A 144,179-nucleotide genomic window follows, 5' to 3' on the forward strand; every position below is an offset into this window, starting at 1 on the left:
TAACTCCATTTAACAAATTTAACTGAAAAATCATTGAAAAAACATTTAGAAATAGATATGAACTCTTCTTTGATGGATTCATCTAGACGTTTCAAGTAAAGAGTTCTTTCAAAAAAGTGAGAGATACTTACTTGTTCTTCACAGGTATCTTCCAACTAGTAAGCAAGTAGAGAAATGTCTTCCTTTAGGCCATTCCATATCATAAAAACTCCAAATTTTTGGCATTCATCCCATAATTCTTCAATTTCCATGTTGGAGATGTGGATGGGTAACTTAGCAATTTTGGGACTTTCTTGTGGATCTAGGGCACCACTAGGATTTTGTGTGACTTTGGCAACCTTGGCCATAGACCAATGGTTGGGGGGGGAGGGGGGTTGGGGAACATAAGAGCTCCTAATTGATTTAGTAGGAGATTCATATGGTTTATCCCTACTAGACTGTAGAGGCACAAGAGTTGCTACTAGTTTTGATCCTACTACCAGAGGTGGGGTTCAAAATTTGGATGGCTAAGTGTAGTTTGTTAGGTTAAAGACCTATATTGGTTGTCCAATTTCTTGATAGTGAAGATAGCTTGAGCTTACAAAATGCCTGAAGAATCTGGGTTTCTGAAGTAGGATTTGGTTTGATCATTACTCAAAGATATATGCCAAAGTTGTTCTTCAAGATCTTCTAGCCTCTCCAAAATTGAGAAGTTGTTCTTTATTTGGATTCTAAAGTCGTTATACCTCTATTTCTTAGTCAAGAGCCTTGATTTACTATGTTTATTTGATTTCATCCAAGGGTTTCTACCTACACCTTGCCATGATTTGAGATTATTATTTCATTTGCCAAAAGCCTTGAAATAAAATCTTTCAAACTTAAGCATACATTCTAATTAATTTTCAAATAATTAAATATCATTATATTTTAATAATTCCTTTTTTAGTCTAATAATATTTAATAATTTGAATATCATATGATCAATTCAAGAATCATAATTGAACCATTTATCTAGCAACTCACATAGTTAAGCACACATAAAAGCAACATAAGGAAATGAAAAAAGTCAAAATCAAACAAAAAACACAAAGAAAAACTCTCAATTTCAAAAGGACAAGCAATAAGATACATATCCTCCTTATCAAGACAAGTAATTAGGCTTTGGTTGGGATTGGACTTGAACATTATCTCCCCATTCTTACCATTGATTTATTGCAATAGGGCACACTCATCTTGGAAATTAAGGGAAGTCAATGCACAATACTTGAAACCTGCTCAAAAGATAAGCATATATATATATATATATATACGTATGTATGTATGTATGTATGTATGTATGTATGTATGTATGTATGTATGTAAATACATACGTATATACATATATGTATATATGTATGTATATTTGTATGTATGTATATATGTATACACACACACACAGATATATATATGAAATAAATATGTGATGGTGGAGAGTGGTGTACATCATATAGATCCTAGGTCATAGGTGATTATGACCCCCTCCTTCAATCACATCAAGCACACCAAACAAAAATATAAAATAGACACACACACCATACACATGCAAGTATGAGGTAAGTATAATAAATAAATCATTAGCATAAGTAGCATTATATTCTAATATAAATAGGTCATCATTTTCATTTGAAGGCATATCATATGCTATTATTATGGAAGAAATTACATTTACTAAGAGTAATTAAAGCACCATCATTATGAAGGTAATCATAATCATAGAATAGACACATGAAAGTATCATTATTGTAAGTATGTAGTAATTACTATTTGATATAACCAATTACCCTATTTATCAAATTATCATATTTCAAATATCAATTAAAGGCTAACATGCCCATAGAAGAATTAGATAAAACTTTAACAACTAGTTAGTCGATAATGATAGTAAAGCAAGGGTATTACATATTCAAAGAGTTGACATTTTTCAAGGAGATCACAAAATCTCAGTCAAAACTATCAAGTTAGTGACAATTATAGTCCATAAAGATGTTTTCTAGATTTAAGTGTTTTAATATCTTCTATTAATTTTAAATACTTGTGACCAGTCTCATCAATGTTTCTCCTACCTCTTAGATAAATATTATATATTATATTTAATGTTGATTGCTCAAACTTTTGTCAAAAATTATTCTAAAACTATGATGAACATAATGGAAATTTTTCATTAATTACTTGATGATTATCATCACATATATTCATTATGATAACTTATGATCAGTATATTGAACATTTTATGGCCCTATGGATGCATCTTTGCAAAGCAAAATTAATAATCAAGGTAGATAGTGAAGATATTCTTCAAACTTGTATGCATGTTTTCATTAGATAACTGGAGGGTGGGGGTGAATCAATTATATCCATTTAGCATACATGTCTTTAAAAAAAATTAGTTTTAAAACAAGGGTTTCTAGATTTAAGTTTTACTAGAATTTTCTACCCAAGAAAAATAAATTTCCTTTTTTTTTTATTTCTCAAAAAATAATATAATCCAGAAGAAATTTAATGTTCTTTTAAATTTCACAAATAAAATCTATGGATAAGTTTAACAATCACTACAACACAATCTAACAGACATGCAAAAGAGAATCTTTTTGAAGGAAAGATTTGCAAGGTTCTCAAACCCTACCTCAAATCCATTAGAAAAATTTCCAAGATTACACAAGTCTAGAAATATGGGATCCAACACTCCTAAGCTTTTTAAGAAATTCTTTTACTTTGATCCTCACAATTGCTTCTTGAAACCTATCTAACTATAAAATGACCATAAAAAACCTCTAATAAAGAGCATTAACCCTAACTAGGGTTTCCTAATTTTTAATATAATAAAAAGCCACTTGCTTTTAATTAATATTAAATAGCTTAATTTATTAAATTGTTTTATGCACACTCAAAGTACTTTTAATTTAAAATATTATTTTCTTTCTTTTCTTGACTTTTTTTTTTTTGCACAGCACTTTTAAAATTATAATTTATTATTTTAATTAAGAATAATGAAAACCTATTATTTAAATGTAACTATAATTCAATTATTATTAATTAAATAATTATAATAAATCGATGGTTACTCTTTAATATTTTAATTATCTTTTACTCAACTTTTTAATTTAGACTCTGAAATCAAATCTTTCAAACTTAAGCACACATTTTAATTAATTTTCAATTAATTAAATATCATTATATTTTAATAATTCCTTTTTTTAGTCTAATAATATTTAATAATTTGAATATCATACAATTAATTCAAGAATCATAATTAAACCATTTATCCAACAACTCACATAGTCAAATGCACATAAAAGTAACATAAGAAAATGACAAAAGTCAAAATCAAACAACACACACAAAGAAAAACTCTCGATTTCAAAAGGGTGGGCAATAAGATACATGTTCTTCTTCTCAAGACATGTAATTAGACTTTGGTGGGATTGGACCTGAACATTATCTCCCCATTCTTACCATTGATTTATTACAATAGGGCACACTCATCTTGGCAATTAAGCGAAGTCAATGCATGTGACAAGCATGTATGTATGTATGTATGTATACACACACACATATATATACATATACACACACACACACACACACACACACACACACACACACACACACACACACACACACACACACACACACACACACACACATATATGATCCCCTCCCTCAACCACATCAAGTGCGCTGGACAAAAATATAAAATAGACACACACCATACACATGCAAGTATGGGATAAGTATAATCAATAAATCATGAGTACAAGTAGTGTTATATTCTAATGTAAATGGGTCATCATTGTCATTTGAAGGCATTTCATATGATATTATTTTGGAAGCAATTACATTTACTAAGAGCAATTGAAGCACCATTATTATGAAGGTAATCATAATCGTAGAATAGACACATGAAAGTATCATTACTACAAGTATGTAATAATTACTATTTGATATAATCAATTACCCTATATATCAAATTATCATTTTTCAAATATTAGTTAACGGCTAACATGCCCATAGAAGAATTAGATAAAACTTTAACAACTAATTATTCAATAATGATAGTAAAGCAAGGGTATTACATATTCAAAGAGTTTACATTTTTCAAGGAGATCACAAAATCTTGGTCAAAACTATCAAGTTAGCAACAATTACAATCCATAAAGAATTTTTTCTAGATTTAAGTTTATTAATATCTTCTATTAATTTTAAATACTTGCGATCAGTTATTAATGTTTCTCCTACCTCTTGGATAAATATTCTATATTATATTTAATATTTTTGATTAAGTAAAATAGGTTTTACAGGGATCCTGAAACCCAAATTTTTTTACAACATATCAGAAATATAGATAATAAATAAAGTTCAACACCTTGCATCTACTTAAAAAAGCCAAAAACAAAAAATAGGCCCATAGTTAGGAGACAAAAAGCCTACAACCCTATAAGGAGATGAAACAAAAAGAGAACACTAAAAATTAGTTCTCTTTATCAAGAGCCTACAGGGTCTCTACAACTTCATTGGCCTTTCAGTTGTTTGCGCCCTTCTAGTCCTGGTTCTAGACATCCTCCTAATCCCTGGTCTCTTTCTACTCATCCCCAACCTACCCAATATCCAAGTTGGCCTTCTCCATCACATTCTCACCAAATATAGCACTCATTAGAGAATACCTCAAACTATCAATATTTTCATTTAGGGTATTCAAAGTGACAATCATCTAATTAGCTAGGTTCTGATGTATGGATTCCAACCTTTGAACTTTTTTCTCAACCTTGGAGATTTTGTCCTCCTAGTCAACATTGTGTCCCTAGATTCTATTGTGTCATTGGCTTCCATCATGGTCTCTCTTCTCTTCATTATGCCCTCGGTAGCAGCTATTTTTCTAGTTTCCTTTCTGGCTTCTTTTCCCTTTAAGGTCTTCAATTTCATGAAATAACCATTTGATAGATAAAAAATTATCTATCATGTTGTTCTTAGAATTGTTTAGAAGGTTAAACATAATTTCCCATGCACTCTCTGAGATAACAACCAGGGTCAGGTCAATTAGATCGTCATAGTGGGCATTGCCATCAAAGTCTTCCATCACTTGGATATTCAGTAGCTCCCTGACAATCCCCATATTCATGGTGTTCATTTTAAAATTCCACCACACCCTCCTCCTATTCTTCATTATCACTTCCCTTCTTTTTTTCACTAGCATATTTGTCATCTCCTCAAGTAGAGAAAGAGCAGGGCTAGGGGTCTCAAAAATCTGGACCTTGGTGTCTTCCTATAGCAGGGCATCATCATCTTTTCTATTCCTAGGGTTCTCTGGTATATCAGCTAAAACCTCCTCCCCCTTTTCACTTTCCCTCCCCTTCACCTCCTCCTTCACATTTTCCTCCCCCTTCTCCTCTTCCTTTGAATCTATCTCGTCATCTTCATCATCATCCTCCTCCTCCTCCTAAGGCTCAGATTTGGGAGGAATGGGGGTAAGGCTTCTAGGGATCTTTCTACAAGGGATTCAGGCACAAGGGGTGACATTCCTTTCTACCTTAGGGATTTTTCCTTTAGAGGAGGTATTATCCTCATCATCAGATTTTATGGTGTGCACTTCCTTAGAGTTTGAACTCCCAGTTTCCTTAGATGCACTCCTAGTATCACCGAGGGATTTTTCCTTTATCTGAGTCTTCAGACACTCATAGAGCAGGAGGAGTAATCCTTCATGAAGGGTAGGGTTAGCAGTGGGTTTCATCTTAAAACCCTTCATACCCTTGCTCATAGAGGTGAAAATATAAAAAGGAAGAGAGATTTTGATACCATGCATAAAATGATTAAGCAAAATGAAATGATGCATCCTAATCCTATCAAATCTAGGGTCTAGTGAAATATATTCAATGATGACCCTAAGAACATATCTCCATAGATTTTTAATGGACTCCATCTCATAATATGTTTCTACCTTGACAAGTTTATTCATCTCATCTTCATCCTTCACAAATTCTTTGACAACATTGGCTGATATTTTCTTATCCCTGAAGAAGTTAATCCCTTTGAGGGGGATCTCTGCAACCTAGGAAATCAACTCTGCATTGACATGGTGGGTGACCCCATCAATTTTAACTTACCCATTTTTACATGAATCCACCATTATTAGTGATTTCCACATCAAAACCATGGAGCTTCTCCAAAAATTTAGTAATATCACCCTTTTCCAACTTATGCCAAACCTTCATTTTATTTTTCTAGTTCACCACCTCTCTCGAGGGCTCCCTTCTGGTTCTCTCACCTACCATGGTTTCCTTTGGTTCAAAAAGCCTCCCACTACTCATAGAATTACAGACTTTCACTTTCTTTGAAATGCAAAACTCGAAAACACTTTTGCAAATTTTACTGGTTCTATTCATGACAGCCCATAAAGCATGCCAAAAGTGTGTTGAGATAATGGGTCTTGCACACATTGCATAATATTGTTATTTTGTTATGTAATGTTGTACCTAGATGGACGTGAAACATGTGAAGATTCCCATAGAATATTCTTGATGAGTTGTATTGTAACATTGTGGTAATATTTTATGTAATTATTTTATATCGGGGGAAAAAACTTAAATGCCCAATATTAAATGTGGGGTCAGTGGGTTAGGTAGCACATGGTATTAGCACATGGTTTATGTAATATCACTTGATGGTTTTGTGGGACTTGCTACTATATAAGTAGCCACAAGGGTAGTTTTTATAGAGAGTGACAAGGAGAAGACAAAAGGCAAGAGTCGAGCGGGACAAGGCTTGACAGGTTAGCCAAGGGAGCATTTGTGAAGGTTGAAAGCATGGCATGGGATGTGTGGATTCATGCTTGTTCACATAGTTTGCTCGGTTCTGTCTATGGCCATGAAGGCTTCCATGGTTGTATGGAAATGATATTTTTGCTGAATAATACATGGTGATGGATTCTTTTGGAGGCTGGGTTTTTTCCCTCAATGAGGGTTTCCCAGGGTATATCTTGTGTCACAATTTTGTGGGTATGTTTTCTATTCTCTTGCATGTGGATTTTAATTCTGTGATTATTTTAGATCTATTATGGGTTATGTGGAAACGGTTATATTCTTTGTTGCCAAGTTTTCTTACAAGTGGTATCAGAGCTATGGTTTTATTATTGTAACCCTAGATTGAATCCATGGGAATGCATGAGAGGATAAAAGAAAAGGGCAAGATATATGAATGATTTATTGCAGATCTGAGGGTTTTGGATTTGCTGTTATGATGGGATGTTAAAAGATTTGGGCATGTGAAATTGTTGGACAAAAAGATTTTTTTGGATGTTTCATTTAAATGAGGGTTTTTGGGGGGTAGCTTGCAGAAATGACCTCCTGGGTAAAAACAGACCTCACCACTGGATCCGGGTCGACATTTCCATAAATTTTGATATATAATATGCCCTAGTTTGGCCATGTTCAGAAGAAATGAAAGAGTTTTTTGGTTTCAACCCATGATGGCCATCAAATTTAATACCGTTAGAATTTTCATCACAGAAAAAATAAAAAATGAAAAATCATACTGAAAATGGTAAAAAGACTGTCTTAGTAAAATGACCATAACTTTCTCTCAAAATATTAGATTTCAGAGTTCTTATAGGCGTTGAAAAGATAATTCAGAGCACTACAAGATGGTGTAGGTTTGGTTATATGATTTTGAAATTTTATCAAGTTTTAAGAGCCCTAAAGTTAGATGTTGTTTATTTTGAGCACGGATTAGGGCATAACTTGGGCATATGGAGTCAGATTTCTGACTTCGAGTAGTCAACAGAAAGCTCTTGGAGAGTTCTACACATTGGTTTACATTTGGTGTAGGTTTGGCATGATTTATTTGTTGATATATTGATCTGAACAGTTTATGATATATATTTTGACTATGGTAACATTGTGAGTTTATGGCATTAGAGATTTAAGATTTGATATCATTGTATACTCAGATCATATTTCAGATTAGTCTCATGATGATATGGTTATCAATGTTTTGTTTAGATATGCATGATGACTTGTTGGGTCTACAAGTTGTGCAGTGTTGTAAGCGGTCTATACTTACAGGTTGCATTTATGGCTTGGTTATGGGTTGTCTTTGCCCATTGATCTTTCATTCTTGATGCATATTCAAATTGGTGGCTTGGATTTGGATTGTCTATGCCCTAAGTCACATGATTTACTATTTTCTTCATGTAGAAGGGATGAGATGTTGTTACCAGGTACAGTCATGGTGGAGGATTGCGGTTGACTATGCTGGCAGGTTGGACACTATTGAGAACCAGATGCTCGGTTCATGGATGTGATCATGGTGTCATGGATTTTGGCATTACATGATTGGATATATAGGTACATCCTTGATGTTCATTAGCTTGGATTTCTGAATTAGTTATGGTGGTATATCTTCTTGGTTGAAGATCATAGTTATTTAGTTTCTTTTGAGGAGCTCATGATGTGCACTTTGAGTTCTTTGATAGTTCAATGCCTTGGTTGATTCTCATGGTTAGAGGATGGTTTTTTATCATTATGTCATGGATAGCTTGGGTACATGGTTTAGTGGGAGCTTGTGACAGTGATGGGGTGACAGTGTAGGATTAGTTCCTAGTTTGGTTTATATCTTCTTGGTTTGGAGAGGATGGATTTTATGATGCCATAGGTGACTTGGTACCACGGTTGAGTGGGAGTTGTTGGAATTGATATATTTATTGAGTGTTTGCAGATGTTGGAGGTTTGTCTTAGATCCTATTGCTACAGAAGCATCTTTGACATTTGCATGGTGCTCTTGTTATCTTCATGGTGTTTGAAGATGGTTAGATCTTGAGGACTCATGGAGTTCTTGGTTATCTTCATGGTGTGTGGAGATGGTTCTTCATGGTATGTGGAGATAGTTTTCTTCATGGTGTGTGGAGATGGCTGCATCTTGAGGACTCACAGGGTTCTTGGAAAAGGTGTGGTTTATGCTTTTATTTGGCATGTTATCCTTGGTGTGACGATGGTTTCATTATTATGTCATGGTATACTCTTGATACACGTTTAGAGTTGTGACATGTTATGATACGTTCACATGGAGCATGTTATCTCTTTAGTTGAGATGGTAAGATCATGTTGTCATGTTTATGTTCCTGAGGCCATGGTTGGAACTTTGACATTGATCTTGGTTTAGTTTCTTGGTATTGAGTACACTGATCATAAGCTGGATACTTCATGATATTGTTATGTTGCATTTGGAGTTGGCATGGATTGATTGGTTACAGGTGCTCATGGATACTTAGAGACGGTGGTGACACTGATTTCTCTTAGATTAGAGAAGTATTTGTTGGGATAGTTGATAGTTTCAGCAGGAAGTCCGAGGGGCAGTCACCTGATATGGATTTGAGAGGAGATTGTTCTTAGATGAGTCTTGGTTGGAGACTTGGGTATCTTGATGAGCATTCTCATTCCCCACTCTTGGTCTACTCGACGGTTTGCTACTTGAGAGGTATAGCCCATTATTTTCTCTCAGTTGCATTATATTTATGCTTGTCTTTCATGGATATGGATCTTGAGCTATGGTACATGAGTTATTTCTGGAGGGTTCATTTGAGAGATGGTTTAGCATTGGTTATCTCCATTTGCATATGTTGTTATGCTGGCTGATTTTGGGAGATGGTTTTATATTGGGCATATTCCTTGGATTAGGAATGGTTATTCCTTGGTTTAGGAATGGTTTTATGAGTTTGATCTTCTTGTGAGAGGCTTACATCCATGATTAGTTATATGGTATGGTTTGGGTGTTGTTGAGTCTTCTTGTTGGGGTTTTATGGAGGAGATCATACTTGCACAGTTTACATCTAAAGGTGTGTGTAGAAGGACATGATACAGTTTATGATTTGCATAGTTTCTCCAATCTTGGTTATCGTCCTGGATGTTTAGTTGTTTTCTTACATTGGATTTGAGATTAGTTGGAGATTGTGATCACTAGTTTGTGCTCATGTATGTCATGTGAGAGATGACATGGTTATTCCTTTATCTCTTTCCTCTGTTGGTTGTGGTGAACTTGGGAGAGCATTGGAGACTTTTTATGAGAGTTGTTCTTGCAAGATATCAGTTTACGTGTTGTGGATGTCCTTGATACTACATGGATTCACTTCTTTGAGATGTTATGAGTGGATTGGTTATAAATTTGACATTATCTTTTGCAGTGGGAGCTTCTTGGTATATATGTGGCAGATATTGCTCTTGAGGCTTATGATTGCATGTTATAGATTGGATATGTCGGTGATATGAGATTCACTTGTTATACCTTCGAGGTATGGATAGTTGGATGGGTTTGGCACTTGTTGTGGGTACTATTTCAGCTATGGATATTTTGACAACTACTGATACATGTGATTACCTTTGGATCAGGTTATTTGTGCTTGGAATTTCAGTTGGTACAGGATTTTAGGATCCTCTAATGCGACAGGTTGGGTGGTTTTTCTCTTTGGATGGCTTCTATGTATGTCTAGTGGGAGTGGCATAATAGGAGGTGAGATCATTCATGTTCAAGATGCTGGATACTTTGATTTTGTTGCAAGTACCAAGATGGAGCACTTGGTGTATTTTGATCCATGATGGTGGATGTGCTGGGAGGGATTGTTCCCTTGTTCATTTATGTGGCTACGGATTGACCCTATGCAATGTATACAACAAGTGAGAGATTGTTGAGATAATGGGTGTTGCACACATTGCATAATATTGTTATTTTGTTATGTAATGTTGTGCCTAGATGGATGTGCAACATGTAAAGATTCTCATGGAATATTCTTGATGAGTTGTATTGTAACATTGTGATAATATTTTATGTAATTATTTAATATTGGGGGAAAAGAATTAAATGCCCAATATTAAATGTGGGCTCAGTGGGTTAGGTAGCACATGGTTTATGTAATACCACTAGGTGGTTTTTTGGGACTTGCTATTATATAAAAAGCCACAAGAGTAGTTTTTATAGAGAGTGACAAGGAGAAGACAAAAGGCAAGAGTCGAGCGGGACAAGGCTTGATAGGTTAGCCAAGGGAGCATTTTTTAAGGTTGAAAGCATGGTATGGGATGTGTGGATTCATGCTTGTTCACATAGTTTGCTCGGTTGTGGCTATGGCCATGAAGGCTTCCATGGTTGTATAACAATGATATTTTTGCTGAATAATATATGGTGATGGATGCTTTTGGAGGCTGGGTTTTTTCCCTCAATGAGGGTTTCCCAGGGTATATCTTGTGTCACAATTTTGTGGGTATGTTTTCTATTCTCTTGCATGTGGATTTTAATTCTATGTTTATTTTAGATCTATTATGGGTTATGTGGAAATGGTTATATTCTTTGTTGCCAAGTTTCCTTACAAGTGGTATTAGAGCTATGGTTTTATTATTGTAACCCTAGATTGAATCCATGGGAATGCATGAGAGGATAAAAGAAAAGGGCAAAATATATGAATGATTTATTGCAGATCTGAGGGTTTTGGATTTACTATTATGATGGGATGTTAAAAGATTTGGGCATGTGAAATTGTTGGACAAAAAGATTTTTTTGGATGTTTCATTTAAATGAGGGTTTTGGGGGGTAGCCCACAGAAATGACCTCTTGGGTAAAAACAGACCTCACCACTGGATCCGGGTCGACATTTCCATAAATTTTGATATATAATATGCCCTAGTTTGGCCATGTTCAGAAGAAATGAAAGAGTTTTTTGGTTTCAGCCCATGATGGTCATCAAATTTAATCTCGTTGGAATTTTTGTCACAGAAAAAATATAAAATGAAAAATCGTACTGAAAATGGTAAAAAGATTGTCTTAGTAAAATGACCATGACTTTCTCTCAAAATATCGAATTTCAAAGTTCTTATAGGTGTTGGAAAGTTAATTCAGAGCACTACAAGATGGTGTAGGTTTGGTTCTATGATTTTGAAATTTTGTCAGGTTTTAAGAGCCCTAAAGTCAGATGTTGTTTATTTTGAGCATGGATTAAGGCATAACTTGGGCATATGAGTCGAATTTTGGACATCGAGTAGTCAATGGAAAGCTCTTGGAGAGCTCTACACATTGGTTCAGATTTGGTGTAGGTTTGGCATGATTTATTTGTTGATATATTGATCTGAATAGTTTATGATATATATTTTGACTATGGTAACATTGTGAGTTTATGACATTGAAGATTTAAGATTTGATGTCATTGTATACTCAGATCATATTTTAGATTGGTCTCATGATGATATGGTTATCAATGTTTGGTTTGGATATGCATGATGACTTGTTGGGTCTACAAGTTGTGCAGTGTTGTAAGTGGTCTATACTTATAGGTTGCATTTATGGCTTGGTTATGGGTTATCTTTGCCTTTAATTATTGATGCATATTCAAATTGGTAGCTTGGATTTGGGTTGTCTATGCCCTAAGTCACATGATTTACTATTTTCTTCATGTAGAATGGATGAGATGTTGTTACCAGGTACAGTCATGGTGGAGGATTACGGTTGACTATGCTGGCAGGTTGGACACTATTGAGAACCAGATGCTCGGTTCATGGATGTGATCATGGTGTAATGGATTTTGGCATTACATGATTGGATATATAGGTACATCCTTGATGTTCATTAGCTTAGCTTTCTGATTTAGTTATGGTGGTATATCTTCTTGGTTGAGGATCATAGTTATTTAGTTTCTTTTGAGGAGCTCATGATGTGCACTTTGAGTTCTTTGATAGTTTGATGCCTTGGTTGATTCTCATGGTTAGAGGATGGTTTTTCATCATTATATCATGGATAGCTTGGATACATGGTTTAGTGGGAGCTTGTGACAGTGATGGGGTGACAGTGCAGGATTAGTTCCTAGTTTAGTTTATATCTTCTTGGTTTGGAGAGGATGGATTTTATGATGCCATAGGTGACTTGGTGCCATGGTTGAGTGGGAGTTGTTGGAATTGATATATTTATTAAGTGTTTACAGATGTTGGAGGTTTGTCTTAGATTCTGTTGTTGCAGAAGTGTCTTTGACATTTGCATGGTACACTTGTTATCTTCATGGTGTTTGAAGATGGATAGATCTTGAAGACTCATGGAGTTCTTTGTTATCTCCATGGTGTGTGGAGATGGTTCTTCATGGTATGTGGAGATAGTTTTCTTCATGGTGTGTGGAGATGGCTGCATCTTGAGGACTCACAGGGTTCTTGGAAAAGGTGTGGTTTATGCTTTTATTTGGCATGTTATCCTTGGTGTGAGGATGGTTTCATTATTATGTCATGGTATACTCTTGATATGCGTTTAGAGTTGTGACATGTTATGATACGTTCACGTGGAGCATGTTATCTCTTTAGTTGAGATGGTAAGATCATGTTGTCATGTTTATGTTCCTGAGGCCATGGTTGGAACTTTGACATTGATCTTGGTTTAGTTTCTTGGTATTGAGTACACTGATCATAAGCTGGATACTTCATGATATTGTTATGTTGCATTTGGAGTTGGCATGGATTGATTGGTTACAGGTGCTCATGGATACTTAGAGACGGTGGTGACACTGATTTCTCTTAGATTAGAGAAGTATTTGTTGGGATGGTTGATAGTTTCAGCAGGAAGTTCGAGGGGCAGTCACCTGATATGGATTTGAGAGGAGATTGTTCTTAGATGAGTCTTGGTTGGAGACTTGGGTATCTTGATGAGCATTCTCATTCCCCACTCTTGGTCTACTCGACGGTTTGCTACTTGAGAGGTATAGCCCATTATTTTCTCTCAGTTGCATTATATTTATGCTTGTCTTTCATGGATATGGATCTTGAGCTATGGTACATGAGTTATTTCTGGAGGGTTCATTTGAGAGATGGTTTAGCATTGGTTATCTCCATTTGCATATGTTGTTATGCTGGCTGATTTTGGGAGATGGTTTTATATTGGGCATATTCCTTGGATTAGGAATGGTTTTAGGAGTTTGATCTTCTTGTGAGAGGCTTACATCCATAATTAGTTATACGGTATGGTTTGGGTGTTGTTGAGCTTCTTGTTGGGGTTTTATGGAGGAGATCATACTTGCACAGTTTACATCTAAAGGTGTGTGTAGAAGGACATGATACAGGTTATGATTTGCATGGTTTCTCCGGTCTTGGTTATCTTCCTGGATGTTTAGTTTTTTTCTTACATTGGATTTGAGATTGGTTGGAGATTGTGATCACTGGTTTGTGCTCATGTATGTCATGTGAGAGATGACATGGTTATTCCTTTATCTCTTTCCTATGTTGGTTGTGGTGAACTTGGGAGAGCATTGGAGACTTGTTATGAGAGTTGTTCTTGTAGGATATCAGTTTACGTGTTGTGGATGTCCTTGATACTACATGGATTCACTTTTTTGAGATGTTGTGAGTGGATTGGTTATAGATTTGATGTTATCTTTTGTAGTGGGAGCTTCTTGGTATATATGTGGTAGATATTGCTCTTGAGGCTTGTGATTGCAGGTTATAGATTGGATATGTCAATGATATGAGATTCACTTGTTATACCTTCGAGGTATTTATAGTTGGATGGGTTTGGCACTTGCTGTGGGTGCTATTTCAGCTATGGATATTTTGACAACTACGAATACATGTGATTACCTTTGGATCAGGTTATTTGTGCTTGGAATTTCAGTTGGTACAAAATTTTTGGATCTTCTAATGCGACAGGTTGGGTGGTTTTTCTCTTTGGATGGCTTCTATGTATGTCTAGTGGGAGTGGCATAATAGGAGGTGAGATCATTCATGTTCGAGATGCTGGATACTTTGATTTTGTTACAGGTACTAGGATGGAGCACTTGGTGTATTTTGATCCATGATGGTGGATGTGCTGGGAGGGATTGTTCCCTTGTTCATTTATGTGGCTACAGATTGACCCTATGCAATGTATACAACAAGTGGGAGATTGTTGAGATAATGAGTGTTGCACACATTGCATAATATTGTTATTTTGTTATGTAATGTTGTGCCTAGATGGATGTGCAACATGTAAAGATTCCTATAGAATATTCTTGATGAGTTGTAGTGTAAGATTGTGATAATATTTTATGTAATTATTTAATATTGGGGGAAAAGAATTAAATGCCAAATATTAAATGTGGGGTCAGTGGGTTAGGTAGCACATTGTTTATGTAATACCACTTGGTGGTTTTGTGGGACTTACTACTATATAAGAAGCCACAAGGGTAGTTGTTATAGAGAGTGACAAGGAGAAGATAAAAGGCAAGAGTCGAGCGGGACAAGGCTTGACAGGTTAGCCAAGGGAGCATTTGTGAAGGTTGAAATCATGGCATGGGATGTGTGGATTCATGCTTGTTCACATAGTTTGCTCAGTTGTGGCTATGGCCATGAAGGCTTCCATGGTTGTATGGCAATGATATTTTTGCTAAATAATACATGGTGATCGATGCTTTTGGAGGCTGGGTTTTTTCCCTCAATGAGGGTTTTCCAGGGTATATCTTGTGTCACAATTTTGTGGGTATGTTTTCTATTCTCTTGCATGTGGATTTTAATTCCGTGTTTATTTTAGATCTATTATGGGTTATGTGGAAATGGTTATATTCTTTGTTGCCAAGTTTCCTTACAAAGTGCACGCTATAATTATTTGAAAAGAGTTTCACATGATTTTTAATAACTCTCAGTCTGAAGTGCAATCTAGCGTATCTAAACATTATTAAATTGCGATTATTTTGGTGCTTCCCTGGATTCGGTCCTACCAGATTAAATTAATCAGAACTGTCAAAAATTTATCATCGACATGCCACATCATCACCAAATTTTTGGCTACCGCTTCATTAGAAAAACAATCTGCCACTGAATTAGCCTCCTTGTACAGGTGGCTAATATAGATCTTTTTGAATTTACCAAAGTTTGACTTTACCTCCTCTATTACATTTTCTATAATCTAGGAAGTTTTTATCTAGCATTTAATGCAATTTATGATATTTAAAGAGTCCCCCTCTAGCCAAGGGTTCTTGATATTATATTTGATGTTGATTGCTCAAACTTTTTCAAAAAAAAAAATCCTTAAATTGTGATGGACATAATGGAAAATTTTCATTAATTACTTGAAGATTATCATTATATATTCATATTGATAACTTATGATTAGTGTATTGAATGTTTTATGGCCCTATGAATGCATTTTTAGAAAGAAAAATTAATAATCAAGGTAGAAAGTGAAGATATTCTTCAAACTTGTATACATGTTATTGTTAGATAATTTGGGGGTGGGGGTGAATCAGTTATATCCATTTAGCATACATGTCTTTCAAAAAAATTAGTAGAAATTCAAACTTCATCTACTTTCATATCAATAACTCGATTAAAACTTATAACAACATTATTTGAAACTATTATCTCATTTTTCTTACTTATGCCAAACATTAGAGTATTCACTTAATATATATACCAAGTTACAACATTAAGTAAATAACATGAAATTAAACTTTCAAACACATAAGAAATCATACATTTGACATATATGTTTAATGTGGAAACCTTATAAAAGGAAAAAAAATCACTTGGGAATCAGCAACCAACCTTGTTAAAGGTTACATGTACATTTTTAGTGTGACTTGGTTAAAGGATTTTAACTAAATATCATCTAGACCTTATCCCTCCTTATAATTATTAAAGAGTGGCCTTCTTTAAGGTGCTTGCAAACATCACTATTTGATGCTACCATATAGGATTTCATAGACTAGTTAGATCTAATTGGTTAAGATATTTTATCTTCTATAATGGTAAGAAACTAACAATAAAATGATCTTCTAGTTTTATCATGACCTTGCTTGTTCAGATCTCTACTTTACTTTTTATCTTTTTTTTATCAATGTCTGGTTGATTTGCACACTCACTCTTTCACTTAGCACTTCATCTTTCTTGATCTTCACAATGCAATCTAGTTAAGATATTTTATCTTCTATAATGGTAAGAAAGTAATAGTCAAATGATCTTCTAGTTTTATCACTACCTTACTTGTTCAGATCTCTACTTTGCTCTGTATATTTTTTTATCAATGTCTGGTTGATTCACATACTCATTCTTTCACTTAGCACTTCCTCTTGCTTGATCTTCACAATAGAACTCACCTGGTACACCTTTCACCTTCCTCTTCCTTCTTCACTTTGCATAATCAATACCAACTAGTCAGAAAACTAGCATCCAAAAATAGTCTCATTTATCTCCTTAAATAGGTAATGCATGCCTTCCAAATTCTTCTATATTTTATCGCTTAATCATAATCTTAGATCTTAGATTAATTGTATTTAAAAACTATGTATATACTTCTTTTCCTTGAACTTTTTGGTCATCCTTATCTTATCAAATCTCCTTCATTAGATCTTCATTACATTCTATGGTCATAGATCTTGTAACTAACTTTGACTTTATCCTTTGAACTTCTCAAATATTTCTTATTTTCATCAAATATTTGATGGAAATATAAGAGGAGTAACTAAGAGGGGAGGGGTGAATCAATTACAACTAAAATAAATCCCAGTTCCCTTAGATGTCAGTACAAAATGTAAACTAAAAATTGGATATTGTAGAAGCTCGGTAAACTCATACAGAATGTTGTAACTCAGTAAATGCTTGAGATATAAACTTTAGATGTTATCTATGATTATCATTACTTTAACTTATTTTTCAAACACATAAAAGAAAATAGCTTGAACACATTTGACACCAGGATTTGACATGGAAACTCAATTTTGGAAAAACCTTCAATTACAACTAGTTACTATTTCACTCTTCTAAAGTGAACTCTATTTGGAGCCAATTCAATTAAAGGTTACAAAACACACTATTAGGTGTGACCCTGTTAAAGGATTTAATCACCTTGTTAGGAGTGGCCTTGTTAGAGGTCTTTAGACAATTCAATAGAATTTCCATCTTGTTAGATTATTTGCAAATAGTTATTAAGCCAACTCTATTAGGAGATTTAGATCACTACTACAATGGTTAGAGAGTAACAATGAGATGACCTGATTTGAATAAAACTAAATTGCTGATTACAAATCTCTATTCTAGCTTGTACTCGATTCTTCTTGATCGAATATAGCTTTTTTTCTCCACAAGGATATTTTGCTTATCCTTCAAATTTTCTTCCTTTTCTCATCATTAAATCTCCAATAATATCTTCATACATTACATCCACGTCATATATTGAAATCATAAACTTGACCTTATATCTTCCACTTTGTCAAGTTGGCTCAAATACAACTTAGAATAATTAATATTCATCACCTTAGGTGAAATCAATAGATAAATCAATTAAGCTTAATATGCCAAAATAAGAAAATCCTTCATTAACTAACCCAGCTCGGTAGAAACTAACTCAAAAATAATTTCCTTTATTAACCAACATAAGCTCAGTTAACACTACAAATTCAAAAAAATCTTTTTGTAATCGAGTGAGCTTGGTTAGCACTAGTTCCATCCAACTTTCCTTTATTAACCAAATGAGCTCAGTTAATGCTCACTTTCTACATGCTTTCCTTTGATGTTTGAGTGAACTCGATAGACACTACTTTCTCAACTAGGCAATCATAAGAATGCTCAGTAGACACAAAAAATTGCCTTTACTGCTTGTGTGAGCTTGACATGTTTTGACTAGTAATGATATGACATTTGTGTAACATCAAAGACAACACACAATTAATCAATTATATCCAACAATCTCACTCTTTGGCATTAATGGCAACACAACATGTCATAGAATAATAAAATTTTGGATCGGTTCTTTGAGAACTCCCTTTGTCAGTATGAACTCTTTTCTTTCATTGGATTCTTTCTCTATTTGCAACAACTGCTACCAAGTTCATTTAGAAAATTTCATTTACAACTTTCTCCCTCTTTCAACAAACTTCTCCTTCTTTGGAAAACTTATCCCTCCTTGGTTCCTTACTTTATTTTGGTTCCAAAAATTTCTCAGAGATATGATAGTAAACTTCTCCTTCTTTGACAACACATAAAAAAGATAACAATTCTATTAATACCATGTACCTTAAGTACTAATTCATTTGAAATATGCCCTCACTAATTTTGCACTAATTGATTTATCTTTAATAGGTTTAGGTTGATGCATCACTAAGCTTTATTTAGTGAACTTCAAATAGGGGAATGACCCCTAGCTTACCTCTTAAATACAAAAATGCATCCTTAGGTAATTGCTTGTAAAATATGTTTGCAATCTATTCCTTTGTATTAACATATTCCAATCTAACTTTTTTTCTTTGCACCAATTCTCTTAAGAAGTAATATTTTATTGTAGTGTGCTTTGTTTTGGTATGCATCACCATATTCCTTGATATGTTGATTGCACTAGTTTATCACAGTATATGAATATTGGATCCTTGATCTCTATCTTCTTTCCTTCCAACAATTGTTTGATCCAAAAAATGTTAGAATAATTAACTACTACTACCACATATTTTTCCTCTATTGTGGATTGAGATGTACAATTTTGCTTCTTGCTTGTTCAAGATACTAGTATTTTACCAAGAAAGAATGCTCCACCACTAGTGTTTTTTCTATCATCAATACTTCCTACCCAATCAACATTAGTAAATTCTTTCAAGTCCAAATTGCCTCCAAGTTTATACCATAAACCATAGTCTTCAATATCTTTTAGATATCTCATGATTCTTTTGATTGACATCATATGATTTTTCTTAGTATTTGTTGAGAATCTTGCCACTATTCCAACTGCTAGAGCAATGTTAGGCCTTGTGTGTACTACATACTACAATTTTCCAATCATTGATCTATATTTGGTTTGATTTACTTCTTTGGAATCATTATTTTTGGAGATCTTATGTCTAGTAGACATAGGGGTTCCAAATAGTCTTGAATATTCTATTACAAACTTTTTTAGTATTTCCTTGATATACTTAGACTAAGTGATGTAAATAAAAAAATTAATATTACGTTGCATTTGCAATCTGACAAAGAATTTATCTCACCAAACATAGACATCTCAAATTATTTACTCATTTCTTCTAAAAATGCTTTGCACAAGTCGTCATTTCCTATAAATAAAGTATCATCGACAAATATTTCTACCAATACAATCTTCTTGCCTAGTCCTTCCTTGATATATAGACTATTGTTATCATTTGTCCTTTAAAAGCCAATCCATACCAATTAATTATGAAGTCTTTCATACCAAGCTCTAGGAGCTTTTTTGAGACCATATAATGCTTTGTGTAATTTGCAAACCATGTCTCTTTTGCTAGGATCTACAAAACCTTTTGGTTGTTCAATCTATACTTCTTCATCAAGAATTTCATTCAAGAGTGCAAATTTTACATCCATTTGATATACTCTAAATACTTTATGTGTTACATATGCTAGTAAATTTCTAACACCTTCTAGTCTTTCCCATCTTACCAATTTGACAATTCTTGCATAGACCCATGTTAGGTTTCTTCAAACTAGGAATACCTCTTACCCTTTTATGTTTTCTTATCTTAATCAGATTATCAAAGTTTACATGACATAACATTTTGTGCCATAACCAACTTTTCTCTACTTAAGCAATAAAACATGACCAATCACTAAGATCAAAAATAAAATAGATTACCTTTTGTCTACTTGCCAGATCCAACCAAATTTCTTTTTTCATCTAGTAGTTTGGCTTGTCCTTTCATGAATTCTACCTTGAATCCAATGTTATTCAATTGTTCCATACTTAGTAGATTATTCTTTAGTCCTTCAACCCAATAAGCATTGTCACAAACAAGTTCTTTAGATAATGAAATACATCCTTTTTCTTTTTATGTTACAAGGTTCATGTTTTCCAAATTTCACACTAGCTCCATCATAATATTCCATGTGCTCAAATTTTTTTTTGTTTCGAGTCATATGATGTGAACAACCATTATAAATAATCCATATATAATTTTTTCTAACATGAGAGATAAGTTCCATCTTATCTCCATCATCAGATTCATCTTTCACAACAATATATATCATTTCATCTTCACTGTTGTTAGAATCTTTAGCTATAAAACAAGTTTTCTTACCTTTCTCCTTGTAGTTCTCATAGTTTTTGGAATCCTTCTTGCCTTTATGATTATTTCTTTTATTTTCATCTTTAATTTTCTTATTTGGACACCTAGTAGCAATGTGACCAACTTCTTTATAGGAAAAGCATATCAGAGGAACTTTACCTTTGTATTTTCCTCTTCCTTTGGAATACTTCCTTGCAAGTAGGGCTTCAACAACTTCAAGATCATTGTTTGAACTTTCTTTTGATTTTCCTTCTTCTTCACTTCCTAATTGATTAGATTTTGATTTCTTACCTTTTTCTTTGAGTGAGAGTTTAGCTTTCAAAGAAAATTCAATAACCTTTGAACTAGGAAAATAGTTATCAAAATTATCTAACCCAAAAGCTATCAATCTTCCAACTAGAGCATCCAAAGATATTTTATTATTTGAATCACATCTCATTTCTTGGATAGAAGATACTCTAAATGCATAAATAGGAAGAAGAGTTCTAAATATCTTGCTTACAACTATTTTCTCTTCAATGTCTCCTCTAGATGCTTTGATTGGACTTACACTTGCTTTGATCCTTTCCACATATTTGTTAATATTCTCATCTTCTCTCATTCTCATCTGATCAAAATGACCTCTAAGAATTTAAGCCTCAGCTCTTCTTATGTTATCATCTCCTCCATATATGTCTTTTAGTTTGATCTACATCCCATAAGCTATCTTACAATCTTTGACTTCATCAAATTCAACATAACTAAGAGCAGATGGAATATCAACTATCATGATGTTATGATTCTTCTGTTCAATAATATCTTTAACACATAATGTTCCTGTGGGAGTCTTATATTCAGTATCAAGATACTTGCATCCTAAGTCACTAATGCTAGCCAAGTGTAACGTCATAAGTCCTTGCCATGTTGTAAAATTGTCTTTGTTTCTCTTATGTAAGACATTCTAATCTTTAGCTTAGGTCCTTGAAACCTTCTTTGCAAGCACCAAAAGCTCTTATACCAATTGCTGGAAATATAAGAGGAGTAACTAAGAGGGGAGGGGTGAATCAGTTACTACTAAAACAAATCCTAGATCCCTTAGATGTCAATACAAATGCAAACTAAAAATTGAATATTGCAAAAGCTCAATAAACTCATACATAACATTGTAACTCAATAAATGCTTGACATATAAAATTTAGATTTTATCTATTATTATCATTACTTAAACTTAGTTTGCAAACACATAAAAGGAAATAGCTTGAACACATTTGACACCAGGATTTAACATGGAAACCCAATGTGGGAAAAACCACCAATTGCAACTAATTACTATTTTCACTCTTCTAAAGTGAGCCTGTTAGGAACCAACCTTTTTAAAGGTTACAAAACACACTATTACGTGTCACCTTTTTAAAGGATTTAATCACCCTATTAGGAGTGGCCTTGTTAGAGGTCTTTAGACAATTCAATAGAAATGCCACCTTGTTAGAGGATTTACAAATAGTTGGTAAGCCAAATATGTTAAGAGATTTCTAGATCACTACTACAATGGTTAGAGAGTAACAATGAGATGACCTAATTTGAATGCAATTGAATTGTTGATTATAGATTTCTATTCTTGCTTGTAATTGATCCTTCCTGATCGAATATAGCTTTTCTACTCTACAAAGATATGTTTCGTATCCTTCAAATCCACTTCCTTTTCTCATCATTAAATCTTCAATAACATCATCATGCATTACATCCACCTCATACATTGAAATCACAAACTTGACCTTATATCTTCCACTTTGTCAAGTCAACTCAAATACAAATTAGAATGATTAATATTCATTACCTCAGTCAGCTAGAATCAATAGATAAATCAATTAAGATTAATATGCCAAAATAAGAAAATCCTTCGTTAGTCGACCTAGCTCAGTAGAAACTAACTTAGAAATAATTTCTTTTGTTAACCAACAGAAGCTTGGTTAACACTACAAACTCACCAAAATCCTTTAGCAACCAAGTGAGCTTAGTTAGCACTAGTTCCATCCAACCTTCCTTCATTAACTGAGTGAGCTTGATTAACACTCACTTTCTGCATACTTTCCTTTGATGCCCGAGTGAACTTGGTAGACACTACCTTTTGAACTAGGCAATCATAGGAATGCTCGATAGACACAAAAAAAATGTCATTATTTCCCAAATGATCTCAACATGTTCTGACTGGTAATGATATGAAATTTGTGTAACATCCAAGACAACACACAATTAATCAATTGTATTCAATAATGTTGACCTCAGATCAATATTTTCTTTTGTTCTTCACTCGGTGAACATTACAACTTGACTTGAGAAATACGTCCCTCAATTAACACTGAAACTACTTGATTAACATTGAATTTAAATTCTTTTTTTCCAGACACTAGGTGAGAATCATAATAGCTCAGTTAATACTAAATCTTTTCTTTTACTGACCAACTAGTTATGAGCTTAATAAAAAAATTACATGATTGTAAAATAATCAAATAAAAATTATACTATCATAGTCCAACTCATTCAATTACCCATTGAATATCATACTTATCAACTCTTTTATCATCACACTTTCTTCAAATCATCTTCATTAATCAAATGATCTGGTACTCTACTAAATTAGCATAACATCTTGCCAACTAAGACTTGACATCAATGAAAATATAACAACTAATATGACTCTTTTACATACAATAACAACATTATAAGTTAGGGATAGCAATATCCCCCTTTAGCATTGATCTCAACACATAATATAATATTTAACATTACACAACATTACACAAAAGATAATCAAATGTATGCATTTATAAAAAATGCAACTTTTGAGCTCTTTAACTTCATTAAAATATTCTACAATAGATTTTAACATTAGGTTCATTCTATTTATATCTTCAGCAACTTCATCTTCATCATCTTCATAAATTCTCCCCCTTTGGTTATACTTAACTTTTTAGAATCTACTTCATTCTTCTCATTTCTCATTCACCTTACTCTCATTTTGTACATGTCTCCAATTACTTCAGTCTCTTCTGCTTCTTATCTCTTTTACCCCCTAGGTAGCTTCTTCAACTTCTCCCTCTTTGGCAAGAATTTTGAAGGTTAACTTCCAATGTCAAACTTAAAAAACCTTTTAGTAATACCTTGTCCCTTGTATATACTATTATCATTAGTTTTTTACAATTATTTACACATCTTTAAGAAAAAAATCCTTATGAGAAAACTCTTGCATCAACTCCACAAAGATATATCTGATCACCCATGAATTGATGCAACATGCATCTTTTCTTAGTTAATCTTGGATAGGGGAAGGACCCCTTACTTACCTCTTAGATACTTTAAATCATTTTAAGGCAATGGCTTGGTAAATATGTCTACAATTTGTTCCTTAGATATCAAATATTTAAGATTTGTTTGCTTCTCTTGTACTTGCACTCTCAAGTAGTGATACTTGATAGATATATTCTTGGTTTTTGCATGCATCACTAGATTATTGGATATTTTTATTTTTATTGCACTAGTGTTATCATAATAAATAGTGATAAGATTGGTAACTTGTTCCATTTCTTTCAATACTTGCTTAATCCAAACAATATTTGAACAATTAATTACAGTAGCAACATACTTAGATTTAGTAGTAGATTGTGATATGTAGCTCTATTTTTTTCTTAACCATGTAATCATACTTTTTTCTAAGAAGAAAGCTCCACTACTTGTACTTTTTCTTTCATCAACATTTCTAGCCCAATCAACATCAATATAAACTTTGAGTTTAAAATTATTATGTTGTTTGTACCATAATCCAAATTCTTTAGTTTCTTTTAGATATCTAAATATCTTTTTAACATCAATCTATGTGTTTCCTTAGGATTAGAGGAAAACTTTGCAATAAATTTAACTACATATGCAACATCAAGTCTACTATGCACAACATAGTATAGTTTTCCAATCATTGATCTATATATCGTCTCAATTACCTAATTAGTAGTATCACCCTTAAATAATTTGAATCTAGAAACCATAAGTGTATTGATTGGCCTTGACTCATCCATCCTAAATGTTTTCAAAATCTTCTTAACATACTTATATTGAGTCACATATACACCATATTTTATGTGATGAACTTATAATCTAATGTAGAAATTGATCTCACCAAAATATAGACATCTCAAATTACTTTCTCATTTGATTATAAAATGATTTGCACAACAACTAATTACCACCAAATATGATATCATCCATAAATATTTCAGCAATCAGTACCATGATTTCAAATTCACTTTTAAAATATAGATTAGTGTTTTCATTTGTTCTCACAAATAAATTTTTAACCAAGTAAGAATGTCACCTTTCATACCATGCTTTTGGTGCTTTCTTCGGTCCATACAAAGATTTGTTCAACTTGAAAACTAGGCGTCTTTGATTAGGTTCAAAAAATACTTTAGGTTGTTCTATGTAAACTTATTTTTCAAGTATTCTATTCAGAAACGTAAATTTAATATCCATTTGATATACCTTGAATTTCTTGTAAATAGCATATGCTAACAAAGTTCTAACTCCTCCCAATCTAGTAATAGGGGCAAAAGTCTCACTATAGTCAATTCCTTCTTCTTGGGCATAACATTTACAGCTAATATGACATTATTCCTCAAAAATTCACCATTTTCATTTAGTTTGTTTTCAAAAATCCACTTTATTTTAATTATATTCTTATCAGAAGATCTTGGTACCAGTGTCCATGTGTTATTTTCTCAATATGATCAATGTCTTCATTCATAGCATTAATATAGTTTTCATTGTCAAGTGCATCTTTCATAGGTCTTGGTTCAAATTCAATAAATAAATAAGTATTATTCTTCAACTTACTTATTGTCATAACTACAATACTTTTATCTCCAATTATTTGTTCAAGTAAATGGTTCCTTCTCACATTTCTTTCTAGTATAGGTTCTAGGATTTGATTTCTAGCATTATTTTCATTTAGTTTGGGCTCAACATCCTACTCAAGTTGTTTTGTGCATGGATCAGGTGATGCAAACTAATTCTTAGTGTCTCTTTGTTATTTCTCAAACATTATGCTAGAAGCATCTTCATATACATATACATTATTGTTGCAATCATTAGGTTCTTTTTTCTTTCCTTGTCATGCTTATCTGTAAACTCATCAATTCTTACATTTTCATTTTCAATCATTGTGTTCGTAGTCTTGTTCAAACATTTATAGTCCTTTCTTTTAAAGGAATAACCAAAGAAAATACCTTCATCACCTTTAGAAACATATTTTCTATTCCTTACATCTTTATGAATGTAATATCTACTTCCAAATATCTTAAAATAATTCCCCTTAGTTGTATGACCATACCAAATTTCATAAGGTGTCTTTTTTGTTCCTTTCTTTAGTTGATCTCAATTAAGAGTGTAAATTGTAGTGCTAATGGATTCTCTCAAAGATTTTTGAGCAATTCCTTTTTCAATCAGAAGTATTCTTGCACAATCCACAATTAAAATATTTCTTCTCTTAGCAATCTAATTCTATTATGGTGTCATTGGTGTTGAAAAATGTCTCTTAATTCTATGATTATCATAAAATTTAGTGAATTCAATAGACATAAACTCACTACCTCTATCAGATCTCAAACACTTGAATTTTTTGCTAGTTTCTTTTTCAAACATTAACATTCGTTAACACATAATTATAGTAATTAACACATGTTTGTCCTTAGAAATCATTCATCATTTCATTTTTAGTATTTTTTTAGAAGCTAAGATAAGACTAAGTCGATAATCAATTTTTTCACCATTTGGCCCCTCTCCAGCTATATTTCCTTCGTTATTGTTCTTAGTGCATGCCTAGTAGTGTGACATGGAGGCCTTTGCAAAGGGGTTTTGTTACAATATTAATAAATTAATTAATCAAATTCATAAGATCTTTTATTATTACAAGTATTTCATTGATTAAAATAATATTACAAGGGTTCTCTTTATGTTATGGGCTACATCATCTTCCTCATCATGTCATCTAGTCTTATCCTCAACTTATCAAATAAAATTCAAACACCCTCGAACCTCATTCTCTACTTAATAGAGCCAACCACGTAAAGGTGGGAACTTATTTGGCCCCAATAACTCTCCCCTCAAAGATACTCTAAATGCATTACATTTTTATTCTAATGCATATAATAATATCTATTGAGCATGAAAAGGAAAGCTATGGCCTTCAAATGGTTATATCATAAGGATTTAAGTTTATTGGCCTCAATGGCCTCTTGAGAGCCTTGGTGGTCATGTATCCTTATTTAAGTAAATACAAGTCTTCTATACTAATTTTTTCAAATAATCCCCTTTGATGTTGTTATTTGCATTATAATGCAAATGTAAGGCCTTTTGAGCCATATTGTACTTTGGTGTAGGTGCATTAATACCATGATAACCATAAATGCTCAAATTTTTAGTAAGGCCAAGAAATGAGTCCATATGTAATACTTTCAATTTTGGACATGTTTTTTGAGTCCAACATCACCATCACTTTATACAAAGAGGGTCAAGGTATATATGGTGTTTTAATCAAGATGGAGGCTCTCACCATAGACACCTAGTTTGTATGAATATATAATATCATCATAAAAATCACCATAAGAGAAATATAAAGAAAACATAATATGCCATTATGAAAATTTTGGAGGTTGTTCTTGGTAAGTTATAAAAATTAATATTGACTATCTTAATCAAAGGATTAAAGTAATGTATTGAACCATTCATAGGATACAATGATATGTAGTATGTGAGTAGAAGGGATTTCAATATCCTTTATTTAGATTAGAGTTAGAAATTAATACTTGGAATTAGTATCCTCATCAGAGATAAGTTCTATCAATATAAACCTAACCCAGAGGGGGTTAATAGAAGTTAATATATTCTTCAAAATTATTACCAAGACATGATGAGGCATAAATTAACTCTTGTCAATTACATTTGGGTTGCCCCCATATCAATAGGAATAAATATGAGTAGTAAATGAATATATGTCTGTCAACATTAGAAATCAAAGGTATAGTTTATAACTAATCAAGAATATATCTTTAAGTCTATAATCTTTGTTTAGGGAGAAAATGACATCAATGGATTTAACAATGTAAATTGGATAAGATAAATTCATTAATTAAACACTTTCACACTAGTCCATTTAGTACAAGAGAAAGAGGTGATTCCAAACATAACTCCTAATATATTTCAATTTAGAGTAGAAAAACTCAAATTGGATGAAGGGGTGCCAATAATAAACCCATTTTATGCTAAGAAACTATGAAATCAAGTCCTCTTTCATGCAATGTTCATTAACATCAAATGTACAATGTGAATACAAATTGAACAAATTTATTAAATGACATAGATGAAATAAACCTAGAGGCTATATGTATGCAATTGATTCCATTAAAATAGGAAAAAAAGCTTTGACATGAGAGAGAGAGAGAGAGAGAGAGAGAGAGAGAGAGAGAGAGAGAGAGAGAGAGAGAGAGAGAGAGAGTAAAAATGTACAAGGAAAAGTGTCTTTCTACACTAAAAATTGTGGATTTGCAATTGCTACAAAAACATGACTACAAATCTATGATTAGAATACAAAAATCCTTAAAACCAATTCAACCTAGATTATTCCTTTTTTGGAATTGAATTCATAATTTTGATAAGTTATTCCTACATACAAGAAAAAATGATTTTTTTTGAAGGGAGGAAAGGCTTGCCTCGATCAAGTCTCCATTTAGGAATTAACCTTGAAATTAAATGAAATGATAAGAATTTAAGGAAGTGTGAAATTTTTTAATATTCGTGTTACTTGATGAAGCCCTTGTCAATTGTAATCACCTAAAAATGGTCACCTAGACTCCTAGCCCCCTTCTTAGCATTTTGGCTAATTTAATCAATCATTTACCTAGAACAAATTACTAATAATCAATTAATTTGATTATAACATATAGTTGACTATGCTATCCTAAGTTCCTTATTTGATTAAAAGAAAATGTCACCTTTTAATTAAATAAAAGACCCCATTCTTCTAACCCACTTAAAGTGCACACATAAAGTCCTTTTTCTATTTTTTAAATTAAAAGAAAAGGCTTTGTGACTTTTTTCTTATATGGGAAGTCAACTTTTATTTTATTGGTTGACTTGCATGTGCACATGGATCACTCCCATTTTTGAACTCCACTGTTGATCTTCCATCACCTTGACTTTGATCTCTACCATTTGTATGAATTTAAAAGAAATAACTCTCCCCTTTTCCAAAGATCCATATTTTGAGTATTGTTATGATGTAGGTTTTCTAACAGGTTTCTTTGGAGCTTTGTGGAGAACTTCCTTTTTCTTGTCTTCATTCTCTCATTCCATCAAATTCTAGCCTAGAATCATGTTGCATGTAGTTTAGCTTTCATTTTTGCAATAGCTTAAATCACTTAGCTTAATAGTTGGTTTTGTAACACTCTCATCCATGCTTAGTATAGTTGCATTTTGCATACTCATTCTAGTTTAGTTTCCACTTGCATTGCATTATTGAGGCATACTTTGTGGATATTTTCACTCTTTCATCTTGTCTCTAAGAGAATCTCCAATTGCATGGTTTACTAGTAAGAAGATCATTCCTAAGGCTCATCTAAGAGTGCTCACATTTGAATCATACTCTCTTGCACTCCATGGATAGGGAGCTCTGAGCTAACATCCAAGCATTCTAAACTCACAGAATCACTTGGATAAAATGGTTTAGAGTGTGAAACTTTCTTAGTGTAAATTTTTGATGCCCACCATGAAGCAGAACACTAGGTTTTTTCCTTTAATTTTCTATTTTTTGTTGCATTCTCTACATATTGTCTATACTTTTATTTTTTATGGTGGCAACTTTTGGGCAACATTTTTCTAGTTTTGCACAATAGTTCTTATAATTGTAGGGTTATACATTTTTGGAAATTGTGTTGCACAATAGTACTAAACCATGTAGCACTACTATAGCATTTTCTATTGCTTGACTTATATAGAAATATCACCTAGAAGTAAACTATCATATGTGTATATTGAGAAATATTGTGTGACATACTTTATCGCCTAGCTTGAATTTTCTTGTTGTTTGGGTGATTTTGTCAATTTCTTAGTTGTACTTGTTGTTTGATAGATTTTTATATGTCTATAGTTATTTTATAGAGGTCTATTTATAGAATACATGTCATTTTGAAGCTAACTTGTGGGGCTAAAAGTTGTGTTTTTAGGTTTCTACCTTGAGGTGTTTGCCTAATTGCCTTTAAAAAAGAATGCATGTGAAAGCTTCAAATGCACAAGGGATACTAATGATTGTTTGTAGGGCTACCCCATGCATAAAAACCCAAACTTTCTTTATTTTTCTTTTATTTCATGTGTGTCATTTACTAGTTGTTTCATCTTCATAGGAACTTTAAACTTGCACTCAGGATTCTTTGGTGATAGGAAGTATGCTCTTCAACCTTGTGGTGAATTAGAAATCTTGACTCACCTTTGGATTTTGAGAAAAAGAGGATTAATTATAGATTCTTGGTGTGTTTGGGGGAAGCAATTAAGGTAGGAGAGTATATTCTTCACCCTTGTGGTGAATTAGAAATCTTGACCCTTGAGAGTGATCCAATTTGTAGTAGTAAGAATCCTTTAGAGGGCATGCTCTTAGACAACCTAAGAGGAACAACCGAAGTAGGGACATGCTAATACCTAGATCTTCCAACCCAATATGAACTCAAGGCTATCAAGGACATAAAACCTTGGTATATTTAGTGTTTATCTTCACTTAGTGCGATCACTTATGGGATTTTGACCATAAGGAGAAAAACTAGGAAAGAATGCTTAAGGTGCTCTTGTGATAGTGAGGTCTATTACCCACCACAAGGTGGAGTGTCCCTTAAATTGGATCAAGAGGAACATTATGAATGGAAGCCATTTATAGACACTCTAAGTTAGTATCTACCTTATTTTTCCGCTCAACTTCTTGGTGCAAGGATTGATCCTAGTCGACTACCCAAATCACCCCAAGATTTTACACTCACCATATGTGTTCTCTTTGTTGTGCTTGTGGAAATTCCATGATAAAGACACTATCTCTTATGGGAAACCACTTCTAGTGTGAGGAAAAGGAACATAAAGTATGGGTCAAGTTGTTGAGTAATGAACCATGACTCTAAGGTAGATTGCTTTGCTAATGTTTTTGAATGTGTTAACTAGTTTTAACATTCTTACAAATCAAACATCTCAATAAAATTGGTAGGATGGTTGTTATGATATCACAAATACATATTGGAAAGGTTGTTTTTACCCTTATTCAATTTTTTGAGACATGTTAAAATCCCCTACTATTTGCAAACCTTTTTGTTACTTGACATAAACTAAAACTTGAAAATGTCTTGTCCTAAAACTAGCTAACTATCAAACTAAAACACAATGAAATTGGAGTGAAAAACTTGTCTTTTTGCACAAAACTGGCACTTTAGTGCCCATTCTCTGGAGAAATATCATGTGATAGTTTTCTCTACAAATTGTGTCACCCTTATGTTATCACATATATCACCTTTCTATAGGGAGATCTTTCATCCTAACTTGTGCAAACTGTCACCCAAGAGAAAAGTGTTTCCCAAGTATTGTAAACTATGTCACATGACATATTGTACTATCCTACTATCACCTGGGTCTTGAAAAAATATCACTTGTGATCTAATTTTAAGATCTAGACAATTATATGCTAAGTAAAATTGCATAAAGGTGTACAAATACTTAATGTCTAAACTATAACTAAAACAACATTAAATATTAAAATAATATGATCAATAGAAAGAGCAAGTTATATCAACAAAGAGAGAGAGAGAGAGAGAGAGAGAGAGAGAGAGAGAGAGAGAGAGAGAACTAATTTAATTATGGAGTTCATCTAATCTAAGCAAACTATGTCTCCGAGTCTAGCTCAACTAATTGATTGATGTATTAATGATGCTTACAAAGTTGATTTACAACATACTATAGTCCATCCACAAAGTCATTATACAATTCTTGATTCAAACCACCTTGCATACAAGCCTTCAAAGGTGCAAGACTAGTTTCTAAGGAGCAATAAAGACTTTTCTTTAAAAACTTTACTATAGACATAGGACACCTTTACATCATCTGCTCCTTCAAGAATTCTTCTTGATTAGAGAAACTCTCACATTCCTCTTGGCATCAACTAAATCAAATGCAAATGCCCCCTGAATGCTTTACATAAGCCTCTTTTTATACATAAAAGTTAGCTAAAATAGGCCAAAACCTCCAAAACCATAAAATCCCTATTTAAAACACCTAATCCCAACCATATCCCTTTTTAAAATTACAATTAATTTTGAACCATGCAATTTTTGGGGTTTGTTTTAACCCATGTCCTTATTAACTAAGGATGGGTAGGAAGATTAAGTGAAAATAGCATGTAGCTTGCATAATTACCAAATGCTATCAATAACACAATGGTCTACCTTAAATTTATGGGGCTAGTGGTCAGGGGTTCAACCCTTGGTGACCTCATTCATTATTTGGTAGATTTGGTATTGTTTAAAATTGATTTCCCTCCATTAAATAGAAAATGTTGTTTGTGGTGTGGCACCTAATGAGGGACAATTGGATTTGAAGTGGTTATGGGTTCAATTCCCATATGGTTATTTTGACCACTCAAAATCTAAGGTGCCACCTCACCATCTTAACATCATGATGGCATCATCCTTACTTATCTTTTTCTTATGAATTCAAATAGACATAACTTTCACAATTGAACTTCACTTGTGATTAAAAAAAAATTCATTAAAAAGATTTCAATGAGCTCTTTTATTTGAAATTCATTGTTGACCACTTTTGAGATGATTATTCTTTCACCTTTTTGATGGTCTCTATACCTAGTTTGACAAAAACTTTGACCAGCTATAACTTGAGAAAATGAACTCCTTTTGAGCACATTCAAGTTGTATCAGGTTCATGTTGACAATTTTTTTAATCCATCACTACTTCTAAGAGACTTTGGAACACTTTAATTTTTAGTGGTAGATCCACCTGGATCAGTCTGAGACTTTTTGTTCCTAAAATAGGGTCTCTGTCTCGCTTGATTTGATCTAGGGTCTTGTCAATTAAGTCCTCCCTAGTCCTAGTCACACATTTGTATGTTAGGTACTATCCACAGTTGAAAAGATGGGTTTAGTCTATCATATGTAAGGCTTGAAATGTCATTGAGGATCACTTGTCAAAAATTTGGTTACCATTTTATGCTAGCTATTTTATATTAAGCTTCTTTCTTACTTGCTCAGCTTGAATCACTAAGTGTTGTAAATTCATGAGCACCTTTGACCAGCCATCTATACTATCTTGACAAGTGATTATTATTGATTGTAACAGCTTCAAATTTGAGACACTTTTCTTATCCTATTAAGAAAAGACACATCCTTACATGTTGGTCACAATGAGGTTCCAAGTTGGTAACAAAAGTCATTCCCCTTTCATTTTTACATAGTTAGAGACTTCACCTAGATGTCCTAGTAGATAACCTTGCATAGAAGACCTAAATTCTAGTCAAGCTCAAATGACCAACATTTGGCACAATCTGCTTTGCAATTTTGAGAATCCATTTGGAACACCCTTTGACACACCCATGGGTGAAAACACTTTGACCAACATGCATCCCGATGAGATCAAACACTACTTAGAAGAGAAAGCATATGAAAATGAAAGACTTTTGGAAATTATCCATGCTAGGGAAAAAGTAGGTCAACAAGCTGAAGCTAACCACCATACACACAATGAGGAAATTAGAAGAGATCATTATTGTAATTCTTTTGAACACATTCTTATCAGTCGCAATCATGGAAATCACTCACCTCCAAGGACTTCTAGAGTCAGTGCAAGGGCATGACCTTCACCACATAGACAATCACATCACAAAAGTGATGAAGAAATCACTAGTGAGGATGTCATAAAATTTCAATAAGATAAGCTTGCTCAAAAATTGATGCTAAAAGCTTTAGAGAAAAATGGGGATCAATACTTCTAGTATATTGAAAAGAAAGGATGGAAGCTCCCCATGATTTTGATGCGCAACAAATAATCCAAGAATAAGAACCTACTGAGGCTGAAATCTTGAGAGAAGAAATAGAAGAATTAAGGAAAAAATTAGCACAATTTCAAACTTTGAAAGAGCCACCCAAAACTTCATTTATCAAAACAATATGTGCTCTTCCATTTGATAGGAGTTTATACATGCCCCCATTTCCTAAGGATATAGATGTTCCTAAGTAAGACAAATATGATGGAAATGGTGATCCTCACGATCATGTGAGACATTTCTATTCTATTAGTATGGATTTTATGTATGAAGAATCCTACTGTATACATTTGTTTCCTAGAAGATTAAGAGGACAAGCTATGGAATTGTTCACAAAACTGGCTCCCACTCTAAAAAAAATTGATGGGCATATACAATTCTCTATCTAAAAATACCCTTACAACATTCAACATCCTATAACTATGATGGACTTATGCCAAATTAACCAAAAATAGGGAGAACTCTTTGCAACATACCTTTGATGATGGTGATCACTATACTCTAGGTACCCTTGCCAAGTTCTTGGAGCTAAGAAAATCAACATCTTTGTCAACATGCTTGTATTAGAGCTATACTTTGACCTAAGAAAATAGTTTTTCCCATCCTTTAACTCAATGATTGAAAGCATATATCAAATTGAGGATGATTTTATCAAGAAGGTTGATATTGTTGTAAATAAAGACAAGAATAACTATGAAAATGGAAAAGACAAAGGCAAACCTTGGAATAAAGACTAATATGTTTTCAATGATGGGTAGTGGACACTCCTAAGACCAAGGAACCTACATTTAACCTTTCTAATGCTATCTATGCTACAAAACAAAAAGAAGGTTTGAAACCACAAACATCTGACAAGAGCTCTATGTTTACCAAAAAAATGACATGTTTATACACCAATGGTTGAGCCTTATGAAGTGATCTTAAAAAACTTAATTGAAAACAAGCTAGTTAATTTACTAGATAATTGTCATCCCTATGAACCACATGTTAGACCTCCTTGGTGGAGAGAGGATCATAGTTGTAGTTATCACTGAAGCAAGGGTCACAACATTGAAAACTATTTCAAGCTCAAAGAAGTAATTCAAGATCTCATTGAGGCTAGTAAAGTTGTCACAAATGGCCTCATTAAAAATTTTGATCATAAATATTTTAAACAACCCTTTCCAAAATACAAGAAAGTTGAAACCTCCAAAGCTACTAAGAAGAATCATGATGCCAAGATCAGCTATGCCTTGTTGATATAGATAACATTATTGACATGCTTGAACCCTAAGAATGCTTCATCTTCTAAAAAAAAAACCATTTCCAAGATCTCCAACTATGATCTTGTTAGCAAACTACAACATACACTAGCTCAAATTTCCCTTTTTGAGTTGTTAGAATTATCCTCTTTGCACAAAAATATCCTTGAAAAGGCTCTACATTCTGCCAATGTTCCCATGGATATTGATGTAGAATAATTCCAAGCTATGGTGAATAATATCTCTTTACATTACTATATCACTTTTTTTGAAGAAGATGACTATGCTCTCAGTCATCCCACAACTCCACTCTCCATGTTGAAGTCCAAATCTTCTATACTCACACTTGCCGAGTCTTGATAGATAATGGTGTAGGGTTGAACATCATTTCATTTAACGTGATCCAATAGTTTGGCATGTTAGAATTTTCTATCAAACCTAGGCACAAGATCAATATAAAAGCCTATGATGAGGTTGAAAGACCTTCCAAAGGTCTAATTGTACTTCCAATTAGAGTTGGTCCAATTGAGAAAGATGTCATTTTCAAAGTACTAGACATACCACTTACATACAATTTGTTGTTGGGATGACAATAGATTCATGACATGCAAGCAATACCTTCTACATGCCATCAGTGCATCAAGTTCCCTTTAGTTGGTACTGAGATAATTGTCCTTGGTGACAACTCTATATCTATCAAGATGTTATGTGTAGTAGAAACACTATTTCTAGATAATTTCTCTTCTCATGAGGTAACACCTTCCTTTATAGAGTGTGAATAGAAATTGAAAATTATGAGCCTTGGTATGAGTGAATATTCTCTAGACTCTATTGCTTCTCTACCTACTTCCCCTTGGTCTTATGGGAAACTTTCTACCAAAAAGAAGCCTTTTTCTTCTACAAATGACTCTTTTTGGCACCTTTGTGCAATCATCAATTCCCCTAGAAGAAAAAAAGGAGGAGCAAGAAATTAAAGATTGGATCTATAGGGAAGAGGAAGATGAGGGGGAAGGCACAGTTGCTACTCCCATTTCTCCTAAATTGTATGGCAAAGGATATAAATTTCTTGCAAACATAGACTATTAGGGCCATGGGTCCTTAACTAGTAACAAAAAAGCTCTAGCTGAACCTTTTAAGTCATACTCAAGGTCAAGATACTCAAAATACAACTTGCCTAGGTTTTGTGTTAGAGGACAACATACCAACATTTGATCAAAGTGCACCTATGTATAGAAAATCAAAGGATGATGATCCTTTCTTTGTTGTTACTACTTCAAAAGATGAGGACTTTATGCCTATCACTTCTCTCCTTTGGGGAGAAGAAACACTCACTACCAATAATGATGTTGAAGCTTCCACTTCTCAACAACCAGAGTAAGAGGAATCTAACCATGAAGACATGAACAAAGGATTCATTAAACAAAATATTACTCATTTAATTGCTAAAGATCATAGTAAAAACTCTCATGAGTATGAATGAGAAAGCCTATCAGATTCATCTTGTGATCTAGGAGTGGATGTCATTCATGCCTATGCAACCCAATTGATTGTAGTTGAAGAGTCTAGTATAGGGTCAGATGACTCTAGCTGACAAAATATTTCAGTCGATCACATGAGTTCCTATAGGTCTATTCCCAATTTGGACTATTTTTCTATGTTCACTATAGGCTCAACTTTGCATGTCAACAAAGAAGACTCTTTTCATATTAACAACCTTGAAGATTCCACATCACTCTCATTGATTCACCCTAATCTCATAGATTGGTCAATTCAAAATCAAAGACCTAAAATACCATCTTATTAAAATGACTATGAGATCACTTGTTACTTCTACCACTAGTGAACCTACAATTAACATGGAAAAATCAGATATCAAGTACCTTAGTCATAAAATTCAAAGAAAAAATAAGCAGTCAGATGGCAAAAACCACATTGCGATAGTATTTGAATCTTAAAATAGTTAAAAAAAGATGTATCTAATGGTGAAAACCTCTCAAGGCACCTACAAATGAGGTACTTGGTAGTCTACCAAGCTATTTTTAGAACAGATCTTTACTTCTCATCAAACCTACACAATCTATCAACTTGGGGACAAAAGAATCTCCTAAAATCATCCATGTGGCCCAATCATTGTTAACTAAGGAAAAGGAGAATTTTGCAAAATTCTTTCAAGATAAGAAGATCAATTTTGTATGGACATATTTAGATATTCTAGGGCTTGACATAGATCTTATCATGCATCATTTATCTATCTCTCCTAGTATAAAACTTGCTAAAAAAAAACTTAGAAAGATGCATATATATGTAGCCTTATTGGTCAAAGTAGAGTTGAAAAAGCTCTTGAGTATAAACTTTATCAGAGCTATTGATTATGTAGAACAGATTTACATCAATGTAATTGTATCTAAACATGATAAATCAGTTTGAGTTTACACTAATTTTAGATATCTAAATAATTAATGTCCCAAGTTTGATTTTTTGCTACCAAACATAGACTTGATAGCGGACATGATGGCAGGTTACAAAATGTACTCTCTCATTGATGGTTTTTTTGGTTATAACAAAATTAAGACTTTTCCAACTAATCAAGAGAAGATATTTTTTACATGTACTTAGGGTACTTTCTACTAGAACATCATCCCCTTTGGGCTCAAAAATGCTAGTGCTACCTATCAAAGAGTAATGACCACCATCTTCCATGATATGACACATAAAATTATGGAAGACTATGTTCACAACACACAAGCTAAATCTAGAAAACAAGATACACATCTTGAATACCTTAGTCTGATATTGGACCATATGGAACAATTTCAACTTAGGCTAAACCCAAAAATGTGTGCTTTTGGTGTAACTTCTGGAAAATTTCTAGGCTACATTATGTCAACAAAAGGCATTGAGGTTGATCCTAAAAAGGTCCAAGCTATCATGGAAATGCCTCCTCCAAGAATTATTAGCCAACTTAAAAGTCTATAAGGATGTCTCCAATCCATAAGAAGATTCATTTCTTAGTTGGCTGACAAAGCTCAATCTTTTGACAAGAATTTACATAAAGGCTCTACTCATATCTAGAATGATGAATGTCAACAAAGTCTACATCAAATAAAAGGGTATTTGGCTAAACCTCTAGTTTTGATGCCACCCATTCTGGGAAAAACTTTGATCATATATATCTTAGCTACAACCTCTTCTCTAGGAGCACTATTAGCCCAAAGTGATGAGACTAGTAAAGAATGGGCTATATATTACATTAGTTAAAATTTGGTAGCTTATGAAATGAACTACACTAGTATTGAGAAAGCCTACCTTGTAGTGGTATTTGCCTCTCAAAATCTTTGACATTACATATTGACACACACTTTCACCTGATAGCTAAAATTGATCCTTTGAAATATTTATTGAGAAAAGTTGCACTTACCAATCATCTAGCTAAATGGATGATGATTCTTTTAGAATTTGAAATTCAGTATATCAAATGTAAAGCCATCAAAAGATAGGCCATAGCTAACCAATTGGCTGATTTTCCACTATAGAATACAACACCCATGTAAATTGAGTTTCTAGATGCCTCAATTATGTACTTCACTTAAAGAACTTGGAAAATGTTCTTTGATGGTTCTCATACATAGAACAAGATTGTAGCAAGTATCTTGTTTATTTCCCCTCATGGGTATCTGATCCCAAAATCTTACAAACTCTTATTTTCTTACACAAACAACATTGTAGAATATGAGGCACTAACAAATGGGATCAAAATAGCTCTCTATGTTGCATAAAAATGTAACTAAGGAAATAACACTAAGAAACTAATGCACATTCCTACATTATCATGCAAAACCTCAAAATATGAAAGAAGACATGCAAATGAACAACATGAAACAAACAAGAGTATTAATGACATCAAAATACCACTATGAAAACCTCATGAAACCATCAAGTGTAGATGATTTCCTTGCTCATGGGATGTGGTTGCTCACAAGTCCAGCAGCATAACAATAAGGTAGATAGTGCCTCATGAAAAATGAGGAGAGGGTTCTCCTTTTATAGGAAAAGGAATGCAATGGATGGCTAAGATCGAATGGAAGATGGAGGGCTAAGATCTCTCAAGATCGATGAGGTGTCAATGAGGTGGAGGAAAAGTAGACTCCACATGGATTAGGGTTTTGACCATTCAAAGGGGGCAATATGCTCACACATGTGTGAGCAACCTTTGATGGTGACATGTCAACGACGGGTGCAAGAGGTGTGTAAGATCATGTTTCCTCACACATGTGTGAGACACCTTGGAAAGTGACATGATCAATGAGGTGTGAGAAGCATGGCTTCTCACACATGTGTGAGACAACTTGATTCTCATGCAAGAGGACAAGTGTGCAAGAGGCATGCAAGATATGAGGGATGAAAAAAGTGTGAACATCTCTCACACATGTGTGAGGATTCCTCACACATGTGTGAGAACACACTTAGGATTAAGAGGTGATTAGCTGGGATGATTAGGAAAATAAAGCATGATTAGGAAGTGGGTAGGTTTAGCAAGATGGGTTAGGTAGGCTAGTGAGGTTAGGTGAGGGTTAAAGGTAGGAGCCATGTGCTCAAATAGGATTAAATTTCATATTTAATTCCAAGAGGGATTAGGCAAGGATTAATTAAGTAAACAAAGTACTTAATTAAAGAGGATGGGTTAGGATTTAAATAAACCTTAGTTTATTTAAATCAAGTAAAGGCAAAGGATTTAAATAAACCTTAGTTTATTTAAATTAGGGTAAGGCAAACATAATTAAATAAATGTAAAATTTATTTAATTAAGGTAGGGGAATTAAATAAATAATGAATATTTATTTTATTGGCTAGGAACAGGTTTTGGACAAATTTAGGTGTCTACACTCTCAAACGGAGAATCACTAAATTACACTTGTATGGAGATTCTCAACTTGTTATAAATGAATATCAAATAAAGGTTGAAAAATTGATACCTTACAAGAAGTTGATAGATGATCTAAGGAACTATCTCACTTTTGTGACATTCCAACAAATTCCTAGAGAAGAAAATAAGGTTGTTGATGCTCTAGCACTCTGGCATCTATCCTCCAACTACAAGAACATGAATCACAATTTGAGTTCCTAGTGGAAGAACTACATCATCTTGCCTATGATTCCTTAGAAAACCAGGTGATTTGCACCATAGTAGGTCATGACTACTCTTGTTATGCAGCAATCTTCTCTTACCTGTGTGATCAAGTTATTTTTGAAACCCTCACATGCAACCAAAAATGCCAACTCCTTTGCAATCCTTCACATTACACTTTGGTCTCTAGTGACTTGTATAAGAAGAGTCTAGATAGAACATTGCTTAGGTGTTTAGAGCTAGAAGAGTCCAAAAAGGGACTTGCTAGCACTAGCTAAAGTCCACAATGATATTTTTGGGGCACATTCTAATGGCCTTGGACTTTCTCAAAAACTACTTAGGGCAAGTTATTACTAGTCAACCATGCAAGCTGATGCAATTTTTTATACCAAGTCCTATTAGAAATGTCAACTTCATGGAAATTTAATTCATGCTTCTAGACATGATTTGATTCCCTTTGTGACATTGACCATTTCAAAAATGGGCCTTTGACTTGGTAGGAAAAATTCATCCAAGTTCATCTAGTGGTCACAAGTTAATCATCACAACAACTGGGTATTTCACCAAATGAGTTGAAGTTGTACCTCTATCTATTGCTATAGGAAAACTTTCACGAGTTTCATTATGATATTGCTTCCTCCATTTGAAAAATTCAATAAAAAGGACCTCAAACAACTATATATGAAATTTTGAGTCAAACAACATTGGTCCTTTATCTACTACCCTTAAGGGAATGGCCAAGGTGAAGCCTCCAACAAAACATTGCTGAAGATCTTACACTAAATGGTTCACCATTTGTACTCCTATAGGGGCCAAACCCTTTTCTCTAGTCTATGGCTCTAAGGTCATTCTCCCACTAGAAGTTGAGATCCGATCCTTGCAAATTTCCTTACATGGACTAATAACTAAGGAAGACTAAAGAGCTATGTGAATACAAGAGCTAAAAACTCTTTATGAATTCTATAAGGCTACTTTTGATCACATGAGGGCTTATCAAAATATATGTCTACTTAGTATAAAAAGAAAGTTCACCTACATGAGTTTCATGTAGGTGAACTTGTGCTTAATGAGAATCCAAAAAATCAGTAGCATAGAGAATAGAAAGGAAAGTTTGAACCTAATTGGTTAGGCCCATATGTAATCACAATAGTATTTGGGTCTGGTTCTTGTAGAGCCTATCAATATACTACATTTAAAGAAGTTCTATGCTTAGAATCTTGTAGCTCAACTATCTTGTACATACTTATTGATCCGAAAATAATCCTAAAAGCCAGAAAATATCCTTAAAAAATGAACATCTTAGTGAAAAGATAGCAATGGGTGCTTTGATGTATCACCAAAAAAAAATTTAAAATTTTAAAAATACGAAAAAAATTGAGAAAAAGGCCTAAAAAAATTTTCCAAGTGGTGAAAACCTAGAAATAGGCACTACTTGAGACCCTTGCATCTGTCTATTAGTCTCAATCACCCACTTCACACCACATTCCCTAGCTTGGGATTGTTTCTTGTCCTCATCTTGAGGGCATAGTTGCTCAAGGTATTGAGATGTCCTTGTGCATTAGGGTTTCTTTGGCAACTCATAACATTGTTCCTCAACACTAACCCCTTGACTTGACATCAAGTGTTTCTCAACACTTCTCAAATAGTTTACCTATAGTCTTCAATGTCATGATATTTCTCACTATCAAAATCAAGTTTTGAAGAAATGGACAAGTAACTTACACACATGCACTTAAACACTTAAATGACTAACCTATGCTAATCTATATTTTCTTTGTGTGCTCTCTATGAGGATTTCTTTGCTATATGTTCCATCCCTAATAGTCTTTTGAAGATGTCATGGACTAGAAGTCTGGGGGCATGGGGCATGTTTTCTTGCTTTCTACTTGTGGGTATAATTTGTTCATCTCTAGTGTTTTAAGCATTCATGCTTGTCCTATTTGAAACTTTGACTTACAAAAGTATCAACCTTGACTATTTTTGGAAGATCGTACTTGAGGCTTATCTAGGTGCTTATGCCTTATTACAAGTTTAATCTTGCTAAATCAATCTTAGGGAATCTAATCATGTAGTTATCTTGACTTAGATTTCTTTGATGCTTAGATTGGATTTCCACATACCTATCTAATATTGATCATATTCATATCTTCATATTTATACTAGTGATGGTTATATGATCTCATGATGTCCCAATAAATGCTCAATGATGAAATAAGAGTCTAAATTTTATGTGTTTCTTGCTAGTAAAGAACTTTCCATATTAGCTTTCATTATAGGCTCATTCTCTAGCATAGTCTTGCAATCTTGCATATGGGGAGAGCTCTCTCTTCATCTTTTTTGGACATGTCAACTATCTACTTTCATATCATTCTTTGCTTTCTTCTTTATCATATATTTTCACCTTCTTGAAATTTTGCTTCATCTCTATTTGCTATCTTGTCATCACAAGGAGTTAATGTAAAAAATCACATTTGATCTATCCAAGTGTCACATATTTCAAAACATGTCTATATCTATACATGAGAGCTAAACATCACACACAAGAGAGATATATGAGCATATACACATAAGTATCAAAACAACACATAAATGAACAAGAAAATGAAATTGAAACATCACATGAAAACTTAAAATGCTGAAACATCCATCAAAATGAGACAAGCACACAAATCTATCAATCAAATCCATTATCTCATATATATATATATATATATATATCAATGTGTCATGATACATATACAAATATGGATCCAAAATCTAGATATACATCTCAAAAATGCATGGAATACACTCAAAACTATCAAAAATGCCAAAATTGGCCTATGAGTAACTCACACCCTCTGCAATTGGTGGTGGCCCTAGTGGTGAACCTGTCTCCTATCTTGTGCCTACACCACATTCTCTTATCTCCTAGCTCTTTCTGAGTACATAGACACCCATTGATCAATAAGGACTATAGTAACATATACCCCATGATAGTACACTCCTATGGCCATCTATCACTCCATCTCTCATTAGGCCTCTGCTAGATCATATCTTAAGGCTCATTCTCATCTATCTATCTCTGCTCATGCATCCACTAGCTACTGATCTTGTATAGAAATGGTCACTTACATTGCACATAACTCAACCTCTAGAGCCTAGATCCTATCATCTTAGTCATCACCTACCCTAGCTAGCTACTTTGCCTATGCTTCTACCTGCACTTCTCTCCATGACCTTAGTGGCACCTCCTCTTCCTCCTCCTCCTCTACCTCCCTAGCAGCCTATGTCTATGTCTATCTTCTCCCAAATTGGGAACTATTCTTGACCTCCATCCATCTCCCACCTCTACCTCCACCTAATCCATGCCTGCCTACTATGGGTAGAGCATCCATCTCTATAAATCATGGAAAAGGATGTCTCTAAATATCATATAAATAGGTTGGATCTACCCCAACATTAGCTACATCTAGGTGATAATCCTAGGGAGTCCATACTAAGGTTACTGTCTCTCAAATGGCTATCTAATAATATAGCATAGGTAGTCATCCTCATGCCTCAGCCAAGTGGAAATGATAATAGGTGGTAGTTTTTACTGAGACCATCTATCACTCTATAAATTGATGCCATACCTGGTATATCATAAATCTTTTCATGATCTTTGGGTGCCTACCTACTAATGGTTTACTATATCTCATATACTCTAACTCTTAGGCATCTAACCATCTATTGCACTCTCGATAAGGCCATCATGTAAAAGCTATTAACTCATCAAAAATGTGTTGGTATTAAGTGACATCTTGACTATGTGTCTATGGGAAAAATCTTGTGTATTCAAAAATATATGGCTGGCTTTTCTCCCATGGCTACACCTATGGTTAGATCACAACAATGTGCTCCCATGCCCAGATCTGTGCTAATACTCCTCCACATGCCTAGGAGTGAACGTCATGGTATATTATCTCATGTAGCTCATGATACATGTCTACAAGGATCACTGGCCCCCATGCCATCATACGAGGCTGTGTAATAAGATCTACCACCAATCTAACCTATCCCAATGGGAAGCCCTTTAGGCCCCTATTAGTCACTAAGGCTTGAGCAACTAGAGAGTATAAAAAATATGGTAGGGGCTAATCACTCACATACTCATCAATGGGTCACTCCCAACTCAAATAATGGTCCAAGATGCTAACATTGCAAAATAGCTACTACATCACTGCCAGTCCCTCTGTCATGATTTGATCATAGTAAACCTATGACATATAACCAAACCTAGCATCAGTATAGCTCACATCAAAACTTACAAAACATGATAGAACAAAAAAAACATACAACTCACTGGATCACCATAGCAAGGTACTCAAAGTATGCAGTACACATCCTCTAAAGTGATTGAGTCCTATCTTGTCAATAAATGAAATGTTTTATGCTCACTATGCCACCATTCAACAATTATAGTTAGCAACCCATGATTCACCTATATATTGGGCATATGTATAACCCATCTCAAGTCCATACTGGATATAGTGCCTGTACACTCAAAAGTGTCCCACTCTAAACCCTTCTATCCAAATGATTCCATGAGTTTGGAATGCTTGGATGCCAACTTAGAGCTCCCTATCCACAGAGTGCAAGACAGTGTATTTCAAGTTCAAGGGCTCTCAGTTGAGCCTTCAAAATACTCTTCTTGCTAGTAAACCATGCAATGGGAGGTTCCAAAGAAAAGATGCAAGAATGCAAATGTCCTAAGGAGTTCCTCAAGAATGCAATGCAAATGAAGATTAAGCTAGAATGAGATGCAAAGTGTAGCTATGCTAAAATATGTGTGAGAGTGTTACAATCCAAATATTAAGCTATGTGAGAGATTATTGCAAAATAGAAGCTAAACTAACATGCAACATGAATTTAAGCTAAAATGCCATGGTATGAGAGAATGTAGACAAGAAATAGAAGTTCTCCACAAAGCTCCAAAGAAACCTGTTAGAAAACCTATAGCATAACAATACTCAAAAGATGGATGCTTTGAGGGGGACAGCTCTCTCCCTTTTAAAGTCATACGGATGGTAGAGATCAAGATGAAGATGGTGGATGATCAATGGTGGAATTTGAAAAGAGGAGTGATCCATGTGCACACACAAGTCAACCAATAGAATATAAGTTCACTTGTCATATAAGACACAAGTCACAAAGCCTTTTCTTTTAATTGCAAAATAGAAAAAGGAATTTATGTGTGCACTTTATGTGGGTTAAAAGAATGGGGTCTTTTATTTAATTAAAAGGGGACATGTTCTTTTAATCAAATAATGAACTTAGGATAACATAGTCAAACTATAGGTTATAATCAAATAAATTGATTATTAGCAATTTGGTCTAGGTAAATGATTAAATTAATTTAGCCAAAATGTTGAAAAGGGGGTTAATAGTCTAGATAACCATTTTTAGGTGATTACATTTGTCCCTCTTTGACTAATGTGTGATTGATTTGGGAACACATTATCTAAAAGAAAATAGAAAGCCAAGTAGGCGGTGATAGATATAGATATCTGCTTTTTAAGAACAAAATGTAGAAAAAGATAGCAAGTCTTGAATGTACAACCTGATAGTGGTAGTACTGAACACTAGGAAGAGAACAATGTTAGAATTCAAGAAGAATGTTAACACCTAGAAAAGCTGATAGAGTGAGAGCAAGTGATAAGATCAAACAAATGCTCCTAAGTAGTGATAGAGTATTTTTGCCCCCTCAAAATCAAAATCAAAATGAGGTAAGGGGACGTAGAAACAAGCTAGATATGAGAAAAAAAGAATATAGAAATGTCCAAGATGATAGATATATGATTAGAACCAAAGAATGACTATTAAAGAGACTAGTAAAATGCCCCAATTTGAATAGAATTGACCATGAAGGATACAGTGTAAAAATTAGGTCAAATCTAGTAGAAAGATGATTTTAGACATGAAAAGGTTGAATTTGAGTAGATATAAAGCATATAAATGATGAAGACATGAAGAAATGAAGATGCCCCAGTGATGATTCAGAGATTAGACCAAAGAGGTAGAATTTTAAAATGTTATTTTGACTACCAAGATGAACTCAAATTTTGATTTGGATCCCAAAAATGAATACAAGACATCAAAATTATGTAAGAGGTCAAAAATTTATATAATATGATGACAAGATAGAAAAGAGATGAAGAAAAAGATTAAGAAGGTGAAAAGACATGAACAAGAAGAAAGTAAAGAAATATATGAAAGGATTTAGTCGATATGTCCACAAAAAGATGAAGAGAGAGCTCTCCCCATATGCAAGAATACAAGATTAAGCTAGAAAATGAACCTAAAATGCAAGCTAATATGCAAAGTGGTTTACCAGCAAGAAGCGCATAACGTTTAGACTCTTAATTTCATCATTGAACATTTATTAGGGACATCATGAGATCATACAACCATCACTAGTATAACTTATGAGGATATGAATATGGTCGATATCAAAGAGGTATGTGGAAATCCAATCTAAGCATCAAAGGCATGTAAGTCAAGATAACTATGCGATTAGATTCCCTATGTTTAATTTAGCAAGATTACACCTATATCAAGGCATAACTGCCAGGATAAACCCCAAGTGCAATCTCTAGCAATGTCTAGCAAGGTATAGGACATGATGGAGAAACAAGGCGATGGATAAGAAAAGATGTATAGGAAAGGAATGTGAAGCAAGTGAAAGTGATCCTCAAGAACTGACTCCTCAAGAGTACCCAAGCTAGGGAAAGAGGTGAAATAGTCATATGAAGCATATTTTGGATAAGCAATGGAAGTAATGAGAAAGATAGCATGTAGGATAAGCAATGAAGCCAACAAGTGAGATAGCATGAAGTGTGTAGTCCAAAAGAGTACCCATGTTAAGAGACCTATGAGAACCATGTTTTATTTATTATGATCAAGACCAAGGGGTCAACTACATAGGATAGTGATGGGATAGAGAAATAAAAATAAAGCTCAAGATGGAGGCTATGAGGGAATTAGAAAGCACAAATAAAGAATCACATGGATAAGATAGCCAATATGCAAAGATAGCTTAACATTGTGAAGATCAAAGAGAGCAGATGGGATAGATGGATGGTATAAGAATTATGCATAATGCTTATTTACCAGGTTTTCATCATGGTACTTATCCAAGGTACCACAAGATGTAGTTTTCACCATAGGATGCATTTATTTCTCTTTACTTTTGCTACCAAGGTGCCACAAGAAGTAGTTTTCACCAAGGCACATTTTCATTTTTATCTTTTTATCTTTTTTTCTTTTTCTATTTTTTTTTTGAATTTTTAGAAAGAGCTCAAGCTGTTTGAATGTAGATAGTGCTCCTATAGAAAAGATAAGTCATGATAAGCCAAGACCATAGAAAGGTATGCTCAAAGATGTTGATAGGGTGATGAAACAGAAGTGGTAGTAGGAAGAGTATATGGAGGATAATAGTTCATGTATACAAAGTAAGTGTAAGCTTTAGAGGATTCCATGAGAGTAGTTGAAATATTGGACAAGATCAACATTGACACACACCTTGAAGGGTATTGGAATGAAGGAGTAATCATGGATGAAGTAGCTTGAGGTTTAGATGTATGAGGTGGTAGAAGATATTTGGAAAAAAGTGGAGTGGAAGGCTTTGGAATATTTTTAGAAAGATTTTTGGAAGAAGATGGAATGGAAGCCTTTGGAAGCTTGAATGTCAACTTTGAAGTATTTTCAATATTCAAGTCTTTTAAAAGAGACTTGGGAATCCATATAAATTTAGATTTTCCTTTGGATACTTCAAAACACATTTCTTCAATAATGGGTTTAGGAACCCATATTTTCTTTGATTTATCTTTTTTAATAGTGGACCTTTACAATCTCTTGTGTGCATTCTCCTTCTTAGTATTCACATGTCAATTAGATGGGACATAGTGATCTTTCTTTTTCAATGGATTCTTATGTTTATTCTCACTTCCAAAGGACTTGGGATTTGTGGATGAATAAGGATGATATGAATAGTTTAGATGTATAGATGGGTGAAAAGTCATCGAGGATGAGTGTCTTTGTTGATCTTGAGGTGTTATAGGAGAGCTAGGGAATGAGCTAGGAGTGAATGTAGGAGATGGAGGAACATAAGGCCCCAATATGGATGGAAGGTTTGAATGTTGTAGCTTAGATGGATAAGGACCAAGGATAGATTTAGAAGATGCAAAGGGATAGTGGAAAGGGATATCAACATCTTTAGAGTGAGAAACATGGTCAAAGCCATCAATAGACTCATGAGTACCTTTGATAGGAACAAAAAAATTAATAGAAGCACTTGAAGCTTGAGCACAATTTTGAAGTGGATGTGGAGAAGTAGAACATGAGGGGATGCTTTGATCTTGACAAGTAGCTTTGGATAGCATATGAAGAGAATTTTTCTCATAATTTTTAGTAAGCTCAAGGGAGATAATGGAAGTGCTATCTTCATCATACTTAGGAGGTGGACAAGATATAGGATATGGAGGGGAAAAATCTTGAAAGAGATGAAAGGGTGCTTGATCTTGATCTTTCTTGAAATTTATAGCTTTTTCTTTTTGAGAGTCCTCTTGACATGGAGCCACTTCTAAGGACAAGGGAGAATGAAGAGTGAATGGAGTAGTGCTTGGATTAGGCATAGTAGTGCATGAAGGTTGAGGATGTTTACGATTAGTAGCATGCAAAAGGTTTGCAGCCAAGTGAAGGTTAGCTTGAGTTTCTTTTAGAGGTAGCCCTTGAGGATACATGTAGTCAATGTGGAAAGCATTAGATTCCTTTTTTGATAGAGGCATGTTGGAATGCTTTGAAGTGTTGGTAGATGCATGAGTGTTGGAAGAAGTGGAAGATGTAATGGAGCCACTACTAGACATAGGTTCATCAACGTAATCTTGCTCAAGAGAAGTATCCTCAGCACATGAGTCACTAGAGGTTCCAAGATTAACAATCTCATCATCAATGAGGTCTTGGATTTTATGTTTCAGCTCTATACAATCAGAAGTAGCATGGTCATTAGATCAATTATAGGCACAATAGGTATCCAAGAATGGATTTCCATAGGAGCTAGAATTAGGCAACATGATGGGCTTGGTGCCAAGATGTGTTCTCAAAATGTCATCATAAGAATTCCCCAAGGGAGTAAAATTTCTCTCAAAAGTATGCCTAGAGTCCTTTGGTTGCTTCCCAAGTGAATAGCATGCATACATGTCTTCATCATTGTCTTGGTCAAAGATAGGTTTATCATGAAATTTTGACATATGCTCTAAGTATGTATCATTTTCTAGCTCTCTAAAAAGGCATTTAGATCTAGTAGGTGAAGACAATTGATGTCTTGAAGTAGAGCATGAACTAGAAAGAGAATCATCTAATGATGTTGTTTGTTCCTTGACCATTTTCTCAAATCTAGCATATGTTTTTATCATGCCCTTAGTGAGACTAGTGTAAGTAGGGTTTGAGGTATCTTCAAGTTTATTGTATTGAGTGTGTAAGCTTTGAAATTCCCTAAAGAGCTCAAACAATTCAAGATCATCCAAACTTAGTTTAGATGTGATAGCACAAGATTTAGACCCCATAGTTATAGATGCAAAGCCAAGCATAAAAGAGCCTAGAAGATAACTTGATGTTCAAACTATAGTAGGTAGAGTGTCCACTTTTCAAATAGAGGGTAATAATATGAAAATAACTTTTCAAACATGTCTAAGAAACTTATGACATGAATGATTCAAGTCAATAGATATAGCAAGAGGGGTGACAAGTGAACAAACTTCTCAACCCAAGAGTGTAGTCAAGAAATCAAGGTAACCATTTCAACAAAAGGATAGGTAGCAAGTGGACATAAACCATGAAGACAAAATGACCAAGAGCACTAAGACCAAAGAGCCACTTTAATCATGTTCAAGAACTAGAGACATAGAAAATAAAAATCACATGATGAGACTCCCCTTAGCAAGCGACACAAGAAAAATGTTAAGACTTGATGCTTTGACTTAGTTGACAAAGTTTGACAATAGTTGATAGCATAGCAAGTTTGATGTTCAAAAACAATTTTTTTCCAAGCAAGATAGTGACACATGGAGTAGTCTTCAAACAATCAAGCAAGGGATAAAGAAACCTTGCATGATACAAGAATATTTGAAGTCTCAAAAGAAATCCCTAGAATTATAGACATGTGTATGTTCAAAAGATTTTCACAAGTATACCACATTCGAGAACACATCAAGCAATATCTACCTAAAGGACATGGTTCATTACTCAACAACTTCCCCCACACTTGATGCTCCTTCGCCTCACACCAAGTGGTTTCCCACAAGAGATATTGGCTTTGTCATGGAAATTCTATAAGCATAACCAAGGGAACACAAATGGTGAGTGTAAAATCTTCGGGTGATCTAGGTAGTCCACTAGGATCGATCCTTGCACCAAGAAGTTGAGCATCCAAAAAGGGTAGTTACTAACTTAGGGTATTTATATAGGGCTTCCATTCATAGTGTTCCTCTTGCTCCCAATTATGAGACACCTCACCTTGCAATGAGTAATCGATCTCGCGACCAAAAGAGTACCTTAAGCATTCTTGCCTAGTGATCTCCCTATGGTCAAAATCTCATAAGTGATCACACTAGGAAAAAACAAACACTATGTCTACCAAGGTTTTGTGTCCTTGATAGCCTTGAGTTTATAGTGGGTTGGAAGAGCCGAGTAATCTGCTTGTCCCCACTTGGGTTGTTGCTCTCAAGTTGTTCATGAGCAGACCCTCTAAAGGATTCTAAACTACACAAAGAGTGGATCAACTTTTGGAAGTCATGATTTCTAATTCACCACAAGAGTGAAGAGAATACTCTCCTATTCCAATAATTTTCTCTTAAACACACCAAGAAGATTCAGTTGCCTCTTACTCTTGAAACCAAATGGTAAGTCAAGATTTCTGATTCACCACAAGGGTGAAGAGCATACTCTCCTATCACCAAAAGATCTCAATTGTAAGTTTTAATGTGCCTAAAATCAAACAACTAGTATATTCCACACATGTAAAAGTAAAGAACAAGAAAAATTGAGTTTTTATGTGTTGGGAAGCCCTGCAAACAATCATTAGTAGCCCTTGTGCATTTGAAGCTTTGACATGCATTCTTTTTATGCAATGTTTCATTTTTTTTCACAAGAATGGCAACTTGCAATCACAACTTGTTAGCACCACAAGTTAGTGTGAAATAACATAAAAAAATAAAATAAAAAGTATTTAGTTGCCTCAAATATCCAAACTATTTTCCAATCAAGTGTATGCAAAGAAAGTGCAAACTAATCACAAATGCTCTCATTTTTACTCTTTGCTTTTGACCTAGTCAACAAGATTAGACTTTTTTGCTATGATTTCGGATCCAAAAATAGAAATGAAAAGAAGAGACCCGTAATAAAAATTAGAAATCTTTCCAAAAATATAAGAAAGTCAAAAAAATCTCTTCATTTGTGCCCTAGGGATCAATCTTGTCAAAACAGGCCAAATTTATCAAATCGGGTTTTTGATAACTAATACGACCCCAAAAATCAAAACACAAAGAAAGTATCCCCCTTTTTTGAAAATGTAAGTTTTTTTGAAAAATACTTAATTTGTGATCAAAAATGACTTTTTATGAAAAACAAAGAAAAAATCACAACTCTATCAAAATGCTCTAAAAATTGGATTGAGACATGCTGAAAACATACCCAACCTGCAAAAAAAAATATAGAACCAAAATTTAAGTGGTTTAAAAGATATGATCAAATCTTTAAACCAACTAGATTTTTGGCCTTCAAACCAATCTACTTATGGGTTGGCCTTAAAACCAAAGTGATAATTGTACAAAAGCACTTGATTAGATCCAATATGCTGCTGTAAAAAGCCAAAGATGACAAATAAAAGCAAATGGAGCTAGAAACTTGATTCAAGCCCCACGGTGGACACCAAAAATGTACACTCGAATTGTGTCACACTCTAAACCCTTCTATCCAAATGATTCCATGAGTTCAAAATGTTCGAATGCCAGCTTAGAGCTCCCTATCCATGGAGTGCAAGAAGGTATGTTTCAAGTTTGAAGTGATGGGGACACAACCCAACAACCAGAATGGACACAATAGAAAGGGGAAATTATATTAACTGAGAAAATAAGCTGGTACAAATAGTGCAGAGAAAATAAACTCAAAACATGCCCTGCGGGCTTACAATAGCATAAATCTGGAGAATATTTCTCCTTTTAGCACCTCCTCTCAAGCTCCAATCCGAACTGCCTTTTACAATGCCATAAATCTCCTTAAATAGACCCCGGAGGGTTAAGGACTAGGAGTACATTCTAGAAAGTGCTAGTAGGCATCCACCGACAAAATAGAAGGTTCCGGAAGCTGCATTAGAAGTCGGTGCAATTCTAGAAGAATCCAGAAACGGTAGCCGAACTTCCGGGAGGCATAACTTTTGAACCGTAACTCCGATTGACGAACCGTTTACATTTTCGGAAAGCTCTCGAAGCGCTCTATAGCCCTATGGACAGCTTCGCTCGTCCCCCATTTTTCGACCCTTTTTGAGGTCATTTAATGCCCCAAACCTGACTTTGAAGCATTCTTAGGGGGTCTCCAAAACTTGAAAAACTGCAATAACTTTCAAACCGTGGGGCCTTTTGACCTGATTCTTTTTCTAGAATGCTCTAAATCTCGATTACATTCATCTGGCCAAGTCACACCTTCTAGGTCACCAAAATGATGGTCAAATTGCATGCTCCTATTTTTTCGGGATTTTTAAATGAACTGATAGTTGAACTATGAGAGTTGGAACCTTTATTTGAGCCAAATGGGTATCCAAAAATGTAAAGACATGAAATAGAAACTAAGTCTAAGTACATTTTTTTGGGTGACACAGGATTGCCCTTATACCTCTGGATGCTCCTGCATCAGACACCCGGGGTAGATTGAAAAGTGACCCTGTCACTTTATGGATGGTAGAGGAAATCCCAAATGGGAAACCTCAGTTGCTGAAATCCAAGTTGAGTCTTCGATCGGTCGTCCTTTCCATTTGACCAAATACTCTTCATACTGCCTGTTTCTGGTACTCCTACCCACACGATGATCTAGAATGTCTTCTATCTCCTCCTTCTTAGAAGCAGGAATTGGACATGGCTCTAAAACCAACTCCTCATCAGTACCATCATCATGATACTCTGTCAAATCTGCAATGTTGAAAATGGGAGAAATGTGAATACCATCTGGCAGCTCAACCTCATATGCATTTCCTGAGTTATGTTTCTTCAAAATTTTGCAGGGACCAAATTTCTTCATTTTCAGCTTGTTGTAAGTACCAACTGGAAATCTTTCTTTTTGTAAGTGCACCATGACAAGATCCCCGACTTGGAATTCCTTATGTCTTCTCCTTTGATCAGCCCTAGCTTTATACTCTTGATTCATCTTGATAATGTGTGCTTGGACCTCCTCATGTAGACGCTTGATGTGTTTAGCAAAATCCTCAGCTTCAGCACTTGTTCTCTCCCCTTGTTCTATCTTCCTCAATTCTGGTGCAGTCCTTGGGCTATTTCCATATACAATTTGAAATGGTGATTTTCCAGTACTCCTATTTACAAAGTTATTATAAGCAAACTCCGCCTGTGGTAGAATCAAATCCCATCCCTTGGGCTTATCTCCAACTAAACATCTCAGCAAATTGCCCAGACTTCTATTTACCACTTCTGTTTGGCCATCAGTCTGTGGGTGATGCGTGGAACTGAATTTCAAGTCTGTTCTCAACTTCTTCCACAATGTCCTCCAGAAATACCCCACAAATTTAGTATCTCTGTCAGAAACTATACTTCTTGGAAGACCATGTAGTCTTACCACCTCTTTGAAAAACAAGTCTGCAATATGGACAGCATCATGAGTTTTGTGGCATGGAATGAAATGTGCCATTTTGGAGAACCTATCAACCACCACGAATACTGAGTCATTACCCCTTTGGGTCCTTGGCAATCCAAGAACAAAATCCATACTTATGTCCTCCCATGGCCTTGATGGAACAGGCAATGGCTGATATAGGCCAGTATTTTGACTAAACCCCTTGGAAACTTGACAAAGCTGGCAACTCTGTACAAACTTCTTCACATCCTGTGTAACTTGAGGCCAAAAATAATGTTCTCTAAGAATGGCAATGGTCTTATCCCGACCAAAATGTCCTGCCATCCCTCCACTGTGTTTCTCCTTAATCAGATTTTCCCTCATGGAACTCCTTGGAATGCACAATTGACTACCTTTGAACAACATGCCATCCTAAATCAAATAGTCTAACCACTTGGTTCTATCTACAGCAACAGGTTCTTTACAAGCTTTCCATGCTTCAGCAAAATCAGGATCCTCGGGGTACAAATTCTTGAGTTCATCAAACCCAACTACTTCAACCTGCATTGTTGTAAGCAACAATTGTCTCCTACTTAATGCATCTGCAACCCTGTTAGATTTTCCACTTCTATGCTTTAACACAAATGTATAACTCTGTAAGAATTCTACCCACTTCATATGCCTCTGATTTAATTTACCTTGGCTATTTAGGTACTGTAATGCCTGATGATCAGTATACAAAACAAATTCCTTTGGCAATAAATAATGCCTCCATTTCTTTAAGGCCTGAACTATTGCATAGAACTCTTGATCATAAACAGAATACTTCTTCTTTGCATCATTCAATTTTTCACTAAAATATACAATAGGCTTACCTTCTTGGCTTAATACAGCCCCAATAGCGCTACCACTAGCATCACAATCCACCTGGAATACTTTTCTGAAATCTGGAAGTGCCAACACAGGCTGTTCAGTCACCTTCTTCTTCAGCAATTCAAAACTTCTCGCAGCTGCTGCAGTCCATTTGAACTCTTTTCTATCCCCTCTTATTGTATCAGTTAGGGGTGCACATATGCCACTGAAATTCTTAATAAACTTCCTGTAAAAACTAACCAGACCATGAAATGATCTTACCTCAGTAGCAGACCTTGGAGTAGGCCATTCCAAGATGGCTTTTACCTTTTCTGGATCCATTTTGAGACCTTCAGGTGATATAACAAATCCCAAATAGACTAACTCCCTTTTTGCAAAGACACACTTCTTTAGATTAATTAACAATTTCTCTTCCCTTAGCCTTTCAAAGACACTACGAATATGCAGTAAATGTTCTTCCAAAGTCTTGCTGAAAATTAAAATATCATCCAAATAGACAATAACAAATTTTCCCAAGAACTTCTTAAGTACCTCATTCATGAGCCGCATGAAGGTGCTTGGGGCATTCGTCAATCCAAAGGGCATGACTAACCACTCATAAAGACCCTCCTTGGTCTTGAAGGCTGTTTTCCACTCATCTCCTTCTCGAATCCGTATCTGATGATAGCCACTCTTCAGATCTATCTTTGTGAAGTACTGAGCTCCACTCAAGCAGTCCATAAGATCATCCATCCTTGGTAAAGGAAATCGGTACTTGATGGTTATCCTATTTATAGCTCGAGAATCTGTACACATCCTCCACTCTCCATCCTTCTTTGGTGCAAGTACTGCAGGTACTGCACATGGAATCAGGCTCTCTCGAATCAAGCCCTTCCTCAACAGCTCCTGAACCTGTCTATTTAGCTCCTCTGTTTCAGTAGGAGTCATCCTGTGAGCAGCCTTGTTAGGCAAACTAGCTCCTGGAATCAGATCTATCTGATGACTGATTTGCCTTACTGGTGGCAATCCATCTGGAACATTATCAGAGATAATATCTCCAAATTCCCCTAGTAAATCTGAAACTTCAAATGGTATTTCACTACTACCCTCTTTATCTTTCCTAGGAATCAAAGCATAGCACATGCACTGATGTTTCATGCCATCTAAAAACTTCCTTCCATCAACAAGACAAATCCTAGCACTGCTACATACCTTTTCACCTTCCTTTTTCATGGGCTTCAATTTGTGGCGAACTCCATCCTTTGTCAGAGAGTATGTGTTTGCATGTCCATCATGTATTGCATGTCTATCAAACTGCCATGGTCTACCCAACAATAGATGGAAAACATCCATCGAAATAACATCACAAAGAACTTCATCATGGTAACTCCCAATTTTGAATTTTACTAAACATTGTTCACTTACCAGGACCTTATGATCATCTTTTACCCAAGAAATCTGATAGGGCTGGGGATGTTTCTCCCTCTTGAGCTTCAGCTTAGAGACCATCTCTTCGGATACCAAGTTATCAGTGCTACCACCATCAATGATCACATCACAACATTTATCCTCACACTTGCATCTGGTACGGAACAAGCTCCTCCGTTGTCCTGGTTCATTTTCACCACTTAGTAGGACTCTTTCATTTACCAAGGTCTCTCCTCTTTCTGCATCCTCTGAATGTGATGATTGTGCATCCTCATCCACATGAGCAACCCTAGCTTGGCCCTCAGTTCTCCTATCTGTCCTTCCTTGTCGCTGCGGGCATTCAAAGGCACGATGACCTTCTTCATTGCAATGGAAATAGGTACCACGGAAGCCTCCTCTTCCTTGCCCACGTCCTCTACCTCTTCCTCTTTGATTTCCAAAGTCTTGATCATGGGAGCGGTTGAAACCCTCATTCCTCTGGTTCCTGCTAGTACCCTCATCTTCATTTTTCTTTTGAGTTTCATTGCGGCCTCCAGATGATCTACCGCTTCCCCTTCCTCCTTGACCACGCCCTCTTTGTCTTCCTTCAAACCTTTTACTCAGCTTCTCTTCAACTCGTAGGGCAAACTGGTATGCTTCTTCAACGCTGGTCATTCTTACCAGACTTAATTCCTCCTGGATGCTAGGTCGTAACCCACTGATATAACGAGCAACCTTCTCCTTATTTGCTTCTGCATGCCCCGCTCTAATCAGGAGTCGGTAAAACTCCTCTGTATATTCTTGGACTGATCTTCCTGCTTGCTTTAATCCATGCATCTTCTTAAATAGATCCAGCTCGTAGTCCACAGGAATGAACTGCTTCTTCAATTTGTCCACCATGCGATCCCATCTTGTGATCTTCTCCTTTCCTCTTCTAAGTCTTTCCAGTTGAACCTCTTGCCACCAGATTTTGGCATGGCCTTTTAGTTTGGCCTTTGCAAACTTAACCCTATCTGGGTCCCTTATATCTTCATACTCAAAGTATTCATCCAGTTCATTGATCCAATCGATCAACTCATCTGGTTTCAAATTTCCCAAAAATATACCCACTTCAATTGTAGGTCTTTTCCCAAACCTAGAAATGGCCCTAAAAAGCCTTTCCTCTACAGGATTCAGAACTTCCCCGTCAACTTCCATTACTTCCTCTTCATTGTCATCCTCACTATTGTCGTCTGCGGCAATATTTGCTCCTCTACGAAGCTCCTCTTGCAATGCTTGTACTTGTCTCTGGAGGGCTCTAACCTCCTCAGGATCAATAGCTCTGGCCCTTCCACCACGCTCTCTTCATGGAGGCATCTTCTAACTCAAACCCACAACCACACAGTCCTGGTGCAAACTGCCTCACAGTCGGCGCTCTGTCTACACACTCAGGAAAACCCGCTCTGATACCACTTGATGGGGACACAACCCAACAACCAGAATGGACACAATAGAAAGGGGAAATTATATTAACTGAGAAAATAAGCTAGTACAAACAGTGCAGAGAAAATAAACTCAAAACATTCCCTGCGGGCTTACAATAGCATAAATCTGGAGAATATTTCTCCTTTTAGCACCTCCTCTCAAGCTCCAATCCGAACTGCCTTTTACAATGCCATAAATCTCCTTAAATAGACCCTGGAGGGTTAAGGACTAGGAGTACATTCTAGAAAGTGCTAGTAGGCATCCACCGACAAAATAGAAGGTTCCGAAAGCTGCGTTAGAAGTCGGTGCAATTCTAGAAGAATCCAGAAACGGTAGCCGAACTTCCGGGAGGCATAACTTTTGAACCGTAACTCCGATTGATGAACTGTTTACATTTTCGGAAAGCTCTCGAAGCGCTCTATAGCCCTATAACAAGCTTCGCTCGTCCCCCATTTTTCAACCCTTTTTGAGGTCATTTAATGCCCCAAACCTGACTTTGAAGCATTCTTAGGGGGTCTCCAAAACCTGAAAAACTGCAATAACTTTCAAACCGTGGGGCCTTTTGACCTGATTCTTTTTCTGGAATGCTCTAAATCTCGATTACATTCATCTGGCCAAGTCACACCTTCTAGGTCACCAAAATGATGGTCAAATTGCATGCTCCTATTTTTTCGGGATTTTTAAATGAACTGATAGTTGAACTATGAGAGTTGGAACCTTTATTTGAGCCAAATGGGTATCCAAAAATGTAAAGACATGAAATAGAAACTAAGTCTAAGTACATTTTTTTGGGTGACACAGGATTGCCCTTATATCTCTGGATGCTCCTGCATCATGAAGGCTCTCAGCCGAGCCTTAGATATACACTTCTTGCTAGTAAACCATGCAACGAGAGGTTCTTTGAGACAAGAGAAAGAATGAAAGTGTCTACAATGAGTTCCTTAAGAATGCAATGCAAATGAAGATTAAGCTAGAATGAGATGCAAAGTGTAGCTATGCTAAGCATGTATGAAAGTGTTACAATCCAAATTATTGCAAAATAGAAGCTAAACTAACATGCAACATGAATCTAAGCTAAAATGCCATGCTAAGAGAGAATGTAGACAAGAAATAGAAGTTCTCCACAAAGCTCCAAAGAAACCTGTTAGAAAACCTGCAACATAACAATACTCAAAAGATGGATGCTTTGAGGGGAAAGCTCTCTCCCTTTTAAAGTTGTACGAATGGTAGAGATCAAGATGAAGATGGTGGATGATCAATGGTGGAATTTTAAAAGAGGGGTGATCCATGTGCACACACAAGTCAACCAATAGAATATAAGTTGACTTGTCATATAAGACAAAAGTCACAAAGCCTTTTCTTTTAATTGCAAAATAGAAAAAGGACTTTATGTGTGCACTTTACGTGGGTTAGAAGAATGGGGCATTTTATTTAATTAAAAGGGGACATGTTATTTTAATCAAACAATGAACTTAGGATAGCATATTCAAACTATAGGTTATAATCAAATAAATTGATTATTAGCAATTTGGTCTAGGTAAATGATAAAATTAATTTAGCCAAAATGTTAATATGGGGGCTAATAGTTTAGATGACCATTTTTAGGTGATTACATTTGCCCCTCTTTGACTAATGTGTGATTGATCTAGGAACACATTATGTCAAAGAAAATAGAAAGCCAAGAAGGCGGTGATAGATATAGATATCTGATTTTGAAGAATGAAATGTAGAAAAAGATAGCAAGTCCTGAATGTACAGCCTGATAGTGGTAGGACTGAACACTAGGAAGAGAACAATGAACTTAGGATAGCATATTAAATTATCATCCTCTCATCATTCCACATGTTTCACATTGTTACATAATGAAGGATGATATACCTTTAGTGGAAACAAGATTACACTAGTTGATAGGTTATCACTTGCATCACTCCTACTTATCATGCATTGCCTATATATTAGGCACATCTACCTTGTACATATCTAAATATTTATTATGCAATAGGTTATTAATCATTTTACTCTTGATTATTATTCAATTAATCAATTGATAATATTTTTTTAATATTGCATGTGCTATTAATTAATTAATCTTCTAGATCTTAGCATTTCATACTTTGCCATAGAGAAATTATTACATCTTATCAAGGCCATAGGAGTTTCATTGAATAGACATTGGAGAGAAGTTTGCTTCATATTTTAGAAGGCAATGATTTAGATTCAAGATCATAAATTTTATGGAAGAATTTTGAGAAATATTGGAGCTCACCATTGCATCGAAGAGGGATTTTCTAAAAATTTTGACTATAAATTTTCCTATATTAGATAGAAATCAAATTTGAAGAAAAAATATTATAAATAGGGCTTGAGTAGTTTGATCTAAAAATTGACCAAATCGACCTCAATATATATTTTGTAAGTTGTCAATTTTTGTAGATTATATAGTGTAACAATGTCAGTCATATCCTAAACCCATAGTACACCTATCTATTAAAGCCCACTAACTAATATTGATTTGTTCACTCTTTGATGTCTTTTCTAATAAAGGGAGAAGGACCATGCATATAGTGGAAGTGAGATATACCCCATTACCACTATCCTTGAAAGAAAATATCGAGACTTCACAATGTGAGACATCCCTAATTTGATATGCAGTATATTAAATAATTGTATTGCCTCATCTCAAAAAATCCAATTAATCATCACAATAGTGAATCTAACTTCAACTCAAACTACATGGATGAAAAATATTTCCTATACAAAAAACAAGAAGATATGTTGATTGTGGGTCCAACATTAAAATTTGACTAGACACATGTCATCAACTAGCACAAAGTTCCATTCTTAGTGACCCAAAAATCTTAGTTAGAACACAAGATATACAATATTGTTTGGATTATTAGAGTAAAAACCCTCATTCATCAAACCAAAGAAATGATGGAGATAACAAAGGATCCTAACATAGTCAATTATATCTTCTCTATAAATATACATGTTGATAAATCCTAATCCAAGGAAAATACAATCTAAATTGCCTAACATGATCTACATGGTCAACCCAAGATTTCTCATGTCTAATCTGACTGCAAGTTCCATCATTTCCAAGTTGAGATCGAGCACAATTGAGAATTTTCTCCTTGTATAGTGGATAAAAAAACCCTATTACATCCTTGAACATTGATCATTATAGATATTAGACTTCTCACAATGATCTCTGATAGTCAAGCACAAGTGTGAGCCAATTTAAGCTCTACACAAAATCTAACATGTGAGATTTGACATGAAAACCCTATTCAATTCCAATCTAATCCAATGATTCTGAGCTAGGTGTAGCACAAGAAAATCAACAACAAATTTTTATGCCACTAATAGAGCATGAACTTCAAGCATATCGCAATTGAGCTTTCATTACCAAATTGGAGTTCAAGCTCATAGAAAAATTGGTATTTTTCTTTTTTATGAATAGTCCCTTCCTTATATTAAAAAAATACAATAAAGTTACATATTCACAAAAAAAGGGGTCAAGGGATACACGATCACCCTGCAAGTTCACACAGCCACTAGCAGGAAATTAGCTATTCATCAAAAAACTTTAGAAAACAATAGAAAAAAAAGAAATCCTCATGCTTCCAGTGCAGTGCCAATTGAGGAAGGAGGATCCTTATTTAAAAAACATTACATGTTTTTTAGGTTCCACAAAGATAACATTAATGATCTTCTAGCCATCACATAACCTTTTTTTTTAATTTTTTATGGGTGATAGACCATCAAATTTATTAACATGATCTTGCATCATCATTTCACCTAGTTAAATCTAATAATCATTTGACCATCAAAGATGCACAAATTTATTTTGCTACAATATTATTTTAACCATGAAACTATTCCTTTAGATATTTTTATGCCATTAAGTGTTGAAAATTGAGAGCCCTTACTAGTTGTAGTTTTTATTTTGTCATTTGACTTTGCATGACTATAACTTGATCATATAGATTCTAATTTCAATGCAATTTTTTTATTATGAACCAAATACCCTAATTTATCTAGTGATAAATCTATTTTATAATTCTAGTGGATGTATTTTCTAGTAAGTGTAGATTTTGGCAATTGTACTTCTATAACCCTTGATCTTTCTATTTGAAAGGCTTCATTTGGGCTCATACAAAAATGCTTTTAGGTGTCACTTTTTTCATAAGTGCATAACTTTTAGAGAGAAAACCAAATTTTCTATCATAGTATAGTCTTCTTTAGATGAAAATTTCACTATCAATATTTGTCCTATTGGATACTTGTACTTTGAAGATCATTTAGGGATTTTTTCCCTAATTGTATTGAGTCTATGATTGCTTCATAATTTTTTTTGTAATTGTCAAAATTATAAGTTCACTTTGGCCAAATTAAGAAAGTTTGAATTGTACTCTCAGTACATATAAACTATCAAAATCATCTATTTTCCAGGAGGGGGGAGGTTCTTTGATTTATTTCATTTTGGAGAGATTTAAATTGATCTTTAATTTCATGTGAGAAGCATATCATGAGAATATAAATGCATCATGTTCTCATACATAGTTGACTAGGGATAATTATGCATTATGAGAAAAAGGAATCATCACACATTTTAGATGACTTAATATCTTGCCTAATATTTATAGACTCATCGTTATGCCAATTACATTGGAATGAACAAGATTTTGTTACTAAAAATTCTCATATTAGAGGTGTGATTGGTAGGATTCTTTCTTCTATAAGATATCACTAGTTCTACTCTAAGACCAAGAATAGTCATTCACCTTTCCTAGTTTGGAATATTATTTGGGAACACTTCTTATATATAAATTTTCCTTTAATATTAGTTGATTTAGATGCAAACTATCCCATTCCACTTGATGATGTAGATAATATACCCTTTGATCATGAGACATTAGAATTTATCACAAAACTTTCATTTTGTGAGATTCTTGATGATCTAAAGCCTCTATTTGTTGCTCCTACTTCAATATTTGAGATCACTTCACCTTCTATTGCTCCTAACATTTCATTTATTTTTCCAACCATAGTTTTTTGTGACTCAGTCCAATAGGATATTCCTTGTGATTTAATGTAGGACATTTCTTGTCTTCTAGAAACATTTCCTTGGGATGACTTCTTAACAAACATTACAAGTTTATGTGTGGAATTATATGTTGAGGATTTGTCAGTCTTAACTAATAATATTCATATTGTCTTTTTTGAAGATGATCCTTCTTCAATTATCATGAAGGAAAAAATTGACCCACATCACTCTTCACTTTATCATTCCTTTGAGTTTTACATGATTGTGGATCCTTTGATACAACAATTATAGAAGGTCTCTTTCACTTTAGAGAAGACATTTGAATCTTTTTATATTGGTATTCATGAGTCTTGAGATATACTTGAGATGACACATGAAATCATTCATGTTTTTTATACTAGTGTGCTAGAGATTTCTATTCAATTTCCTAAGACATCAAACATCTTAAGGGTTCTTCTTGCTAATTGCAGAGGATTCTTTGGTAGACATATGATGCCATTTATTCCTAAAGGGAAGAGCATCATTCATTTACCTTGTTGAAACTTCTACATTGAGCTAAGAACATCTATCATTGTGTAGATTCTACATTGAGGGGGATCTTCTTTTCTTCTCTTTTTTTTTTTTTTAAATCTTGAGGAGATATCCTTGTCTTTGGAGTTTGATCCAAATTCTTACATGGATCAATTACCATTGGTTCCTTTTTTTATTACCTTATTCTATTGGGCTTGATCCTTATTGGTTTATGGAAACTTTATCAACCAAGGGCATGGAAACACATAAAAAGACTTCAAAGACATCACACATCATTTGTATTCCCCCTCCTTCTTCCTATCCAAAATAGGAAGCATTCTTTCATTTGTACTTAGTTTATCATCTTTCTAAGGGGAGAAATGTTGTTTGTAGGCATTGGAGAATCTCTCATCTCTGAACACTTACCATACTTGAAAGAGATCATTCACTATGGGGGGATGTCACGAATTCTTATATCCTTCTTATAGAGGGATTCTATTGTATATGTATTATGTATGTCATAATGGAAAGGGGTCTTGATTTCTTCATCCATCCATGCGTCTTGCCTTCTTTTTCCGTCTCTCTTTTTGGGGGAGATTTTTTCCCATGAGGTTTTCCCTATTTCTCCACTTTATGATAAATTTCATTTATTTTTTACTTTCATTTTGTAAGTGGGTATCTAAAATGTCCTAGTATTCTAGACCATCTTGCATTTTCATCGATCTCTTGTGAGCTTAAGTGTGTTCCCATAAGTTATACTTAAGTAGGGTTTTTGGTGTAGTTAACTATTATCAATTACATTTTACTTAAGTTTTCTCTAGATAATGCATTTATATATTAATGTTTATGTAGATACCTAGGAGTTTGCATCCTATTTAAGCACATAGTGTTAGAGAAATCTATTTGTACTTAATTGTTGTCTCGCACCTCATTATTTATGAACTTCACCTTTGTATTCTTATCACATCATCATCCTCTCATTTTTGCACACACTTTTTAATATAGTGGATGAAAATCCACCTTTGGTGGACATACAGTTACACCATGTCTAGTTGATAGGTTATCACTTTTATCATTCCTAGTTATCATATATTTCTTATATATTTGGATGCATCTAACTTTTACACATATGAATATTAATTAGGAAATAGTCTATTAAGAATTTTATTCTTGATCCTTATTGACTCAATCAATTGATCGTAATTTTTTTCTATCTCTCTTTTTCTTTAAATTGAGATTCTATATCTTAGAATTTTCATTCTTTTCCATAGGAAAATTCTTCTACTAAGGATTTTACAATGCTTGAATGTTTCTTATGTTGAGTCTTCAATATAAATATAAAAAATCTCCAAAAATATAATGGATCTAACCAATACCAAATCATAGAGTCATGGATTTGAATGTATACAAAGGAAGAAGATGATGAATTCCACAATATAGATCTCCATCATTAATAGCCAAATAATTCTATATCTTGAAGAGGAAATTTTCACAAAGGACCCTTGAAACTTTGAGAAAACCTTTAATGCTTCAACACCTTATAAAATCTTCTAGATTCAATGTACTTAATGTGTGTGTATATATCTTGTGATGTGGAAATGAGGTGACCAATCCTCCTTATACTAGTTTTTAGGATATAAAATAAACTAAGCTAACAAGGTCACCAAAGTTTACAAATTAACTCCTCAAGACAAACCTCACCCTAGGACCAAAACTTCTTAGGGTAATGGCTGACATGGCTAACCTATGCTAGTTAGGTTAACTAGGTCAACTTGTACTAGGGTGACCCTTAGGTCTCAAAAATTGCATAGATATAATTTGGAAAGAGGAATTAGATTAATAAAAGGAGATAATTAAGAAAAAAATTTGTTGGCCTAGAGCATTGAAGACTAATTGGTAAGCACACTAGTAAACTTAGTCATCAATGGTGTTGTCATTGCTAGAAACATAATCTAAGAAGATCTAACTAGTAGAGTGGTACAATTGGTAAGGAACACTAATGTGCAACCCTAATTTAGAAGGAAAGGAAGGACTGATGATAACCTAAGTGGAGAAAATGAAGAAAGTATTACATTTAGACACATCATGCCAAAGTACCAAGTGAAGACCATGTAAGAAGAAAGTAGATAAGCTACAAGAACAATAAACTGAGTAATGAGATGACTCAACATAAAGTGCATGAAGTAAGATACCCTTGACCGTCCTATCATAAAGAAGGGAAAAAAAGCATGATAGGAGAAAGCATCAATTAATAGTTAAAAGAATTGAAATATGAATTCTTTCTAGTAGATGTATTTCTCTAAAGGCATGTGGTACATGTGAATCTTGTATGAGCACATCACAACCTAACAAGAGAGGTGCAACACTACAATGAGTGGCTAAGTTGGTACTAGGGAGGGAATTAAAATTTTAAATTCTAAGGAAAAAATTCCAAGAAACAAAAAAATAAAATTGTAAAAGAAAAAAAAGTTGAACAAGAGAAGATTAGATTTCCAAGTGTTTATCTTGATATCCAAAAAAGCCAAGATAAAAGTGGAATATCATAGAGAAAGGAAGAGTGATCAATCCTTCAAGGTAATTATTTTATTTAGAAGAGGAAAGAAAGACTCAATAGCATGAAGGGTATCAAGTTCCTAAAGTAAAGAAAGAACACAAGTGATCAAAGGTTGAAGATGCAGGGGCTATGAAAGAAAAAGAATAGTTTTAGACTAGTCAAGATAGCTAACCAAATATCTATACCAAGCTAAGATTAGTAGCTAAAACCATTAGATCTTTTCACTATTGTTTACTTACCTTTTCAACAAAAAAACCCATCAAGGGTGAACCCTAATTAGGTTCCTTGTACAAATCCATTCATAGGATGATACATTAACTTATGTTTCAAAGTCCTCTAACCAAGTTTCTCCCGATAGAGTAAGATCTTGACAGATCTCATCAAAATCCCCTAATAGGGGAGAATGTTACAATGTCTTTGTAATCCTGTAATAGGGATAATCTCTTGAATAGGTGCACTTTAGAAGAGTGTATAAGTGTGGGGATCAAGTCACACAATATGGTTTTTTCTCTAGCTATGTTTCCATAGATAAATATTTTATTATGTGTTGTTACTTTCATTTGATATGTTTTTTTTGAACCTTTGCCAGCTAAGTTACTACCTACATTAACCCTTAAAAGAAAAGAAGTAATATCTAAGGTAAAAAGTAGAAACTAGTACCCCCCCTCTTAGCATATTGACCTTTAGTTGGGACCAAAAATGGTATCAGAGTCTAGGTCCTCAAGTGACAAGATCCTAACACTCATGGAAAAGATCAAGATGTTCAAAAAAGATGTGTCAAAATTCTTGAGGGAAAACTATAGCTCATGGTGCATAAAGATATTTTTGCTTTGAAGACATTAAGAGATGCATACTGGACTCATGTGGAAGTTAAGTATGTTGAACCAATTTTTCAACTTTGTGTAGGCTATTTGATGTAAAAGGAGATACACACTATTATAATGCATAGTCTAGAAAACACCCTATCATACTCTAAGTACAAAGATGTAGAGGAGTTGGAAACTACATATGAAATATGAGAAAGATAAAGGTCATACATGGTGGAGAAAAAAATGTCATGAGAGCCAAGGTAGAGATCTTGAGAGGAAAGTTAGATGACATGAGAATGTAAGAAAGAGAAGAAATTGAGGCATATGGAAGTCAAGTGAAGGAAATCATGCTAGCCATTAGAGCATGTAAATGAGTAATATCATTAAATGAGTGTGTTATAAATATGTTTAGAACCTTGCTACTCAAATATGTCATAAGGGTATCATCCATCTAAGAGCTAAGAACCATAGATAAGATGAAGGTGTCACTTGACACCTTGATAGGAAAGTTCATTGAATTTGAACTCAACAACTATGACAATAGTCAACTAGCCAAGGTTGAGATTGCATTCAAAGAATCAGTTGCACAAAGTACAATATAAAGGGAGAGAGGAGAATCAAGCTCATCTAGACATAGAAAGGAGATAGTGTCTATAAACAAAATAGGTCAAACAAGAAGAACTAAAGGCCCTATTCAGAAGGAGAGTGCTTAGAGGAAAAGGGAAGTACACAGTTAATCTTCCTTTCAAAATATTCAACTACAAAAAGGTAGGACATTATGCATCTAGATGTCAAGAACCAATAAAAAAGGAGACTAATGACTAGAGAGAAAGTAATAACTGGGAAGGTTCTAGCAAGAAGTAGTCTAAGGTAGAAGAAAAGAAGTGGTGCTAGATCTCTGAAGAAGGTGTGATTGATGAAGAGTTAACTAGTGATGGGAAGGGGATGAGGATGAAGTATCATTTATCTCCATCACAAATTAAAGGGTAGAGATCCTTAATAACAAGTACCAATATCCATAAAAACTAGATAATAGATAGAGATTTCTCATACCATATGTTTAGTGATAGGATAAAATTTCATGAGGTTAAAACTTATGATGAGGTATGGTGAAGTTTCGAAACAAATCACCATGCATGATGATAGGAAAAGGTATTGTATCCCTAAGTAAGACTACTACCTGTGAGTATATGTACTTAGTGGAAGGACTAAAATACAACCTATTGAGCACAACTCAACTAATAAACAAAGGCTACAAGTTTGAGTTCAAAAAAGGGTCTTACAAAATATTTGACAAGTCAAGAAAGCTACTAGCCACAAGAGAGAAAAGTAGAGGTAATATGTTTTACCTCAATTTTTTTGTAATGCATGTATGATAGCTAGTAGTGATAAAAAAATGATTATGACATAGGAGATCAAGTCATGTTGACTTTGCAAGCATTGTCAAAGTAGGAAGGAAGAATTGTGGATGGGGTTTACCCCCAATCACTAAACTTGACAATGTGATGTGTAAGGATTGTCTACTAGGAAAGTTGGTAAGTTCAAGATTCTTGAGAAAATCATTTACTTTAGAACATGTATTAGTTCTAGTGCATAATGAGGAAAAAAAAGTGTATCTAGAGACATATACTTTACATTTTTCAATGATGATTTTTCTAGAATGATGTGGACTAATTATCTAAAATAAATTCAAAAGCCTTTCACATATTTCAAGTGTATAAGAAAAATGTAGAAAGGAATATCAATAGAGAATTAAAATTCTTGAGATCAGACTAGGGAGGTGAGTTCACCTCACAAAAATTCAAAAGTTACTATGAGAAGCATGAAATCAGAAGGAAAATGTCATCTCCAAGAATACCATAGTAGAATGGTGTTGTTGAAAGAAGAAATATAACAATCATATATTTTTCTAGGAAAGTAATGATTCAAAATAATATGTCAAAGATCTACAAGAGAGAAGTTATAAGTACAACAATGTACACCTTAAGCAAGGTACAAGTAAAGAAAGGGATAAAGAAGACTCCCTACAAATTTTGGTTTGGAAACACACCATCTGTCAACTACTTTAATGTGTTTGGATCCCAAGAGTGATGAAGGTTTCTTCTTGGGATACTCTACCAAGAGTAGGGCTTAACAATGTCTAAATATTTAGACAAACAAAATTATGGAATCTACTAATGTTAAGGTTAATTCTCATAGTATAATGAGAAAAATATTAGAAGAGAACCAAAAGAATACAAAAAATTTGAGTACATTCTAATGAATGGCACAATGGAGAGAGTATTTACCACGAAAGAACTTGTATAAGAAGTTGTACCAGTTGATGTAGTGTAGGGTAGGAGAATCCCCAAAGGAGATGTCCTAAACCCCAAAAAATAACCACACAATGGAAACACAACAATAATGCAAGATTTGATACCAAATCACAATATTTTATTCATGGATATAAATTATTACATGCAATGTTTTGATTGTAAGGCCTTCCTAGTTATGGCCAAATACAAAGTAAGTAATAGTTTTGCAAGATCCCCTCAATATCCAACCCAAACCCTAGCTAGTCTAGATCTAGACCCTAGCAAAAACCTCCAAGGAAGATCTCAACTTTTGCTCTCAAGCCCACCAAGCAATCTCCTTGTTTCCCAAGCCTCAACTACTATCCCTTCTTAAAATTTTCTACTCTACCACCTCCTCCTCTTTTCCAAGATGGATGAATAATGACTAAAGACTTTACTACACCCCCTACTTATACCAACTAAGCCACAAGTTGGCCTAGCCCATTGCAAATTAAAATAAACTCTTACATACATAAGCCACAAGTTAGCCTAGCAAGTCACATTAAATAAACCCTTAAGCCACAGGTTACATTTAATAATGTCACCTATTAAATGCCTTTTTCCCTCTTTTCTCCAAATTTATTTATTATTTTTCTTCCACTTTTTGTCACTTTCTCTCTCCTCCATGATTTTTTTATTATAAAAAAAAATTATTTAAAAAAAAAAAAAAAAAACAAAATTATTTCCCACTATATTTTTTGATGCAAGATGCTCCTACATTAGGTAGATAGAAAGGTGTGTCCCACACTTTGACAAAAAAAGAAATATCAGCAACTATCTTCATCTTCACCAAAGGCATCCACTCCATTAGGGGCAATAAAACCAACATGTAAATCATCCACATCTGCATCCATTTATCAAACACTAGAATTTCAATCATCCAATCAGCATGCTCACTCCCAGGAACAAACTAAACATAATGGTTCATCAACAAAACTTCATTCACATTAGCCGCTAGTGAATCCACACTAGTAGAAACAAACTCCATATTGACATCAATATGTAGATCTCCATCAAAAAATTCCAAACTCACAACACCATCAATCTTATTGGTCACAATAAGATGCTCTGCAACATACACCTCACCACCAACAACAATTGGGTCATCAATGACCAAGTGCTCTACAATCTCCATGTTAGACCCAACCAACTGATCATGAAAACCAATCTCCATCCTAGCATCAACAAGGTTAGGAATATAATCAACAATAGCCTCTAGTTTCTCTTATAGGTTATGTATCATACTCCAAAAATTGATCAACAAAACTGTGATGTCCCTAGTTTTAGACTAGGTTTTGTAATAATATTGTATTAATTTAATATATTTATATAGATAAATATATGATATAAAATCATCTAATATATTATTTATATAATTAAATATAATGATAATATATCATTATTTACTAATATAATAATATTACAATATATATCTACTAATATAAGAATCTTATGTTATAAGGATGGTACTAAATGAATGGTGACAACATTATATTATTAATAAATGTAATACATATATAATATATATTAACGTATATTATTAAATATACATTAATAATCATTATTATTCCTTAACCATAACAACTAGGTTAATTATTATGTGAAGGGATGCAACCATCCATGACCATTCACTACTAATAACATATATAAATAGGAGAGAAAATAATAGACTAAGATATATCATATATGGATTACTATGAAGACATATAAAATAAGAAGGTGAATAAGAAAAATCTCCTAAAGGGTACATTACAAGTCATATTAGAGCCTCTTTCCTATTAGCTTGTCGAAAGAATTTAATGCAAAAACACCAGGGGTATTATCTAGCAGTGGGCAAAGAGGTATAGGAAGGATCAAAGGGAAAATAACCAAGGAAGAAGGTTGGTTGCCAAATTAGAGAAACTCAACATATACATACAAGATCCCACTTGAGAATCATCAAATAGGGTCATGTACAAACATCGATGAATGGAAATTGACTACTATAAGCCATTTCTAGCATCAGAGTCTTTGTACATTTCCAGTTAGCATGAGTCAATGATAGAGTTTTACGATAGTTCAGTCAGGAATTAAGATCTAAAGAGCTTGATGAATAACAAAGTCATCCCAAAGTTCTAGAAATCACAAGAAGATATATAGAAATTTGAAATAAAATCCAAAGAATATAGGGAAAGAAAAAATAGAAAATGATAGAAACTAAACAAAGAGATTTCATCATTGAGAGTTGGGATGATTATTAATTTGGAACTATCATCACATATTATAATCAGGATAGAGCACTGCGGCTTGGTAGTAGATAAGAGGAAGAATAATAATAAAAGCACCGAACAAGAATACCAAGTACAGATTAGCACTGAATATGCAATGTCGGTCAGCAACAATGGGATTCTATTATCAAAAAAATTGATTCATTATCTGCAAAAGTTGACAAAGATATACAAGGGCAGAGACCAAGCCAAGTTCTTGGAATTTTGTAAAAATGAAGACATGATAGTCACCATCAGCATCATGGTTAGAAATAAGACCTAGAAGTTATGGGCCTAGACAATAGATAAAGTAATGAGTAATCATAGATGCAAAATGTCAAATGCAATAATTTTCTAATAGACATGTCCAATACAAAGGAGCATAACTAGTTAGCATTAGCAACAAATTACGATGACCAAGGGAAGAAAATGGATAAAAGTTTATAAGTTTATCAATCACATTAGCAATTTGTATCTTGGGTGGTAAACACACTAGGGAAGAATAGCCAATCAATAATACACATTTTCCAAGTTAGAAAATTATTTTCCATGCCAATACACAACTTGCAGTGATGCAAGAATAGTTCTAGATGGCTATTAATAGAGAATTACATCTATCTAATTGTTAACAACAGGTGTACCCAAGGCCTTTTTGAGAAATTTTAATGAAATTATTGGTGTTCTGATAAATGTATCTGAGGTACAAATTAAACAATGTTACTAATTAATTGTTCCTTGTTTAAACATTTTTTTGGCATTGCATTCTATTAAAAGCAATATAAGAATGCATACAATAGTTACCTCCATCAAATCCATTAATGGTTTGGAATGCTCTTTGCATCAATTGAATAAAAATTAATGGTCTAAGGGAACAAGACTATATGCCTCAAAAACAATAGGAAAATAGTTTTGACATAATGCCAGTCTAATTAACTCAACAATTAGAAGAAACTAGAAAAAATGAATTGATTTATAGAGGAGTATTGATGAAATGTCCAAGATTAAAGGACTTCAAATTCTCTTGAAGTGACTACAATCAAATTACATTTAGATTGAGCTGGATACCGCACAAATCAATTTAGTTTGCTCAAGACTATCAAATTGAAAAGCATTGAAAGCAATTGGGGACTAAAGGAATCAAGGAATAAAGTGAGAAAAATGATATATAAATCATCAAATTCTTTTCCCACGAATGAATTATGGACCAAAGTCAGTTGTAAATGGATGAATTAAATAGCAAGTAAAAAAAAAAAAGACATTCCATTTGAATAAAGAATAATTACAACTCATGAGGAACTTGACTATAATGAAGCCCACCAAATATGAAGCAACTTTAAATCCCTAAATTATAGGGAGTCCATTATGTGAGTGAATTAGATTACCTCCTAAGTAGATCACCTTGATGGATGTCAAGTGCTGCCATCAAGGCAAAGAGGGCCAATGTTTTGCTCTTGGGCATAGGTAGGATATTTAAGGAGAATAAGATTACCTCCTAAATAGAACACCTTGATGGATGTCAAATACTACTATCAAGGTCGAGAGGGCCAAAGTTTCACTCTTGGGATTAGGTAGGATATTAAAGAAGAAAAATAATTTTCATCTAAGTAGATCACCTTGATGGATGCCAAAGTATTACTGTCAAGGCCAAGAGGGCCAAAGTTTCACTCTTGGGCTTAGGTTGGGAAAAGAATGTTAAGATGGACATCTAAGTAGGTCACCTTGATGGAATGGTAGACTATCTTCATCAAGGCTGAGAGGGCCAAAGTTTTTCTCCTAGGCTTAGATTAGCCAAGCTAAGAAATTTTTTGACATCATGTCAACTTGATTCAGTTAAGAATCTGCCAAGTAGACCACCTCATGGGATGACTAATGTCTTCCATTGAGGCCAAGGGGGCCAAAGTTTCACTCTTGGGCTTGGTAGGATATTGTTTTAGAACTAATTTATCATGACTCAACTTTTATTTGGAGCTATTATATACATGTACATGCTAACAATTGTTTGTGCTTGTAGGATTTATGATCAAAAAGCATACTAGGGAAGTATATTTTATAAGTCATTCCCTTTACTCTACTTCATTGTGAAAAATAAATTATAGAGAATCAATAAAGAATGTTTGATGTGTCTGCATCGTGTATGCTTCATGTCTTCATGCATTTATGTGTTTACTTCATGTCTACTTTGTGTATTTATGCATCAATATGTATACTCAATATATCCTTATGTTTTCTTATTTCATACTTTCATGGATACTAACTTTCCATAGAAATATTTGTGTAAGCTATCTTTTCTTGAGGACAAGCAAATTTTGAGAGGGGAGGACTGTGATGTCCCCAGGTTTAGACTAGGTTTTATAATAATATTCTATTAATTTAATATATTTATATAGATAAATATATGATATAAAATCATCTAATATATTATTTATATATTTAAATATAATGATAATATATTAGCATTTACTAATGATAATATATCATTATTTACTAATATAATAATATTACAATATATATCTACTAATATAAGAATCTTATGGTATAAGGATGGTACTAAATGAATTGTGACAACATTATATTATTAATAAATGTTATACATATATAATATATATTAATGTATATTATTAAATATATGTTAATAATCATTATTATACCTTAACCATAACAACTAGGTTAATTATTATTTGAAGGGATACAACCATACATGACCATTCGCTAGTAATAACATATATAAATAAGAGAGTAAATAATAGACTAAGATATATCATATATGGATTATTATGAAGATATATAAAATAAGAAGGAAAATAAGGAAAATATCCTAAAGAGGAAATTACAAAAACCAACCTCTTGCACCTCTACCTTGCTATAACCTCTTCTCTCTCAAACAAGTCTTATAATTGGCTAGATAACTCTCTTTCAGATTGGTAGACTCTAACTCCACAAATCTCTATGAAACTCAACCATCATGTTTTTAACTTGATCAAACAAACTAGCTTCAAATCGTGAAAACATCTCAAAAAATATCTTCTCCACCACATCATGAAGATTTGCAATCATCCCAAGGTCCAATCCTCTTGGAGCCATCTTCCAAGATCTTTGCAAACCCTCTGTAATAAATCACCAATAGATCAATCTTCCCAAACAAGATCAACCATCCATATTTACAACCATAGATCTATTTGCATGTCCTCCCAAGGTCTTGGTACAAACTGCCTCAACTTTGGTGATCTATCTATATGCTCAGGAACAACTCTACTCTGATACCACTTGATGCAGTGCAAGGTAGGAGAATCCCCAAAGCAGATGTCCTAACCCCTAGAAAATAACCACATAATGGAAACATAATAAAAATGCAAGATTTGATACCAAATCGTAATAATTTATTCATAGGTATAAATGATTACATACAATATGTCAAGCTATAAGGCCTTCTTGGTTATAGAAAAATACAAAGCAAGGAGTAGTTCTAAAATATCCCTCAAGATCTAACCCAAACCATAGCTAGTCTAGATCCACATTCTAGTAGAAACCTCCAAGGAAGATCTCAACTTGTGCTCGCAAGCCCACCTAGTAATCTCCTTGTTTCCAAAGCTTCAATTACTAGCATTTCTCAAAACTCACTCTTCAACCACCTCCTCTTCTCCAAGATGGATGAATAATGACTAAAGACTTCACCACACCCCCTACTTATACCCAACTATACCACAAGTCATCCTAGCTGATTACAAATTAAAATAAAATGGATAAGCCACAAGTTGGCCTAGAAAGTCACATTAAATAAACCCTCAAGCCACAAGTTACATTTAATAATGCCACCTATTAAATGCACTTTTCCCTCTTTTCTCTAATTTTATTTTTTTATTTTTTTTCTTCTAATTTTTTTCACTTTCTTTGTCCTCTACAATTTTATTTTTATTTTTAAAAAAAATCTCTTTTGTTTTGAAAAAATAAAAAAATCAAGAAGAAAATCATTTTCCACTTTATTTTTTGATGCAAGATGCTCCTACATCACTAGCTCAAACAAAAGAAGTTGAACCTAGAGAACAAAGTGTAGTTGCACCATAAGATGAACTAGTGCTAGCAAAATACATAAGGAAACACCACTCAATAGATTAGATCATTAGAGACAAGGATGCTAGATTGATCACTAGGGGAAAGGTGAGAGAGATAGTATGCATACTCTCACATATGGAACCAAAGGCCAGAATAGAGGCCTTGAAGGATGAATATTGGAGGAAGGCCATGGAAGAAGAGTTTGATAAAATAGTGAAACACAATACATGGACCTTAATATCCTAACCAGATGATAAGAATGTCATCAAAACAAAGTGGGTGTTTCAAAACAAAATAAATGAGGATGGAGATGTGGTCAAAAACAAGGCCATACTGGTCTAGAAGAGATATGCACAAGAAGAAGAGATAGATTATGGAGATACCTTTGTAGTAATGGCCAAAATAGAAGGAGTCATGGTACTCATAGTATTTATAGAACACAATAACTTCAAGGTATATCAAATGGATGTGAATTCTAGATTCTTGAATGGAGTTCTAGAAGAGGAGGTCTACATTGAGAATGTGAGGCCTCACCCAGACCATCATGGTATAGATGAAATATTTACATTATGATACTTATAATTCAATGTTTTGATATATTTTTGAGACCATAGGGTTATGTTATTTTAATATCTACATTTTGATGATCTACATGTATGTTTAAACATTAAGACCTAAAGGATTGATTTTACTATGTAGTAGAACTTAATATTGTGAATGGGATGATCGAACACATATGGATGTAACTTTATGACATGATAGAATTAGATTATGATATGATGTAAAATGTTAATTTGATTATGATAATTTATGATATGCAGATAAATGCTAATTGGATTATGATGATTTGTGATATGCAAATAAATGTTAATTTGATATGTAGATTATGATATTCTAACATTTTGAATGATTAGGAGAGGAAATTTAATTAAATTATGTTAATATAGGTTACATAATATTTGAAATTATATGCATTTATGATATTACCTCCTTGGACTACTAATGCTCAAGTTTAATGTGTAGGAAGTGGAACCATGGAAATTTTGCAAGGAACAAGTTCCAAACCTATGTGAACACAATTAACCAAGGTGAATCTTTGGAAGATTCAAAAGCCTCGTTGTGAAAGTATTTTGATACCTAAATGTAATTTTTTCTGTATATGGAAATGTTTCCTCATAAAGATGCATTAGGGGCATTTCATTATGATGTGGAATGTGCTTTTATATGTCACTTGAGACTTGTGGACTTTATGTGTAACTAACATGCCATTTAGAGTTTGGTTCATGGTGTCATTTTACCCTAAAACTAATTACCTTGTTAATGAGTAAGTAAAACCACTTGAAAAGGGGTAGGATGGGTCACAATCATAGGAAATTCGAATTTGGACTTGGCTAAAGTTTTGAGGGGTTATTAGGTGGTCCCAAAGTGTCTTTTATGTGAAAATGAGTTGCCCACATGATAGTATAACATGTTAGGGACCTAATTTTGACCATGATAATGACTAGACAGCTTAGGGGGGTGCTTGACCCATGCATACTTCGACCAATTCGAAATTTGAATTGTCACATGTGTTCTCTTCCATGTTTCCACTAAGTCAAATATAGAAAATTTAGAGGGAGACAAGTTTGTAAGAGGGAGTGGCTTAGTGTCTTTGCTAAATAGATACTAGGAAGGCCTTATTAGAGAGTCTTGGACAAACTAGTGGGGTGTTCACCCACACTCTAAATTTAGAGATAGTTAGATTTTGGAGGGAGATTAAGGGAGCTCTAGAACAACTATCATTGCCTTAGCTTGGACCAAAGTTGTTGTTTCAAAACCATGTTCTTTCTTTTAGCATTGCATAATGAATTCTACAAGCATTAAGTAATTGTTTTGAGATCACACATTGTATAGTGAATCTTGGTATTGTAGATTTTGATATTGTGTTGTAATGGTGAGAATGTGTATTGTGTTCATGTAATTTTCTTATTTTTCTTTTTCAATCTTTTTGTTTTGATTTGAATGTCAAGTGTTGTTATGTGTGTGAGGGCTTCACTCACTCTTTGGGAAAGGAAGAGAAGTCCAAGGTGAAGGGCTTAGTTGGACTTGAAATGTATTTGAGAAACTTGGAGTATGGGCTCCATTGTATGCCATATTCATTCATATCATGCTTTCAAGTTGATAAGGGAAAGATAGTGTAGAGAGGAAGTTAGTGAAGTATGGGCTTCAAGGAAGCTATATCTATTGATAGTATGTTTGGAGGATGTTTGTGGCCCAAAAGGGAATGGAATTTTGATTGAATTGTGAAAAGCCCTGAAAGGCCATGAATTTTTTTTAGTCTAGATATGGTATGGTATGGCAAGTCTCCTTTTTGCAAGCATACCTTTACCTTATGTTCAATGGCTCCAATGGTGAACCAAATTTACAAGCCATGGGAGGGATTTTTTTTTGTTATATGATATGTTTTCATGCATTGGCAAGTGGTGTGTGTCTATATCTTGTTTGGGTCTTATTTCCCCTACTAAGTGGGTGACTGCATAGAAGCCCAGGATGGGAGGTGAGCCTCCATGGTTCCTAGTTTCTATGTGTTTGCAAGTTTTGTGAAGATGGATTCCTTGAAGATATTAGGGTTTTACCCTTGATAATGTTGAAAAATCAAGTGTATAGAGAGACCAATCTTATCATATTATCACAAATTTTTTTGTGATGTTAAGTCTCCATTTTGTTTCAATGTGATGTAAAATGAAATTTTTACATTATTGCATATGGTTGAAATTGTGAAGTTGAGAAAACTGAACAAAGTAGCATTTACAAGGAATATTCATTATGAGTTTAACATGTGATTTCATGTATTATGAGGAAGTCATGTAATGAGATCCTTCTTCTTATGTTAATTATAAATCATTTAGTGGACTAGTTCATAATTGATACATATTCTCTTGATATAGTTGATTTAAATCAAAATATAGATGATTGCATTGTAAGTTTATATGTTATGCATTCAATAAAATTGAAGAAAATTTATTATGATTGATAGCCATTGTATATGTATGAACATTAATCCACTTTTATTTCAAGTTCTAATAGGTCCTTAGATGAGATAGATACTATAGTAATGTCCACTTGTAAATTAAGAATTAATAGGGAAGCTAAGAGCAAATGCTTGTCAACTCATCAACATGGACTCCTAAAATGAGAAGGAAGATAAAAGTATTAAACTTAGAATAAAACCCTTCTATAGCTATCATTTTTCTCTCTAGTATTTGTATGGGATGGGCAATTAAATTTTATCCAAATTGCAGACCAATAAAATAATGAGAGAATATGCTTGGTACCCCTTGCTAGGAACCCATAAGACTTAGGGGTTATAATATGAGTTGGTTAACACTTGGTCCCCTAAGTTTTTCCCAAAGTTACAATATTTTGAAAGAGACATATATATTTATAAAAATCAAAGTATGGTACACAAAACAATAAACTAAATGATAAAATAAATCTTAACACATAAATAAATAAAGAAACCCAAAAACATGGGCACTGACCTTAAAAAGGAATGAACCAAGTCAAAATAAAGTTATTAATACAAACCTTGGGATGGGGAAGTGGTCCCAAAAGGCACCATCTCTCCTTGGGAAACTTTTTGGTTGAATGGGATTATGTTTTTCTAACCAATGTTAGACCCTCCCCTCTTGGGTGCCACCTTTCTAACATGGAGGGAGTAAATATTTTCAAACATGGGATATGCTCCCCTTTCCACCAATTGGCCTTCACCTTGGAAAAAGGCTAAGTACTTCATTTATTTTTATTTTTTCTCAAGCCTTCTTATTTAGGTACCTACCTTCTTGTTTGAAAATGTAAATCACTAAAGTCATACACTACTCCCAACCACCCCATGCCTAGGATGGAGGAGATAAAAGTTTTAGGAAACAATGATGTCTAATTTAAGATGTTTGATTCCCTAACATTGGGATCCATGCTAGCCACCTTGTCATGATGATCTTCTAGGCTTCCAAGGGAGGGATGGGATCCTTGTCACCCATTTTGGAAAGAGAAAAAATGGGGCATGTGTAGTTTAGGTTAGAGGTAAATGTGGGATGTAGAAATTGTTGATATTAACATTTAATCATACATTCATAACTATAAATCTAATTTCATTTAAACTAACTTCCTTCTTAGCCCATAGTATTGCTCATTTATCTTTTCTTTTCTTAATGTAAGCTAGAAATACATGGAATCTATTCTTACCTCTCTTCTTGAATTCCTAATTAAGAGTATTATCCTAAAATCTTAATTGACTTAAAAGGGGTTAGTGATATTTAAGTGTTAGAAAATTAATATCATTAGATAATACAAGATTGTTTAAGAAATTAAAGATTTATTAATTAGGGATTTTTATAGATTTAATAGAGAGACAAATAAAGATTATAAATTAGGTTGCTTGGGATTGATCTAAAATTGTATTTAATTTGTAAGTAATTATGATTCTTTCTTTATCTTGTGGTTATATCTTCTTTTTCTAATGTTTTAGAAGCTAACCTAAAATTTTGTAATAGTGTTAAGTTTATCTGGGGAAAAAAATTGTGAAAATGATCTATACATACTCATGAATTTTTAAATATCCAATGTAATTACTATATATCCAAGATAGACATTAGTGTAAGTCTTATGTTCGAAGATTGTTAGCTCAAAAAGAATATGAGCTATAATTTCTTGTATTTATAATAGTATAGAGACTTCTAAGGGTTTTCTCAATTATGTTAAAACTATATTATAATAAATAAAGAAATGATTGGGAATTTTATTTTACATGAAATTAATTTGAAATTAAAGTTTACATATAGTGTTATTATTGACAATTGATATTCATAAGATTTGATTTCAATTAATATTTATATATTGATTAAAATATATTATTTAATGTTATGTATTAATTTTTAAATTTAAGGTTTAAATGTAGTGTTATTATTGATGATTGATATTCATCAAATATAGTTTCAATTAAGTTTATCCAATGATAGAAAAGTATAATGTAGAGTGATAAACATCATAGTATTTATATGTCTAAGATGTAGTGAGATGATATATTGATATCATGGAAGTGGTATATATTGAATGAATGATATAATAACTTCATGTATTCCTAGAGGATGACTCAGTGTTATCAATGTAGTGAATATGAGTAAAGGGATTTGTCAAAAATATTGTGGGTAACACCTTTAGTTGTTCTCATGAGTGCAATATTAACAAATTTGGTTTTATCTCACATCTTCTTAGTAGTTGTGGTATTGTTTTTCTTTTTCTTTTTGTATATGAGACAAAAATTATATGATTTTTCATTTAGCATGATTTTCAAAGAACCAATATAGAATAATTCAAAAATCAAGTTTTGAACCACAAAGTCTCTAAGAATGAACATAGGAAAGGCCATCAATGATGAACCCCCAAGGCTTAGGTGTAGACTCTTAGGGTTTACCTTTTAATTTTTTATTGTTCTACTTCTCAACTAATGATTTACATAGCTAAGATATTAATGAAATATATTTTTTATGATCATGTATCTAATGTGTTACACCTAGTTGGTTAGAATATGTGTAGGTACATGTCATATTGGACATAGTGATCACTATAAAATGGTGAGTTAGTGATAGTCATGTATTTAACAATAGATAATCATTATTAGATGAAAATGGAAAGTAGTATAATCTTTTAACACTATCAGGTTCTATAATATAATTCAAGTTTGATTAAAAAATAATAATAATAGTTGTGTTTTGCCTCTTTAGTTTGGGCATGACATTCTGGTATCAAAGCCAGGTTACAACACTAGGAGCCTAACCCATTACATTTCAACATATGCAATAATCTATAACCTTGTGTAAGATGTATTAGAGTATTCAACTTCACCAAAATCTATGGGGAAGCACTCAGAGACATAGGGGATACGAGACTCCCTTCTAAGCCATTAGCTCTATAAAATGATAGTTTCTTCTTTCCTTCATTAAGGAACCTTGGTATGATCATGCCATTCTTGTGAAATTGTTATTCAATGTGGATTCTTGTTGGTTCTTGTTGCAAATTTTGCATTTATATATTTTTCCAACAATGTGACAATTACCATTTTTCTGCTTTGATAGGTTTCTTGATTTTGATCCCATTATGCCTCAAAAACATGTGTTGTCTTAATTGGTATTCACCAATGTGGCCACATTTGTGCAGTTCGTCAATAAACTTTTTTCATTTATTTTTGGCTTTGTGTTACTTATGAGGCATTTTCTCGAGAATTATGTTGACAAGCATATTGTATTGAGATGCAAGAAAAGGCCATACCAAGGAGGATCCTTGACAAACCATCTAGAAAATTAGTGCACTATTAAACCTTCTTGTCATGCATTGTAAAGCTACTAGACAAGATCCCTAAGACACCACTCTTTTCTATGTCATAAATATGAAAATGGTCAAACTCCTTGCAAACTCATTGGTACAAATATAGATTATATCTTATACTTATTAAGACTATAGAAAAACATTATGTTACGAACCTTAAGTAAGGGCATAAGAAAATTATTGGTTAGAACTTGGTAAGGTAAAGATTGGTTTATTAGCACCAATAGTAGAAGACTTGAGTTGGGCCAACCTTGGTAGAAATAACTTAGGTAAGATCTTAATACTTGCACCTAGTTGATGAACTCCAAGAGGAGGTTCATGCCTAGGGGGAGAGGATGTGAGGCCTCACCCAGACTATCATGGTATAGATGACATATTTGCATTATGATACTTTTAATTTGATGTCTTGATATATTTTTGAAACTGTAGAGTTATGTTATTTTAATATCTTCATTTTGATGATTCACACATATGACTACACATTTAGACCCAAAGGATAGATTTTATTATGCAATAGAACTTAATATTGTGAATGGGATGATCAAACACATATAGATTCAACTTTGTGACATGACAGAATTAGATTATGACATGATACAAAATTTTAATTTGATTATGATAATTTATGATATGTAGATAAATGCTAATTAGATTAGGATGATTTGTGATATGCAAATAAATGTTAATTTGATATGCAAATTTTGACATTCTAACATTTTGAATGATTAGGAAAGCAAATTTAATTAAATTATGTTAATACAAGTTATGTAACATTTGAAATTATATGCATTTATGATATGAACTCCTTGGACTATTGATGCTTGAGTTTAATGTGTAGGAAGTGGAACCATGGAAATTTTTGGGGAAACAAGTTCAAAACCTATGTTAACATAGTTAACCAAGGTGAATCTTTAGAAGATTCAAAAGCCTCATTGTGAAAGTATTTTGATTTATAAATGTAAGTTTTCTTGTATATGGAAATTTTTAATCATAAAGATGCATTAGGGGCATGTCATGGTGATGTGGAATGTGATTTTATGTTTCATTTGATGCTTGTGGACTTTATGTGTAACTAACATGTCATTTAGGGTTTGGGTCATGGTGGCATTTTACCCTAAAACTAATTACCTTGTTAACAAGTAATTAAAACCACTTGACAAGGGGTAGGATGGGTCACAATCAAAGGAAATTCGAATTCGGACTTGGGTAGAGTCTTGAGGGGTCATTAAGTGGTCCCAAAGTGTCTTTTATGTGAAAATGAGTTGCCCATATGATAGTATAACATGTTAGGGACCTAATTTTTACCATGATAGTGACTAGACAGCCTAGGGGGGCCCTTTACCCATGCATACTTTCACTAGTTCGAAATTTGAGTTGTCACATGTGTTCTCTTTCATGTTCCCACTAAGTCGACTATAGAAAATTTAGAGGAAAACAAGTTTTTAAGAGGGAGTGGCTTAGTGTCTTTGCTAAAATAGATAGTGGGAAGGCCTTATTAGAGAGTCTTGGATAGACTAGTGGGGTGTTCACCCACACTCTAAGTTTAGAGATAGTTAGGTTTTGGAGGGAGATTAAGGGAGCTCTACAACAACTACATTGCCTTAGCTTGGACCAAGGTTGGTGTTTCAAAACCATGTTCTTTATTTTAGCATTGCATAATGAATTCTGTAAGCATGGAGTAATTGTTTTGGGATCATGCATTGTATAGTGAATCTTGGTATTGTAGATGTTGATATTGTATATGCATAAACATTAATCCATTTGTATTTCAAGCTCTAATAGGTCCTTCAATGAGCTAATACTATGGTAATGTCCACTTGCAAATTAAGAATTAATAGGGAAGCTAAGAGCAAATCTTTGTCAACTCATTAACATGGACTCCTAAAATGATAAGGAAGATAAAAGTATTAAACTTAGAATAAAACCCTCCTATAGCTATCATTTTGCTCTCTGGAATTTGTATGGGATGGGCAATTAAATTTCATCTAAATTGTAAACCAATAAATAATGAGAGAATATGCTTGATACCCCTTGTTAAGAACCTATAAGACTTAGGGGTTATAATATGAGTTTGGTAACACTAGGTCCGCTAAGTTTTTCCCAAAGTCACAAGATTTTGAAAGAGACATATATATTTATACAAATCAAATTATGGTACAAAAAGAAATAAAGTGTGTTGGTGATCAAAATTGTAGCCTGAATTTTGAGCAATTTTGAGAAATTGAGCCCTATAAATGCTTTCAAATGCCAATGTACCCAGCTATAAAGTTGAGGCCTAAGAGGTGTTCAATGCTTCTAGCAGCTTCCATTCAACCTGTCTAAGTGTTCCATGAAGTTAATTTATCATTCTGAGCCTTCCCATGAAGTCTTGTTTTAAGCAATTGTCAAATCTGTAATTTTACCCCAAGTGTCAAACAACAACAGGAGGCTGTATTTGTCATTGAATACCTCGCACCTAGAAATGTTTTGTGATTCACCACTTTGGGAGTGTCTAGTGTCCATACCTGAGAAATGTTTCATATTTTGAGTCATTTCGAGTCTGTTTGACTAGGTTTTGACTTCCTCAAAGTTTGTCATTTAATATTGTCATGCTGATGCAATTAGTTCAAAATTTTGGGAAGCCCTGTTTGACATAACTTTTGAACAATTGACTAAAATGATAAAATTCCTTTTGCATTGTATTGTAGATGTTAGAGAATTGTTATGTTTCAAGTTTCAGCTCATGATGAATCCATTTGATTAGTTTTCAAACATGATTCCAAACGTAATTTCTATCTTTTTACTGGTGTCAACATTTGTAGATTGATCAGTACCCCTGTTCAGGACGTCATAACTTGATATTCATGATTGGTAAGATCAAATGGATCATACCATTGTGTTGTACTCTGAAAATACTTTAAGTGTATCAATTTTCAAGTCTTGACGAATACATTTGCACACTTTTCGAGGTCAATTCCATTTGCAAAAAATGTTTTTTGTCATTTTTTCTAGTCAACAAAATCCAAGTAGCCTACTTTGACCGCTTGCCAAATGCACCCAGCTATTCATCATGAGCCCAAATCACAGATTCATGTTGTCCTCATGACAGAGAACATATGCCCCAGTTTTCATCTTCCTAAGTGTCAGTTTACCCAGTTTCTGAAGCTGGTTCTGAACCCAATTTAGTGTTTTCTAACATGTTTTCTTGCAAGAAGTTCTAAAAGATCAACTTTGACAGTGAATATCTTTTGACCCCAAATTCATCATGAGACGAGATTTGACATGGTACAAGAATTCAGAGCAAAGAATCAGTGTCCCAGATTTCGGAGCCTAATCAAGTGTTCTAGTTAGTTTTTAAGGCTAGTCAACAAGCCTCCTAGCGCAAATTTGACAAGTTGGCAAGAAGTGATAAAGCGAGTTTTATTTGATTAATCAGTGGTCGAACTTGATTCTAATCAGTTCGAGATGTTTAGCTAGTTAGTTTGGAGTATCAGTTGTCTAGAAACAAAAAAAAAAATTAGTCGAGCCCACTTTGGAGCCCGACTAATTGCATTAGACTGAATAGAAATATGAAGGGAGTATGTATATAGCTCTTGAGAAGCTAGAGGAAGCATTGCCTCTTTGTACAAGAAGTCTTGAAATCCAAAAATGCATCCTTGGAAAGAACAGTCTGCCATTGGTCAGCATACTCTCGTGTTTAGCTGATACACTCAATATTCTTGGTGAGGAAAGTACTAGCATTGAATTTTATGATCGGGCTATTTCTATATTGGAGGCAAATGAAAGGGGATTCATTACATACATAGATTGCAAGAAGCCGTGGCACCTTAAAAAGGAATACACCAGACATCAAGACAGTCCATGCTAGCTAAGAAACTCATGCCTTGAATCAAAAGGAAGTCATTTGAGAGTCAACGTAGGAAATAGAGGAGACGTCTTCTTAGAATGAAAGTAGAGTGTTTGATCAGAAATAAGCATCTGACAAAGTATCTAATATAACTAGCTATAAGCTATATCTGGTTGGTGATCCAGATACTTGTACAACATCTAATCAAGATAAAGACCAACATATCAAAGGAAAGCATCTTCAAAGGAATCTGCAGTCTAACTAAAGCAATCACGCATGTAATGGAAATGTACACCAAAAAATCTACATCATTAGTAGGAGTCAATGCCAAGGGAGCTTCCAACATTTTAAGATGAAGATCCATGCACTCAAGAGTAGAACCTCCACGCATTAAAGGAGGAGCGCGGCCGACAGGAAGATTCACGCAAGTAGCAAAAGTTTGAAAGATAGAGGCCAACATTTTGAAAGGAGGAGATGCCATTTGATGAATAGGGGGCAGATTTTTTATAACAGCCCCACATTTTTTAGAGCAGGAGCAGATAAAAGGGGTGTTGTCAGCCAAAAAAAGAAGACCCACGTCCAAGAATAGAGGCACCAAAGACTATGAAAGGAACAACATTAAGGCAGCAGGGGAGTCATCTTTTAAAGTGAGGAAGCCATCCATAGAAGAGTCAACATTTGAGGAAGCCATCACTCTACGAAAGGAAGAAATAAAGCCATAGTTTGATTTAAAAGGATATCAATGCCCATGTGCAAAGAGCCATTCTAGTAAGAGATCTGCCAATGCTAAAATGAAATTGGCTGCCCTTACTCAAAAGATCATGCATGTCCATACACAAGATAAAATAAGGGTCTGCGCTAGATGTAGAAAACCACGTCAGTGAAAGACTTGGAGGCATATAAAAATCCATATGACAGTAAAAAGAAAGGGAGTCAATACATAAGGGACTGGAGTTAAAGAAAAAGCCGGTGTCTAAAACAAGAAGCTCACGTAGCAAAAGATAAGGAGAAGATGCCATAACAAAGGAAACCCCGCACCAGACATTCAACATGCAGGGAAGACACAAAACCACCAAGCAACCTATGACAGATGTGTTAAAAGCTGCCCACACATGGAGATTGCCACGCCAAACAGGGGAGTGTGGAAGACGAGCAGTGTCCATGACTAAAGAAGAAGCCTATGAAATAACAAAAAATGAAAGCCCATGCATGGAGCATGCAGACGAGCTCTGCATTTAAAAGGAAGAATCCACCAGTTTTAAAGAGAGAGGGCCCGATGTAAAGCAAGGCATTTTGAATAAAGATAGTCAACAAATAAAAAAGGAGAGAAAGTTTCACATTCAGCGCAGGCTAGGAGAGATTAGAAAAGTGATGAAGCCAATTTTTTTAAAAAGAGATACAAGTTAAAAAGAAAGAAGCCACATGCAATCAAGGTGTAACCATTGCACATAAGGCTGGAAGTCATGTTTTATGAGATCCTTCAATGTGCAACAAAGCCCATGTGAAGAGATAAGGGTAAGTAAGTCGTAGAGTGATGGGGGTTGAAAAGAGTTTTAATGATAATAATCCCACATTGCTCGCTCGAAGTGTTTTCCCTTTCTTTAAATACAAGTGTTTTAAAGAAATGATGTGTTTTGTGGACGTGAAGAGTTGTGTGTGGGCCCTGTGCATTAGATGAAGATGACTGTGTGGGCCCTGTGCATTAGATGAAGATGACAATTAATTAGCTTAGTTGAAACAAAATTTTGAACAAAGGAGCTCATATGCTGATGTGGCGCCAAGGTTGAAGATTGCACCAAATGCCACCACGTGACAAGATGAATGGCGAGGGCATACCAACAAAATAAAGATGCAGGGAAGATAAATATTGCAAGAATGTGGGTGACTACCATGTTGTAGCGTGGGACCCAATCAATGATGAGGTGGCAATAACAACCAATTGCAGACGGAGGCACAGGATGTTGCCACATGGCAGATTGAAGATTGCACCAAATGCCACCACGTGGCGAGATGAATGGCGAGGGCATACCCACAAAATAAAGATACAGGGAAGATAAATATTGCAGGAATGTGAGTGACTACCATGTTGTAGCGTGGGACCCAATCAATGATGAGGTGGCAATAACAACCAATTGCAGATGGAGGCACAAGATGCTGCCACATGGCAGATCTAATGAACGCCGCATTTTTGTAAAACGAAGATGCTCAACGGTTAAAAAATGTAGGTAAGTGAAATTCTGCCATGTGGCAATGGGCCCCACTGAGGTGATGATGTGGCATTGAGTTCAAGAGTTCAACCAATCAACAAATGACACATGGCACTAGTCAAACTTAGGGTTGACCATAAATTTAAAAGCATAAGGGAAAAATAAAATATTTTAAATGGTCATTTTAAAATTGTTTTTTCAAAATGATGTGCATGTTGAGGTTCAGGTTTTAAAATTTTAAAAAGGCCTTTTTTATAAAGTTTATACTTTAGACTTTTTAAAAATTTTGAATTCAAATAAGTGCAACATACATTTTTAGGAAGGGGGGACTATTTTTCAAAACTATGATTCTGAGGGTTTCCGAGAGGTTAGGTATGTGATACTATATATCGCCAGAATCGGTTGAAGACAAAATTTTCAATTTCAGAGTCAATTTTTGCACAAGAAGCAGTTGGTTCATGCTACAGAAGGTTTTCTCTCAGATATTGAAAGGCATATTTTATCAGGTGTTTTGAATCACCAGTTGCAGGATTCAGTGAAAAAACACCTAAAACACATTCAGTGACCTTTGTATCTAATTATTTTGTGTCTTTATGGTGTTTTGGTTAAATTTTGATCAATTGGCGCACATCCAAGTTCAATTATCAAAGTTTTGTCTTTTGTTGAGATATTTTGCATTTGGAGAGGCAAAACAGAAAAGATATGATTAGCAGTTATAGAGAGAAGCTAGAGAGAGGCTTTTTCAGCTTCTTGGGATGGATTTCTGAGCGGATAGATGTCAATTGCAAATTGAATCCAAGAATTTCCATATTGCTATTTATACTTTCTTCTTCTCTTTTGTAAGGTTGGAATTTTGGAAAGTTTTCTCTGAAATGAAGATAGTTAGTAGAACTGGCCCTAGAATTGCTGAATTCTGAATGGAAGATCTAGGATGTGCTGGTTCCATACCATGAAGCTTTTCTTTGGCTATGATACCCCCTTTCCATCCCATCAGTTTCTCATTCCCGCCATTTTCTCTCTTGTATGATAGCATATGTTATTAAACAGTCTAGTTTATTAGGTAATTTGTGAGTTAATTTCATGCATTTTCATGTATTATTTCAAGGAAATCAATACAAAGAACACCAAGGGTTTAGTTTCAGTTTAGATCTTTTCTCCATTCTTAGTGAGTTGTAATGTTTTATGATCTTTGAACAAAGAGCCTAGGTCATAGTTGTAGTCCCTTAAGGCTGTATGTTGTTTCATTGTTGCTTGTAATTCAAGGAATTATGTAAATGCTTCAGAGATTCAATAGGGTTGCAGTTTTATTGAGGAGGATATCAAGTAAGAATGAGATTTAAGTTGAACATTGATGTCTATTTACAAGGTGAATGGATAGATCATATATTTGAATATATGAATAAGTATCAGATATCCAAAATGCATGAGGGAGATTCATGAGTTTGCCCAATGGATCGGGCACTGATCAGATATAGGGTCATTAAGTTGTTGTCCGTGCATGGTTTTCATCCACTTTCCCCCACCCACATAAAATCAAAAATCAAGTTCAAATCATCTTTACATTTTATGTTGAAGTACCTAAATGTTTAACCCTCACTCAGCTTATGAGATTCATAGCTTTGTATTTAGCTAATGTAGATCTATGTCATTTCATGAGTCATTAGGAAAAATAAGGGTAAAATCTACTTAATAGATTCAGGGATATGTTTTTGCACTAGTACGGTATCATTTGAATCTAAGGTTTGCCTACCTAGGTTTAGTAGAGCCTGAAGTAGAAGAAGGGTCATGCCTTATAGTTGGCCTGTTAATAGAAATGGCATGTTGAAAATGGAAGTTAGCTACCCCTAGATATGTTAGTTTCTCAATGGGATAATTGAAAACCCTCTAGCATTTTCAAACACCAACAAAGTGAATGATAAAGAATTATTAACACATAAATAAATAAAGGAACCAAAAAATATGGGCACTCACCTTAAAAAGGAATGAACCAAGTCAAAATAAGGTTATTAATACAAACCTTGGGATGGGGAAGTGGTCCACACAATATGCCATCTCTCCTTGGGAACCTTTTTGATTGCATGGGATTATGTTGTCCTGACCAAAGTCAAACCCTCCCCTCTCGGGTGCCACTTTTCTAATAAGGAGGGTGCAAATCTTTTCAAACATGGGATATGCTCCCCTTTCCACCAATCAGCCTTCACCTTGGAAAAAGGTTAAGTACAACTTCATTTTTTTTATTGCTGCTCAAGCCTTCTTTTTTAGGTGCCTACCTTCTTGTTTGAAAATGTGAATAGCTAAAGTCATACACTACTTCCAACCACCCCATGCCTAGGAAGGAGGAGACAAAAGTTTTTGGGAAAAAGTTATGTCTGATTTAGGATGTTTGAGCACCTAACATTGGCATTCATGGAGGCCACCTTGTCATGATGATCTTCTAGGTGTCCAAGGGAGGGATGGGACCCTTGTCACCCATCTTGGAAAGAGAAAAAATGGGACAATTGTAGTTTAGGTTAGAGGTAAATGTGAGATGTAGAAATTGTTGATATTAACATTTAATCATTCATTCATAACTATAAATCTAATTTCATTTAAAGTAAGTTCCTTCTTACCCCATAATATTTCTCATTTATCTTTGCTTTTCTATTCTTACCTCTCTTTTTGAATTCCTAATTAAGAGTATTGTCCTAAAATCTTAATTAACTTAAAAGGGGTTAGTAAGATTTAAGTGTTAGAAAATTAATATCATTAGATAATGCAAAATTGCTTAAGAAATTAAAGATTTATTAATTAGGGATTTTTATAAATTTAATAGAGATAAATAGAGATGATAAATTAGGTTCTTTGGAATTGAGCTGATATTGTAATTAATTTGTAAGTAATTATAATTCTTTCCTTATCTTGCAATTATATCTTCTTTCTCTAATGTTTTAGAAATTAACCTAAAATTTGATAATAGTATTAAGTTTTTCTTGGAAAAAATAATTGTCAAAATGATTTGTATATACTCATGAATTTTAAAATATCTATCGTAATTACTATATATCCAAGATAGACATTAATATAAGTCTTACATTAGAAGTTTGTTAGCTCAAAAACAATATGAGCTATAATTTCTTATAGTTATAATAGTATAAAGACTTCTAAGGGTTTTCTCAATTATGTTAAAACTATATTAGAATAAATAAAGAAATGATTGGGAATGTTGTTTTACATGAAATTAATTTTAAATTAAAGTTTACATATAGTGTTATTATTGACAATTGATATTCATCAGATTTAGTTTCAATTAATATTTATCTAATAATTAAAAATATATTATTTAATGTTAAATATTAATTTTTAAATTTAAGGTTTAAATGTAGTGTTGTTATTGATGATTGATATTCATCAAATTTAGTCTCAATTAAGTTTATCCAATGATAGAAAAGTAAAATGTATAGCGATAAACATCATAGTAAATCATGGAAGTAGTATATATTGAATGAATGATATAATAGCTTCATGTCTTCCTAGAGGATGACTCAGTGTTATTAATGTAGTGAATATGAGTAAAGGGATTTGTCAAAAATATTGTGGGTAACACCTTTAGTTATTCTCAAGAGTGCAACATTAACAAATTTGGTTATATCTCACATCTTCTTAGGAGTTGTGGTATTGTTTTTTTTTCATATATGAGAAAAAAATTATATGATTGTCCATTTCATATGATTTTAGAAGAACCGATATAGAATAATTCAAAATTCAAGTTTTGAACTACAAAGTCTCTAAGAATGAACATAGGAAAGGCCATCAATGATGAACCCCCGAGGCTTAAGTGTAGTCTCTTAAGGTTTTTCTTTAATCTTTTATTGTTCTACTTCTCAAATAATGATTTACATAGCTAATATATTAATGAATTTTATTTTTTATGATCATGTATCTAATGTATTACATCTAGTTGGTCAGAATATGTGTATGTACATGTCACATTGGATATAGTGATCACTATAGAGTGGTAAGTTAGTGATAGTCATGTATATAACAATAGATAATAATTATTAGCTGAAAATGGAAAGTAGTATAATCTCTTGACACTATCAAGTTCTATGATATAATTCAAGTTTTATTAAATAATAATAATAATAGTTGTATTTTGCCCCTTTAGTTTGGGAATCACAGAGAAACCTAATGGATTTGGGAATGAAAAAGGCAAGAACTAGGTGTATAGGCTAAGGAAAGCCCTATATGGACTGAAATAGGTACTGAGAGCATGGTATGAGAGATCACACTTCTACAATCTATACATGAAACAAGAAATTGATGCAATCTTGTTGATTGCAAATATCTTCATGGATGATATCATCTTTGGTGGGGATGACAAGTTGAATTTTGATTTTGCATAATCCATGAATAAGGAGATTGAAATATCAATGATCAAATAAATAAAATTCTTCATCAAACTTCAAGTATCCCAACTAAAAGAAGGTATTTTCACAAGACATACCAAGTATGGAAAATAAATACTTAAGACATTTGGCTTGAAGGATGCAAGATTGATATACACTCTAATGACAACCAGATGCAAATTATCAAAAGAGGATGAAATCTCTAAAGTAAACAAGACACTTTACTAATAAATTATTGGAAAACTACATTATATGGTGGATAGAAGACTTTACATAACACAAGTAGTTGGATTAGTGGCCAAATTCTTTCCCAAATCAAAGGAATCATACATGGTTGCTATAAAGGGAGTGTTTAGGTATCTAAAGGGTGCTAAAAAATATGGACTATGGTACCCCCACAAATTTAACTTCAAGCTTACTATATTTATAAATGTTGATTTGGCAAGAAACATAGATGACAAGAGAGCACAACTGGTGGTTCATTCTTTCTTGGAGGAAGACTAGTGGCTTGGACTAGAAAGGAACAAAACTACATATTATAGTCTACAAAAGCATAATATATTGTTGCATCTATGAATTGCACTCAAGTTGTTTGGATCAAACAACTACTTGAAGAAATTCAAAAGAAAATAGAGGAACTGGTAGTGATCAATTGTAATAATACAAGTGCTATCAATATATCCAAAAATCTTGTCATGCACTCAAAGACCAAGCACATATACATCAAGTGTCATTTTCTGAGGGAACAAGTACAAGTAAAAGAAGTTAGGTTTGAATATGTACCAACCAAGTAATAATTAGTAGATATTTTCACTAAAGTTCTTCAAAAAGAAAATATTGCATATGTTTAAGAAATAGTATGAGTCTTACCCCTATCTACCTTGAACTGTGCCAAGATAAAAAGGCATCAATCCATAATCATGAAATACAACAAGTGAAAGTGGATTGATGATCAAACTACTCTCTAGGGGAGTAGTAAGGAAAGAAAAAGGAAAGTCTCACCATTGGCATTTTTTTTAAAGGGGAAGAAGTTGGGAGATAGATGAGAGAAAGGAGATGGAGACATGCCAAAGAAGATCAAGTATGAAAAAGAACTATCTCAAGGGGAGACAATGAAGGAAGAAAATGGAAGAAGTACCTAAATGACTAGGTGTTTCCATTAATTCCAAAGGGAGACATTTTTGGCCTAAATTATTGAAGACTAACTAGTAGATTTAGTTTTCGATGGTGTTGTCATTGCTGGCAACACAAGAAAAGAAGATCTAACCCTTAAAGTGGTACAATTAATAAGGTAAACTAATGTGAAACCTTAATTTAGAAGGGAAGGAAGGAATGATGATAACTTGAGTAGAGACAATGAAGAAATTAATCCACTTAGATACAACATGCCAAACTGCCAAGAAAAGACCACATAAGTAGAAAAAAGACATGTAGGAACAACAAATTGAGCTATGAGTGTCTAATCATAAAGAAGGAAAAGAGTGCACTCAACATCACATTTAATGGTGATGGTAGAAAAGAACGAATTCAAGTTTGAATCATTTCTAGTAGATGCAAGTCACCAAAGATACATGGAACCCGTGACTCTTGTACGAAGACTCTACAACCTGACAAGAGTGGTGCACCAATACAATGGGAAGCTAAGATAGTAATAGGAAGGGAATTCAAATTTTAAATTCTAAGCTAAAATATTCCATGTGAAGCTAGAAGAAAACTATAAAAGAAAACAAAGTTTAAGGAGATAAGGTTAGATTTCCAAGTGATTATCTTGAGAGCTAGAAGAGCCAAGCTAAAAGTGGAATCTCACAAAGAAAGGAAGATTGATCAAGGAGAAATCAATCCTTCAAGGTGACTTTTGTTTCGAGAAGAGGTGATATATCCTCAACAACATGAAGAGTATAATATGTCTTAAGTGAAGAAAACACACAAGTGATCAAATAATGAAGATAAAAAGCCCAAATAAGGTAGAGTATAGTTATAGACTAGTCAAGAAAGCCAACCTAGGATCTATACTAGGCTAAGTTTAGTATTTTAAAAAATTATAGCTTTTTCACTATTGTTTACTTACCTGTTCAACAACAAATTGAAGGATTTGATCAATACAAATCCACAAAGCCCTTAAACACTTGCATGTAAAAAACTTGTCATAGAAGAAATAGATGAGAGGAGGTAAGGGTTTTGCTCTAAAAATTATGCAAATGTATTCTCAAAAAAAGAAAAACTGTAAGATAATTACAAAAGACCAATCCTTATATAAGGAGATCAAAACCTGAAAGGGTAAACTAAAAAGTTACAAAGGGTAACATAAAAGGTAAAAGCTATTTAATAATTACTAATTAATTATTAAATAGATATTCAAAAGTTGTATAAAGTAAAATCTTAAGGAAGGAATAAAGAGAATTCAATAAACAAAATTAAATTAACACTTTACTCTAACACCCCCCTTAAGATGAGCAATAATATAGCTACAAACAATATAGAAAGAGCAAGGAAACTATAATGCAATGCTAAAAGCAAACTTGGATCCCAAAAACAAGGCTTGATGAGGTAACCAATCACAACTAAATCTCTATAAAATGAAAAAATAGAGAAAACCCAGTGGAAAAAACTCTACTCCAAAAAGAGATAGCAAAAAAAGGAGGAAGGAAGGACTCATCACTAAGACCCCCCAAGGACAACTTCCTTCACACCAAGCATAGAATACAACTAAAGATACCATGGGGATGCAAAAGGTTTAGTGAAGATGTCTACAACCTTCTTAGTAGTAGGAATGTGCTCCAAGCTCAAGGCATTATCTAAAATGAGATACCTAATGAAGTGCATGTGAAGCTCGATGTGCTTGATCCACTGATACTCAATTGGGTTGTATAAAATGTGTATAGCACTCTAATTATTACACAAAATAAAGGTGGGACTATCAAGAGAAAATCCAAACTTTTTCATCAACTGTTGAAGCCACAAAACCTCCTAACTTGCTAATATAGATGCCTTGTATTCTACCTCTATAGATGATAATGCATTAGCATGTTGCTTCTTACATGACCATGTGATAGGACCAGAACCAAGATAGAATACAAAAAAGAAGAAGTATACTTGAAATCATCAATATCACCATCCTAATCTGAATCTATGAAACCAATAGTGTGAGGATCCCCTAATGTGTAGTGAATACCATAACATGTTGTGCCTCTAATATACCTCTAGATACATTCAAAAGCTTTCCAATGAATCATGAGGATCATGGGAGAATCAAGAGACAAGTCTAACCAAAAAGGAAATATTAGGATGTGTGTTGGAATTGTGAGTGAAGTAACTGAGAGGGGCATTGTGTTGAATCAGTTACCACAAAAATAATTCTTAATCCCTTAGATGTCTTAAATAACTAGTTACTGTTGTCACTTAGTAAACACATCACAAAAATGTTGTAACCTAGTAGATTAACTTGTTACTGAATTTTAGCATTCATAATTATTAGGATGCATGCAAAAGTAAATAATATGAGCACAAGAGACACCAGATTTAACATGGAAACCCAATATGGGAAAAACCACCAAGCAACTAGCTACCAATTTTCACTCTTTGAAAGTGAGCCCTATTAGGAGCTAACCCTGTTAAAGGTTACAATACACACTGTTAGGTGTGACCCTATTAGAGGATTTAATCACGCTATTAGGAGTGGCCTTGCTAGAGGTCTTTAGAACAATTCAACTGAACTGTCACCTTGTTAGAGGATTTACAAAATGGCTGTTAAACCAACTTTGTTAAGAGATTTGAAATCACTGCTACAATGATTAAAAAGTAACAATGAATTGACCTGAATAAGATGCAACTGAATTTTTTGATTATAGATCTCTATTTTGCACCATTAGATCCTCCTCGATTTCCTTAATGATCTCTTATCATTCTTCAAAATTTGCTTCCACAATAATCAGTCCTCCTTCACATTCATATCACATCAAATCCATCACACTTGAAATTTGCAACTTGACCTCTTATATATACCATTCAAACTATCAAGTCAGCTCATTTACATGTTACATTTACTAATAAACCATACATTAGTTAGCTACAAATATTACATTAAACAAATAAATTTTATTTCACAAAACAATGAAATCCAACATTGGCTGACCCTGCTCGGTAAGCACTACTTCTAGAAACAATTTCCTAAGTTAACCATCTTAATTCAGTTAACACTACAAAATCTACAAAATCCTTTGGCTACTGAGTTAACTCGATAAGAACTAAATTTCCTTCACTGTCCATGAAAGCTTGGTAAGAATTGTTTCTTGCACTATTTTATTTTGATGGCTAAGTGAGCTTGGTAATAACTAAATTTTCTTTGCTAACCTTGAAAGCTTAGTAATAACTATATGCATAAGGTAAAGCCTGAGAATGCTGGGTAGACACTGCAAACCTTCTTCACTAACCTTCTAAGCTTAGTAGACTCTATCTTTTGCCTTGCTAACCAACTAAGCTCGATAGACTTTGTTAGATGACTGATATGACATTTGTGTAATATCAAAGACAACACTCAATTGAATAATTGTATTCAACAATCTCCCTCTTTGGAATTGATGGAAACATAGCATGTCATAGCAAAATGAAATTTGAAAACAAGTCTTTTCTAATAGAATACTTCTCCCTCTTATACAAAACTCCTCAAATATAGTAATCTCCCTCTTTCATTAAAATCTCTCCCTCTTACACAAACTCTCATTTTCTTGTAAATTACAAAAAGATATGACAATAAACTCTCCCTCTTTGACAACACATGCCAAAGACAACATAAACCAAATGAATAGCAATGTACCTTATGTACTGATTCATATGCAATATCTTAATTACTTTACTACATCAACTGAAAGATATTCAATTTTGTTTCTATTGATGCATCACTAAAATTGTATTTTAGTGAGCTTCAAATAGGGGAATGACCCCTAGCTTACCTCTTAGATACAAGAATGCATCCTTAGGTAAAGGCTTTTTAAATATGTCAGCAATTTTTTCCTTTGTATGGATATATTTCATATGACTTCCTTGTTCTACACCAATTCTCTAACAAAGTGATACTTTATAAAAATATGCTTGGTTTTTGAATGCATCACTAGATTCTTGGATATGTTAATTTCACTTGTATTGTCACAAAACATAACAATAGTTTCTTTAATTTATTGCTTCATACCTTCCAATAATTGTTTGAACCAAACAATGTTTGAATAGTTTACTGTTGCTGCAACATATTCAGCCTCTATTGTGGACTGAGATGTATAATTCTACTTTTTACTTGTCCAAGAAACCAACCTCTTTCCAAGAAAGAAAGCTCCTCCACTTGTACTCTTTCTATCATCAATGTTCCTTGCCCAATCTGCATTAGTGAATAATTTTAAATCCAAATTTCCTCCAAGTTTATACCACAATCCATAATCTTCAGTTCCTTTCAAGTATCTCATGATTCTTTTGATTGCCATCATGTGATTTTCTTTTGGTTTTGCTGAGAATCTTGCTACAATTCCTACTGCAAGAGCAATTTTTGGTCTTTTATGTACTATATATTACAACTTTCTAATCATAGATCTATACAATGTCTAATCCACTTCTTTTGATTCATCATTCTTGGTAAGTTTCAATCTAGTACACATAGGAGTCCCAACTAGTTTTCAGTCTTCCATGCCAAACTTTTTCAGTATCTCCTTGATGTATTTAGATTGAGTGATGTAGATGCCATTCTTACTCTGATGAATTTGAAGTCCAAAAAACAATTTGATCTCTCCAAACATTGACATTTCAAATTCCTTGTTCATTTGTTCTAAAAATTCTTTACAAAGATCATCATTTCCTATGAACAAAGTATCATCTAAAAATATTTTTGCCAAAATAATCTTATTATTTGGTCCTTTCTTTATGTACAAGCTATTGTTATCATTAGTTCTTTGAAAACCAATCTGAATAAGATAGTTATGCAATCTTTCATACCATGCTCTAGGGGCTTGTTTCAGACCATACAATGCTTTATGAAATTTGCAGACCATGTCCTTCTTATCTGGATCAACAAAACCTTCAGGCTATTTAATGTAAACTTCTTCATCCAATATACCATTGAGAAATGCTGACTTGACATCCATCTGATAAACTTTGAATCCTTTGTATGAAACATATGCAAGTAAGGTTCTGACACCTTCCAATCTTACAATACGAGCAAAAGTCTCTCCATAGCCTACACCTTCTTCTTGAGAGTATCCTTTACATACCAGTCTAGATTTTTTCCTTAACACCTTACCATCTTCATTTAACTTGTTTCTAAATACCCACTTAGTTCCAATCACATTTTTGTCTTTAGGCCTAGGTACAAGAGTCCATGTTTTGTTTTTCTCTATCTATTCTATCTCTTCATTCATAGTTTCAATCCAACTTTCATTTTTTAATGCATCTTTGAAATTTCTAGGTTCAAAATCAGCAAGTAAACAAGTGCCTTTCAACTTACTTCTTGTCATTGTTCCTTCAGATTTTCCTTCAGATTTATCTCCAATGATCTGATCTGGTGTATGATGCTTCATGACATACTTGGCTAGGATAGGCTCCTTGCATTTTGAATGACTTTTATTTTTATCCTTTTGTGCTTCAACTTTTGGTTTTGGTTCTATTTTCTTGGGCTTGGTAGCTATTGATTTGGTAGCTTCTGTTTGCAACTTAGGTCCTTACAACTTGGTAGGCATTAGCTCAGTTTGAACTTCCTGCAACTTGGTTACACAAGATTCTAGAGTAGGATATTTTTTATTTACAGGTGTGCCTGGCACTATATTAGGTTCAATGAAAAAAAATCCCATGTAGTCCTCAAGTTCCCTTTTTCTTTCTTCTTCAGTTCTTTCTACAAACTCATCAACTTTTATATATGCACTTTCTATGACTTTGTGAGTAGACAAATTCAAACATCTATATGCTCTACTTTTGCAAGAATATTCCAAAAATATTCTTTCATCACCCTTCACATCAAATTTACCTTTTTTAAATTCTTTCAAAATGTAACATTTGCTTCTAAATACTTTTAGGTAACTTACATTGGGTTTCTAGCCATACCATAACTCATAGGGAGTTTTGAATGAGTCCTTTTTCAGCTCTACTCAGTTCAAGGTATGAACTACAATGCTGATAGCTTCCTTCCAATATTTGATAGCAATGCTCTTTTCAATCATTAAGGTTCTTGCATAATCCATGATAGATATGTTCCTTCTTTCAGCTATTCCATTTTGTTTAGGAGTTGGAGGTGTTGAAACCTATCTTTTGATTCCCCTTTCAATGCAAAAGTTATTGAACTCATGTGAAATGAATTCACCTCCTCTGTCTGACCTTAAGCATTTCAGTCTTTTACCTGTTTCTTTTTTGACCTTAAACATTTCAATCTTTTACCTGTTTCTTTTTTTACTCTAGCCAAATACCATTTGAACTTTTTAAATGCTTCTGATTTCTCTCTTAGGTACATGACATTCATCATTCTTGAGTAATCATCAAAAAAAAGAATGAATAATTTTTCACTAGTATAACTTTCAATGCTAATAGGTCCACACAAATTAGTATGCACAATTTCTAAAATTTCTTTAGACTGATAGTTCTTTCTTTTAAAGCTAGTCTTTCCCATCTTACCAATTTGACAATTCTTGCATAGACCAACCTCAAGTTTCTTTATGTTAGGGATGCCTCTTACTTTTCTAAATTTTCTTATTTTTACCAAGTTATCAAAGTTCACATGACATAAAATTCTATGCCATAACCAACTTTCTTCAACCTGAGCAATAAAACATGAACATTCACCAAGTTCAAGATAAAATAAGTTACCTTTTGTTTGAGTGCCTGATCTAATCAGCTTACCTTTGCCATCTAGTAGTCATGTTTTTCCATGCATGAATTCCACTTTGAATCCATTATTGAGTAGTTGTGCCACACTCAGCAGATTGTGCTTTAGTCCTTCTACCCAATATGCATTACCACATACAAGTTCCTTGGTTAGTGAGATTCTTCCTTTTCCTTTTATACAACAAGGTTCATTGTTACCAAATCTTACACTGCCACCATCATAGTCTTCAAAATGTTCAAACTTAGTTTTATCACTACTCATGTGATGAGAACAACCACTACCTATAATCCATGTATCATTTTTTCTCACATGAGAAATGAGTGCCATTTCTTCATCATTATCAGACTCATCTTTTACAACAATGTAAACAATTTCATCTTCTTCTTCATCATCAGAATCATTAGAATCTTTAGCCATGAAACATGTTTTCTTACCTTTATCCTTGAATGATTTGATTTATTTCTTTCTATTGGACTTGTGACCTTTCTTCTCATCCTTGTTCTACTTATTTGGGCACCTAGCAGCAATATGTCCAATTTCTTCACAAGAAAAATAGATTAGAGGAACCTTACCTTTGTATTTCCCTTTGCCTCTTGAATGTTTTCTTGCTAGAAAAGATTCAACTACCTCAAGATCACTATCTAAACTCTATTCTAATTATTCATCACTATCTAATTGAGGATCCTTTATCTTCTTGCCTTTTTCTTTGAGTGAAAGCTTGGCTTCAAATGTTGATTCAATGTTCTTGGCAGCTGGAACATAATTATCATAGTCATCTAGCTCGAATGTAGTCACTCTTTCAATGATGGCCTCTAAATTTATCTTATGATTTGCTTCACATATTCTTTCTTGAATTGTAGAGAATCTGATTGCATAAATAGGAAGTAGAGTTCTAAGAACTTTACTTATAATTGTCTCTTCCTTGATATATCCTTTAGATTCTTTCATTGTAGTAACACTTGCTTTAACTCTTTCAACATATTTTGCTATGTTTTCATCCTTTCTCATCCTCATCTAATCAAATTTTCCTCTCAAACTTTTTTCCTTGGATCTTCATATATTATCATCACCTCCATAGATTTCTTTCAATTTGTTCCACATTTCAAAAGTAGTTTTTCAATCTTTGATGTCATCAAATTCTTCATAACTTAGAGCAGATGCAATATCAATCATCATGTTGTTGTAAGTCTTCTTTTCAGCAATATCATTGATAGATAATGTACCAGTAGGTTCTGCATATTTTTCATCAAGGTACTTCAGCCCTAAATCACCAATAGAAGCTAGATGAAGTCTCATTAATCCCTACCATGTTGAGAAGTTGTCCCTATTAAGTCTTGGAATTTCCCTCTTGTAAGACATCCTGATATTTAGCTTAGATCCTTGAAATCTTTTCCTATAAGCACCAAAATCTCTGATACCAAAATTTGGAATTATGAGTGAATTAACTGAGAGAGGGGGGTGAATTAGTTACCACAAAAATAATTTGTAATCCCTTAGATGTCTTAAATAACTAGTTACTGCTATCACTCGGTAAACACATCACAAAAATTTTGTAACTTGGTAGATTAACTTGTTACTAAATTTTAGCATTCATAATTATTAGCATGCATGCAAAAATAAATAAAATGAGCACAAGAGACTCCAGATTTAATGTAGAAACCCAATATGGGAAAAGCCACCAAGTAACTCGCTACCAATTTTCACTCTTTTGAAGTGAGCCCTATTAGGATCCAACCCTGTTAAAGGTTACAATACACACTGTTAGGTGTGACCCTATTAGAGGATTTAATCATGCTATTAGGAGTGGCCTTGCTAGAGGTATTTAGAACAATTCAACTAAATTATCACCTTATTAGAGGATTTACAAAATGGATGCTAAACCAACTCTATTAAGAGATTTGAAATAACTACTACAATGATTAGAATGTAACATTGAATTGACCTGAATAAGATGCAACTAAATTTTTTGATTACAAATCTCCATTTTGAACCATTAGATCCTCCTCAATCTCCTTAATGATCTCTGATTATTATTCAAAGTTTTCTTCAACAATAATCAATCCTCCTTCACATTCATATCACATCAAATCCATCACATTGGAATTCACAACTTGACCTCTTATAAATACCATTCAGACAATAAAGTCAACTCATTTACATGTTACATTTACCGATAAACCATACATCAGTTGGCTACAAATATTACATTAAACAAATAAACTTTATTTCAAAAAATAATGAAATCCAAAATTGGCCGACCCTACTCAGTAAGCACTACTTCCAGAAACAATTTTTTGAGTTAACCATCTTAGCTCGGTTAACACTGCAAAATCTAAAAAATCCTTTGGTTTCTAAGTTAACTTGTTAAGAACTAAATTTCCTTCATTTTCCGTGAAAGCTCGATAAGAACTATTTCATACACTATTTTCTTTTGATGACCAAGTGAGCTTGGTAACAACTAAATTTTCTTTGCTAACCTTGAAATCTCAATAGCAACTGTCTACACAAGGTAAAGACTAAGAATTCTTGGGAGACACTATAAACCTTCTTCGCTAACCTTCTGAGCTTGGTAGACTCTATCTTTTGCCTTGTCGACCAACTAAGCTTGATAGACTATGTCAGATGACTGATATGAAATTTGTGTAACATCAAAGACAACACTCAATTGAGCAATTGTATCCAACAATGTGTGTGTGTTAGGTACAAGAAACTACACACAAGTTGTCTGTATAGAGTGGAATCCACTATAAGAGTAGAGAAAGTGGTAGATAAAATAACACCTGACTAAAAAGGTTTGGGGGTAGGCTTGCAATCAATCATGCTAAATCTCTAAAGCATATCAAGAGCATACTTATGGTGGAGTATGGCTATCCCATCTAAAGACTAAACAACTTATAGGCCCAAAAAATAGTGCAAAAGTCTAAGATCTACCATCTCAAACTACTTTCTCAATGCTTGATGAACACCCTGTATCATGGAGATTGAGCTTCTGGTGATGATTAGGTCATTAACATACAACACAAGTATCAAAAGTTAGCCCCATGACACTAAATGTAAACTGTAGGATTGGAATGACACTAAGTGAACTATGAAGTAAGAAAGAAGGAATCCATCTTCTCATACCAAGCCCTAAGGGCCTATTATAGACCATATAAAGACCTCTAAAGCTGAAATACCAATTTAGACTCCTACACAAAACCATGATTTTTTTCCATATAGATCTCCTAATGAAGATGTCCATGCAAAAAAGAACTCTTCACATCTATTTGAAAAATTGTCCATCCTATGTAGCTGCTAGAGAGCGTAGAAGGTGAATTGAATTCATGTTGGGAATAGGGGAAAATGTCTCAAATTAATCAATAGTCTCAACCTATGAAAAACCCTTTGTGCCTTATACCTATCGATAGAACCATATGCAACATACTTGGTATAGTACACCCAATGACACCAAACCAACTTTCTTCCTTTCACAAGAGGAAAAAGATCCCATGTGTGGTTCTTCATCAAAGAAGAGTACCCCTCATCCATAGCCCTATCCCACTCTAAGTGTTTAGTCACTTGTGTAAAACTCTAAGGATCATTAGAAATGGCATGACTCAAAAGGCCACTACTACCTATAGTCTAAGCACAAGTGTGACGAGCATCTATAGGATCACCTACCAAAAGTCTAGCTACAAAAATAGTATTACAAGCCCACTTGGGCACTCATAAATCATAAGGTGGAGGTGGTGAAGGGGGATCAATATCAAGATCTTCCTTATAGGATGCATAATCCTATAGGGGAGTAGAGGAAGCACTGGTTAGTGAGGAAGAAGCTGGAGATGGAGGATCCATCAAAAGATAATGCTCATCAAATAGAACATCTCACCAAAATAAGACATCTCTCAGATTAGGATCAAACAACCTATACACCTTCACATCCTCATAGTAACCAACAAAAATGAGTGGTTAGCTCTTCTTCTTCATGGATTTTTGTTGAGCATCTAGAATAAGTTCCCAAGCCTCACTACAAAAAATATAGAAAGTAGAAACATCGAGCTTGACATGAGTTCAAGCCTCCTTAGGAGTCAAGTGTCACAATGCTTTGTCAGGCATCTAATTCTGAATATAGTTGGAACAATTGATAGCCTTAGCCCAAAATGAAGAACTCATAGCACAAGACTATATCATATGATTGGCCATCTCTTGTTATGTCCCATTCTTTCTTTGTACAACCTCATTTTGCCAAGGTGTATAGGGAATAGAGAACTGATGGTGTAAACCATGCTCAATGAAAAAATCTCTAAAAGATTGATTCACATATTTCCCCTCATTGTCAGTACATAAATGCCTAATTGAAAGACCAAACTACTTCATAAATATCTTAGAGATTCAAAATTAATCAAAGACATCAAACTTGTACTTTAAAAAGTACACCCATGTGCATCTAGAGAAGTCATCAACGAAGGTGAGAAAATATCAAGTAGCTAAAAAAATGGAGTGGGAAATGACATAAGATCACTATGTATCAACTCTAAAGGTGCCTTAGCATGTGTGGATCTACCTATTGGAAAAGGATCTCTATGATGTTTTCCAAGTGCACAACCTTGACACACACGATCAGTACAAGAGATCTAAGGTAGCCCAATCAATAGCTCTTGTGTACTCATTTGTTGAAGATATTTGTAATTATTATGGCCAAAATTCTCATGCCAAAGCTTGCTTTCTTTTTCTACATGAGAAATGAGAGAAACACCTGTAGAATTGGAGTTCTCAAAGCCATCAAAATGATATAAGTGAGACTAAAGATCAAAATTCCCTATAAAAATAACCAAATTAGGATCATAGAGGTCTCAAATAACCACATCATGTGGTGAGAACTCAACTATATTTCTAGAGCATGAATGACAAATCTATAAGATAGATAGGAGATTTGTAGAAATGGCTAGAACCAAGAGAGCATCCTATAGTGAACCACATTCTAAAGAGATAGTTCCTAAAGTTGTGACTAAAAGTTGAGAAGAATCACCAACTACAATCTATGTAGTAACACTCTAAGCAAGTGAGGTAACCAAATTAGGTGAGTGTGCCATATGATGGAAATATTTGGAATCAAGAATCCAAGAAGCTATAAAAGACAATGCTCATCAAGAAAGAGCATGTCCTTTCCCTATAGGTGGAGGTGACCACTTTGGAGAAGCACTATTAGAATGCTACATGGCCTCCTCTGATGCCTCAAGACATTTCCAAGAACTGAAAATTGGACATCATTCCTTGCCACAAAAACTATAAGGTTCACTTGTGTACTTATTATTCTTGGAGGAAGACTCACTATACTTGGAAGTATTACCCTTCTAAGAGGGATTGTTATCATATAATTTGGGAGAAGGCTTGAAGGAACTCTCACTGCCTACTAAATCCAACTTATGCTTCAGTTTCTACCTTGACTTTCCTATAGATGTTTAAGCTATAAATGCCTTTGCCTTAGAACTAGTCATAGTATCCAAAAATGTAAAAAAGCATCTTTGGTGGAATAAATTTTGGAAGAAAATATCTAAAAATCCCTTGAAGCTTAGAGAAAATTAGATAGATGCACTCAACATTAGTCTTCATCTTTCCACAACCCTGTAACATGGATTTCTATTGATTAAACTTCATCAAGAAGTCATCAATAGTTGGAAAGGAGTCTAGCACAAGTGTGGTAAGCTCTACCTCTATCTAAAGTGCTTTAAGCTCATTCATAGTACCAAAAAAACCATGAATTTTGGTCTACATTGTTAGAGGAGTATTGCACTTGTCTAAATAAAACTATAGATTATCTGATACCTGTAATGCAATCAATCTAATTGCCTCATCCATTTTGTTTTGATGTTGAATGATCTCATAAGGCCTCTAAAAAATAGGTTGCACAGTATCTAAACATGACCACAACCCTTTTGATTGGAGAAGTTGAGTCATAAAGGTCTTCCAAGTGTGGTAATTGTGAGTGATCAGAAGTTCTAGAGAAGAAGTGGTCTCAGCCATTTTTTTAGAAAGGGTTTTCAAGTTTTCTAATATACTAAAATAATAATAGAAAATAATATAAAAATGCCCCTCATAATGCAATAAATTCAACCCCAGCTTACAAATCAATTGTTTAAATGAGAGAAGAGAAAAAAAGCTTTAGATATGAATCAAAAATACCTGGTACAAAATACTGGTGAAATGATAGAGAATGTGGAAAGTGCTCAAGAAGAGATTTTCAATGCTTTTTTAGGAATAGAAAATAGAGCTATAATGAAGAAGTTATGGTCCCTAGAAGATGGAATTCATCAATAGAATTCAAGTGCCAAAATAGGTATTAATCTATAAAAAATCCCAAAAATTCTACTCCATTGCCTCCATCTTGGAACTAGCTTTTTGACACATTTTTTGAATAAAAAAAGACCCTTGTATGCTCAAGATATCTCAAAAAAAATGGTAGGGACCCCTACTGAGCATAAAAAGGAATTATTACTATATTTTTGAGTAAATAATTTAAAAAACACACTCACTACCCTGAGTGGAGTGGTCTTGGTTGCTTATTGGTGGGAGAGTAGTGTTATAGAGGAGTTGACTGAGGAGGAGCTAGGTAGTAGCACTACTAGAAAAGTGAGGCCATGAGGCAATGGTGGTGTAGTAGTTATGGGGTAGCAACAACCTAGGAGAAAAGAAACCAATGTCAAAAAACACAAACTGATAGTTGATGAGGCGTCGGTGCCAATGTAGTGTTGAAAATGTCATTTTTGGTTGTGATAAGGGCCTGCAGGCTGGAAATCCTTTTTTTAAATTTCTTTTCTAAATCACCTCATTGTTTGTGTAGGAGGATGTATGACCTTCTAGGAAAAAAAAAATTCTTCTCAGATCAACGTTGTCCAAAATGACAAACTTTATATGGAAATAAGGGTTTTGACAGTTTCTAGATCCAACTATGATGTACATTTGGGCTCAACCTACTCCAAAAATTAGTAAACCCCCCCTTTTCACAAAAAAATACCCAAAGAATTCTAGATCTATTTTTTCAAACCCTCATTCTCCTTTTTCTCCAAATAATGAACAAGCTACAATAGATATGGCTCTGTTACCATGAAGAATTTGATCAATACAAATCCACAAAACCCTCAAACACTCATATGTAAAACACCTAGCATAGAAGAAAAAGATGAGAGGAGGCAAGGATTTTTCTCTAAAAACTATACAAATGTATTGTGAAAAAAAAGGAAAGGTGTAAGATAATTACAAAAGATCAATCCTTATAAAAGAAGATCAAAACTCGAAAGGGTAACCTAAAAGGTAAAAGCTATTTAATAATTACTAAGAAATTATTAAATAGAGATGCAAAAGGTGCATAAAGTGAAATCTTAAAAAGGGAATAAATGAAATTTAATAAATTAAATTAAATTAATTCTTTACTTTTAACACAAATCTTGTCGAATGTGGACCCTAACAAATTCCTTATACAAATCCCTTCACAAGGTGACACATTAACTTGTGATTTAAATTTCTCTAACCAAGTTTCTCCTCACAAACTAAGAACATGAAAAATCAAATCAAAATTCCCTAATAGGTTGGCACCCTATAGTTTCTTTGCAATCCTTTAATGTGGATAAGCTCTTAACTAGGTGCACTTCATAAGATTGCAAACTTTTGAGGATCACCTCACACATTGTGGTTTTTACCCTTTCTAGGTTTCCATGAGATAAATAATGTTTTATGTGTTTCTAATTTCATATTTTGTGTTTTTTCTTAACCCTAATTGATTAAGTTATTACCCACACTAACCCATCGAAGAAGAGAAGCAAGATTTGAGGTGAAAAGTATAAACTAGTAAGTATACTAATTCACCCCCTCCCCCCACCCCCTCTTAGTATACTGACCTATACTTGGGACCAAAAAATTTATCCATGGTCCACAAAATCAATAAAGGATAAGATCCAAAAGGTTTTGAATTATGGTTGTTTCTAATTTAAGATGGTAAATTTATCCCCCACTTTAGAAGGAGTACAAGCTACCTCATACTCATGGTAAAGTAGATCAAAAGAAATATTTTATCCTATCATGACTAACAAGATAAAGAAACTATAAGCCCCAAATAGACTTGGATCTTCATCATATCCAAAATCTTAACTAGAGATATTTCATTGACAAGAGAAAGAGAGAGGGAGAGGGAGTGTGATAAACTTGCCCAATAAGATTTTTGTACCTTATTATTGCATCATCTTAAATTTGAAGTACCATAATTTAATGATGATTTAGCACCCATTTAATGTGATTTCATCATCCATTTACATTCTTCCCTTTTATTCTCCTTTCTCCTAGGTGAAATTGGGGAAAGGCCTAATTGAACCTCTTTAAAGCTCTTATTTTTATTATGTAAAGCTTGAGGTAGGATCTAACCATCTAGGTCCCCCCTTTACTTCTTTCATTCACTTAGAACCTCTTATCCACAAAAAAATGGATATATCTTGACTAGTTCTACACCTAATTTCGAGGATATAAGGTCCATATCATGATCCTGAAAGAATTCAAAGCGTTTTAGGCCCTTATTAGCAGGGATGGAGTACACGCTTCTAGTAAGGGATATAGTGTACCCTTGTTGGTCCAATGAGGGATGTAGTGTGCCCTTGCTTAGCCAATCAAGAATGCAATGTGGCGTGGGCCCTATTTAGGTTCTATTTCTTGGGTCTTGTATCAAGATTATTATGAGGTTTTAACTTCTAAGTGGATCGACCTATTAGAGTAAGTCAATTACAAGCCATTTTTAAACCTATATTTTTTCCCCATTTGGCATCATAGTCTTATATCATATCTCATAATCAAGTGTTCTAGTATTTACATGCTCAATTTCTCAAGCATTCTTCAAGTATTCAAGGCATTCACGTAATCTCTCCATTAAAGATCAAGGATTCATACATTAAGGCTATTAAAGGAGTTTATGCAAGATCTAGCATTTCAACATTCAATATATCTCATCATACATTCAATATCCTTTGTTTCATCTTCTATATTTATCCTCTTCAATATGTACATTCATTCCTAAGGCTGATTTCAAGCATATTCATTCATGAAGGGTTTGGTTTCACTTCAATTTCCTTTCCTAGGTTGTTGAAGTTGAGTCAAGGGTATTGCATCTATATACTTGATTACATTCTAAATTCAAGAACATATTCATAGATTTGTATTTCTTCATGTTAGACCTATAACTACTATTTTCTAGGATTCTTTATATTCCATTAAAATTTAAGGTTAATTCCTAAACTAGGGTTTGACCAAGGTAATCCCCAACCCCAAAAGAAACAATAATAGAAAAACTCATTATTTTGCAGGTTTAGATCTTGGACTAGAAATCATGTTGTAGCTTTGGATACCTTTTTGGCCTTCTTTATAATTGCAAAATCAAAATAATGTTAGGTAAGATTTAGCAATGTCATAGAGGTCACCCTTGCAAGCAAGCCATAGAGGCCACCATCGTGAGAGGAAGTCACCCTTTCCAAATCACCAAACAAGTTATGGTTTTTTTAAATCTCAATATTCATCTGAGATTATAGGAATTGGTAGGTTTAGAACTCATTTTATAGCTCATTTTCAATTTTTTATTTCATAGGTATATCATCTTCCCCTTTTTTATTTTAATACATTTCACCATATTGCTATCTCTTTATATTTCAGCTTTATATTCCATACCCCTTTTCTTAAACCCTCTGAAGGTGGAGGTGAGAGGGAAATAAATCTAAGATATTATTTGCTCCTTTCACATTATGTTACACACTAATACTTCCCTTAGTGTCAATCAAATCTAATTAAAGAGGTGGATCTTGGTCTTCTCTCTTCATTTGTATATAGGGTGGGTCACTTCCATTCTCCTCTCATACATCAATTGGTGAACTTGACTTGTATCCCTTTCTTATTGGAGTTAGATTCTTTTCATTGGTCATTCACCTCTCTTGGTCAACTTGACTTCCTACATTTTCATTTTTGATATTGGAGTTAGAATATTGTATTCTCTTGGTCACCTTACATCTTTCATTATGAAGATCTTTTGGTGTATGACTATCTTTTTTAATATTCTCCTTCTTGCATCTCTTTAAAGAAATTATGATGGATATGAGAATTTTATGCATTTCACAATATTTATGATTCTTCATATTCTTCTAGCTTATGCTATTATTTTAAGACCCCTCCTCACATGTAATTATTTAAATATTAATTTCTCTATTAAACCCTTTAAAGGATATTTGAATGGATATTTGAGTATGACAAGGAAATGGTATGGGGTAATATTATTGTTCCTACCTATGAACCATGTAGAGGACATTATCATGATTACAACTATCTTATGTATAATGATTGATGATTATTACACTAATATAAAATAATGCATACCTTCTTATGAATCATTTGAAACTCAAAGACAAAGATTATTAGCTCTCTATCTTTGAATAAACCCAAAGACTGCAAGAAGTCTTAAGATTATCAGCTCTCTATAAGTTCCCTTAAGTAGCTTAAATTATGAATATTAAAATTATATTATGATGCGTTAAGGTTGTTAGGGTATCATGTACAAGAGGTTATACTTATTTATTGGCATGAGTTATTCAGTTACTCGAAATTATGTTTAAATCATAAACATTATGTGTATTTTCTAGGATACATCTAGATAACTAGGTGATAGAAAGTTATGGACTTATATGTTTATCATGATGGATATGAATTAAGGTTTTATGGTTTATGTGTCCTAATGGAAATTGAGATCATTTGATATGTTTATATTTTGATACCCTATGATCCAAGACTTAATACATTGTTCGACTGTTTAAACATTGATTTGTACTAACAATGTTAGAGGTATTTCACATTTTGATAATCATGTTATTTATTGTACCTTGATGATTAGGGTATATAGATTCATATTGTTCAGTATGCTCTATTGATGATGTTTATGATGTTTAGGTATGTGCACACCTAATGATGATTATTCTAGTATTTTAATTCAAATTCATGAATATGTTATGTTAGATTGATTATGTAATTGGTGATGATTAAATATGTTTGCAAAAATGAGAATGGTTATCTAAATGTAAGTTTTAATATTTTAATCCAATGTGATTATGCAAATTTGGTTCAAATATATGAATGTGATGTTATCAAACTATTGACATTTGAATTGAGTGTGTAGGATAATTAACAATGGAAATATTTAGAGAATCAACAATTAACCCTACATACAAACTATATGTAACACCCTGCCAAGGGTTCGAAAAGAATTAACCTGAAGTTTTACTAAGTTTTTGAAACATTTTTTTTTTAAACATGAAAGATAAACCATACACATCAAACACATAGTAGCGAAAGCAATAACAAATAATCAACTAAAAACATACATAATAGGTTAGATTTCTTAAGGATCCCATTTTTGGCATTAAGTTATTATTGCCATTAGTGAAAACACTTATCTACATCAGTATAGCCACCAAGCATTCTAGTGTTAACCTAGCTTCATAGTTTACATCGAGCGTCTACAGTGTATACTGAGCATTCAGTAGTTACCTTGTAGGTTCATCACTTACTGAGCATTCATGAAGCTACCAAGTGAATGAGCAATCCAGCAGTGTCTACTGAGTTTATAGTGATCACCGAGCTTCATAGTGTTTATCGAGTGATGACAGTATAGTGTTTACCGAGTAATAGAAGTATAGTGTTTACCGAGTGAAATCAACGTAAAAAAAGCATCCAATTTTTACTGAGTGACACTATATCTATCGAGTCTCCAATGGTTACTAAGTTCCAAGCTATGTTGTGTAGTTAGTATGGACTGAGCCTCTACTTCTACTGAGTGCATGATGATGCCGAGTAATGCAGTGGATGCTGAGTATCAGAAGGTCACCAAGTTAGCTTGAAGAACCCAAGTTTTCTACTGTTTGGATGACTTAGTAATGTTTTGTTCACTTGTGTTTTAGCCAACCTTGCAATTGTAATTATTGGAATGGTATATATGTAATGTATTATATTGTTTACAAAAACATATATAAGAATATCAAGAGAGACATGTAATTTTTTGAGAAGTGTAAATGCGAATCAGCAGAAGAGCAGAGTATTCAGCAAGGTCTACAAGGAGCAGTAAAGATTCATCAGTCACAAGAGGTGATATCTCTTTCAAGGATCTAATTAGCAATCAAGTTGTAAGTAGATCCATTGTTTCATCCTAATAGGTGAATCAGTTTTGTAAATCCTTTAACAGGGTAGACTTAACAGTCTTTTGTATAAATCTCCTACCAGAATGCATGCTTTAGTGTATGTTTGTAAATCCTCTAACAAGGTGGACCTAGCAGTCCTTTGTGTTCCTAATAGGGTAGATCACTAGAAGTAGTAAATGTAAGCCTTAATAGGCCAACTTCATACTGTAGTAATGAAGTTTTGTGGGTATCATCCCCACCCCAGTTTTACTTTCTATTTGGAAGGTTTCCGGGTCACCAAATCAATGTGTACATGTGTTATAAATGTTTGTTCTCTCATATATGCAATAGATTAGATGAATGAATGGTGAATAGTATATATGATTAAAGTGCTGAATTACTTTAAAGTTTTTGAGGTTATTGATTCACCCCTCCCCTCTCAGTAACTTATCATATCTTGAATATTTCCAACAATCGGTATCAAAGCAGTTTAGTTCTCAGGACAAAGCTTGACAACTTGAGCAAAGATCGAGGACAATGGAGATATTCAAACTTGACAAAGCTATTGAAAATGAAAAGCTAGATCTGGAAATGGCGATGGCTCAACTCAAAGTAGCTAAGACGCATCTTTCTCAATCCGTGAAGAGAAGGAAGGAACTTGCAAGACAAATGAATGACCATCAGTAATAGCTCAAATGAAGCAAATGAGGCTATCAATGAACTCCTAGCAAAGAATGGATATCTGTAGGAAGAGGTAAGAAAGCTTAAAAGAGAACAAGAAATGCAATCAATCAGGCTATGTGAAGTTTTGGAATAGAGAAACAAGGCAAATGAAGATTTAGAGGCAAGAAATAATCAATCCCTTCAGCATGAAGATCTTGCAGATCAACTATTTAAACAAATGAAGAAATTATGAATCTGTGATCAGAGAATGAAAGCCTAAGGAATGATTTAATCACTGAAAGACAAATCAATGAAAGCTTACAAAGTGACTTAAGATCTGAAAGACAAATCAATGAAAGTTTGGAAAATGACCTAAATCTTGAAAAAAAAAGTCAATGAGAGAATAATGAAATCTCAAGAAGACATGACTCAATTAAATCAAAAAAGTGAGTAGAATCTTCATAGACAAAAAGGAAAAGCTAGACTTTGTTATAAGGAAGGAGGTGAAACCTCCAAACAAGGTGCCCAAAGGAATCAAAGACCTACTTGCAATCACTATGGTAAGTTAGGTCATATATCAAACAAATTTTGGAGTAATGGAAAAGCTAAATTCAATGGTAAATGCTACAATTGCAGTCAGCATGGTCATAAAGCTAATGAATGCAAGGAGAAACCAAAATTTGAAGGAAATTGTCACAAATGCAAGAAGCATGGTCACAAGGCATTCCAATGCAGATCCAAATCATTTAATCTAGTTGAAAAACTATTTAAAGCAATATTTGGATGGGACTACAATACCTGGTGTAGATGTCATTATTGTGGAGAATATGGACATATTGGTATAAACTATGCAAGACATCACCTAAGGAAGAAGGACACTACTGTAAGATGTTATACATGCACTGAACTTGGTCATATAGCTAAAAACTACATGAACATAGGAAGAGTCGAAGATGAAAAGAAAACTAAAGCTGATAGCATTCAAAAGTAGATGAGGCAATAGTGGATTCCAAAATCTACCAAGCAAGATAGTTCAAATGATGGCAATGTCACTCAAGAAGTGGGTGACTCCACCATTTCCAATTAGATTCATAAAGGAGAATATGGAACTGCATCTTCTAGTGATATCTCAAGTAGTTCCAAAATAAAAGAAAGAAAAATGATCAAATCAGTATTCAAATACACAAGGATCAAAGAAAGCGTATCTTTTGCCAAGTTGCATCTACCGAGGAAAGTCAGTTGAAGACCTTGCCGAGCTAGGTTGGGAGCAACAAAAGTTTTATTCAATCACCAAGTTACAAGCTTTTACCAAGCAAGTGAATGACAACCTGTCAAGCACTATGTCATCTCAGCTACCTTTGTACCAAGCATTTATGGAAAAAATTTTGTCAAAAGGGCAGAATTTGATTTCATTTTTTACCATGATTACAGAGCTAAGAAATTTCTAGTGATTCCAAAGAAAATTCCAAAGCTATTTCAAGCAAATTTTAAGTGGGGAATTTGTTCAAAATTTTCTTACACCTACTGCGTAGCAATGTCATCTAGGAGTAGAAATAACACCAAGGCAAAATGAGGTTCAGAAATGATAGTTAAAGGTGTGGAGTGGAAGGTGTCAAATTTCAAACTAGTTCCAACAATTGCAGAATCACTCGACCCCAATGGAGCTCAATCACAAACTCCACCAAAGGTACTTCTCATAAATGACATTTGTACTTATTTCAAATGTTCCATTCAAGAGATTGGAAACCTAGAGATGGATAATGCCCTAGGAGAAATGAGTGTTGATGGTTCTTTGAAACCTAAGCATAAACATCTGGAGACCAAAGGGTTAACCCACATTTTGCATATGCCAATAAGTTTTCAATCTAAGTTGATCAGGTACATCTATGGTTAGAGCAGCCAGTGTTAATCACCAAGAAGATTATTCATAAGATTACTGGTCTCCCCATACTCAGCAAAGCAAAAACCATCAAAACCCTAGGTTAGGAGGAGTTGTAGAAGAAAACCCTAGCTAAGTGGGATGGGAGAGGTTTAAAGGTTAGCACTATTTTTGATGTTGAATTAAGGTTTGGCATTCACATCATTGCCCAAAAAATTTATAGCTCCAGTTGTCTGAACAGTGTGCCTTGTGAGGCTGTAGATTTGGCTTTCAAAATTGTGAAAAAGAACCTTGAATTTGACTTGTCAGAATTATTGTTGAAATAATTGAACAAGAACATGGACAGCATAAGGACTTCAAAGAATAATCCCTGCAAATTTGGTTCCTTATTAACTTGTTTATTTTTCTATGTTCAAAAATTCTTTCCATCAAAAGGAACTGTAGTGTGGAGAAAAGACATTCCTATTTTATATTAGATAAATGAGTTTGTACAAAAATGGGTGAAAACTTTGATAGCATCATGAACAATTATTTTGAAGATTTCAAGGAAAGAATGAATAATAGGTTTTGAATTCCACCAAAATTGGTTGAAGAATACAAAGATGATGTATGCTTTATGATTGATTGTGATAAAGTATACATTCAGGTAGTCGGGCCCCGAGTTGCATGGGTGAAACCTCTTCCTTATGAGGTTAGTATTAATGAAGCTAGGGATATCATTGAAGCACTAGTGAATGAGCTAGTAGACCCAAAGAAACCAATTTTTGGAATATATGATGAGGCAAAGGCCAGAATTGAGCTTGAAATCAAGCTACCCTAGGCCATAAGAAAAGGAAAGAGGAAGATAACCAAGTTGAAAATTGAAACCAGCCCTCTTATTCTTATTGAAGGAAAAGGTGAAGATGAAGAAGAGCAGCAGGAACTAGAAGATAGAGAGGAAGAAATAGAGAAGGAGGTAGAGCTAGTCAGAAAGAAAGGCAAGGTAATCATTACCAAGCCACAAAAAGCCTATATAGTTGTTTTCACTAGGCAAGAAAAAGGTAAGAACAAAGGTGAAGTAGTGTTCAACAAGCCCCAACTGACCTTCCAAGAAAGATTGAAAAAATTGGAAGAAGGAGTTGGCATCACAAATTTCAAGGCATTAAAATTTGAAACAAGGAAAAATGCAGAGAAAATGCAAATTGAGGAACTAGTACTCAATAGGATGGGAAAATGGAAATACTCCCCAAACCAGCTTGCCCCTCAAATCTCGAAAGAACTGTTGGAGAGATTGCAACCTAGGTGGGAGTCAGCCACCCAAATGGCCAAAGATATATATGAGAAATCCTTAAACAATCTTCTACCGAGTCTTACTAAAACAAACATTAAGGAAGAAATGAAGAACCATGAAGGTAAAATGATGATTAGATTTCACACATGTTTGATTTTAACTAAGGACATTGAGCATGTTGTAAGTAATGCAAAAAACATGTGGAAGAACATCTATCATCTACACAAGCCCAGTAATGACCCTATTGAAATCAAGGATGATGACAGTAGTGATAGTGATGATTTTGATAGCACTCCATCCATCACAGTTACTCTAGGAGAGCTGCATGCACTAATGGAAGAAAAAGAGGAAGAAGACAAGGAGGAAGAAGCACATGAGGAAGAAATAGATGAAGAAGATCTAGTAAAAATTGCAACAGCAGTTATTGCATCCCTTCCTCACTCTCCACCAAAGAAAGTTACATCTACTTTGGAGATGGCTTCTGCAAGTGAGATTGTGAGCACAATAGTCACATCAATTACTCAATCTTCCTCAACTTCCTCCTAGCTCCAAGTATCTAAAATAGATGTGCTAAGCACTTCATCAACTGATCTGTCTATCACTTCTTCAACCACCAAGTTAGCCTCCTTAACTCTTTCATCATCATTAAGTGTAATAGTAAGTTCTATAATTTTGTCTCCATCAATTCCAATAAGCTCTATAGTTCTGTTTCCATCAGCATCATCTGTATCCAGTTCAACTCCAATCAGTTCAGAAACTACTATGGGTACTCTACCAAGTGTGATTCCATTTTTGGGAAGTGTTTCAGTTCTTGATCTGGTTAATACTTCTATTGGCATTCAATCCTTGAGTTCTATCCCATTTCCTACTGCTAGCCCTTCTATCTCCACTATTGTGTCTATACCTAAGGTCAAACTAGTCATCATAGAAGTCAAACAAAAGCATCCATTAAAACTTTTGATCACTGGAAAGGAAATTGTAGAAGACATTGACTTAGACATAGAGATAGTGATTCCAAAGATTGACTATGACAATTCTACCATTGAAGAGATGAGGTTAGCTAGTCAACTCATAGAGATGAAAGCTACGCAGAAATAGTTAAGATCACAAAGGGATAAGGGATATAGAATAATTGAAAATGCCAAGAATATAATTATAGATGCTATAAATGTTGAATTAGATTCTACTCAATGCATTTTAATTCAGTTAGAAGAGGTTGTGTAGAAATTTAATGAAGATTCTTCTGGACAAGAGAAACTTATTGAGAAAGCTGAAAATAAATTTGATAATAAGGTGCTAGAGCATATTGCTCAAAAGATAGCAATCAAGCAAGTTGAATTGTCAACATTTTTGGGAAATTTTGAAAATTCTTTTAATAATGTAGCATCACTTTTTGCCAAACTTTGTGATGTTTCTGGTTTTACCAAAGAAATAAAGGATAAGTTAAATAAGATTGACATTTATATGCAATCAAGTGCTTTCAGGCTAAAGGTGGACTCCTCCTCCACAACCTCCCATTACCCCAAAATTAGATATTTGGTAGATGTACAGGCAGAACTATTGAGAGAGGAAGCAAGGATCTAGTCTACAATCATAGACATCTAAAACATGATCCTTCCTATCATGGACACAATGTAGAAACATATTACTCATTGCAAAACATTGGTCCAAGATCAAAACTTCTAAGTGGCTAATCACTTGATCCAGTTATCAGTAGAAGTTCAAATTACTCTCTCCACCTGTCAAATCTTGTAGTAGACTTGGGATAATATGTTTGCCACCATCCTCAAGGTACATCAAGAATTTCTATCTCACTTTGGTGTAGTCATATAAACTATATATATGTAGTCTTTTGGCATTATTGTCAAAAAGGGGGAGAGATTCAGCATAATAAGTGAGGAGAGATATCACTATGAGTGATAGGGGGAGTTAGCACTCAATAGAGTTAGCATGTGTACATAAGAATCTTTATATATACATTATAAGTCATCAAGAAGATATATAGAAATGTATATGCAGTAGTTCTACAAAGATCAATTTTGAAAAACCAAAATTCATTAAGTCAAGTTATGTACATATGTTTTGTCTTATAAGTGTTTTGGTCACTAATGCCAAAGGGGGAGATTTTTGGCATTAAGTTATTATTGCCATTAGTGACAACACTTATCTACATCAGTATAGCCACCAAGAATTCTAGTGTAAACTAAGCTTCGTAGTTTACACCCAGCATCTACAGTGTATACTGAGCATTCATTGGTTACCTTGTAGGTTCATCACTTACTGAGCATTCATGAAGCTACTAAGTGAATGAGCAATCCAGTAGTGTCTACTGAGTTTATAGTGATCATCGAGCATAGCATTTATCAAGTGGTGAGAGTATAGTGTTTACTAAGAAACAAAATTATAATGTTTACTGAGTGAAATCAAGGTAAAAGGATCTAGTTTTTACCAAGTGACACTATATCTACCGAGTCTCCAATGGTTACCGAGTTCCAAGCTATGTTGTGTGGTTAGTATGGACTGAGCCTCTACTTCTACCAAGTGCATGATGATGCCAATTAATGTAGTGGATGCCGAGTATTAGAAGGTCACCAAGTCAGCTTGAAGAACCTAAGTTTTCTATTATTTGGCTAACTCAGTAATTTTTTGTTCACTTGTGTTTTAGCCGACCTTGCAATTGTAATTATTAGAATGGTATATATGTAATATATTATATTTTTTACAAAAAGATATATAAGAATGTCAAGAGAGACATGTAATGTTTTGAGAAGTGTAAATGCAAATCAATAGAAGAGCAGAGTATTCAACAAGGTCTACAAGGAGCAGTAAAGATTCATCAGTCATAAGAGGTGATCTATCTTTCAAGGATCTCATCAAAAATCAAGTTGTAAGTAGATCCACTATTTCATCCTAATAGGTGAATTAGTTTTGTAAATCCTTTAACAGGGTAGACTTAACAATCTTTTGTATAAATCTCCTAATAGAATGCATACTTTAGTGTATGTTTGTAAATCTTCTAACAAGGTGGACCTAGCAGTCCTTTGTGCTCCTAATAGGGTAGATCACCAAAAGTGGTCAATGTAAGCCTTAACAGGCCAACTTCATACTGTAGTAAAAAAGTTTTGTGGGTATCATCCCCATCCCAATTTTACTTTCTATTTGGAAGGTTTCTGGGTCACCAAATCATTGTGTACATGTGTTATAAATGTTTATTCTCTCATATGCAGTAGATTAGATGAATGAATGGTGAATAGTATATATGATTAAAGTGTTGAATTACTTTAAAGTTTTTGAGGTTACTAATTCACCCCTCCCCTCTTAGTAACCTATCATGTCTTGAATATTTCCAACACCCATGACATTGAATTACATTTAAATTTAATCTAATGCTAAGTCTAACAACTACCACATCCACATGAAAGAATAATGAAAAGTCCAAAGTCCATATTATACATTTGTTCTGAATGCCTCTTGGCAAATTAATTTGAAATTCTCAATCATCTACTTTACATGTCACAAGGTATGAAAGGCTTAAAAGAATATACATATGTAGAAATAAAGATACATCATCCTCCTAGAATTCATGATACAAAGTATAGTAATATAAATGAAACCAATAACATTCATGATACATCCATCCATCATAAAAGACATAAACATCTAATATGAAATATAACTATCCATCATAAAATACAACTAAGTGTGCAATTCCTTCCAACCATCAATAGCATCATTAGACCATCATGGGCCCTAGCCATCCCCCACACGTAATATCCCAAGCAACTGATAAGACCATTGGTACTATAGTAATTAGGGATGTCACTCCTAAACATACTATAACATAAGCATAAGGAAATCTAACATGCTAATAATCATAAAAAGGAAATGCACTAACATGCTAATCATCATAAAAAGAAAATGCACATGTAAATAAAATCATCTGAACATGATAAACAAGCATCCCAAGAAGCTCCAGCCATGGTGACTATGGACAAATCTCAATGGTAAGAGTGAAAAAGCACTACCACCCGATCACGTGGAACCTAAATGGCCCACTCACACCGCGTTGAGGAGATAATCTCAAGTCTCAAACAGGGTATCAAACCAAATCAAATCACATAACATAAGTACTCTCTAAGTCCAAGAGATCCTAAAAGTAATCTAACTCAAAGGTTCTAAGATAGATTGACATCTAAATCCTAGAGGCACACAAGACACATAGGAAACCTACTCTCTAAGCAAGCAAGTGTCATCGCATGCATCACATAGAAGTTACCCTAGCAGATAGCTTAGGACTCTAGGGTCCCTACTGATTCCCATGCAGCAACTATTATCCTCTCATACTGACAAGGCATACTATGGAATGCAAGGTTGCAACCACACATTCTCTCTACTCCCATCCTAGTCTATATTAGCACTCAAAGCATGGGCGAGAACATACAATTATCTTATTAAGTTTATTTTAATCCCCATTTAGTGTAATGTTTTCACTTATTAAAATAACTTACAATGAGTTATCCTGGCAGCCACTTAGGGCCTCGACACCCATTGCAAGTCACTTCTTGACACTACAAGTACATGATAACCTACCCTAGGCTCATAATAGCACAAATCAATAATCATATAAAATCACCTCAGTCCTATACAAGCAACTGGAAAGCATCATAAAGATAATAATAATAATCACATCAGTTCTCCATGAGCAACTGAAAAGCATCAAATGATAAATCACAATATCCATTGGTTCTCAATGAGCAACTAGAAAGCATCTCAAAATAAATCACAATATCTAGTGGTTCTCAATAAGCAATTGAAAAGTATCCCAAAATAATACTGATAAAAAACTCCAAAATGGTCAAGTCAAACATGTCACAACATGGCATCATCAAGAACAAATCATCCAAAACATCTCAGTCCTCTCAAAGTGACTGGAAAGAAAATCAAATATAACTAATCGACAACTTAAAAATGGTTAAGTCAGGTATCTCATAAACATACACCTCAACTTTACACAAGAATAGTAAATACAACCTTAACATAGAGCATACCATCACATTACCATTGTTGGGTTTAGAAAGATCAAGAACAAATCACCATAACATCACATTCACAAAACCCCCAAGCCTTTGTTAATGTCCTAAAATTGGTCAAACTAAGACAACCCCAAAACCCCAGTACATACAAAACATCATAATAGAAGACAAGACAATCTCACTGTTGGCTTTGAAAACACACAGTTGAGTTTAAACATTAAGATTTCAATTTTCATTTTCAAGGTATATTTTAAGTAAAGAATTTCTAGATAACCCTATAGGTTGTCCCATTCACTAACTCAATTGAAAGTAGAATTACCCTCCCATTATGGTAAAGTCAATTTTTTTAAAAAAATAACCAAAGGATAATTATTTACTTAAGTTATTAAAATAATAACTATTGGTTTTTTTTTTTTAATAATAAGAATTTCCATCTTAATTTAAATCAATAATATAAATCTATGATATTATAAACAATATCCATAATCAATGAAATTTAATTAAACTAATTTTAATTAAATTAATTGATAATTATCAGTCTAAATACTTACATTAATATTTTTATTAATATTTAACCAAAACTATTAATAAATTAATAATTACAAAAAACTATATTTAAATGCTTTAATATATAAATATTAATAAAAATTATTAATAAAATTAATAAGACAAATTATTATAATCTTTTAATAACAAGGTTTTATTTTAAATAATTATTAAAATTTTAAACAATTAATAAAATTTATTATTAAATAATAATTAAAATTTAATATTAAATAATGTGTATATTAATAAAAAAACTTATTAAAAAAAATATGCATTATATAATATAAAAGTCGCAGGCTTTATATAGTCGTGCAACCAACCTAAAAAAGGTTGTCACAGGCTTTAAAAGCCACGTCGTGCGGCCCCCTACTGATGCACGTTTGTCGGTGGTGGAGAGGTGGGGGAAGGTGGTGGCCCCTGCCACCCACTTCAATTTATATATTTTTTAAAATTTAATTTCATTCAAATTTTATATGATTACTATTTAACATTATTATTCTTTAAATATATAAATATATCTAAATTTAAATTTTATTAAAATTTAATAAAATTAAACCGAAACATATATATATATATATATAATTAAATTTTGTATAACAATAACCTCACAATATAATATTATTTTTTCAAACATTTGCAACCATAGTCTAGTAGGAAAAATTTGATTAGCCATTTGAATTTCTCAATTAGAATTTTCTTTTTAGATCTCAAATGCTTCCCGAATGAATTATAATTTACTCAATTCCATTTAAATTCAAACCCAATTCCCAATTTGATCTAATTTCTTTCAATTGTTGAACAAGGTTTCCTAAATAGTGTTTTTCAATCTAGATTTATATATGAAATCAAATAGCAATAGACTCATAATGAAGGGTAGCGAGAATCATGTAACAAGATTTGAGAAAACAATTTTCTTACAAGCATGAAGTAGACCTAACATATTGAATTACATAAATCATTTAGTAGTCAAAACACAAGACCCTACCTAAGCTTGATGCTAATGCGTAACCACCCAAAAATTGTGAGAGAATTTGCTTCTACCCAAAAACTTCTCTCTGAAACTTTCCCAGAAATTCCCTTCCAAAATTTGCTTCCCAATTTGGTCCCAAAATTTGCGTCCAAAATTCTCCTCCAAAAATGTCCCCCAACAATGAACCCTTCAATTGTGATAAAGAGTTCTCTCCTTGAATCGAGGCACTGATTGTGTGTTCACCTCGGGAGAACTCTTTTCTCACAACCCTTAACTAAATATTAATTTTTATTAATCTTTCTTTTATCTTGCATTAATCTTTTTCATGCATATGAAATGAATTATTAAATTACTATATTTAATTTATTAACTTTTAAAATCTCATGCAAATTAAAATATCTTTATTAAGTTCACTGGTTTTATCTTTTTAATTAATCTCTTATATTTTAATCTCATGCATAAATCATGCAAACTTACAACTTTTATTAAATAATTATTTTTTCACTTTAATTTTATTTTTGAAACTTAATGATAAAATATTTATTAACTTAAATAATAACATTTAGCATTTATTTAAAAATGAACTCTAAATATATTATTATTAAATTAAATTAATATTATCACATTCTAAATTTTTCTTTATAACTTTTATCTTTAACTTTAATTATTTTTATTTAATTAATTTCTCAATTAATTAAATATAGTTAAATTTTAAAATATCACAATAATTTTTTATTAAATTAAATCATTAATTTAATCTTTTAATTAGACTTAATTAATAGAAAATCATCATGGACTCATAAACAACATACAAAAACCCATTAAAGAAAAACACATATAAAATCAAACTAAAGGGTTATAATCATGAATTAATGTCATCTGACACATTCAGAGTGTAATCAACTTAGATACTTGTCCTAATTTCCAATTAGGACAAATGGATTAAAGGTTTAGGATTTGGACTCAAGAATTTATCTCCCTCCTCTTACCATTGAGATAATGTGATAGGGTATGCTCATCCTAGCAAGGAAGTTGATACCTAGTATCCGCAACCTGTATAAAATCTATGCATGTACAAAAATAATATTCTAAGTTAAATAGGCAATGGTAGGAAGTGGTGCATTGTGTAGATCCTAACTAGCAGGTGACTACGACTCGCTTCCTTAACCACATCAAACATGCCATACATAAAGAAAACAAACACACACACACCATACAAATGCAAGTATGGGGTAAGTATCCATAAGAAAACACATATAATAAGCCATCTAACTAATCATCATCAATAACTGAAAACACTATAACAATCATCATGCATACATGAAATATATAGTATCAAGTAATCTCATCACATAATTAACTAAATCTCAAACAATAACTAATAATCTCTAAACAATACTACTAGACATCAAGCATACAATTGGCCTAAAAGAGTTCAACAATGATAACAAAAATGTGAACTAGGGGTAGGCACTACACTGTAATACTAAGGTTGAATATAATAAATTGATTCAAACTCCATTGCATAGTGTTTAATTTTTATCATAATATGAATGTGTGTGTTTCACTTTATATTTTGTGACATTTTAAATGTTATGTAAAAATAAATCTTATGGTATCACTTGACACTCATATATATGTATATGTGTATCGACATGTCAATAAGGGTTGTTAAAGTAACCCATTAACCTAAGACTAATTTAACCCATTAACCTAAGACTAATTTAGTTGGTAATGTAAATTAATCTTCCTTAATTAGTGTTTAGTGGAAAGGTTACATCCTTAGGGTTTTTGAAGATCAAATATTTCAAGCTACTTGTATAGGTCATAAATTTATATTGGAAGCCAAAATTAATGTAATTCAAGTGCCCAAGGGGTATGTGTATGGTTAGGAACCTTTTCCACCCTTCTAGAACTTCCTAGTAATATTTATGAACCCTAAAATATCTCAATCTCCCTTTTGCACAAAAATAAATCATCTACATGATTTTACCCAAATTTTCACTCTTTCAAAAGGTTGTCTTGATGATAGGCAAGTGGGGTGACCATATGAGACTTAAAGCCAGGTTTGGAGTTATTGTTGTTTTGGGTGGACAAGTTTAGAAGCTATTTAGGGTCCCTTGGAAGATTTGGATGTTGTTCACCCATTCTCTACATTTAGAGAAGTCAAGTTTGGAATTCAAAGGAAGGAGAGGATTTTATCTCATCTCAAAATTCATTTCCATAACCTTTGTGAAGGTACATTCTCCATTAACATGGTTATGTTCTTTGTTCATTGCTTGTATGTGTTAAACTCTTGCATATTGTAGTATGTGTATATTTTTATCATATGAAGGATGGGTATTGTGGGTTTTACTTACTTCCTTTGACATGTTTCTTTTCCTTTTCTTGTTGGGAAAACTGTGAAGGGAGCATTGGCATTACTTACCCTTGAATAGGGAAGAAGTGGCCATGTACGAGGGAAAGACTTTACTTGGACTCTAGGTCCATGGATAATCTCTTCTCATGTTGAGGAAAGGGAGGAAAAAATGTTTTATGGGCCCTTGATTTTAAATGCAAAACTAATTTTGTTTTGGGGAAATACGGAGAGAAAGAAATAGAAGTTTATGAGATTTGGTAGTCTTGGAAGAGGCATGTGATTTTTTGTTCTTATTGACATCTCCTACTTAGGAAAATCCACATTCTCCCTAGTCATAAGTTCATTATGAAACATGTTTTCCATACCTTGGATGGGGACTATATGTTGAGTTGTGTCATTGTGATTAGTTTCTAAATGTCACATGGTTGGTTACTAGTTCTCCTAGCTTAATGAGTGGCCTTTCGTGGCCTTGGTGAAAGTGAGCTCTCCATGGTTTTTCTTTATGTTTTGTAAATTTTCTAGATAAGTTCTCATGATGGATAAATCCTAGTTTTCTTGGGGCACTAATGGTATTCTTGATGTCATGTTATTGGAGTTTTATCCATTATAATACCAACTATTGTATTGTATCTTCACATTGAGGTTGATCATGAAAGAGATGGTCTAAATATTATAATTTCAATGTTGATAAATCAAACATTCAATTATTGCATGAAATAAGCAAGTTATGTGATCAAGTGTTTTTAAATTTCAAATCAAACCTTATTTTCAATTATATTGCTTTGCAAAAATTTTGAGTTGATAACTCTCTACCTTACTCCATGGAATCTTTTCTTTGATTCATTGTATTTGAAAGTTCTTATTATAGAATATGAGTATGTGATTTATTTAATTAATAGATGCAATAATTCATCCTTAAAATCAAGTGACAAAATCAATGTTTGATCTAGAAATGATCATCTTACTTACATCTTTGTATAAATATTATTAAATCAATGAATTTCATCCTATGCTACAATACATGTAAAAAAATTTAAAATCACTTTTATTTTGGATATAACATAAATTTTAATATTAGATCAATGCTTGTAATAGCATGATTGATAATTCTTGTAATAGCATGATTGATAATGCTAGGGAGCCAGGAATGAATCTTTTGAAAAATGCTCATAATAGCATTATTGATAATTTTAGATCAATCAAGTGACTATACCATGAGTTGGAAGAGGTCAGAGAGAAGGTTGGTTAGTTGGAGGGAAACATGAAGAATACAAATAATGAGAACCAGAAGGAATAGGAGGAAAGAGTCAGCCTAGTTGAGAGGAGAATAAAGAATCTGGAAAACTACAATCATAACTTGGCTAATCAGATGATTTCTCTCCTCAATTCGATCGATGACAACATTCTCTCCTTAACCAGTGTGCTTAAAGACAAAGGCATGCTAGCTGGTGAGGACGATAAGGACAGAGGTAGAGCTGGGTCTGATGAAGATATGGCCATTGATATAACCTTTAATAGTTTGGACCAAGATATGCAAAAAGCCCAAGAGAAGATGGTCAAGGAGAACCAAAAGATTTATGAGACAGCCCAGGCCATGCAGGATCTCAATAGGAAGAATGAAGAGTAGCCCTCTTGTTCTATCTTTTTGTTTTTGGCTATATCTTTTTTGGCTTTTGGTTCTGGCTTTTGCTAAGTTCTGTTAAATACAATTTTTTTTTCTGGCCTTTCTATTGGCCTATGTTGTTGGCTGGGCCTTGTACTTATTATTAGCCATTAGACTTGTTTTTATCTGGTTGGACTTCTATTGCTTATTTTCAGCCATATTTATGTAGCTACTTTTGGGTTTCAAGGTCCCTGTAAAACCTGTTTATCTTATCAAAAACATAAATGTTAATATTGTAATTACAAAATACTTAATGGACTACCTAAAGTCATAAACTCTTATAAAGTAAACATCTTGCTAAAAGATGGAATAAATAAAGAAAAAAATAATCCTAATTATTTGAGAGCCAAAATCCTCCTTGGTAAATGTATGAGGAGATTTAAGTCCTCTTTTAGTAATAGAGAATATTCTTTGTAAGGTTCCCTTTAAAACCATTTTTGACACCTTTTCAAGTATATATATATAATGAAAATCAATGAAAAGAAATACTTATTTCTATCCTATACTTTACTTTTCTCACAACCTCCCCTATAAAAATTTAATACATTACTCCATCTCACTCCAAAGGAAATTAAGTTACACTAGTCAACATGGACATTAATTTTTATTTTTTAAATTATGTTTTCCTAACTACCCATCCCCACTTTAAAATCCCTCTCCCTTAAAGCCATTTGGTTGCTAGAATAGGAATAGAAGTTTTGGAATATGTTTTTTATTCTCCATTTGGTTTGTCAAATGGAATAGGGAGTAGGAATATATATTCCCATTTTACCTCTAAAATAATCTTATACCCATTCCAAAAAATAATTAGAATATCTATTCATATTCCCAATATTGCATCCCTATTCTCCATTCCTATTCTTGCAACCAAATGAGCCATAAGAGAAATCCATCTTCCTTACCATGTTATGATTTTCCAACTTTTTCTTGGAGCCCCACCAGCCTATGTACCCCATCACTCCCATTCTCCAATAGGCTTCTTTATTCCCCACATTGGAAGCTACACACACCACTCCCTATGTGAGATTATGACTAGCATGTTGATCGAGGGATTTAGGGGTGTATGGTGATGATTGCAATTAAGTTTTTTCTAACTTACCTATTCATTTTCCACTCTACATGTGTACTCATCATGGAGGAGATCAAACCTACACCTTGGGCAATGCATGACAATCATGTCAGCATCCTCACACCTTGGAAGAAACACCTAGGGTCTTGGGAAAGGCTAGGGCATTTGTGTGAAGCCACTTGGTTAATTATTAAGTGTTTAGGGGTTAGTTAGGATGTTAGGATAAGTTACTTAGTAGTTAGTGTTAGGGAATGATAAGTGAGTGTTAAGGGATTGTTAAATTAGGATTAGGAAGCAATAGCTTAGTATTAGTAAATAGATGTAATTAAAGAGGTTTTTTTCTTTTTTAATATCAAATTATATTACAATGATAGTTTTAGGATAATGAATTAGTAGGATTTTATTATGTTAATGGTTTATAGTAGTAATAAAGGTAAATAGGTTTGGTTAGTAGTTAAGAGGGTTTAGATGTTAAATAATAAAGTTAGAAATCAATGAGATTGATAGGATTTAATTAATATTATTTAGAATTAAATTTAGTAGTTATTTTTAAAAGATTAATAAAGGTGAACTGGTAAGGGCTCATGTTGAGGGTTAGATTTTTATGTGATGCAAGAGCATCTTGGCTTTCCTTGTAATCCTACACTTTTATTCATTCTATCAATTTCTACCAAGTTCTTAAGTTTATGTCAAATCTTTGGTTGTCGAGTAATCCTTTGGGTCTTGAGTGATTCCTTTGGTTGCCAAGTGATCCTTTGGGTGCTAAGTGATTTCTTTAGATGCTGAGTTAGGAATTGTTGAGTGAATCCTTTGGATGCTAAGTTTGTGTGGATGCCAAGTGTTAGTTTTTAAAAGCTTTCATCTACCAAGTTATCTGTGTTTGGTTCCTATTTGGGTAGACTTTGCTTGCATTTTATTTTAGTATAGGTAGTTAATATCTATTGTAAGTTGAATTTTAGCTTTTCTATGTTCTAGAATGATCTATAAGCTATTTTGGTGAGTATAAATAGAGTATTTAGGCCTAGAGTTAGATAGGTTTTAATGGATTGGAGAAAAAAACTAGAAAGTGCAAATTTACTACTAGATCTTGGATTTAAATCTATTTATATCTTGTCATAACCCAGAAGGCCTTACGACTGGGTATGTATGTTGATCATTGATGAATCTCTGAGAAATATTTTGTTCTTCCCCTCCTTGGTGTTTTTCTTGTGCATTGCTTCCTTTGTGTTAACTCTTGTAGCAAGATGGATCAGATAGTTGGATGTGCCTTTGGCCCTAGTCTTATTCATCCCTCCTTGCATTAGGTGGTATTAGAGATTGAAGTTTATCCTTATGGTGATTGGATCATGTATAACCCTAAGTGAATTGGGTTGTAGGGTTACATATCTATGGATTTGACCCATAACTCATAGAGGGTTATGATCTTGTAGGAACTTGATTTATAGAGATGGTTCATGGTAGAGGCTATGTTGATAATGTTATATTGGACCAATTGAGAAAAATTGTAGCTAGATTAGATGCTATGGAGATAGCCTAGAGGAAAGGAGCACATCTTGATGATGTAAGTGATGATGAAGCAATAGCACCAAACCCTAATTTGGAACATGAAGAAGGTCGAGATGAAGAAAGGTTGTTGAGAGTGTTGTCTAGGGCTAATTCAAAGCATGCTATAGAAGTTGTTCCTTATGATGAGAAATTGGACACCAATACTGTATTGGATTGGATCTCTGATATGGAGAAGTTATTTGATTATGAAAATACTCCTGATAATAGGAAGGTGAAAATTACAGTTACTAGGTTGAAAGGTCATGCTTTATTATGGTAGGAGCATTTGCAGACTGATAGAAAAAGGAGAGGAAAGGAGAAGATTAGAACTTGGCCATAGATGGTAAACAAGGTAAAGAACAAATTCCTTCCTGTTGATTACCAAGTTAGCTTGTTGAGAAAGATGCAAAATTTGAGGCAAAAGGACATGACTATGAAAGAGTACACTGAGGATTTCTATAGATTGGACATCAGATCTGGACATGTGGATGATGATATTGAGAAAATTGCAAGGTACATAAATGGGTTGAGGTCTATAATTCAAGATAAAATAAGTTTTGTAAAGTTGGAAAGTGTGGAAGAAGCATACCAATATGCCTTGAAGGTTGAGGAGATCTTGACAAAGAAGCATGAGAAAAGATAAAGAGGTAGAGGTGATAGATTCCAGAGAGGAAGAGGTAGATCTTATGGTCAAGGTGGAAAATCTAACAATTTTGTATAGGATAAAGGAAAATTTGAGTTGAAGAATGATGAAAAAGGTAAGATTGAATGAAAAAGTGGTAATTCTTACTGAGGAGGTACTACTTCTTACCAAGGAATAGGTAATTCTTATTCTAGAGGTGGTTCTCATGGTGATTATTTTAGATGTGATAAAGAGGGACATACATCTTTTGAATGTAGATCCTTTGAAAGTGGACAAGGTAACAAAAATGCTATGATTCAAGGAGATGATAAGAGTTCACCAAATGGACTTGAGATTAGAGAAAATTTGACAGTGAGAAGAACCTTATGTAATAAGGGAATTGATGAGGAACCTATCCTTAGAAGAAGTCTTTTCAAGACCAGATGTAAGATGGCTAGGTAATCATTGATAATGGAAGTTCTACAAATTTGGCATCATAAGAGCTGATTACAAAGTTGCAGTTGCAAAGGCAGAAATATCCCAAACCCCATCAAGTTTCATGGATCAAAGATGAGCATAAAATATTGGCAAGTGAGTAATGCCTTGTGAAGTTCAAGGTTAGACATTACTTTGATGAAGTTTCGTGTGATATTATGTCCATGGATTGGTGTTATATTTTGTTGGGTAGAGCTTGGAAATATGATAGATATGCTATGCATGATGGAAGATTAAATCAATATACTCTTTGGGTGAATGGGAAGAAACAAATATTGTTTCCTTTAATTGAAAGTCCAGATGAGGTTAATTGTACTACTATAAAATTTGCATGGTTAATGAGAAATAGTTTGAAAAGAAAATAAAAAATAATCAAGTCTATTTTTCTATAATACCAAGGAGACCGAGTTGTGTCAATAGTAGCTGAGTGCGAGGTAGTGATGACCAAGTGATAGCTGGTAGTGTTAACTGAGTACCAAAAGGAATTATAGAATTGTTGAATGAGTACAAAGAGTGTTGAAGAAGATATACCTAATGGATTACCTCCAATGAGAAGTATAAGTCACTGTATGGATCCAATTCATGGAGCTAGTTTGCCAAACATTGTACCATATAGGTTGACACCTATAGAGAATGAAGAACTTAATAGACAAGTGCATGATTTGTTGTAGAAAGGTTTAATCAAAGAAATTTTAAGTCCATATGTTGTAACTGCTATATTAGCACCTAAAAGGAATGGAGACTAGAGAATGTGTACTGATTCCAGAGCTATTAATAAAATCATAGTGAAATATAGGTTTTCTATACCGACAATGGATGACATAATGGATTATTTGAGTGGAGAAAAGTATTTTACAAAGATTTATTTGAAGAGTGGCTATCATCAGATCAAAATCAGAGAAGGTGATAAATGGAAGACTACTTTCTAGACAAAATATGGTTTATATGAATGGTTGGATATGCCTTTTGGTTTAACAAATGCACCTAGTACTTTCATGAGGTTGATGAATGAAGTTTTGAAAATATTTTTGGGTAAATTTGTGATTTTTTATTTGGATGATATTCTAATATTTAGTAAGAATATAGAAGAACATCTTGAGCATATTAGACAAGTATTGCAAAGGTTGAAAGAGGGAAAGTTGTTGATTAATGCTAGAATTGGTAATCTTTCCTTGGTTGTATTTATTAAATGGGATAAACCAAGGTATCCCTTATGTTGTTTGTCCTCTAGTCCACATGTGAGGACAAGTCTATTTTGTAATTCCTTTATTAAAGAAAATAGTTATTCCTCCTTAAGAGGATTATGACACTTGTTATGCACACACTTATGAATGTAGCAATCATTCACATGGGAGTTACAAATAACTCCTCCTCTCATCTCTTTATAAGAGATGCTTCTCTCTCATTCTTAACACACAATCACTATGTAGTTCATGTAATGAGCCCTATGGCTCCACATTGTCTCCTTCTCTCTCTTTCTTCATTCTTAGGTATTTTCCTCATTCATATAATTCACAAGGGGTTTTCTTTGGTTTCCCCTTTCAAAATCCTTGTCTCCTCCTTTCTGTTGATCTTGAAGAGCTCTTATAAAGTATGGTAATTATGTTCATCACAAACTCTCTTGGATTAAATTATAAATATTTATTTTTAGTTCATTTCATTTCTATTATTTCTAACATGGTATTAGAGAAAACTAATTCTTGTTTTGAGTTTTGTGATGATGGATTGGAGCTCACCTTATTTCGACCTAGGTAACTCTATTTATTATTATTTTTGCTCTTAGTAGCATTTATTAATTTGAGTTTAATATTTTTTATTAATTATTAAATATTAAAAATAAAAAATTTCATTATTATTTCCCTAACATTTGATTGTAGGGAACACTTAAATAATAATAATTAATGTTGACATTATAGTCCATTAGATTTAACTCTATTCACATTATGTTTTTTTTATTTTATTATTTTCTCTCATCTATATATTTTTAAAAATATTTAATATCTATATTCTTTTATAAATTTTCAAAATTTTCTATTATTTTCAAATCTTATTTATGATTCTATTCTTAAAATTTTCAATTGAATAAAACATATTCATTTTTTATATAAAAAAATTTATTGTCTCCTTTTTCATTTACTTAAATCCTAATTTTTTATTTTTTTTTGAAATTCTCAACAATTTCTAAAATGATTTTATCTTATCTCTTTCCCTTCAATTAGAAATTTCCTTTTAATTCTTCATAATTGATCTTTTCTTAGTCTCTTTCCTATTATCTATCTATTTTTTTCTATATTTTTCTCTACTATTTGGCATCTATTATCCTTGTTATTACTCTTCTTTTCAATCATTTTGTCTCTTCCTGTAATTTTTTCTTCTCTTGTAAGGCATTCTCAGAAGCTTGCACTCTCCATTGCTTGTCTTGTGTGAATTGCTTGTCTCATTTAGTTTTTGTTTAGTTTTTTTTAGTAGCTTAATGCAAACACTACCATTCAAATTTTCTCTCTTTTCTCTAACATTTTTGTAGATTTACATTTAAAATAAATAAATCTATTAAAATCAAATCTTTTTTCTAGATCTATCTCATTTAATTACAGGATTTAATTACTAGATAGATTTAATGAAATTTAATCTTTCTTTAAACCTTTATCTATTTAATTACTCTACCGATTCATCAAATCTCATTTTTGTTTTTTTGAACTAAGATCTATTTATATTAATTATATTGGAGCAATGTTCATTTTTAATCCTTTTAGTGTGCAATCATTCCATCTATTGCAAAGATTTGCAAGACATTCTTCATTTGTATTCTTTCTCTTCTAGATGCAAGTATAAATTGTTGTAATCTATCTCAATTCATATATAAATGTTTTCATTACCTTGATTGCTACATTTTTTTTAGTATTAATTTACTTTTGTTTTTCCTCTTTTTTATTAGGGTTTCTGCATTTCAAATCCTTCACGTTGGTGAAGCCATGTTTTTTTTCTTGCCCTACTCCTTGTTTTGAATACTTGGGGCTTTTGTGGGTTTTTAAGTTTTTGATAAGCTCCAAATTAAACCTTGAACCTTCCATTTGCATGCCTTTTAAGCTTGTGATTACTTCATCTTTATTGGTTGTTCATTCTTTTCTTATATAGAAGTCTCTCAAATAATCTGCATACGAATTATTTGTCACTTTTCTTCACCGACCCTTTCATTTTTAGTGTAAGAATGACTCCTTATCTTTATATTGAATATTTTAGTTATGCTTCCCTCAACAACAACAATTTCAGCCGGATCTTTGTCTACAGCAGCAATGAAACCCTTCTTTTACAACAGCCGTATGCTTTTCTTTAATGCTTTAATTTGCAATTTTAGCCTTATGCTTCATTTCAAAGATGAACTTTGTCATGCATTCTGAAAACTTCAGCAAGTGGAGCTTTCACATTAAGTTTTTAATGTTTTGTTTTAATAGAGTTTTTTAAGTTATTGTTTTAAAGTTTTTTTTGTTATTGATTAACAATAGGTAGGTTTATTATAGAGTTTTAAGTTTTCTTGTTTTATGATGAAGAAGAGCAGTTAGAGTTTCTTTAATGAAGTTAGAGTTTTTATTTTTGAATTGTCATCTTAAAGTGAATAGAGCATGATTATAGAAACATGCAGGTGAAAATAAAGAAAGTTTTTTAATATTAACTAAATTCTATTATTAAGTTATAATATATATAGAACTTTGATTTTTTTAAATTATTGATTTATCGATAAAGCATTTTTTTTAACAAACTAGTTTAGAATGGTCATAACATAAATTATAAAATTTATTTATAAATTTGCGTTTGACATTCTTATATTTAGTATTGTTTTCAAAGTTATAAGTCAAAAAATTCCATTATAAGTTATAAAATTAATTAATAACTTATAAGTTTAAATTGAATTTTTTTTAAGTTATTACATTATAAGTTATAAAATTTATTTATAAATTTATGTTTGGCATTATTATTATTAGTCACCTAGTTTTGTTTAATTAGAGTTCATATTAGTTAGATACATCTGAAAAATCACCTTATTAAGTTTATATTTAAGCTTTTGCATATTCCTTAATAATTAAATAATGGTTCTACATCAATTTTGATTCCCTATTTGTAGAAGAATTATTCCTCTAACATTTTTTTGCAGGTCTGCATTATTATTTACCTATAACAACATCTATTTTAAGTTATTCTCTATCAAGTTATTTTAAATCAAGATTAATTTTTTTTAGAATACTATTCATAGTCTCATGAGGGAAGTATAATTATTTCATATTGGATTTGCATCATTATCAATGCTTTCATTTGTAGCATTGCCTTACATAAAGAGAAATCATTGCTAATAAGAGAAGTTGTTGCTAGTTAAAACATCTTTTTCTATCTTAAAATGAATTCATGTAGGCAATTAATATGGTACTATTCATCTTTTCATTAGTCTATTTCAAATAAAAATAATTACATAAATTTTTCTTTGCTTCTCTCTCCTTCTATCATATTTAAAACCTAAACCTATTGCATGCCTAACCTTTCTTTAACCCTTTCCTCTAGACCCCCCTACACCTAGTTTGTAGAACCTACTGACTCCACTATAACCCCTATATTTTCATCCCCTAAAGAGGCCCTCATCTGAGCATGAATCCTTCAAATTTCATAGTATCAGACCACCACTAAGATTGCATCAAATAATGCATATGCCCTAGCCACCATATCATGTTGGCAGTAGCCCTACAATATGAATCATTTCCCTTTCAAAATACATGTGATTCCTTACCCACAACCCTATCCTCATAGTATCTAAAAGGGTCATTTGTACCATATCCTCATCAAACTTCTTGATGGAAATAGTTCCTCCCACCCATGCCTTTGAACAATGCAACATATAACCACTGATTACTTCATCCAATACAGCTGCATTCACATAAGATGGATTAATACAGATCTCTTGAATCTTCATCAATGCCTTGTACTCAGGTAACATATCATATATGTTTGAGTACAATATGGACAATACTTGAGTTTGATGGATAGGTCGCGGTGCCCTTGGCCTCAACACCCTATGTCCTGTTATGCTCCTTATTTCATGCTCCACCTCTCTAGGCATTGCTTGAAATAGTTCATCAAAATCTCTCCTCAAGTATGTTGACTCCAGTAAAAATTCCCATGTTAAAATGGGAATCATCACTCAAAGATTCAACACTTTGTGATCCATTTCCTCTTTGTAACCTACATTCAAAATACACAAGAAATATAAGTGTTTTTTTCATGACAAAAAGATACTTTTGCATACTCTACTTTCATATGCTCTACCTTCACCTAGAATCAGCTTGACTAAAGTTTTTTGAGTAAGACTCTAAATGATTCTCTCAACTTCATTCTCTTTGTTTGCAACTTATAGAAGTTTTTTTTCCCTTTTCTATTCAATTTCACTATCAACTGCCCAATGCATGTTAGTGGATTCTTTTTTGGCTTACTTGCAACTATCTATTCTAGTTATATTCTTTTGTAACTACTAAACTTTTCTATCATTGCTTTAATGTCTCTGTTCATGTATGCACAAAATTAAGAGTTTTTTTTAGTTGTTCATGTAAGATTATTTTTTGGCTTTCATCATTCTAAAATTTGGTTATGTTATTTTTTAACAAAAAAGAGAGTACTCTATTTTGCTTTGGCAGTCATTCCTAATATTAATATATTCCCTTGATTGTGATTAGATTTTGTTATTTTAATTTATCAAAAATTACTATTTAAGAGATTTTATCTTTATTCAAAATGTTCATCCTACTTGATATATATCTTTTTAGAAGGATCCTCTCAATATTGTGACTTATCATTTACATATATTTATTTAAGTATATATGGGTGCACACATATATACCTAGATAAATATATAATTTGATGACTATAATGATTCAAAAATTGATATATACCTTCACAAAATGAATTAAGTACTCATGTTTACCCTTAATGGAGTTTTATACCTGATATACATATTTTGTTTATTTATTTTTCATTGATCTTCCTTGGATCTCTACATTTACCTTAATTCTAATTAGATTATGAGCTATCTTACACATTTTCCTTCAACTTTATTGTGATATTTTGATGTGCACATAGTTGCACTATTATGCTTTTATAGCATCGTTCTATGCCCATGTTGGCACTTTATGGTTTTATAACATTAATTTACATGATATTCTTTTTTGAGTTGCATAGGGAGCCAATTTTTTGAGGTTAACTATGTAGGTCCCCTCAATATAACTGATACATAGTTTCCTTATCTGGCCCATGGAGTATCCCTCCATCCTATATTGTTGTGCACTCATTTTATATGGAGTTTCCCTCCATTTGATCCTATTTTTTCTACTTTGAAAGATTGATATTTATATGGAGTTTCCCTCTATTTGATTCTATATGCTCTACTTTGTAAGATTGATATTTATATGGAGTTTCCCTCCATTTGATTCTATATTCTCTACTTTGAAAGGTTGATATTTATGGAGTTTCCCTCCATGTTGTTCCATTTTGTTCCTCAATGAAGAGAATATTATTATTGAGTTTTCCCTCCAAATTCAGATGATTTGATCCAATTTGAAGGCAATATGTTGTTAAATCCTCATAATCCATTTCTTTGAGTATCCTAAATCATGATAATACTAATTTGATCAGCATGTCTATCTTTTTACTTTATTTTCATATATTAATGTGATAATGATTTGCATACTTTATTGCTTAGATCATGAGTCATGCATGTTATGAAGGGACGCCCCCATTAACTTGCAATGAGATGATTCATTAAGTGGACTGTCTATATCCATGTGATTGATGCAATGTTGATGCAAGTATCATTAGTTGGCCTTGTCTGTGGTCATTTGTACATTAGTATAATATACTTTTCTTGAGAATACTAATCAAGCTTTTTTGTCCTTGTTGATAATATTTTGAGCAAATAATATTAGGTTAACTTCATTTCTTTGTGGTAATATGTTGTATTTCTCTATGAAAATTTTGTTATCCTTATTCAAAAGGATTTCTAATTTGAATATAAATGAAATGCTCTTTGTGGATAGTTGTCTTGTTTCTTGTATCTATGTTTTTTAGGTAATCCATACAAGATAGTATTATTTTGTGTACATTCAGATTACCTATCCACTTCTCTCTTGGATCTATGAAGATCTACCTATGCTCACAAGAGACCTTTTTAGTAATTCAAGACATTCTCAAAGATCAAGTTGCTACTATTTAGAATTTCATTGTAAAAATTTGGGTTTAATACCCTTTGATGTAATTTCCCCAAGGAAAGATTAAAGGGGCGTGTTAGAATTGGTAATCTTTCCTTGGTTGTATTTATTAAATGGGATAAACCAAGGTATCCCTTATGTTGTTTGTCCTCTAGTCCACATGTGAGGACAAGTCTATTTTGTAATTCTTTTATTAAGGAAAATAGTTATTCCTCCTTAAGAGGATTGTGGCACTTTTTATGCATACACTTATGAATGTGGCAATCATTCACATGAGAGTTACAAATAACTCCTCCTCTCATCTCTTTATAAGAGATGCTTCTCTCTCATTCTTAACACACAATCATGATGTGGTTCATGTAATGAGCCCTATGGCTCCACATTTTCTCCTTCTCTCTCTTTCTTCATTCTTAGATATTTTCCTCATTCATATAATTCACAAGGGGTTTTCTTTTCTTTCCCCTTTCAAAATCCTTGTCTCCTGCTTTGTGTTGATCTTCAAGAGCTCTTATAAAGTATGGTAATTATGTTCATCACAAACTCTCTTGGATTAAATTATAATTATTTATTTTTAGTTCATTTCATTTTTATTATTTCTAACAATTAATTTGAAAAAGTGTTCTTTTATTGAAGGGGAGATTGTATATTTGGGATTTGTGATTTTAGCTAATGGTTTGGTAATGGATCCAAGCAAGGTTAAAGAAATATTGAGATGGCCTACACTTGCTAATGTGGGTGAAGTAAGATCATTTCATGGTTTGGCTAGTTTTTATAGAAAGTTTATAAATAATTTCAGTGCTACTTGTATTGATATGACTGAGATAATGAAAGGAGATAAAAAAGAATTCAAGTGGACACATGGAGCTGATAAGAGTTTTGAAACTTTGAAACAAAAAGATTCTAAATTACCTATATTATCTTTACTTGATTTCAATAAAGTATTTCAAGTTTAATGTGATGCAAGTGGTAGTGAAATAGGAGCTGTATTGAGTCAAGAAGGTAGACCTATTTCTTTTTTAAGTGAAAATTTGAATGATGCTAAAAGGAAGTATTCTATGTATGATCAAGAATTTTATGCCATTGTTCAAGCTTTGAAGAAATGGAGACATTATTTGATTCCTAAGGAGTTTCTATTATATACTAGTCATAAAGCTTTACAATACTTGGGAAGTCAACATAAATTAAATCAAAGACATATAAAGTGGGTTGAGTATTTGTAGAATTTTAAATTTGTAATTAAGCATAAGAGTGGAGTTACTAACAGAGCTACTAATGCATTGAGTAGAAGACATTCTTTGTTGACTAAAATGAATCTTGAAGTTCTTGGTTTTGATGAAATGGAAGAGTTGTATGATGCTGATCCTAATTTTTTTGAGGCATGGAGAGAGTGTAGAACACCAAATATAATAGATCACATAAGTATGATGATTATTTCATTCAAGAAGGTATGTTGTTTAAAGGAATTCAATTTGTATTCCTAGAAGTTCTATGAGGTTGAATCTAATTAAGAAAAAACATAGTGTTGGATTGGTTGGATATTTTGGAATTGATAAGACATTGCATTTGTTAAAGGATAAGTATTATTGGCCACAAATGTATAAGGATGTTTGGAAATGTGTAAAGAGTTGTGGGATTTGTCAAGTTGCAAAAGTAGTAAGTCAAAATACTCGATTGTATACACCTATTACTATTCCTGAGAAACTTTGGAGTGAAATCAATATGGATTTTGTTCTTGGATTACCTAAGATAGTGAAAGGGTATGATTCTATATTTGTTGTGGTGGATAGATTTTCTAAGATGGCTCATTTCATACAATGTAAGAAGACATCAAATGCTGAGCATGTTACTAAACTTTTCTTTAAAGAGATTGTGAGATTGCATGGATTACCAAGAAATATTATTTTAGATAGAGATAGTAAGTTTGTTGGTTATTTTTGGAAGACTTGGTGGAAGAATATGGGTATTAAGTTGAAGTTTAGTTGTACATTCCATCCATAGAGAGATGGATAGATAGAGGTTGTGAATAGAAGCTTGGAAATTTTTTGAGATGTTTAGTAGGAGACAAGCCAAGTAATTGGGAAATGGTATTGGCACAAGCTAAGTGTGCATATAATAATTCTATGAATAGGAGCACAAGGAAGACACCTTTTGAGATTGTTACTTGAATGTAGCCTCAAGGAGTATCAAATTTAAGGGATGTTGTTGGTGAAGACAAAAAAAGTGTTGTAGGGGAAGCATTTTTTGATTTCATGTAGTCTTTGCATAGAGAAGTAAAGTTGAGGTTGGAACAAAGTAATTAGAAGTATAAGGTGATTGCTAATAACTCCAAACAACATCATGATTTTGAATTTAGTGATGAGGTGACAGTTCATTTAAAGAAAGGAAGATTTCCTACTGGTACATACAGTAAGCTGAAGATGAAGAAGTTTGGACCTTGTAAAATCTTGAAAAAGTTTGACAGTGGTGATGCTTATGAAGTTGAATTACCTAATGACAAGGATATATCTCTTATATTCAATGTTGTTGATCTATATAAGTATCATGAGTTAGATGATGAAGTTGTTGTACTTGATGATTATCCTAAGAAGTAGATTGAATTTGAATTGATTTTCAATCAAAGAATTGGCAAGAACACAAGAGGAAGAGATTACTATAAATATTTGGTGAAGTGGAAGAATAGACTAGTTGAAGATGCTACATGGATTTCTCGATCTAAGTTGGATGCAGCTTAGGTTTTGATACTTGCATGATTTAGGAGAATCATTTTTTCAAACCCTAGTTGTCTAATGCAAGAGCATCTTGTGTTTCCTTGTAATCTTGCACTTTTTTTCATTCTATCAATTACTACTAAGTTCTTAAGTTGATGCCAAATCTTTGATTTTTGAGTAATCCTTTGGGTGCTGAGTGATTCCTTTGGTTTCTGAGCTTCTTTGGTTTTTGAGTGATCCTTGTTGGAGTTGAGAACTTGACTCCAATAATGTGCCAAGATCACCTGCAGTGCAAATGACTTGTTGAAGAGAAACCTAGGGAGCAAAGAGCTTGAAGCAAAAAACCACACAAGAGTGTTTCACAATAGGAAATTAGAATTGCTATGTGAAAAATGGAATGAATTTACAATGAGTGAGAGACCACTTATAAAGGCCTCATGGAAGCTTGTAGAACAAGCTGGAAGGAGGTAGAAGATAAGGATGACAACTCAGCACATATCCACAAAAAAGGTGGAACATGCTAGAAGGGAACAAACTCCCGTATTGTCAACAACTAACCTCAACATGCATTAAATACAAAGTATTAAATAAATGCATGACCCTAAGTGAGCTTAAGTAAATAGAATAAATAATTAACAATTAATTAATTATTTACTCTAACACCCCCCCTTAAGTGCAACTTAGGGGAATGCCTTAAGCTCACAAAATAAAGCAAAAAATGAAAAATGGGTCCTGGCAACTAGGCTATTTTAGGTACCCAAGTACAATGCAAGAAAATGCAACCTCTGAAAGTGAGGAAAGAGAGAAAACCACGTGGGAAAAACCCTCCCCCAAAAAGAGGTAAGAACCTAGTGAAGAACTAAAGAAGTCTCCAGCTAGGGAAATGGTCCCCTAAAATAGGAACAAGAAGTGATCATGAAGAAGCATCACTGAAGCATGGAGAAGTCACAAATTTTTCAAACTGCTGATCTGAAGAACCTCCATGGAAGAAGAAGGCATGAACCGAGCATGTCTATATGGTAGTTGATCCATCTCACTAAAATGCATAGGTAGCTAGCCACTACAATCGCCTTGTACATAGGATCAACCACTAAATACATAGTTCACACTATCGAACCATCAAACCACGGATGCATTAGAACAAAAAAATAAGCCCCCCTTAATGCAAAATAGGCAACTGAGAAGGTGGATCAAAGTCTCCTGCAGACGAACCAAGAACGAGGAGAGAGGGAAAGATGTACAGACACCTATAAAGACATGGTCAAACTGACTCTACATGGGGCTAATGTCGTGGAAGGGACACTCACTTGACAAAAGGAGAATGCCTAAAACAACAAACAATAATCCCCCCCATGGTGCTTTATGTAAATAGTGCATGTACAACTGACTCAAAACAATGTTCATGATCCCTAGAATGAAAAAGTGGCACTTTATCTTAGTGCGAAACAAAAAAGTGCTTCAAAATGATAGCTACAATGATCAGAACTAAAAACAAGCTGATACAAAATAAAGTACAGCCAAAAACAAGAGAATCCATGCCAGGAAAACAATCCTTGGGCCTAAAACACTCAAGATATCCACCATATAGCAAAATGCCAAAACTATGATAGAAAGAGCAAAGGCCAAAAACTAAGAAAAAGGACTACATTTCTGAAAAGATGATAGAACCAGCTTTCCAAAAATATAAATTTTTCAAAAAATGGGCATGGGATGCAAAAGATATGCATGCCGGAGTCAAAAATAAGACTTTGGACTTTGACTGAAAAACGGGCAACAAAAATGCACCAAAACCAAAAAATACCTACACCAAAATCTCCATCTCAGAACCAGCTTTCCAGTGCTTCTTTCAGATCAAAAAATACATCCATATGCCAAAGTTATGGCCAAAAAATCACAAGTAGGTCCAAAACCAAATCAGGAGAGGTGCAAGCAAGGGTTGATGCAGTGTTGACATCATCAAGTCGCACGATATATTTGACGGCTAGACATTCGTCACCGTAAAAAAGGGTGCCATTTGGCATCTCCACATGGCATGTACAGATGATGACATGGCAGGTGACATGGCAGGGTCCATGTGGCAAGTGCCACATGTCAAGCACAGAGATGCTGACTGTGCACCAAAATGCTAATGCGATAGCTGTGCAGGTGCTAACAGAACAGGCGTTGATGTGGTAGAAAAGCCCTGCTGGTGCTGACACCTATCGCTGACTATGCAACAGAGACTGGGCAGTGAGATCGGAGACAGAGTGGCAGAGGTGGCAAATCTGCCGGCGGAGCAACGCAGGAGGGCGGTGCCAAGCGGCAGCGGCTCTGCGGCGATGCTGCCGGGGGCAGCAGCTGGCGAGCTGTGCGGCGGCAGCTATTGGGTGGTGGTGCAGTGGTCACCCAGTGGTGAGGCATTATATATATATATATATTTTTTGAATTTTTTTCGCATTGCCTCTGTACAGTCCATATGACAGCGACTAGGAGGCTTCAAAAAATCTCCAAAAATGCCCTATGTCCAAAATCAAAAAGTTTTATATGAATCCTGACTGCAAATGGCCTTCTGAATCCAATGGTGATGTCTGTTTGGTCCCAAAGTTCTCTAAAAAATTGCTGATCCCCTGATTTGAAGAAAAAATGCACAAACAAACTAGGGTTTGTGACTCCAAATCACAGCTTCAAAATTTCATCAACGAAGCAGCAGCAGGAAGGCTTTGATACCATGTTGGAGTTGAGAATCTGACTCTGATAATGTGCCAAGATCACCTGCAGTGCAAATAACTTGTTGAAGAGAAACCTAAGGAGCAAAGAGCTTGAAGCAAAAAACCACACAAGAGTGTTTCACAATAGGAAATTAGAATTGCTATGTGAAAAATGGAATGAATTTACAATGAGTGAGAGACCTCTTATAAAGGCCTCATGGAAGCTTGTAGAACAAGCTGGAAGGAGGTAGAAGATAATGATTACAACTCAACACATATCCACAAAAAAGGTGGAACATGCTAGAAGGGAACAAACTCCCGTGTTGTTAACAACTAACCTCAACATGCATTAAATACAAAGTATTAAATAAATGCATGACCCTAAGTAAGCTTAAGTAAATAGAATAAATAATTAACAATTAATTAATTATTTACTCTAACAATCCTTTGGGTGCTAAGTGATTTCTTTGGATGCCAAGTTAGGATTTTCTTTCGATTAATTCCTTTGGACGTTGAGTGCCAATTTTGAAAAGCTTTCATTTGCCAAGTTATCTATGTTTGGTACCTATTTGGGCCAACATTTTTTGCATTTAATTTTAGTATAGGTAGTTAATATCTAATGTGACCCAACTTGTGGCTTTCCTATGTTCTAGAATCATCTATAAGCTATTTTGTCAAGTATAAATAGAGTATTTAGGCTTAGAGTTAGATAGGTTTTAGGGGATTGGAGAGTAGAACTAGAAAGTGAAAATTTTCTATTGGATCTTGGATTGAATGGATTTTTATCTGGCCATAACCTAGAAAGCCTTATAGTTGGTCATGTACATTGATCATTGATAAATCTATGAGAAATATTTTGTTCTTCCCCTCCTTGGTGTTGTTCTTTTGTATTATCTCTACTGTGTTAACTCTTGTAGGGTGGATCAAGTAGCCAGGTGTGCCTTTGGCCCTGGTCATATTCATCCCTCCTTGCATCATTATGTTAGATTATTAGGAAGTCAAATTTTTAAAAG

This window comes from Cupressus sempervirens, chromosome 8 (genome assembly GCF_028749045.1).
Source record: "Cupressus sempervirens isolate cs-2001-9-10 chromosome 8, ASM2874904v1, whole genome shotgun sequence".
Classification (NCBI taxonomy): Eukaryota; Viridiplantae; Streptophyta; class Pinopsida; order Cupressales; family Cupressaceae; genus Cupressus; species Cupressus sempervirens.